The sequence below is a fragment of the Eleutherodactylus coqui genome, chromosome 6 (assembly GCF_035609145.1).
Source record: "Eleutherodactylus coqui strain aEleCoq1 chromosome 6, aEleCoq1.hap1, whole genome shotgun sequence".
NCBI classification, from domain to species: domain Eukaryota; kingdom Metazoa; phylum Chordata; class Amphibia; order Anura; family Eleutherodactylidae; genus Eleutherodactylus; species Eleutherodactylus coqui.
The window spans coordinates 42585554-42729732 of NC_089842.1; positions in this window are offsets into that span (position 1 = coordinate 42585554).

Below are 144179 nucleotides of genomic sequence, written 5' to 3' on the forward strand. Positions count from 1 at the left end.
TTTGTGGCCCCTTTGTGCCAATGTAGCTATAGTGCCCCAATATGCTACTTCTTCCCATAGAATATTACTGTGCTCCTTTGTGCCAACTGAAATAATAAGAGAAATATCAGAATAGTGAGTGCAGCTCTGAAGGAAAATACAGGATGTAACTCAGGATCAGTGCAGGATATAGTATTATTGCTCAATTTGTGGCCCCTTTGTGCCAATGTAGCTATAGTGCCCCAATATGCTACTTCTTCCCATAGAATATTACTGTGCTCCTTTGTGCCAACTGAAATAATAAGAGAAATATCAGAATAGTGAGTGCAGCTCTGAAGGAAAATACAGGATGTAACTCAGGATCAGTGCAGGATAAGTAATGTATGTACACAGTGACTCCACCAGCAGAATAGTGAGTGCAGCTCTGCAGTATAAGGCCTTAGTCAGACGGGCTTTTTTCGCGCGATTTGCGGATCGCATGACGGATGCGCATCCGCAAATCGCGTGACCGGTGCCCGAAAATCGCCCGAAAATCTGCTCCTAGCCGTGTTTCATTAGAAACGGGCCGGAGCTGTCCAGCGCATTGCATTCAATGGAGCCGGCAATACAGCCCGCTCCATTGAAAGCAATGCGCTGCGGGCGAGTGTGGGATGAATTGTCGGGAAGGGCTTAAATATATAAGCCCTTCCCTGCAATTCATCCAGAAAAGTGTTAAAATAAAAAATATATATATACTTACCTGCTCCCGGCAGCCGGAGTTCCGCGCGGCCGGCCTGCAGTGGGTGTGAAGGGGGTGTGAGTCAGAGCTGCCCCCTGATTGGCTCAGCGCTGAGCCAATCAGAGGGCAGCTCTGACTCACACGGGGCAGCTCTGACTGCCGGGAGCAGGTGAGTATATATATATTTTTTATTTTAACACATTTCTGAATGAATTGCAGGGAAGGGCTTATATATTTAAGCCCTTCCTGACAATTCATCCCGCGCACGCCGGCAGCCCATTGCTTTCAATGGAGTCGGCTGTATTGCCGGCTCCATTGAATTCAATGGGCAAACATTGTTCTTCTCTGCCACAGCTGTTACAGCTGTGGCAGAGAAGAAGGATTTGTCTTCTATATGTTCTCAAAGGGGTCGGCGCTGCTGCCGCCGGCCCCATTGAGCGCATATAGAGAAGAGAACAGGAATCGCACATCGCAGATAGGTGCGATCTGCGATTTCTGTTCTATAATTTATCGGACGAGCGCATAAAAAGCGCTCATGTGTCCGATACCATTGCAAAGCAATGGTTTTATAAAATCGCCGGACGCATGCGCATGCACAAATCGTGGCAAAAAACGCCCGTCTGACTAAGGCCTTACACAGGATGTAACTCAGGATCTGTGCAGGATAAGTAATGTATGTACACAATGAATCCACCAGCAGAATAGTGAGTGCAGCTCTGGAGAATAATACAGGATGTAACTCAGGATCAGTACAGGATAAGTAATGTATGTACACAGTGACTCCATCAGCAGAATAGTGAGTGCAGCTCTGAAGAATAATACAGGATGTAAATCAGGATAAGGATTGGTATTGTATGTATACAATGACTCTACCAACATTGTATGGCCTCATGCACATGGGCTCTTCAGCACGGTGGATGCATCCGGGCACACCGGCCCATGCGCCCAGTGCATACGCATTCCTTTTTAAAAAAAATCTCCTGCTTTCTCACGGATCCGCGGCACGTCTGCAGTGACAGTTGCTAGTGTGCCGCGACCCGGACGGCTTCCACTGACTTCAATAGAACCCGTACCTGCGGGACTTCCAGGAAAATAGAGTATGCTGCGAATTCTTCCTGCGTGTGTGATCCGCACGCTGGAAAAAAATCACATCCGCATGCTTTTAGCTGCTCTGCGGGCGCCCATGTCTCCCTATAAGTGGCTTGATTTGCGGATCTCCCGCACGTGTGCCAGAAATCAAATCCCCCCATGTGCATGAGGCCTAATAACTGCTGTTTACAAAAATAATATAATTGATAAGTAAAATTCCGGACATAAGGAGAAAATAAAAACAAAAATAAAAAAAATATATACTTTGCTCGAAAAAGGAACTTTGTCGCGCTGAAGCGTGTTGCAACTCCTGTTGCTAATAAATATGGAATAACTAGCCTTTTAGCTATAGAGACAATTATTTTTCCCGATTCATCGAGTGCGGAGTGTTTTTTACTTTCCCCTTATTTCTGGAGTTTTACTATACGCATATGCCCTCTGAGGACCAGCGGGCATACTCTCCCTGAGGTTTCTCCAGATCATCTGGATAAGGACGGGATCTAAGTGTCACCGTCATAAATACACAGAGAACCAGGACCCAAAGATGCTGCTGGGTTATACCCTCACTAGGATTTCCCGCTTGGCACCAGGTAAGTCCCTTTCTTTAACCCCTTCAGTGCCAGGTTTATTATTAGCATGTCATGCCTCACAGGGCAGTTTTTTTTAAATGAGTCAACAATGCAATTTAATCTCGCAAGTATTTGAAAGTACTGTACTACTATGACAGTTGGTATTATGGCATGGAAATCTCTGGCTCTTGCTGTGCTGAGTATGCAGTTCAAACCCCGGAAGATTTCAGATGACAGCTCAGTGCTCTGCACATTTCAGCACTAGAGTTGTCCACGGAAATCTTTCGGGGTTTAACTGCATGGTCAGTGCAGCAAGCCCCGGAGATCTTCCGGGCGTGCCACTAAGGGGGTTAATGCACTTATGCATTTATCTTTTATGCATTTAAATCAGATGCTACCCCCACACAAGGTGCTGTTCATTTGTCTTTAATATAATTGATAAGGATTGGACAGTCCCTTTAATACTCTGCATGAGGTGAACCTCATTGTGACAGGTGGTGATAAGCAACAGCTGGGACTCCCCACTCCTGTAAGGTGGGTGTCAGGGTGAAGTTCTGGCCCTTATGTTCTTGCGTCTACTTGACAGGTACTCTTTAATTGTTATTTCACTTTTCAGAGTAATTTCAGGACACATTGTAGCAGACCAATCATTTGCAGCACTTTCTCTGTGGAAACGACGTCTTTTCCAATTAGCTCCAGGCTGGAGTTTTTCTCGGGGGGAATCTTCAGGCTCCGATGAATTCACTGGAAGCTACTTTGATTATAATTAAAAAGAAAGCTAATTAAAAAGTTCCGTGATCCAATCCTGCAGAGGATAGAGTGTGACAGGCACAGAAATTACCTGGTGAGCGTCGCCTTATCCTGCCCATAGATGGAGGTGACCCTCAGCCACCGCTCCAAGGTCAAAGACTTCATGCTAGATCCACATCTCAGGTCCAGACAAATGGGGGGGGGGGGGGGGTTAATATTTACATTCACCTGTGCAGCCACTTTGCAGTATCAATATTCACCAGCAGTACAGAGAATGCAAGTGATTATGCTGATGTTATAACCAGAGTCACATAATGACAGAAGGGGATCCTGATGACATACAGTAGGGAGCTGATCCAGTGGGAGGTCTCAGATGAGTTACATAGTAGACAGAGCAGCACAGAGTATTTCAGGAGAGAGGCCACACACTGAGGACTTATTCACACGAGCGTATATCGGCCGGCATTTTCACGGCTGGCCGATATACACTACCATCTGATGCAGATGTACTTGGAGGACCACCCGCCCACCGGAGTGAGTGGAGGATGCGGACACCATCATCTAAGTAGGTAAATATTAATACTATATAAAGATGCTCTATTTCTGTTAAAGTATGGCTTAAAAAAGGTGCTGTTATGCACGGAAACGCGTTGCCATAACCTTGTCTTCAAATAAAGAAAATAATTTCATCTGTATATGGGCCTAGACATCGTGCGTATATCGCCTACATATACTTGCTATACCATCACTCCTCCAAAGTAAGTGCCAAATATCATTCTGCATATTGTCATCAGTGACTGATAACTATGAATAACAGGCTGCCCTATGAGCGCAGGATTTTTTACCTTCAGTACTGTGTGGGCCAGAATGTAAGAGGATGAAAGGTATCCTCAGCCTTCCCTGGCCCTGCTTTACCCTGGAGATGCCAGTGATACCCTGAACCACTGAGGGGAGGACAGAGTGGAACTGCCATGCAGTGTGGAGTGCCTGCGAAATGTGAGTGCTGACCGGTAGAGAGCTGGCGAGAGTGAAGGAGTTGGTACCAGGAACAGAACCCTGCAGATAACTAGGACTGTAGCTTCTTCTGCTATCCTGTAAATTCCTCCCTGTCGCACCACTTTGTGATTCTGCACCATTTTCATGCTGGTGTGAATTGATGCCTTTGTTTGGACTGTAAATAGTTTTCCAAGTAAACTTTGCTATTTAAAAGTTCCCTATGTGTATTGACCATTTATTTCATCATCTGGAGGAAGGAACGGGGGCGTCACCCGTGACAAAAGACTGTTAAAGGTAAACTGTGCAAGTTTCCCCCAGAGGTGACGTGGTTGGCTCCCACGCTACTCTCAGGGTAGGAGATGGTAGAGCCCCGTGACAAGGCCCAACTCTACCCTGCTCTCCTAGGCTGCGGGCCCGCTCCTCAGACGCTGCAACAGTGCATGGAAGGAAAGGGACTTTCACTACCTGTGGTGTCTGACATCGAGGACGTGATGTCGAACATTCACCATGGATGCTACTGACAACAGGCGGTAAAAGAAGTTCTGGAAAAGTGTGAGTTGACTTCAACCCCCCAAATTCTTTAAGATTAAACCGCTGGCCAGGCTGGGGGGTACATGTACTTACGAGACTGTAATCTTAATTGACTCTGAGGTTTAACAATGTGACAGAGTTTACAGTTGGGCAAGACCTTGCAAGGGTTAATAGCTGTAGTGATGATATGTATCGTGATGCATAATGTTATGTAGCGTTATACTGACGTGTGATGTCCTAATGTTATGCATAAAGAGTTAATGACGTCAGTATAACGTACCTGATGTGATGTAACAGAGTGTAATGTTTATGAAGTGTCTATGACACAGTAAGCGTAATGGCGCAGTGAGGCACATGACATAGTGAGTAACGTAAAGTAATGTGAATCGAGTAAGGTCATGCGGGAATGATAATGTGACCACCTGTGGAGATATGGATGAAGTCTAAGGCGTGTGACACCTTCAGTAGTTAAGCAACGCTGCTCCTACGGGGCATTTGAGGACGGGCCTGCGGCCATGGAGATGGAGTAATGAGGAGTGACAAAAGATGCTGATAGTTATGTGAAGAAGTGCTGAGTATGCCATGGGCCTTGCTGCTGCCAGGAGGAACTAAAGAGGAACTAAAGACACGTATAAGTTGGCGTAAGATGCAGAGTGATGAGAACACATATTTTGAGTCTCAGTGGATATTATAAGTGCCATTGATTCTAGAGTACAGTACGTATTGATAGAATATACAAACCCTCCCATAACCTGTTTATTATGCAAAAGTTCAGTAAAAGTTATATTTTTGTAAGAAAAAAAAAGTGCCGCCTCTATGTCCATCTGTCATCGCCGTGTCATTCTGAACCTGTGTCGCACCACCACCCGTGACATCCATCTCCTCTCTCTCTAGAGGGTTTACTGCTGATTGTTTCTTATATCTTGTTACGGTTGCTACAGGTTGTGTACAATTTCTATATGTAGTTTATTGCACAGATATTTTCATTCCTATGCTGCCACTTAGTGGCCAACCTGAATTATTAGCTGTTATTGCATTGTAGTACATGCTGTAGGACCTGTGGTCACGTGGTCCTTCTGGGAGGGTCCTCAAGACTGTTTAGACCATTTTACTTATATGGCATGGTGGGTTTTCTTGCCCATTGATTTCAGCTATATATAACCAACATGACATTGGAATATGTACCACCATGTTATGTTGGCTGTACCTACATTGATAAGTGAACTGATCTTGTGATGTTTTAAAGGAGTTGTCCAGTTTTAAGTTATTGATAGCCTATGCCCAGCATAGGCCATCAATAGTAGATCAATGGATGGGTACTGGTGTATCTTGTCTCCACCGGATGTATGGGTGGAGGTATTGGTTGGCCGCTGTCAGTGACAGGGAACTCCCACGTCAAGCGGGTTGGTTGGATTTAGACTGGCAGGGCACGGCGCACTAAGCTCCCGCATTCCCCATTACATTTGTAGGCCTGCTAGCTGACACATGTCCCCAGAGTGCCATATGAGCTTTAGTCTGCTTACATCTGTCCTCCGCTCCTGTTTCCGCTGCAGCCGCTGCAAAAGCCGGCCCTGCAATCACTTTCCCCATTCCCCCTGCGCCCACTGCTGCCGGCCCCGCTGTCACTCTCCCCGTTCCCACTGCCACTGGGGCCACTGTCAATCTCATAGCTCGCTGCAGCGCGTCGCTTTTCCCCTGGCGGCCGCTGCTGCTGGGCTCTCTGTCAGATGACACTCTTCTCGTTCCCCCGTTTGGTGGCTGTAGTCGGCCGCGCTGTGGCCTCCGCTACAATTCCCCCTGTGGCCTCTGCAGTGGGGACTGCTCTCACTGCCCTCCCAGCTTGCACATCTGGAAGATCAGCAGCAGTAGCGGCCTCAGCCTTGGGGCTGGCCCCGCTCACATCGGCCGGGTTGGTCAGGAAGAGAGACATTCACAGCAGCAGGATCTCAGCCAATGGAGATCGCTGACCTCGCGCCCCACTAAAGTCGTGGTCGCAGCTTCAGTGCTGGGTAGATGAGGCAGCAGCCAGAGCTTAGGAGGGCCCGACTGTGGCAGCCAATCAGCCACTAGGGACGTTCCTTAGCTCAGCAGGGCACGTCAGCCAGTCAGCCGTTGGGGGCGTTGCCTTTGACTGAGGACTGCCAAAGCCTGACATCCGGTGTCGACAAGATACACCAGTACCCGATGGATGTCTGCTGCCTAGGACCCTGCTGTTCAGCAGGATCGTGTGCTCACACACTGCGCTTATTTCTGCCGGAAGCAGAAAGCACTGTTAACAGTGCAGTGGCCAGGCTTGGTATTGCAGGTCAAGTTCTCATTAAAACTGCAATACCAACCTGGGCCATTGAAGTGGGAAATATGATGTGCACTTCAGGAAGCAGACAAGCGCATTGGAGTGACAAATGGCTAACCAGGGGGGTCCCTGGTGCTAGACCCTGGCCGATCTACTGTTGATGCTATCCTGATCATAGGCTATCAATATTTTACAACTGGACAATCCCTTTAAGGCTGTGCCTCTCCCATTGAGAAGACTATTGTGCACCCCTGCTTGTTGTATTAGACTGTTGTGTCCAACATTGAAGTGTGGAATTTGCTACAATTGAACTGCGTCTGCAACATTTTATAACCTCGTCTCTCCTGCACCTGACTGCACACTAGACATTGAGGACAGGACATCTATCTATCTATCTATCTATCTATCTATCTATCCTTTGCTATATATATATAGTTACCTGACAATCCTTGGGCTATGTGCTCGTGGGTGGGCCACGGCTTGGTTGGGGACGTGCAGCCTCTAAGAGCTGCTGACTCACGGGAATGCAAACACTTATAAATGTGAAATCTCTAATGTGACAATTTTATAAGGGTCCGACGTAAAACAAGCGATTTATTGAACTCTTTAATTAAGTGAAAAATGCACGACAAGCGCTGGCAGCCCCCCAGCACAAAACAACAGGGTGCATTCACCAGCCCTTCTGCACAAGGGAAGAAGAGGGAGAGTCTGTAATTTCAGGAGATTGCTTTAATTAAAGAAGACTCTCAATAGTTTCCTTGTTTGTGTCCGAAACCTTATCACATAGTAAGAAAATCACTGATCCTGCATCACACAACTAATACATGACCAAGGAAGACAGGTGAGAAGTACAAGACATGTTCAAAGGAGGAGGAAGGAGAGGAGGAAAAGGAGGTGGAGGGGGGAAGAGAAGAGAAGGAAAAAAGGAAGATAGGAGGATAAGAAGGTGAAGGAAGGAGAAAGAGGATGAGGAAGTGAAGGAAGTTGAAGGATGAGGGAAAGGAGGAGAAGGGCAGAAGAGGAAGTGGAAAAAAGTTGCATAGGAAGAAAGGATGAGAGGAGGAATAAGAGAAAAGAGGTAGAGGATGATGAGGAGGTTAAAGGGAACCTATCATGAACTTTGGCCCCATAAACTACATTATGGGCCTCATAGGTCAGTCAATGGAGTATCCGGGGAGGTAGGTTTCCCACTCACCAGGTGCCCCGATTCTGTGTGGGGGCCCCCCGAAGCCCACGTGCACCAGCAGTGTGACTCTTCTTTGGCCACTCTATACTCTCCCATTTATCTCTATGGAGAGCATGCCAGAGAAGAGTAATGCTGCTGTCGCACACAGATTTCCCCTACATTCAATCTCTCACATGAACATGTCAGCTGCACCTCAAAAACATCACAAGAATTGTCCCTTTTCTCACCGTGGGCACGCTAAAAAATGCTCTCTGTTGCCCTCATCCACTCTCGGCTCGATTATTGCAACTTGCTGCTGATTGGCCTCCCCCTTGACAGACTCTCCCCCCTCCAATCCATCCCGAATGAGAAAGCCAGGCTCATCATCCAGTCCTACTAGTCAGACTCCTCTGCCCTGTACCAATCATTGCATTGGCTGCCTGTCAAATACAGAATTCAATTTAAACTCATTACCTCCATCCACAAAGATCTTCATAGCACTGCGCCGTCCTATACTGCATCCCTCATCTCAATCCACCACCCAGCTCTTGCCCTCCGCTAACAAAATCAGATTAAGTGCCCCTTTAACTCAAACCTCTCTTTCCCGCCTCCAAGATTTCTCTAGAGCAGCACCAGTCCTCTGGAACGCGCTACACAAAACTATCCGCGCAATCTCTGAAAACACAAAACTTCAGGCGTGCTCTGAGAATGCAACTCTTCAGGAAAGCATACCATATTACCTAAACAAAACCCTCTTTACCCCACCTGATAACGTGCTCCCTGTCCTACTGACTGCAATCCCTGCTAGCCGTAATAAACCGCCCCCTGCAGTCATACCGTTTCGGGCCACTATATGGCTCAATTCGACCATCGTGTGTAAAGCATCCCATAGTCTCCACCTTGCCATACCGTGCACATCTCCAGCCCCTTTAACTTCTGTATCAACCCAAGATTTGTAGTATGCAAGCTCGTTGGAGCAAGCTCCTTACCCCTTCTATCTCTATCAACTGATTACTAGATGGCTTTGATTTTTGTTCCCCCTGTCTTGTAAGCGTTATCGAATAAGCCGACACTGCATAAATATAGATTATTATTATTTCAAAGCGCCACAGCGCAGAGACAGGGTACCAGCTCGCTAAAAAGGCTACCTCCCCGAACACCTCTTTCCCTGACCCTTGAGCCTCATGACATAGTTTATGGGGCTCTGGAGCTCAAAAGTCATGACAGGTTCCCTTTAAGGGTGACTACCCACTACAGTTTTTTTTTCACTGTAAAATTCGCAGCGTTTTTTTCTGCAGGAGCCTAAGGGACTTGTAATGTTAAAATCGCGATCGCGCAAAATCGCGAAGAGGTAGGAGAGGCGTGGGCAGTATTATAGTAGTTATATTCTTGTACATAGGAAGCAGTATTATAGTATATTCTTGTATATAGAGGCAGTATTATAGTAGTTATATTCTTGTACATAGGGGGAGTATTATAGTAGTTATATTCTTGTACATAGGGGGAGTATTATAGTAGTTATATTCTTGTACATAGGGGGAGTATTATAGTAGTTATATTCTTGTACATAGAAGGCAGTATTATAGTAGTTATATTCTTGTACATAGGGGTAGTATTATAGTAGTTATATTCTTGTACATAGGGGTAGTATTATAGTAGTTATATTCTTGTACATAGGGGGAGTATTATAGTAGTTATATTCTTGTACATAGGGGGAGTATTATAGTAGTTATATTCTTGTACATAGGGGGAGTATTATAGTAGTTATCTTTTGTACATGGAGGGCAGTATTATAGTCGTTATATTCTTGTACATAGGGGGCAGTATTATAGTAGTTATATTCTTGTACATAGGGGGAGTATTATAGTAGTTATCTTTTGTACATGGAGGGCAGTATTATAGTCGTTATATTCTTGTACATAGGGGGCAGTATTATAGTAGTTATATTCTTGTACATAGGGGGAGTATTATAGTAGTTATATTCTTGTACATAGGGAGCAGTATTATAGTAGTTATATTCTTGTACATAGGGAGCAGTATTATAGTAGTTATCTTTTGTACATGGAGGGCAGTATTATAGTTGTTATATTCTTGTACATAGGGGGCAGTATTATAGTAGTTATATTCTTGTATATAGGGAGTAGTATTATAGTCGGTATATTCTTGTACATAGAGGGTAGTATTATAGTCGGTATATTCTTGTACATAGGGGCAGTATTATAGTAGTTATATTCTTGTACATAGGGGACAGTATTATAGTAGTTATATTCCTGTACATAGGGAGCAGTATTATAGTAGTTATATTTTTGTACATAGGGTGCGGTATTATAGTAGTTATATTCTTGTACATAGTGAGCAGTATTATAGTAGTTATATTTTTGTACATAGAGAGCAGTATTATAGTACTTATATTCTTGTACATAGGGGGCAGTATTATAGTAGTTATATTCTTGTACATAGGGGCAGAATTATAGTAGTTATATTCTTGTACATAGGAGGCAGTATTATAGTAGTTATATTCTTGTACATAGGGGCAGAATTATAGTAGTTATATTCTTGTACATAGGAGGCAGTATTATAGTAGTTATATTCTTGTACATAGGAGCAGTATTATAGTAGATATATTCTTGTACATAGGGGGCAGTATTATAATAGTTATATTCTTGTACATAGGGGTAGTATTATAGTAGTTATATTCTTGTACATAGGGGCAGTATTATAGTAGTTACATTCTTGTATATAGAGAGCAGTATTATGATAGTTATAGTCTTGTACATAGGGGCAGTATTATAGTAGTTATATTCTTGTACATAGGGGACAGTATTACAGTATTTTTTTTCTTGTATATAGGGAGCAGTATTATAGTAGTCATATTCTTGAACATAGGGGGCAGTATTAGAGTAGCTATTTTTTTGTACATAGGAGCAGTACTATAATAGTTATATTCTGGTACATAGAGGGCAGTATTATAGTAGTTACATTCTTGTACATAGGGGCAGTATTATAGTAGTTATATTCTTGTACATAGGGGGCAGTATTATGGTAGATATTTTCTTGTACATAGGGGACAATATTATAGTAGTTATATTCTTGTACATAGGGGGCAGTAATATAGTAGTTTTATTGTTGTTATAATCTTGTACATAGGCGGTAGTATTATAGTAGTTATATTCTTGCACATAAGAGACAGCATTATAGTAGTTATATTCTTGTACATAGAGGGGCAGTATTATAGTAGTTATATTCTTGTACATAGTATGCAGTATTATAGTAGTTTTATTCTTGTACATAGGAAGCAGTATTATAGTAGTTATATTCTAATACATAGGAGGCAGTATTATAATAGTTATATTCTTGTACATACGGGGCAGAATTATAGTAGTTATATTCTTGTACATAGCGGGCAGTATTATAGTAGTTATATTCTTGTACATATAGGGCAGTATTATAGTAGTTATGTTCTTGTACATAGGGAGCAGTATTATAGTAGTTATATTCTTGTAAATAGGGGGGTAGTATTATAGTAGTTATATTCTTGTACATAGGGGGTAGTAATATAGTAGTTATATTTTTCTACATAACAGGCAGTAATGTAGTAGTTATATTCTTGTACATAGAGGCAGTATTATAGTAGTTATATTCTTGTACATAGGGGGCAGTATTATAGCAGTTATATTCTTGTACAAAGGAGGCAGTATTATAGTAGTTATATTCTTGTACTTAGGAGGCAGTATTATAGTAGTTATATTCTTGTACATAGGAGCAGTATTATAGTAGTTATATTCTTTTACATAGAGGCAGTATTATAGTAGTTATATTCTTGTACAAAGGAGGCAGTATTATAGTAGTTATAATCTTGTACATACGTGGCAGTATTATAGTAGTTATATTCTTGTACTTAGAAGGCACTATTATTGTAGCTTCATTCTTGTACATAGGAGGCAGTATTATAGTAGCTTCATTCTTGTATATAGGGGCAGTATTATAGTAGTTATATTCTTGTACATAGATGGCATTATTATATTTGTTATATTTTTGGACAATGGACCCTATACGCCGTCATGAAGAGCCATTTTGGCCGTTAATATATTGATAGACAATCATCACTCTGTAATATTCATATATTTATATTTCCAGTTTTCACTTTGGGCGACACAATCTATTCTGCACCAGTTGTCAGCCAGCTAGTTATCCAGCTGAGGATGAATGCTGGATGCTGGTAATTCAGCAGACCTTGGCATTTCTCCATTCAGTGGCTCGCCATACCCAAAGGCAGAGATTTAATTTGAACCGTGTAGCATTGATTTTGGTGAACTAATGGGGGTCTCATTGTTGTTCGGTGTTAACCAGTTGTTAGTCGGAGAGTATGAGAGCCTTTTAATTAACTACTAATTTCTTTTTTCGTGGGGGCCGTTAACCTAATTAACTGCCCTCATAAAGTGTTCTGCAGGCAGGGGAAGCATCATCGCTTTTTAATGCTAAGTTTTGTGCTCTGCTAAATAATTCATTTGAATTTCAAAGACTCATGTGGAGTCATTTACTGCTTCAACATCCCGTAAATCAGAGGATTTTATCAATCACCACGAAACTGAATGGAGTGAAAGTCTGAGAAGTTATATAATCCAAAATACAGCAATGAGATTATTATAACTAGTAATTTTTCACCAAAAGTTGTCATGGTCTTAAGATGGACATAGACAGAAAGACTTATGAACAAAATGTACTGTTTCTACGATATTACCATCCTCCAGGGACAAGAATACATAAATATTATACTACTGCCCCCTATGTACAAGAATATAACTACTGTAAGTATATCCCCTATGTACAAGAATATAACTACTATAGTAATGCCTGTCGTGTACAAGAATATAACTACTATAATACTGCCCCCTCCATGTACGGGAAAATAATGACTATAATACTGCCCCCTATGTACAAGACTATGACTACTATAATACTGCCCCCGATGTACAAGAATATAACTACTATAATACTGCCCCCTATGTACAAGAATATAACTACTATAATACTGCCTCCTGTGAAAAAGACTATAACTACTACAATACTGTCCTCTATGTACAAGAATATAGCTACTACAATACTGTCCCCTATGTACAAGAATATAGCTACTACAATACTGCCCCCTATGTACAAGAATATAACTACTATAATACTGCCCCCTATGTACAAGAATATAACTACTATAATACTGCCCCCGATGTACAAGAATATAACTACTATAATACTGCCCCCTATGTACAAGAATATAACTACTATAATACTGCCCCCTATGTACAAGAATATAACTACTATAATAGTGCCCCGTATGTACAAGAATATAACTACTATAATACTGCCCCGTATGTACAAGAATATAACTACTATAATACTGCTCCCCTAGGTACAAGAATATACCTACTACAATACTGCCCCCCCATGTACAAGAATATAACTACTATAATACTGCCTCCTATATACAAGAATATAACTACTATAATACTGCTCTCTATGTACAAGAATATAACTACCTTAATACCTCCCCTATGTACAAGAATGTAACTATTACAATACTGTCCCCTATGTACAAGAATATACCTACTACTATAATACAGCCCTCTATGTCCAAGAATATACTGTAACCACCATAAAACTGCCTTCTATGTACAAGAATATAACTACTACAATACTGCCCCCTATGTACAAGAATATAGCTACTACAATACGGCCTCCTATGTACAAGAATATAACTACTACGGTATAATACTGTACCAGAATATAACTACTGGAATACTGTCCCCTATGTGCAAGAATATAACTACTATAATTCTGTCCTGTATGTACAAGAATATAACTACTATAATACTGCTCCTATGTACAAGAATATAACTACTATAATACTGCTCCCTATGTACAAGAATATAACTACTATAATACTGCCCCCAATGTACAAGAATATAACAGCTATAATCGTGCCCCCCTATGTACAAGAATATAACTTCTATTATACTGCCCCCCATCTACAATAACATAGCTACTACAAAACTGCCCCACAAGTACAAGTAAAATAACTGCTCTAATACTGCCCCCTATGTACAAGAATAAAACTACTATAATAATGTCCTGTATGTACGAGAGTTTTACTACTATAATACTGCCTCCTATGTACTAGAAAATAACTACTATAATACTGCTTCTATGTACCGTACAAGAATTTACCTATTATAATATTGCCCCCATGTGCAAGAATATAATTACTATAATACGGCCCCATATATACAATAATGTAACTATTATAATATTGCCACCTATGTACAAGAATATAACCACTATAATACTGCCCTCTATGTACAAGAATATAACCACTACAATACTGCCTACTACCGGTATGTACAAGAATATAACTACTCTAATATTGTCCACTATGTACAAGAATATAACTACTATAATACCTCCCCCTATGTACAAGAATATAACTACTATAATACCTCCCCCTATGTACAAGAATATAACTACTATAACACTGCCCCCTATATTCAAGAATATAACTACTATAATACTTCTCCTATGTACACGAATATAACTACTATAATACTGTCTGCTATGTGCAAGAATATAACTACTATAATACTGCCCCTATGTACAAGAATTTAACTACTATAATACTACCCCTATGTACAAGAATATAACTACTATAATGCTGCTCCTATGTACAAGAATATAACTACTATAATACTGGTCCTATGTACAAGAATACAACTACTATAGTACTGCACCCTATGTACAAGAATATAACTACTATAATACTGGTCCTATGTACAAGAATATAACTGCTTTAATACTGGTCCTATGTACAAGAATTTAACTACTATAATACTGCCCCTATATACAAGAATATAACTACTATAATACTGTCCCCTATGTGCAAGAATATAACTACTATAATACTGGTCCTATGTACAAGAATATAACTACTACAATACTGCCCCCTATGTACAAGGATATAGCTACTACAATATTGCTCCCATGTATGAGAATATAACTGCTATAATACTGCCTCCTGTGTACAAGAATATGACTACTAAAATACTGCCCCCTATGTACAAGAATATAACTACTATAATACCTCCCCTATGTACAATAATATAACTACTATAATACTGCCCCCTATATACAAGAATTTAGCTACTACTATAATACTGCCCTCTATCTCCAAGAATATACTGTAACCACTATAATACTGCCTTCTATGTACAAGAATATAATACTGTAACACTATAATACTGTACCAGAATATATCTACTATAATAGTGCCCCCTATGTACAAGAACATAACTACTATAATGCTGACTCCTATGTAGAAGAATATAACTACTTTAATACTGCTCCTATGTACAAGATTATAGCTACTACAATATTGCCCCTTATGTACAAGAATATGACTACTATAATACTGCCCCCTATTTACAAGAATATAACTCCTACAATACTGCTCCTATGTACAGGAATATAACTACTATAATACTGCTCCTATGTACAATAATATAATTACTATAATACTGCCCCCTATGTACAAGAATATAACTACTATAATACTGCCCCCCTATGTACAAGAATATAACTACTATAATACTGCCCCGTATGTACAAGAATATAACTACTATAATACTGCCCCGTATGTACAAGAATATAACTACTATAATACTGCCCCCCTAGGTACAAGAATATACCTACTACAATACTGCCCCCCCATGTACAAGAATATAACTACTATAACACTGCCTCCTATGTACAAGAATATAACCACCATAATACTGCCTTTTATGTACAAGAATATAACTACTACAATACTGCCTCCTATGTACAAGAATATAACTGCTATAATACTGTACCAGAATATAACTACTGGAATACTGCCCCCTATGTGCAAGAATATAACTACTATAATACTGTCCTGTATGTACAAGAATATAACTACTATAATACTGCCCTCTATGTACAAGAATATAACCACTATAATACTGCTCCTATGTACAAGAATATAACTACTATAATACTGCTCCCTATGTACAAGAATATAACTACTATAATACTGCCCCCAATGTACAAGAATATAACTGCTATAATACTGCCCCCCTATGTACAAGAATATAACTACTATTATACTGCCCCCCATCTACAAGAATATAGCTACTACAATACTGCCCCACAAGTACAAGTAAAATAACTGCTCTAATACTGCCCCCTATGTACAAGAATATAACTACTATAATAATGTCCTCTATGTACGAGAGGTTCACTACTATAATACTGCCTCCTATGTACTAGAAAATAACTACTATAATACTGCTTCTATGTACAAGAATTTACCTATTATAATATTGCCCCCATGTGCAAGAATATAATTACTATAAAACGTCCCCATATATACAATAATGTAACTATTATAATATTGCCACCTATGTACAAGAATATAATCACTATAATACTGCCCTCTATGTACAAGAATATAACCACTATAATACTGCCTACTACCGGTATGTACAAGAATATAACTACTCTAATATTGTCCACTATATACAAGAATATAACTACTATAATACCACCCCCTATGTACAAGAATATAACTACTATAATACCTCACCCTATGTACAAGAATATAACTACTATAACACTGCCCCCTATGTACAAGAATATAACTATTATAACACTGCCTCCTATGTACAATAATATAACTACTATAACACTGCCCCCTATGTACAAGAATATAACTACTATAATACTGCTCCTATGTACAAAAATATAACTACTATAATACTGTCTGCTATGTACAAGAATATAACTACTATAATACTACTCCTATGTAGAAGAATTTAACTACTATAATACTACCCCTATGTACAAGAATATAACTACTATAATACTACCCCTATGTGCAAGAATATAACTACTATAATACTTCTCCTATGTAGTAGAATATAACCACTATAATACTACTCCTATGTACAAGAATATAACTACTATAATACTGCCTCCTATGTACAAGAATATAACCACTGTAATACTGCCTCCTATGTACAAGAATATAACTAGTATAATGCTGCCTCCTATGTACAAGAATATAACTACTATAATACTGCCCTCTATGTACAAGAACATAACTACTATAATACTGCTCCCTATGTACAAGAATATAACTACTATAATACTGCCCTCTATGTACAAGAACATAACTACTATAATACTGCCCCCTATGTACAGGAATATAACTACTATAATACTGCCTCCTATGTACAATAATATAACTATTATAATACTGCCTCCTATGTACAAGAATATAACTACTATAATACTGCCTCCTATGTACAAGAATAGAACTACTATAATACTGCCCCCGATGTACAAGAATATAATTACTATAATACTGCCCCCAATGTACAAGAATATTACTACTATAATACTGCCTCCTATGTACAAGAATATAACTACTATAATCCTGCCCTCTATGTATAAGAATATAACTACTATAATACTGACCCCTATGTGCAGGAATATAACTACTATAATACTGCCCGCTATGTACAAGAATATAACTACTATAATACTGCCCTCTATGTACAAGAATATAACTACTATAATAGTGCTCCTATGTGCAAGAATCTAACTACTATAATACTGCTCATATGTACAAGAATATAACTACTATAATACTGCCCGCTATGTACAAGAATATAACTACTATAATACTGCTCCCTTTGTACAAGAATAAAACTACTATAAGATGTTAGGATCTCATGGATGTCTGATCATAAAGTAACACTGTACTGTACTGTACCCAGCTTTCCAACAGTGAGAGGACAGACAATTTCTGTGGCACACATAGGATGTTGTGACAAATTTTTAAACACCAGGCCACACCCCAAATTTGCTATGCTACACCCTCTGTGTCTTATTACAATAATAGTACCTATTAGTGACCCTGTCACACTAAGGGCGCCTTCTCACTGGCACAAATTTGGAATCCATTCTTTTGAATGGGTTCACTCACATCTGCAATGTTTTCCTGTATAGTACCACGTTGCGATGCAATGCAGAAAACAAATCGCAGCATGTTCTTTCTTTTCGCAATATCGCTCATTGTTCCCATTGGGGCTGATGGCAGCAGCACTGGCCCCAGTGACACAAATTGGAGAACATCACTATACCCTGCCGCACCTGTGACAGCTGCAGCAGGGGATTCCTTCAGTGATCTTCTCCAATTGATTTCAATGGGACCGCCGCTGCTTCTGCCTCCCCCATTGATAACAGTGGAGAACAGCGCGATCTCCTGCCGCAGCGGTGACAGCTGCAGCAGGGGATTCCTTCAGCTTTATCTTATATGTTTTCAATGGGATCGGGGCAACAGCCGCATCAGCACCATTGAAAAACAATGGGAGAACATGCAATCTCCTGCCGCGACTGTGACAGCCGTGACGGAGATGAGGGGAACCAGGTTCTGGCATAAATAATTCATAAATCTGTCGGTCCAGGGTAGCCACGCCCCCTCCTGACAAGCACCACACACTTTTCAAAAAAGTGGTGAGTCGGCACAGAGATAAAAGTTGTAAGTTTTTGTGTGAATACCCACAAAAACTGGCATTAAAAGTGCTGTAAATGTGTCCCATAATTGTTTGTATTGAAATTGTATGGAGATTTCTCTTACAAACAATATGATGGTGAACAACTAATGAACAAAAAGCATTCTGGGTAAAAGCAAACAAACGATTGCTGTTCGTACACTTCAGCCACTTTTCTGAGCGACTATTCGAACAAAAGCTTCTCAGTATAAAGAGGCCTTAATAGTGCCCTTTAGTGACCCTTTTATGAGGTACTCATAGAGCATAGGCTTGGCAGTGGGGGTCCAGTATTGTGGCATGCTTCCAAGGATGACAGGAGAGCCCCCAATATCCAGGACTGTCCAGTAACAGGGGGTGGGGCTGTGACAACCCCTAGATCTAATGATCTAGAAGCTGGTTATCAGCAGTCTACTATAAACTATGTGAATCCCATGGATGTCTGTCCACAATGCAATTATATTAATAGTATAAATGTGCACCGGATTTCAGAGCACGCTCTCTACTATAGAACTGATTGACTGGAGCCTGGCATATAAATAGGGATTTTTGCTGCATCACAGGAAGAGCGCAGAGTACTGTACAGGGAGTTGAGACATTGAAAGTTAGAGTAGAGCTGCTGCTGGCTGAGAAGGGAGAAAAAGGTTTTCTGCTGAGAGGACCCAGGAGACTGCCGACTACAAAGGGTAGAAGACGACAGAGCAAGATTGCTGCGCACTGAAGACCAACAGATTGGCTTGGGAACAAGGAAAAACAATGGTAGAGTCATGCTCATGACTACAGATAAGTTTAGATCAATACCGCAAACTGTAAGTGAGGCCAGCCTCAGTAGAACTATTGGGTCTGCAGAATGAAAGGAGCAGTTCGTTACCAGGCCTGCTATAGTAGATAGGTTTAATAGTACGGACACTCAACTTTGTGCAAGTTTCAGAATATTGCATGAATATGCGGGAACTGACTTACCTAAAAGACTGTGGCGGGGCATTGGTCACAAAAAGTGAAGTGTACTTTGTATTTCAAAATCTATATATTTTTTCTAGACGGAATAAATAAAGTTTTTTTCCGGGACATTAAAAAATAATTTGACGGGCTTGAAAGAAAGAAAAGTTGAATACTTACCTGTTCCGGAGGCTCCCCATTCAGCGCTGCAGCCCTGGTGACCCCAGTCCAAGGAATCCGGAAGAGGCAGCAGGTGTTCACATGGCGTTCATTGTGCACATCACCACTGAAGGCTGTGAGAGGCTGAGTGGTTGCATGAACAATGTGCGGCATGTGGCCGCCCACCGCTTCTCTGTTTGTACTGATCCTATACAATTTGAAGGTGCTGATTGCAAATATGAAGTCAGAAAAGATGCATTAGGTAACATTTTATACATATGAGGAATTTTTATGTACACCTTGTTCAGTGCAAATTGAGGAATTACCAAACACGTGAAGAACATAATAACACATAATATGGTCTGATACAAAAAGAGAAGTTTGTAAATGAAAATAAATAACTAATTGGCACAATCTTTCTTTTTTTTCAATTTCCTATTTTTTCTATAGCTAGTTGCAAAGGCCTTATTCACACGACTGTATTTAGCCTTAAATCACCAAAAATCGCGACCATCTGAAGCGTTCCAATGTATTCATTAAGATGAATGATTTTAGGCCGTGTAAAAAAAAAAATCACGCCAGGAAAAAAAAAGCACATACACGACCGTTTCGGTAGCCAATTCTATAAGCCGCGTCAAAAGATAGGTCTTGCCCTATCTTTTACCAGGATATGTAAGAAGCAACTGTAGACTACTATGGGAGCTGAGAAAAAGGAAGGTGGAAGGAATGTAGCTGCGTCCAATGCTGGTTAAAGAAGACAGGTGCCTCCATTTAAGCATTAATAGTCATTCTGAGAATTTGTGCTGATCGAGGGATTTTTGCGCTTCTGCTTATTTTTTTTACCAATATGCAGCAGCGGCCCGTATGAATGGCATGAAATAGGTGAATCAAGATCGGGACTCGATCGTGGTAATTATTTATTCATGCAATTATATGGAGCGTACGGGCGAACATATAAATGCATACGGTCGTGAGAAAGAGGCCTAAAGGTAGCTTATACCATGTTCCATATTAGCTTTTAAGACATACCTATGTGTATGACAAGATGGTATGTAAGTGCCAGGATGTGTAGTAGTGAGCTTAGGGTGGTTTCACATCTCCATTCAGTGAGCAGGGAAAGCGAATCTTATGATGGAGCCGATCATTGCGAATGGATCCCATTGACTATAATGGGGTCTGTTGGCTTTGCACTCAGCTGCCCTGCTTTTTCTTCCAGTATCTTCTGCCAGATTTGTCATGGAACCCCTGACCAAAGGTTCTAACGCAGATGTGAAACCACCCTCACAGCTATAAAGCATAGCATATATGGTATCTAATCTAAGGAATCAGATGTTACTTAATCGTGAAGTGTCACACATCATTCACCTCTGGTTTCTTCTTGCACAATGATATAGTAACATAGTAACATAGTATGTAAGGCCGAATGAAGACAATGTCCATCTAGTCCAGCCTGTTTATCCTGCTGTGTTGTTGATCCAGAGGAAGGCAAAAAAAATCCAAGAGGCAGGAGCCAATTATCCCTTTTGGGGGAAAAATTCCTTCCCGACTCCCTAATGGCAATCAGACTGTTCCCTGGATCAACCCCTAATAGTTCCTACCTGCCTGTATACCCGGATTAATAATTAACCTAAGATTTATATCCTGTATTATCCTTCCATTCTAGAAAGACATCAAGTCTCCTTTTAAACTCCTCTATGGATTTTGCCATCACCACGTCCTCAGGCAAAGAGTTCCACAGTCTAACTGCTCTTACAGTAAAGAACCCTTTTCTGTGTTGGTGATGAAACCTGCTTTCCTTAGACGTAGCGGATGTCCTCCCATCACCGTCGCAGTCCTGGGTATAAACAGATCATTGGAGAGATCCTTGTATTGTCCCCTCATGTACTTATACATGGTTATTTGATCACCCCTTAGCCGTCTTTTTTCTAGAGTATATAATCTCAGTTTTGATAGCCTCTCTGGGTATTCCAGTCCTCTCCGTCCATGTATTAGTTTAGTTGCCCTTCTTTGAACCCCCTCCAGTACTGTAACATCTTTCCTGAGCACCGGTGACCAGAACTGTGCGCAGTATTCCATGTGAGACCCGACAAGTGCCTTATATAGTGGGAGGATAATGTTCTCGTCCCTTGCCCCTATACCTCTTTTAATGCACCACAAGACTTTATTAGCTTTTGCAGCAGCTGACTGGCATTGGTTACTCCAGTTTATGATGATCTCTTTCTTGTAGACGCTCAGTGCTGCCTGGCTATGACTTCTACTTTGTAGGACTATTTCTGTTGTCCAGTTTTTTGTATTCTGGCCTCGCACCTTCTTTCACAAGAAAAGCTACCTATTGAAATAATTGGATGTCAACGGTCCATGCATCCAGCATGAATCTGAACAATTATCATTCAGTGTAATTTCCCGCATTAACTGAACGACAAACAAGAATTCGTTCGCTTCTCATTTGTTGTTCAGTTCATGTTTGCATAAGACTGAACGAGGGATTGGCCCGTGTGAACAGGCAGTCGTTCACTTATGAACAACTGCCTGTTTACTGTAAATGGAGGCGGGCAGCTGGAACGATCCCCAACCCCGATCCACCTCCATCCACGAGCGATGCTCGTTCCTGTGTAAGGACACAAGAACAATTATCACTGGCATGACATGTCAGGCATCTCCACACGACAGGTCATCCTATATAAAAGTACCCTAATGCCTCCTTTATTCATATACCGCAATCATGAAACAGTTCAACATTATTTATCAGTTCTAGCTCTCTGTTTCTTTAATCTTGTTCGAATGATCAACCATGGATTTCCCCTTGATTCAGTCTTCAGATTTTGGCTCATTTATTACATATGTCAATCATATAGATATGTCGTAAGTGTTTATTAGACACCAAATGGACAGTCTGCTTATCAAAAACAATATCAGCGATTTTTGAGAAAACTGGACCTCATGGAGAAGCGGCGCTGATAGCATTCAAGGTTGTGTAGTATGGTTCCCTTGTCTCAAAGTACTGGTCAGAACGGGATGTTCTGACCAAGCAAGATTGCACTAGATGTCATATCTGCAAAGTTCTCATAATACAAAATGTCAATGATATAATATGACACGCTAAGGCCGCTTCCACACAGGCAACGTGATATTGGCGCGAGGAAATCCTAGGGAATCGCATTGGTGGTCCATGCAATATCGCTGCATATTCTTGCGGTGATATCGTGATTTTGTGTCGCTACAAAATCACAAGTGGTACTACAAAGTTGCGCGACTTTGTAACACCACGTTTGAGGATTTTTGGCTAGAGAGGGGCATGAAATATAAGCCCTACCCTGAAAATAAGCCCTATCTGCATAAAAATAACATAAACCCCCCAAATACATCACCTAAGAAGCGCTGTCCGCTCCACAGCATCTTGTTCCTGGTCCCCGACAGTTGTCTTCACACATCTCTTCTGGTCAGGGTGCGTCACTCAACTAATGGCTGTGATTGGTTCATTGAGCTCTGGCTTTGATCGGAAGTGGGGATTTTCCAATCCCTGACAAGAAGAGATGCCTGAAGACAACTGTCGGGGACCGTAGAGAAGACGCAGTGGAGCGGACACCGCTTCTTGATGTATTTGTTTTTTTTATGCAGCTAGGGCTTATTTTAGGGCTTTGACTGTAGGATCTCCTACTGTCAAAGTTGCATCGCACTGCACAAAAACTGTGTTTTTGTGCGATGCAACACAAAGAAAGGATCCAAAGGGAAACATGGGCTACAAAATATTGCAAATCGTGGCTTTTTAGAGCATGCCGCGATTTTGTAGTCTCGCAATTTTGCAGTCTCGTGTGAAAGAACCCATAGGAAAGCATGGGCTCTACATACATGTGATTAGTCACACTATCACGTTACGACAAAATCGCCCATGTGGAAGCGGCCTGAAACATACAAGATGGAGGACGGATACAAAATGGATACACATTTATTACTCTAACAGTCCCCCCTTTTGCAACTGCTTCCTCCTGCTACACAGCCCCCCACAGTTACAATAGTATGATCTTCATTCTCATCCCAAAAACTTGTCACCAACACTGCAGCCACTTTGGATGTCACTATCTTGGATTCAACTCTAACTTTTCCAGTGGGAAGGTGGGGATGTGACATATCAAACTACTTTCCAAATTCCATGAAAGAGGTTCTGTCACTGATAAACCAAAATCTGGATGACGAAAAAAACGCTGAAGTTTGGCAACTGCACTATGGGTCATAGAAGGTCTAGTTGGGTGGCACTGATTGAAATTTGCGGCAATGACACATGTTCTTCGTTCACCTGACATAAGGATAATCTCAATGCGTTCTGCTTAACATGACGATATCATTGACATTGCTGTGATGAAGAAAAATCATTGCATTAACATGAGAATGAATAAAGTTATGTTAAAATGTTCTTTTTCTGGTGAAATTCTCTGCCAGTCTGATATATCACACACCTACCTCCCCTTTGATAAAATTAGAGTTAGAACTAAGATGGTGGCACTCAAAATGACTGTTAGTTGGTAACATGACGTAACAAGTTTCACCCATCCCACGCAGCTTGTATGCAAAAGTGGATCGCCGTCTGCCAAACCGTTTTCAATTTATATGGGTTTTTCCACACTATTGAGACACTCTGTATTATATTCAGTGATGTCAGTAACAGGAGGCGGAGCTGTGACTACCTCTCTGACATGACATAGAGCAGTGATGGCGAACCTTTTAGCGACCGAGTGCCCAAACTGCAACCCACAATCTACTTACTTATAGCAAAGTGCCAACATGTCAGGGGGCGGGGCTTATCACAATGTACTATTTTACCCCTGTTGTTCTGAAAAGGACAGGGCCACTTTAAAATAGACAGCGTGCAGATTTTGACTGCTTTTTGGATGTGGAAATGCTGCAGAATGTCCTCAGCAGAAATTTGCGTGGAAAATTCTGCAGCATTTCCACATTCAAAAAGCAGTCAAAATCTGCACGCTGTCTATTTTGAAACAGCCCTGCCCATTTCCGCCACATGTAAACATACCTCAGCGATAATAATGACCCCCCAGCAGCCCCAGCAATAACAGTGACCCTCCCAGCGGCCCCACCAATAATAGTGACCCCCCAGCGATAATAGTGACCCCCTTCCACAGTGGCCCCCAGTATCACAGTGACCCCCTCCCACAGTGGCCCCTAGTATCACAATGACCCTCCACAGCGGCCCCCAGTATCACAGTAACCCCTCACAGCAGCCCCCAGTATCACAGTGACACCCCACAGCGGCCTCCAGTATCACTGTGACACCCACAGTGGCCCCCAGTATTAATATTTACACACCATAGTAGCCCCCAGTAATAATATTGACACCCATAGCAGCCCCCAGTAATAATAGTGACATCCCACAGCGGCCCCCAGTAGTAATAGTGACACCCCACAGTGGCCCCCAGTAGCAATAGTGACACCCCACAGCGGCCCCCAGTAGCAATAGTGACACCCCACAGCGGCCCTCAGGAGCAATAGTAACACCCCACAGTGGCCCCAGTAGAAATAGTGACACCCCACAGCGGCCCCCAGTAGCAATTGTGACACCCCACAGTGGCCCCCAGTGTAATAGTGACATCCCACAGCGGTCCCCTATCACCCACCGAGAGCCACATACTTACCCCCTCCTCCTCGTGAAAGCGCCGGTCCTCCTCTGTCCGGCGAGCCCTCCAGCAGCGCTGATCGCAGGTGCACCCTGATGTCAGTATGCTGCGGGACACCTCCTCCCCCTGCTCTCGTGGAACCAAGTAGGAGATGTCGGGGGAGGGGAAAGGAGGATCCCAGCTGCACACTGACGTCAGTGTGCACCGGGATCAGTGCAGATAGCAGCACTGCTGAGTGAATGCCGGCAAGGGAGCCCCTGCCGGTATTCTCTATCGTGCTGAGCGGCCGACAATGACCCGTGCCAGCAGGGAGGGCTCTGCGTGCCGCCTCTGGCACGTGTGCCATAGGTTCGCCACCACTGATATAGAGGCTGGTTGTCAGCAGTAATAGATGGAATAGCTGTTAGTGTAGTATAAGATGTGTGGATCTCATGTCTGATCTCAATGTAATTACATTATTATTACATTGTATTCAGTGATGTCAGTAACAAGGCGGAGCTGTGACTACCTCTCAGACATGATCTACACACTGGTTGTCAGCAGTAATAGATGTAATAGGTGTCACTGTAGTATGAACTACATGCGGATAAATATTGTGTAGGAGAGAGATAATATATTGGATGGAGCTAAGCTGCTTTCACACCTATGTTAGGGTCAGTTCAGAGTTTCCGTCTCTCTGCTCCGTTGTTGAAGGAGAGAAACTAATATAAAACCGATGATTTTTCCCCCCATTGATTTCAATGGGGGTTCAAAATAATGTAAAGCAAACGGAAAGGCTTCTGTTAGGTTTCCATTTTTTTGGATGGGAAAATAGCCTAGTTCCAAAAAAATGGAAACTTCATAAAATAGAAGCCTTTACGGTTTTTGGAAACTCCATCGAAATCGATGGGAAAAAAATAATCTATTTTTTTCCGTTTAATTTCAATTTCTCCCCTCCGAAAATGGAACAGAGAGACGTAAACCCTGAACTGACCCTAACGCAGGTGTGAAAGCAACCTTAGGCCACTCTCACACATGATGCTTTTTACCGCGAATATCACGACGCCCCGAGTGTCGCTCTAACCGCCGCTATTGATTTCACCGACATGTGCTCGAACGTAGAGTTTCTAATGCCCCGATTTTCGAGCGCTGTCTATTCTATTTCTCCATGTTTTAGCGTTTTTTAACACACCTGATCCGACATCCCAACGATGGGATGCGTTCAAAAACGCAGCTCAAAATCACGGTAAAAATGCCGCAATTCCGAGCGGCGTTTTCTGAACCCTGTGTGAGAGCAGCCTTACACATGGGTGCATTTATTACATCACTGCAGATATAAATACAGTTTAATGACTTTAATAACGAATCTTCATTCCCTTCACTTTGTTACTTTGTAACAGTCAGCTCCCGGCCGCACAATGGGGACGTTTCTGTTCTGCGCCTCCTCTCAGTTCTTCTTCCAGCTCATGGAAATCTCCCAGAGGTGAGAAAAGGGGCTGTTTGTGAAGTAACAATGTGTTAAATCTGGAAACTTCAAATAAGGATCCATCATTCTATCAATCGCCAACAAAACCGTCCTGTGATTCTTGTGGATTTGATGCGGGAGCTGCTGCTCAGGACGCGGCGGTCCTTTGTGGTGTTAGCCTGGCCAGTCTCTCGTGAAAAGAATCCATTGTTCAATAAAAAATACGTCCGGATCTGTGCTCCACTGCGCCGATAAAATGCCAGTTGATTTAAAAGAACCATCTTGTCTAGAGACGGGATTAGCAGATTAAGAGAGAATGTCATTTTCTTTCTAATGTAACTTTGCTGCTGCCTGCGAGAAATAAAAGGGCAACTTGTTAAAAGAAGTAACTGAGTAACTTCAAGTGGCGCTCCGGCTCTGCTTCATCTCTGCCCAACTATTCTGCTCTGCAAACTTGTGGAGTCTTCTGCCCACCAGCTTGAGATGGTCTGCGGGCGTACAGAACTGTACTGTCCCTTTAATTTTCTGTTAATAGGTTGCACATCGCATGCAGAATTATACATCTAAGGGTATATTAACACGGGGGTTACTTTTTTTAGTCCTCATTTTATTTTCATGCAATTTTCTTTGTTTTTGTGATTTTTTTTTTCCTGCTCAATTTTCAGCCATTTTCCATCCAATTTTTGAGTGCGTAAAGAAAAAAAAATGCATGGCGGGCCAAAAGATATAATTAAATGTTCTGCAAATGTTTTAATACTTTACCATGGTTGCATGTGTAATTGCAATTGCATCAAATGAGTGTAATCCGTTTTCTAATCCTACCCAATGCTTATATAGAGAGTCTAACATGAACTTTAGGTATTGCTGCCTTCCAATTGGTGGCACTGTGGAGGTATTCTTACATCTCCCTTATTTGCATATTACCCAGAGGAGCATAAATGGCCTTTGGAGTCTCCTCACTTACCATCTAGGTGCTCTCCCTAAGGAGAAAAGATAGCGTTTGTGACCCCCCATCCCAGGCCTCTTTCTAGCAAAGTCAGAAACCTACAGCACACTGAGGGCTTAGTCACAAGGGTGCATTGGCGCCCGTACACAGACGCCTGTCTGACTGAGCCCTTACTGCAGGAAGAAGACGGACGCACTTCAGGATGGACGACTCCCCGCAGCGCAGAAGAAAGAACACATGTTCTTTCTTTCGCAGCTGCGGAGAGACATCCGTCCTGAATTGCGGCCGTCTTCTTCCTGCAGTAACACGGGCGCCGATGCGCCCGTGTGACTAAGCCCTGATGAAGGCCAAAAATCCTGAAATATCTGTCTTTGCATGGGATTTGACTTTGCTTTCAATTCCTTGTCATTGTTACAAGGCTTGTATAAAGAGTCTAACATTGACTTTGAGGATTGCTTCTTTCCAATAGGTGGCACTGTGGAGGTATTATTGCATCTCCCTTATTTGCTTATTACCCAGAAGGAGTGTAAATGGCCTCCTCACTCACCGTCTAGGTGCTCTCCCTAAGGAGAAAAGATAGCGTTTCTGACCCTTAATCCTACTCATGTGCAACAGAATAGGACATGCTACAATTTGTTTTCTTGGACTATTTGTCCGATAAAAAAAAAAATCGCACGTGGGAATAAAACAATTTTAAATAATATGCTTTATTGCCGCCCAATTTTTATCAGATTTTCTTGGTCTGAAAATCGAACAGAAAAAAACGTCTGTGTGAATACACCCGAAGGGCTCCGGCACACTTGCATATTTTTTGCACGTTTTTTTCATGCGGTTGTCAACGGGCCTTTTTAATGTTAAAAAGGCATCGCAAGTTGGTGCTTTGCAATTTTTGTGCAATGCGTTTTTAACATTAGAAAGTCCCATTGACAATCACGTGAAAAAAACGCGCAAAAAAAACGCAAGTGTGCAGGAGCCCTTAGGCCGGCTTCACACGGGCGAGAAAATTGCATGAGATTGGTGCGCTGCGAGACGCACAAATCTCGCTTAGATCTGAAATCCATTCTTCTGAATCTGGTCATACACGAGCGATGTTTTCCTGCCACGCTGCCATGCAGGAAACAAATCGCAGCACATTCTATCATGTTGCGTTCTCTCGCATCGCAACCCCTTTGTTTGCAATGGGGACGGTGGCAACATCGCACTAGGTGAGAGGTCTCCTATAGAAAACAATGGGGGAAGCTCCATGATCCTCTGCCGTGGCTTTCAGGATCACCATATCCCCTAAGTGATATGAGCCTTTTTTAACATGAGAACGCCTTTCATCCTTGTGGAATTCATGTGGTGGAGAGTGCGACATGGGGGCGGGGTTCACGGTCCGATATTCATGGTACAAACCCCTAGGCAGCTCTCTCTCCAAATACCTGAATTTATGGGATAATATACAGATATAACTCACGCTTGCTCTTAGTTCTAGCAATACAGTATGTAAAATGGCGCAGCTCAGGTCCAGTATATCGCCCCCTGGCTGTATGTACATGACTGGCACTGCATGTTACGGATAGGATTGCAGTGCTGCTGTGATTTAGTCACAATTCAGGAAATCCTATAGTCTGGGCTCTAATCTATTCTGCGCAGAATAAACAATTCCAGGGAGTTTGGACTGCGTGAAAAACTTCCGTACTTTATTAAAAATTGTGCTTAAAACATCATGGCTGCATAGTGTATATTAGGACAGGCGTAAAAGTTGTTTTTTTAAATATTTCTTTCGGGAGACTGAAAAGAGGACTCTCCATAAGGGAGGAGTCTAGGGAGTGGCTTTAATTCCTAGACTTCCAACTTTTTCTCAGTCGTGGAGGTGCTTAAAGGGGTTGTCTGTGACTTAATGGATTTGTTCTATTTTTTCCACAGGCGATCCCCAACAATCTGCTAATTCCTGTTCACACTGTCAGACAGCACTGTCCACAGTACAGCAGCCCAAGCTAGTATTGCAGGCACAGCTCTCATTGAATTCCGTGGGAGCTGTGCCTGCAATGCCAAAAAGTACCAAACTTCCAGCGCTGACCCCATTGCAAGCGGTGCTGAGAATCAGCTGATCAGTGGTGATCCTGATTAGCGGACCCCCACTGATCAAATAAGCAAAAACTGGGCGTAGGGGTAAATTTATAAGAGAAGTACAAACTCATATACTATATTAGCTCAACTTCTCCATTTTTAATGTAGTAATCCAGTATGTAAACGCGTTTCAGGCGCAGTAAGAAGGAGCCACAATGCTGACCATGTCATTATTTTAATCATTCACACCTTGCTGTTCTACAAGGTACCCAGAACAGGAACTACTAGAAGAAAGAGAGATGGAAGCTTTGCGCACAGGTCACTGCTATTAAGGACTCATGATATTCTGCAGCTGAGGTGATGGCGCAGAGTGCTAACGCAGCAGAAATGCAGTCCTAAGCTCTCACTCATAACCTGAAAGTCGTGAGATCAATCCCTGCATCGTTCAGGTATCCGTTTCAAGGTCGACTCAGCCTTCTGTCCTTCCGAGGTCGGTAAAATGAGTACCCAGCTTTGTGGGGGGGAGGAGGTAATAAATAAATTAGCTGTAAACAGTGGAGTAAGTTGGCACTATACAAATAACAAGATTTATCCTTGGGACACATTTTGCATTGACACTCGATCTGAGCTGACAGATCTTGACATCCGTGCATGAGAGTTGGGCATTGGACATCTGCAGTGCTACCAGCACCCTACCAGCAAATGGTGGTGTAGCCCCGAAACGTGTTTAATGGATTACTACATTAAAAATGCAGAAGTGCAGCTAATAGCACATGCGTTTATGCTTCTCTTATAAGCTTGTGCCTGCTGCTTTCTCGCCAGCATCTCCAAGAAAGGGGCATGTTCATTCCTTCAAATGGGAGCGACAATGCTAGATCAGAGGTTTTGCCTAATATTTCCATTGCAGAAATGTTCTCATTTTTGTGATGCTTTCCCTTTAAGGCAAGAGCATGAAACAAACTTTCATCAGAGACCTTGTTAAGTATGCAAACCTATGTGTGCCTGCCCGCCGCTCCGTGCAGGATCACTGGGGCACAGGAGTTGCTATGGAGGAGACAGAGAGGATCTTTATTTTTTTTTTGTTTTAAAGCTAAAAATAAAGACTAAAAAAGGTGAATTTGGTAAATTGCACTGCAGCGAGCGTTTCCTGCCACTCTTTCCCTTAAACTCATATCCTCCTTGTGACTGAAGGTTAATTAGATTTTGGAGGATGAAGGAATCGGTAATTATCTTCTTTCATGGGCCTCTCACTGAACTACCTTATTCACCCCCTTTATTCTGAAGACTTTCCCAGGTCTCTCTTGGCTGCAGTTGATCGTTGTTGGCCGTGCTCCATCCTGCAACAAAGAGCCGGCATTCCTGCTGTCTGCATCTAATCTCCAGTGTCAGTCCTTGTTAATGTTTCAGCGTGAAATCAGGGGCTGAGGCTGCGCCGCTGCCGAATATTAAAAGCAAATCACAATTCTGGGCGAATTCTAATAGTCTGTACATTCCAAGAGCAGCGTGATACAATGTAACCTGTATCTGAGGGAACCAGCCAATCAGCAGCCAGTATGGATAGTAATATAATGCCACAAATGGTTATCTACACCCGGCAATAATCAATAAATTATGTGCACATTTATAAAAAAAACGACATTTTTTTCAGTGGAGAAAAATGGCGCCAAATGTATACAGCATTTTGGCATGAAATTCTTAGTTTGGGGTTGTTGCTACATTTGTTGCAAATTTAAGGCAGATTTATGCTGATCGTGTAACATCTCAGAGCAGATGGTGGTTTGGGTGGTAGGGGGGGCCTTACCTTCAGTGTACAGTGTCAAATTGACACTTGTTTTCAATTTTCTATATGTCCAACGCTCTATAATGTGCCTCTGTCAATACAGCTCAGTGTCAGCATGGATTCAAGGGCAGGTCCAAGCTTCTTTCATTGAAGCTTGGATTGACCCTCCAATTCCTAGGAACAAAATTCTTCCAGCAATCGGAGGGGGCAATTATATTTGTGACCACCCTTAGCTACACGTGACTCATGTGGCTGCACAGGGCACTGGCCACCAGCTTATATGCGGGCACTGGACGGATGTAGGTTGGAGACGATCGTTCCCTATTAGGTCTTTACGGCCTAATGATCTGTACAGCAGTGTGGTGTGGTTGCGCTCCTGGCTCTGTCTCCTCCCCTCTGATGTTCTGAGGCACCACTGTCAGTCCATTAATGCCCCCACAACACTATCACTTAGTTCTGCTACTGTATGTAATGAAGTTGGTTCTGGTGCTGTATTTATGTTTGAGCTTGGTTTATGTATGAGCTTGGTTCAGGTATTGTATCTATGTACAGAGGTTGGTTCGTACAGTTTTTTATGTTATGAGCTTGGTTCTGGTATTGTATCTATATAAAGAGGTTAGTTTGTGCTGTATTTATGTTATGAGCTTAGTTCTGGTATTGCATTTATGTACTGTGGTTGGTTTGTGCTGTAGTCATGTTATGAGCTTGGTTCTGGTATTGTTTCTATGTACAGAGGTTGATTCGTGCTATATTTATGTTATGAGCTTGGTTCTGGTATAGCATTTATGTACAGAGGTTGGTTCATGCTGTAGTCATGTTATGAGCTTGGTTCTGGTATTGTATCTATATACAGAGGTTAGTTTGTGCTGTATTTATGTTATGAACTTAGTTCTGGTATTGCATTTATGTACTGAGGTTGGTTCGTGCTGTAATCATGTTATGAGCTTGGTTCTGGTATTGTATCTATGTACAGAGGTTGGTTCGTGCTGTATTTATGTTATGAGCCTGGCTCTGGTATTGCATTTATATACAGGGGTTGGTTTGTGCTGTATTTATGTTATGAGCTTGGTTCTGGTACAGTATTAACTGAGTTGTATGCTACTAGATTGCTGATTTCTGTACAAACAGGATACAGGCAGATCAGTGCAATACACAGTACATTGTATTTGCCTTATGACAGGGGGCGGTGGGAGCACAAAAACAAATTCCACACAGGGTGTCAGCTAACCCCTGGCCAGCACTGGTTATATTACCTGGAGTCCTCCTTTTTTCTGCAGCCACTATTCCACCTTCTGGGGCCCCTCTTTATTTTTTCCAATATGGCTGCAATGCTTCTGTCACTACTTGAAGCACACCACGCATCTGCAATGCTGCTTCCTGATTGGCCAGCATTGCTCATGTGAGGAACGTTGGCCAATCAAAGCAGTGGGTGATGTCTTAGACTACCGAGGATAATTCCTGGTTCTGACCACTATGTGGACGTCCGACTCCGCTGCACTGACAACAGATCAGAAGATTACCTGATCGTCCGGGATCCCAAGTAGCGGACACCCTATAATCAACTATTGATGAACTATCTTTTGGATAGCTCATTAATAGTAAATTCCTGGAAAACACCTTTAACTAATTCAGTGTCAGCTGCAGTTGACAAGATTGCATACGACTCAACAAATTCCTTTGAGCTGCAGCTGTAGCTTGAGGCCCCTTCCACACGGGTGACGCGATGTCGCCGCGAAAATAGCAGCGATATCGCATCAGTCTGTGCTGCATTTTCTCACGGTGATATCGCGATTTTGTGTCACTACAAAGTCACGCGACTTTGTAGCACCACGTGCGAGGATTTTCAGGGGAGGGGGTTGAATTATAAGCCCTATCCCGAAAATAAGACCTAGTTGCATGAAAGTGCTGTTAGCTCTGCTGCGGCTTCTCCACGGTCCCTGGCAGTTGTTTTCAGGCATCTCTTCTGGTCAGGGATTGGAAAATCCCTGCTTCTAGAAAGCGCCGCTCTGATTGGCTGAGCGTTGCGGACTTTGACAGGAAGCAATGAGGATTTCCTACTGTCAAAGTAGTATCGCACCGCACAAAAAAACGCATTTTCGTGTGATGCAACACAAAGGAATGGTCCATAGGGAAACATGGGCTACAAAATATCGCACACCGCGGCTATATAGAGCATGCCGTGATTTTGTAGTCTCACAATGCCACAGGCTACAAAACCGCCCGTGTGGAAGAACCCATAAGAAAGCATGGGCTCTACATACATGCGATTTGTCGCACTGAAATCGCACGAGAAAACCGCCCGTGTGGAAGCAGCCAGTTAAAATCAATCTGCAGCGCCACAAAAAGTCGCAGTGTAGCAAGGGCTGCCTATAAGACGGGATGACATCTGGGGTACACAGCCTGAGAATGGGGGGCTCCATTGCCCCGGAGAGAGGAGCTGATCCATGAGGCGCACAGATCTCACGTACTCCATTGTTCTCTGTTTTCATAGATGAGAATCTCAGTCATAAAATCAATTCTGATGAGTAAAACATTAGTAATCAGAGAATTCTGTGCCTCCCTTCCCGGGTAGACTGACGGAGCCGCCCGTGTTAATAGGCGCTGCGGAGTGGAGGCTGTTTGCTCTGTCAAGAGGGATCCTGTCTTGATGAATGACAAGGTGGAATAATAGACCCGGGTTCCCATGGTAACCAGACAGCAGAGCCGTGTGCCGCGCATTTTTTCTTTCCAAAAATGAAACCAGAAGCTAAAAAAAAAATCCCCAATTCAGCAGCTGCAGGAGAAGCGCCGTCCGTCCGAACCGTCATGTGATCAGGACATCCCGTGTGCCGTCCATTGTTGTATTGGACCCTGCATATGTACAATACATGTGTTATTTTTGTTCGAGAATGCGATTTTAAAAAAAATTAAATTTTTTTTACTCAAATGAATGGGTGTGCAAGTTCACGATTTTCTAACATGGTTTTTGGCGCAGACCCGCACACGGATTTAGCTCTGTCAATGGACAAAATCTGCGTACGGATGTCCGATTTCCACAAATTTTGAGTTAAGAAGTGACACATTGGATTCCAATGCATCAGGTCACACAGGCGTATTCCCGTGGCGTAAGAGCACCTGGCCGGCAAATATAATGCCGGGCAGGAAAGATAGTCCTGGAACTATCTCCCCGGACGGAATACGTTGTCCGCTGCATAGACTCCTATGGGAGCCAATGACAGCGGCTGGAGAAGGGAGGGAGTTTAGCAGTCATGCTGTTTGCAATGGGAGGGGGCAGAGCTAAGCTCCGCCCAGTCACATTGCTGGCTGTGGTCAAGGGGCGGGAGCTTAGCTCAGGCCCCGCCAATGTCATTGCAAACAGCCGAAGGGGAGAGGCAGAGAGACGGCGAGGGAAGGCATTGCGGCCTCGGCGTATATGTGCTAGGCTCGGGCCATCTGAACGGGTGCACATAAAAACGCCAGTCATGTGAATCCAGCCTTAACCATTTGGATGGTATTTTAAAAAATATCATCCACTTGGTGCGGAAAAAAAAACCTGCAACATATTTTACCTAAAGAGCTGAAATCAGAGTCAAAATCTGCAGCGTATTTAGCGCTATGGAAAATACATTCCATGTAAGCTGAGCATTCTGAAAATGAAAGAGGTAAACATTCCACACATTGCAAAGAGGTAGGGCTTTAAGGCCGACTTCACACAGGCATATTTGCGCGCAATTTCTTGTCTCTCTGTGATTTTTTTTCCTGTGATTTTCAGCCATTTTGCATCCGATTTTTTAAAAAAAAAAAAATATTATTTTTTTTTAATACTTTTTTTATGGTTACCATAGTTACATGCGATAAAAACGGATCACAATTGCATTAAAAAAAGTGCAATCCATTTTTTTATTGCACCTATAGTATCAGAGGATTCGAATGAATGTTGTTTTCTCCCCTTATGCGGTCATGATAATCACAGCGACATAACAGGACAAAACAAAACCACCGATATCAATGGATTTCAGTGTTTTCGTTTTCACTAGCGGGATTCTGGCCCATTAATTGTACGGACCTGTTGGGCGGCACCTATCTTCCCACGGTTATTTTCAACCTCCTGGGCTCTGGTGCGGACTTTGAAAAGCCAGCGAAGGGGGAAAGGATTACCCTCGTTCAGGCGCAACTACGGTCCGTGCTGCCGAGGGTCGTTGTGCCCATGCTCGTCCGAATAAGCCCTAAGGGTGGATTCAGACGACCATATATCGACTCGGTTTTCATGCCGAGCCGATATACGTCGTCCTCATCTGCAGGGGGGGGGGGAGGATGGAAGAGCCAGGAGCAGGAACTGAGCTCCCACCCCCTCTCTGCTTCCTCTCCACCCCCTCTTTGCCCCCTCTGCACTATTTGCAATGAAAGAAGGCGGGACGGGGGCGGGGCTAGGTGCTGCAAATTAGCCCCGCCCCCGTCCTGCCTCTCCCCATTGCAAATAGTGCAGAGGGGCGGAGAGGAGGCAGAGAGGGGGCGGGAGCTCAGAGCACTGCTACTGGCTCTTCCAGCCTCCTCCCCCTGCAGAGAGAGACTACGTATATCGGCTGGGCGTGAAAACCGAGCCGATATATGTATGAATCCAGCCTAAAAAAGAGATATGTCCATCCAGTTCAACCTATTACCCCCCAAGATTTTTTTAAAAGAAGCACGACGGACCAAAAAATGTAATTAAGGCCTTATTCACACAGCGGTTTTACTCGGCTACTTTAGCTGCGAAAAAATCGCGACCGCCTGAAGCGTTGAATTCCAACGTGTTCATTCAATTTTTAGCCACGAAAAAATGTTGCGCTGAGTATAAAAGGACATCGGCGACCGAAAATGGTGACCGATTTGATACGTGGCCGGAAGAGATAGGTCTTGCCCTATCTTTTGGGCGATATACACTGGCGGCTCCCATAGGCTTCTATAGGAGCTGAATAAAAAGGGAGCAGGAGGGAGTTGTCCAACACTGGGAAAGGATTACAGGTGGCTATAGTTAACCCTTGCAAGACTTTCTGCCGGCCGAGGGATTTCCCTGCTGCGGCGCATATTTACGCTAAAACGCTGCAGCCACAGGTAAGAAATCGCTAATTTTGACTTGATAGCGTTTTTTTCCTTGTTATACGTTTTTCAGCCACGATGCGGCCAGTGTAAAAATGCATCGCTCGTGTGAAGGAGGCCTCAAAGTGACATGCAATAGAAATGCATTGCATTCCGTTTTCTTAGCCGCACCCTTGGACTTGAATGGGCAATTTTGGTCCAAAAATTGTAACAAGATAGAATATGCTGCGAATTTTATTTTTGTTCAAACTGTTCATCTGATGAAAAAGGCGTGAATAAAACCACCTAACAATAAATTAATTCTGCGGTGAACATTCGCGGCATTTCCGTAACAAACAGAACATGCTACAGATTTGAACCTCCGTGTTGGCGGGTCCTCAGGCACGTGTGTTATGTCTTCTCCTAATGATGACTAGTTTTAATACTGTTACCATTATGTAGCACCAACATGTTGTGTACAAGGATATAGATACATCGTTTCCGTGCCTCCAGAGCTTACAGCATAATTCTGCTACACATAGACTTCATAGACCGTCTTAAAGGATCCTTGAAGAAATCCCAGACCATGAACTTGAATTTCAGGGCCCCTAATTTCTTGCAGTCCCTGCATTATAATTTCCTCTTCTAACGACGTGAATATTGCCGTGGTTGTGGTGCAGGGGAGCTGATAACGGGAACGTGTCGAGGTTTTCTCTAATAATACCGGCTGTGTTGTCATGTCAACCATCGCAGTGGACACAGACCAGAATTCATTACAGCAAAGTCGGTTTTGTTGGCTGCGGTGGGGGAGGGGAGGATGGTGATGTTCTTAATAACACCTCTTATTAGACTTGCCGGGATATCGGGGAGCAGCAGAAGGAAAATATTCCATAGATGTGGTGTGACCTTGTCTCATTGTATCCTGCAGAGTCCTCAGGTTCTGTGATGTCACAGGGCAGATATCTGCTATATTTCCCAAACGTGTGGGGAACATGTCGCGTCCGCAAGAGGAATGACCTAAAGATGTAGAAGTTTTTTTTATATTTGCCAAAGGGAGCATTGTATGCGATTACTGGAATATTCCATGTGACACGTGAAAACCCTCCTAAATCGTTTATTGAGACTATAAAATAATGAGACGGATTGTACTTCCTGACCCTGCACCCTAATGTTATCACATGAGCAGATAGGTCACTGCTCCCCCCCCCCCCCCCACCCTCTCCAACCATAAGCATATTCCTTTCCTGAAATACTTTGCCCTGCATGGCTACCTGCTACCTTCTACTCAGGGCTCGCATTCACACGACCGTGTGCGTTTTTACGGTCACCGGTACATGCCATAAAATCGCATGAATGAAGAATAGCCTCAACAAGTCTTGATCTTAATTAGTGTATTATCGTATATTCACACGGGTGGCTGCTGCGTATCGGCGAAGAAATACGCTGCAGCGCGGAAATCCCTCGATCGGCTGAAATCCTCGGATTGACTGCTAATGCTTAAATAGAGTCGGCTGTCTTATTTTCCCAGTGTTAGACGCAACTAAACTCCCTCATCCTCCCTTTTTTTTCAGCTCCCATAGGAGTCTATGAGAGCTTCCAGCGTATCTTGGCAAAAGATAGGGCTCGGCCTGTCTTTAGACGCTGCATATAAAATCAGTGTGATTTTTTTACACGGCCAAAAATTGATCATCTGAATGAATACATTGGAATCCAATGCTTCCGATTTTTGCCCGATTTTTGGACATACGGTCTTGTGAATAAGGCCTCAGTCTGTGATTGATCAACAGACCAGCCACTCATATCCTTAAATGTTCTGTGGTCCTGGCTGACCTTAGATATGTGCGACCCGCACAGTCACTGCGTTTATGTTATGGGTTTGGTTCTGGTGCTGTATTAATATTCTTAGCTATTGTATCTATGAACTGAGATTGGTTTTGGTGCTATATTTATATTACAAGTTTGTAGGGGGGGCAACCAGGCAGATGGGACAATTGCCCCCCCTAGGTCTGCCCAGCCAAGTGATCTTCTTCCTCCATGTCACAGCATCTTGTGGAACTACATGAATCATCCTTCTCCTGGTTCTGACTCCCCCCCCTTTGATCTTCAGAGGCACCACTATCAGCCAATCGGTGCCCCTGCAACACAACTGCTTAGTTCTGTAGTGTATTTATGTTACAAGCTTGGTTCTGGTGTAAAATGTATGTTATTAGTTTGATTCTGCTGCTGTATTTATGTTATTAGATTGGTTTTGATATTGTATCTATGTACTGTGGTTAATTCTGATGCTGTGTTTATGTTATCAGTGTGGTTCTGGTGTATTTGTGTTCTGTGCTTGGTTCTGGTATTGTATCTATTCACTGAGGTTGACTTGTACTGCATTTATGTTGAGTCTGGTTCTGTATTTATGTACTGAGCTTGGTTCTTGTGCTGTATTTATGTTGCGAACTTGGTTCTAGTACTGTATTTATATTATAAGCTTGTAAGGGGGAGTCACCAGGTGGATGTAGGCTGGGGTGATTATCGCCTCAGGTCCGCCCAGTTAGATGATCTTATTTCTCCATGTTAGCACTTTGTGGAACTACATGACTCATCCTCCTTCTGGCTCTGCCTCCTTTCCTCTGATCTTCAGAGGTACTGCTATCAGCCAATCTGTGCCCCTGCAACACAACTGCTTGTTCTGTAGTGTTTTTGGTATGAGCTTGGTCCTGGTGTTGTATTTATGTTATGAGTTTGATTCTAGTCCTGTACTTATGTTATGAGCTTGGTTCTTGTATTGTGTCTATGTACTAAGGTTGGATTGTGCTGTGCTTATGTTATCAGTTTGGTTCTGGTGCTGTATTTATGTTATGAACTTAGCTCTGGTATTGTATTTATGTACTGAGAGTTGTCTGTGCTGTGTTTGGTTCTGGTTTTGTATATATGTACTGAACTTGGTTATTGTGCTGTATTTATGTTAGAAACTTGGTTTTGGCACTGTAATTATGTTATAAACTTCATTCTGCTGTAGTATTCATTCACTGAGCTGTTCTGGTGTGGATATGCTGCTATGTTTCACTTTTTTGATATGGGCTTTGCTCTGGTATTGTATCTCTGTATTGAGGTTGGATCTGTTGTATTTATGTACTGAGGCTGGTTCTGTTGCTGTACTTATGTATTAAGCTTGTTTCAAGTATTATATTTATGTACAGAGCTTGGTTCTGAGGCTGTGTTTATGTTATGAACTTTGTGTAGTACTTATGTACTGAGCTTGCTTTGTGCTGTATTTATATTATTAGCTTGGTTCTGGTGCTGTATTTATGTTATGAGTTTAGTTCTGGTACTGGTAAGCTGCCATCTTGCTGCTTTTTGCACCAGCAGAATCCAAGCAGGCTGCCTATGAGAGCAATATATGTCATTTTTTATGATAGGATGCCAATAAACATTTCCGCACACGGTGCCATCTAACCATAGGCTGGAACTGTCTGATGCTGGGGGGGGGGTCTCCCATTTGCTCTCGTCCTGGTGGTCACATTGATGTACCCATTGCACTGTATCTAAACAGATATGACTTGATTTCAGCTGTAACCTCTTTCTTTCTATACAATATACTCTCATCATCTGTCCATCTTCCAGACTCCTCTTGTACAATCAGGCTAGTGAACACAAGTGTGTGCTGGCGGCTTACTCATCTGCACAATTACTGCTCTGCAGGAGACCAATGTCATCCTTCTAATTGCATTATAATCGTCACCCTTCTCTATTATATATCAGTGATGCCGCACCATGGAGCTACAGTCATGAGAGCATTGCATAAATAGCAAACCCTTAATATAAGCTTATTACCATGATGGCATCTATTAGCAGCAGGAGGGCTCTTATAATAAGCTGCAGGAATGTAGCATGACATGTGGTTCAGCGGGTTATTATCAGATCGCTGTACTGGGGGAATGACTGATTACATTATAGGAGGGCAGTGCTGTATAATCAGGGGTAGCAGTCACACCCAGGACTAAAGCCACCCTGGCTCCTAAGAAGATACTAGCATTATGTGTGGGGTCTAGTACAGGTTTTAAATCTTCAGTATGTCTTTGTAAACCAGTGTTATCTTAGTTTTGCTTTGCCCCATTTTATTTCGTGCTGTTGAAACATTTGGAAAGCTATACCCACCAGGATGTTGTAAGGGTGTAGGCCCAAGGGTGACATATAGGCTCCCATTGGAAACTTGTGAAATAGAGACAAATGGCCACTTGTAATTTGATGGATGCCCCATTGATTACCTATGGATCATTTGAAAAAAAACAAACAATTGTTTCAACAGGACAGTGTGGTGTGGTGTGGTGTGAACCATTTATTTGCTCCATCATAGTAGCAGAAAAATAAAATTCAAGCTCTGATGGACCCATTCTCCGCTTGTGGGATTGAAATCCCGACATGCTGCGATTTGCCGCGATTATCCGCGGTGTGCCTATCTATTAGGCTCATCGCGGAGCCCTGTCAGTGCTCCCCCCTCCTCCCCCTCGGGGGAATATCGCTAGCGATATTCCCTCACGGCCATGGACAGGCAGCCTAAAGGTCCAATTACACTGAGCAATGATCGCTCAAAAATTGCTAAAAAGCGATCGTTTGAGCAATCATCGTTATGTCTAACCGCGCGTCCATCGTGCACTTTTTGTGCACTGCTAGCTGATCGTTAAATTCAGGCCAACCTTAAAATTGTCCTTCGTCCTTATCAGCAGTTCTCCATGGGTAGTGCTGATAGCATTGTTTCCCGTTGAAGAACAACGGAACTGAAAGCAGATAAGAGCCCTCAGGCTATTAACTGCTTTCAGCTAAGGCTTCATTTGCACACTAAAATGCTATTAAGTAGCTGAGTAGCTACTTAATAGTTTATGCAAAATAATCGCTCAAGGCTGTCACTCAAACTGTCGCTTGAGCAATCTTTGAGCGATCATCGCTCCATGTAAATGGGCCTTAAAGGAGATGTCCCGCGCCGAAACGGGTTTTTTTTTTTTTAAACCCCCCCCCCGTTCGGCGCGAGACAACCCCGATGCAGGGGTTAAAAAAACCACCCGCACAGCGCTTACCTGAATCCCGGCGGTCCGGTGACTTCAATACTTACCGCTGAAGATGGCCGCCGGGATCTTCTACCTTCGTGGACCGCAGCTCTTCTGTGCGGTCCACTGCCGATTCCAGCCTCCTGATTGGCTGGAATCGGCACGTGACGGGGCGGAGCTACACGGAGCCGCTCTCTGGCACGAGCGGCTCCATAGAAGAAAGCAGAAGACCCGGACTGCGCAAGCGCGGCTAATTTGGCCATCGGAGGGCGAAAATTAGTCGGCACCATGGAGACGAGGACGCTAGCAACGGAGCAGGTAAGTATAAAACTTTTTATAACTTCTGTATGGCTCATAATTAATGCACAATGTACATTACAAAGTGCATTATTATGGCCATACAGAAGTGTATAGACCCACTTGCTGCCTCGGGACATCTCCTTTAACTCTCTTAATGAAAGAGATTTGGACACATCTTAAAAGAAACAGACACAAGCAGTATGAATAGTAATCTGATAACTCACATAACTTTTCTTCTCCATTCTGCCCAGACTGTCTTGTCGATTTCACCTTGAGGGCTTATTCACATGACCGTACATCGGCCGCGTTTTCACGGTCGGCTGATATACGCAACCATCTGATGCATTGGATTCCAATGCATCAGTTCAGATGGACGATTTTCCAGTGTGCATTCCGGTCGTCTGTTTTTACACCTGCTTGAAAAGATAGTTCTGCAATAGAGATGAGCGAGTATACTCTATAAGGCACATTACTCGAGCGAGTAGTGCCCTAGCCGAGTATCTCCCTGCTAGTCTCTAAAGATTCGGGGGCCGGCGCGGGTGACAGGTGAGTTGCGGCGGGGAGCGGGGGGAGAGAGGGAGAAAGAGATCTTCCCTCCGTTCCTCCCCGCTCTCCCCCGACGCTCCCCACCCCCCGCCGGCCCCCGAATCTTTAGAGACGAGTGGGGAGATACTCGGCTAAGGCACTACTCGCTCGAGTAATGTGCCTTAGCGAGTATACTCGCTCATCTCTATTCTGCAACTATCTTCCAGATGGAATATGGCGGCCGGTTCCATAAATTCCTATGGGAGCTACCAAAAAAGGGAGGTAGGAGGGAGTTTAGCAGAGCCTCTGCTTCACTCCCCCCACTCCCACCCCCTCCGCCCCTTGGCGGCTGTCAGCAAGAGGAGGGGGGCATAACAGGATGGGAGATTAGCACACTAGGTCTCATCCTATCTCACCCCCTCCCCTTGTCGACAGCCAGCGAGGGGCGGAGAGGGGGTGGGGGTTTAACACACTAGCTCCCACCCCGTCCCCGTGCTCAATGCTCCCAGGGACTGATAGAAGCGCCCAATGTACAGAAACTTAAGTGAAGTAAACGAAGCCTAAGCCTTTCATGTTTCATCCTGTCTGCTGAACAACAGTATATAATCGTGTGTTGCAGTCTGCTTAGCTACTATGTCCAACCTTATCATGTATGATGCTATATACTGAACTGCTGTAGGTAATTATGTATGATACTATCTACTTAGTGGATATATCTAAGCCTATTATGATACAGTCTCAGAGAACCACACTGTACTGCACCCCCCATCATTTATTGATATTGAATTGAAATGGTCACTGACTTTTCAACAAGTGTGTGCGCTCATATAACAGCCAATGTGATAACTAGCAAAAGTGCAATTCATATTTTTTTTTTACCAAAAATGTTGTTTTTGTTATGAAAAATCCCTCTAAAGTTGGCTACTAGGGAGTCTCCCTTCTTTCTAGTTAACTCTCCACTGCCTGCTGTTATGTGACGTTGGTCTTTAGTATCAGAGTCTTCAAGATGGATTACAGGAAGCGGTGGAGGATCTTTGCTTACTCTTGTCTCATGCTGCTCATAGATGTCTATGGAGAGAGGAGATAGGAGGAGGAGGGAGCTGCAGAAAGGAGACTGAAGCAGAAAAACATGCACGCAGATGTGATTGTAACTAAGAAGTGTTTTGTTTCACCCCAATCTTGGGTTCACATCGGCCCTGTTCAGCACTGCTGTATAATGTCCTCCATGTTGCCGTTACCTATGAGGGTGGCTACAGAGAAATAGAGAGGAAGAGATCCTGCTTTTCTATGTGTGCAGTGTATGGGAGACGACATAGCTACGTTTCTCCGCTCACTAGCTCAGGGAAGACTGAGAATTAGAGATGCAGCCTGCAGAGAGGGAAAACTGGTAATAAATGCAAGATACAGGTCATATAATGGTCAGATATGTACACATGGCCACCAATTGTAAAAGTCATCCGTAAGGTTAGGTACACTTTAAGTAAAACCCTTTGGAAGCATCTCTCTCTCTCTACATTACAGTCCCGTTTTCCTCTAGGGTGTACCACCATTAACAAGCATATTTGAACAAGTTGAAGCATTTCCTCGATTATGACACATTTCCTTCAATGCTTTAATACATCCAGCATCTCAGAATATTCCAATTTTCCACATACAACTCAGCTCCTGGCACAAACCCAACTTAAATATGAGTCAGGAGCCAGAGTGAGCGTGAGGCTACAGACAAGGAGCCTGCGCAGAAGTGCCCGGCCTATGCTGCCATTTTTATGAATGGTCTGTTGGCATGTAAGAACAGGAAATAATGACTAACTGTGTATATTTATAATCATCTAGCTTCATAATAATCATTACATATAATGGACCAGAGACTCCTGAGCTGACACCAAAGCTTGCCAATCCTTTGTAGGGCTGAATGTGACTCATCATCATCATCACCATCATCTACGTGCGGCGGATTTTGGTTATTTATTCAGGAAGCTGAGGAGGACGCTGCTTCTGAGTCATGGACCATTCATGGATATCTTAATTCATTCTTCTGTGAGTTATCCAGGAAGAATTCTGAAAAGGACACAAGTGACTCAAGTGTAGGGTCTGGCAATGGGGGAGACGGGAGGAACCTGATCCTAAGTGGTGAGTAATAGGATAACGTTCTGTGAAGGCAGCAAATAGAAGAGCCTCCTGTGTTCTCTAACCTGTGACTTTCTACCTGCTGTGAAACTACATCTGCAAGCTGATGTCACGGGTGGTGATGTTGCAACGCACATTCAGGATACGATGCAGCAGAAGGAATATCAAAAATATACATTAACTTTTACCGTAAATGTACCTAATGCTAGCTACAGCTGACTAAATCCTGAGATTACTAATGCTTCGTGCACAATGTAGAATAATAGTGTAAGAACAATATCAATAATACTATACAAGGATAAGACCCATAAAACAGTTCAGCATTAAAGGGTTAACCTTCTAGTCTTTAAAGGTAATCTGTCACCTACTTTTAATCCTATAAACTAAGTTAATGGGCTGAAAGTAGGTGACCCGTGGAGTCCGGGAATGTAAGTTTTATACTTACCTTCCCCATTATTCCCCCCCCACCCCGTGTCAGCACTGGAAGCCACCGTTGAATGAAATTGAGTGGTGCTGCTAAGTAGTCTGCCAACTCTAAAGTTAGAATGAGCGGACTACTTAGCAGTACTGCTCAATGTATTCTGTGGAAGCTTCCAGCGCTGAAACTGGGGGAACAACAGAGGAGGTAAATATAAAACTTACATCCCCAGACTCCACAGGTCACTTACTTTCAGCTTATAAGCATAGCTTATAGGGCTAAAAGTAGATGACAGAGTCCATTTAAAATATGGTCCAAATGGAAGCACAAGGTTCAAAGCTCTGTTCATGTATCTCTATAATGTAGGCTCATGCCCTTGTATCACTGTCTCAGTATGCAAGCACAAGCAATGGAACTCAGTTGAAAATGTGTCTGAGTACCAGCTCACACACTGCCCTCTGTATAGTAACTTAGTCTGAAAGCAGCAGTGTGTGCAACGAACTTTCACTCAACCCTATGATATACTCTACACAGTCTGTAGATTCTTTAACAGGCCTGTTAACTATCTAAGATCTTCCTGATCATGTGCACACTCAATATCCGAATTGAGGATGGCCTCACTTACAATTCTATTGCCAGTATTACTGAGTCAGGCTTTTCCCAAGGGACAAGAGTAGCTCTAGCGTGCTTGTCTACTCAGTTCCTTGTTGCAATCAGCTGTTCCTTTCAAGTTGTGGTTGTAACATGGCTACTTTCTTCCTCTCTGTAGCAAGCAGTCTCTGGTCCATCTGCACCACTCTCTGTATGCTCTTTAAAGAGCCCTTTCGCAGCTAAGGATCCAAGCTTCCATTACCCTCTCCTCTTTACAGCAACAGCAAACTATTGTGCCTCTCTTGGCAGAGTATTCTAATCCATATAGGTCAGTTATAGCATTGGTGGACAGCAGTAAAAGATTTTTGGCACTTACATAACGCTGACGGTCATAAGCTTTTACCACTGGCCACCAATGGTACTACTGACCTGTTTGGATTAGAATGTTCTAAGAACTGTCTGATGAAGAGGCATTTAACTTTGAAACACATTACCTGCTGTCATTTATTGGCGTCTCCACACAGGTGTGCAGCTGTATCACAACCAGCTACAAACTTCCAGACTGAGTACTGTTGTATCCATAGCAAGGGGTTTGTGGGGGATGTAGTCCACCCATAATCTCTCATTTACTGCACAAGAAGGATAAAAGACCCGTGATGATGTCACGATCATGTGATCAGGGGGCAGAGCTAAGATTTGGCAACTGACATCACAGGTGCTGTCAACCTCTGCATGTAACTCACACAGCACACACGGAATTACAAACAAGTGGTTGTTAGCACTTTGACTAGTAATTAGGGATGAGCGAGCATACTCGTCCGAGTATTGGGGTGTTCGAGATGCTCGTTACTCGAGACGAGCACCACGCGATGTTCGAGTTACTTTCACTTTCCTCTCTGAGAAATTTGCGCGCTTTTCTGGCCAATAGAAAGACAGGGAAGGCATTACAACTTCCTCCTGTGACGTTCCAGCCCTATACCACCCCCCTGCAGTGAGTAGCTGGGGAGATCAGATGACACCCGAGTATTTAAATCTGCCCCGCCCGCGGCTCGCCACAGATGCACGCTAACAGAGATCAGGGAAAGTGCTGCTGATGCTGCTGCTGCTGCTATAGGGAGAGGGTTAGGTGTTATTTTAGGCTTGAAGAACCCCAACGGTCCTTCTTAGGGCCACATCTGACCGTGTGCAGTACTGTTGAGGCTGCTGGGAGCAGTGTTGCACAATTTTTTTTTTTGTATATCGGGCGTGCAGACCATAGCGTCCTCAGTCTGCAGTCATTTTACAGAGTATAGGGGGAGTACTGGTGAGGCAGGGAAAGAGGTATACTGGCTATATAGGCAGTGGGCTTTTTCCCAAAAAGTTCAAAAAAATACTGTATTTGGCCTGCCTGTCACTGCCTTCAGTTTACTGCGTCTCTGCTGGGGGTAGTAGTTGGTGAATTAATACCCAGCCTTGCGCATAATTGTTTCCTGGCTCTGCTGCGCCCGTTACATGACCGCCGTCATCCCGCCACAGGGAAACAGTATACATAATATACGCTGCATGCGGTGTCTGCTGGGGGTAGTAGTTGCTAATTAATACCCAGCTAAGCGTTACAGCAGGCTTGCGCATAATTGTTTCCTGGCTCTGCTGCACCCGTTACATGACCGCCGTCGTCCCGCCACAGGGAAACAGTACACATTACATCCGCTGCATGCGGTGTCTCTGGTTTTTCACCTCACCATTTTAAAAAATTGAGGCAAAATACTTAAGGCCTACCACTGGGCTTTGTCCACTTCACTGGTTCTGTGCTGTGCATTGCAGCAGCTCAGTCATACGCACCTAGGTCTCACTACAGGCTTGCGCATAATTGTTTCCTGGCTCTGCTGTGCGTTCCGTAAGCGAAGTCAGCCTCCAACCGCAGGCCAATAAGCGGCACATTTAATTACAGCGTTCTGTTTCTGCTCTACTTGTAGTACACCATGCTGAGGGGTAGGGGTAGGCCTAGAGGACGTGGACGCGGGCGAGGACGCGGAGGCCCAAGTGAGGGTGTGGGCACAGGCCGACCTCCTGGTCCAGGTGTATCGCAGCTGACTGCTGCGGGATTAGAAGAGAGGCAAGTTTCTGGGGTCCCCAGATTCATCTCACAATTAATGGGTCCACGCGGTAGACCTTTATTAGAAACTGAGCGGTGTGAGCAGGTCCTGTCGTGGATGGCAGAAAGTGCATTGAGCAATCTATCGACCACCCGGTCTTCTACGCCGTCCACAGCTGCAACTCTGAATCCTCTGGCTGCTGCTCCTCCTTCCTCCCAGCCTCCTCACTCCATGAAAATGACACATTCTGAGGAGCAGGCAGACTCCCGGGAACTGTTCTCGGGCCCCTGCCCAGATTGGGCAGCAATGCTTCCTCTCCCACCGGAGAAGTTTGTTTTGACCGATGCCCAACCTTTGGAAAGTTCCCGGGGTCCGGGGGATGAGGCTGGGGACTTCCGGCAACTGTCTCAAGAGCTTTCAGTGGGTGAGGAGGACGATGACGATGAGACACAGTTGTCTATCAGTGAGGTAGTAGTAATTGGAGTAAGTCCGAGGGAGGAGCGCACAAAGGATTCGGAGGAAGAGCAGCAGGACGATGAGGTGACTGACCCCATCAGGTGTGATAAGCCAACTGAGGACCGGTCTTCAGAGGGCGAGGCAATTGCAGCCGCAGGACAGGTTGGAAGAGGCAGTGGGGTGGCCAGGGGTAGAGGCAGGGCCAGACCGAATAATCCACCAACTGTTTCCCAAAGCGCCCCCTCGTGCCATGCCACCCTGCAGAGGCCGAGGTGCTCAAAGGTGCGGCAGTTTTTCACTGAGAGTGCAGACGACTGACAAACTGTGGTGTTCAAGGTTTGTCGCGCCAAGATCAGCCGGGGAGCCACCACCACCAGCCTCACCACCACCAGCATGCGCAGGCATATGATGGCCAAGCACCCCACAAGGTGGGACGAAGGCCGTTCACCGCCTCCGGTTTGCACCACTGCCTCTCCCCCTGTGCCCCAACCTGCCACTGAGATCCAACCCCCCTCTCAGGACACAGGCACGACTGTCTCCTGACCTGCACCCACACGCTCACCTCCGCTGTCCTCGGCCCCATCCAGCAATGTCTCTCAGCGCAGCGTCCAGCCGTCGCTAGCGCAACTGTTTGAGTGCAAGCGCAAGTACGCCGCCACGCACCCGCATGCTCAAGCGTTAAACGTGCACATAGCCAAATTGATCAGCCTGGAGATGCTGCCGTATAGGCTTGTGGAAACAGAGGCTTTCAAAAACATCATGGCGGCGGAGGCCCCGCGCTACTCGGTTCCCAGTCGCCACTACTTTTCCCGATGTGCCGTCCCAGCCCTGCACGACCACGTCTCCCGCAACATTGTACGCGCCCTCACCAACGCGGTTACTGCCAAGGTCCACTTAACAACGGACACGTGGACAAGCACAGGCGGGCAGGGCCACTATATCTCCCTGACGGCACATTGGGTGAATTTAGTGGAGGCTGGGACAGAGTCAGAGCCTGGGACCGCTCACGTCCTACCCACCCCCAGAATTGCGGGCCCCTGCTCGGTGGTGGTATCTGCGGCGGTGTATGCTTCCTCCACTAAACCACCCTCCTCCTCCTCCTCCTCCTACACAACCTCTGTCTCGCAATCAAGATGTGTCAGCAGCAGTACGTCGCCAGCAGTCGGTGTCGCGCAGCGTGGCAGCACAGTGGTGGGCAAGCGTCAGCAGGCCGTGCTGAAACTACTCAGCTTAGGAGAGAAGAAGCACACGGCCCACGAACTGCTGCAGGGTCTGACAGAGCAGACCGACCGCTGGCTTTCGCCGCTGAGCCTCCAACCGGGCATAGTCGTGTGTGACAACGGCCGCAACGTGGTGGCATGCGTTGGCCCACGTCTTTAAGTTGGTGGTTCAGCGGTTTCTGAAAAGCTACCCACGCTTGTCAGACCTGCTCGTAAAGGTGCGCCGGCTCAGCGCACATTTCCGCAAGTCCAACACGGACGCTGCCACCCTGTGAACCCTGCAACATCGGTTTAATCTGCAAGTGCACCGACTGCTGTGCGACGTGCCCACACGGTGGAACTCTATGCTCCACATGTTGGCCAGGCTCTATGAGCAGCGTAGGGCTATAGTGGAATACCAACTCAAACATGGGCAGCGTAGTGGGAGTCAGCCTCCTCAATTCTTTACAGAAGAGTGGGCCTGGTTGGCAGACATCTGCCAGGTCCTTGGAAACTTTGAGGAGTCTACCCAGATGGTGAGCGGCGATGCTGCAATCATTAGCGTCACCATTCCTCTGCTATGCCTCTTGAGAAGTTCCCTGCAAAGCATAAAGGCAGACGCTTTGCGCTCGGAAACGGAGGCGGGGGAAGACAGTATGTCGCTGGATAGTCAGAGCACCCTCATGTCTATATCTCAGCGCGTTGAGGAGGAGGAGGGGGAGGAGCATGAGGAGGAGGGGGAAGAGACAGCTTGGCCCACTGCTGAGGGTACCCATGCTGCTTGCCTGTCATCCTTTCAGCGTGTATGGCCTGAGGAGGAGGAGGAGGAGGATCCTGAAAGTGATCTTCCTAGTGAGGACAGCCATGTGTTGCGTACAGGTACCCTGGCACACATGGCGGACTTCATGTTAGGATGCCTTTCTCGTGACCCTCGCGTTACACGCATTCTGGCCACTACGGATTGCTGGGTGTACACACTGCCCGACCCACGGTATAAGGAGAACCTTTCCACTCTCATACCTGAAGAGGAAAGGGGTTCGAGAGTGATGCTATACCACAGGACCCTGGCGGACAAACTGATGGTAAAATTCCCATCTGACAGCGCTAGTGGCAGAAGGCGCAGTTCCGAGGGCTAGGTAGCAGGGGAGGCGCGGAGATCAGGCAGCATGCACAGCGCAGGCAGGGGAACACTCTCCAAGGCCTTTGCCAGCTTTATGGCTCCCCAGCAAGACTGTGTCACCGCTCCCCAGTCAAGGCTGAGTCGGCGGGAGCACTGTAAAAGGATGGTGAGGGAGTACGTAGCCGATCGCACGACCATCCTCTGTGACGCCTCTGCTCCCTACAACTACTGGGTGTCGAAGCTGGACATGTGGCCTGAAATCGTGCTGTATGCCCTGGAGGTGCTTGCTTGTCCTGTGGCTAGCGTCTTGTCAGAGAGGGTGTTTAGTGCGGCTGGGGGAATCATCACGGATAAGCGTAGCCGCCCGTCAACCGACAGTGCCGACAGGCTTACACTCATCAAGATGAACAAAGCCTGGATTTCCCCAGACTTCTCTTCTCCACCAGCGGACAGCAGCGGCACCTAAACAATACGTAGGCTGCACCCGCGGATGGAAGCATCGTTCTCTATCACCATAAAAAACGGGGACGTTTTAGCTTCATCAATCTGTGTATTATATTCATCCTCCTCCTCCTGCTCCTCCTCCTGAAACCTCACGTAATCACGCCGAACGGGCAATTTTTCTTAGGCCCACAAGGCTCAGTCATATTACTTTTGTAAACAATGTTTATATGTTTCAATTCTCATTAAAACGTTGAAACTTGCACCTGAACCAATTTTTATTTTAACTGGGCTGCCTCCAGGCCTAGTTACAAATTAAGCCACATTAACCAAAGCGATTAATGGGTTTCACCTGCCCTCTTGGTTGGGCATGGGCAATTTTTCTGAGGTACATTAGTACTGCTGGTACACCAATTTTTTTGGGCCATCGCCTACAGTGTAATCCTAGTAATTTTTATGGGCTTCACCTGCACTCATGCTACAGGAAGGTGTGTGGGGTTGGCCTACACTTTTTGCTACATAAATGTAACTGGGGCCTTGTCTATACTGCAACTACTGAAATGTAAAAGAGACTGTTATCTCCCTAAACTGCTGCAATGGGAATATTACTGTGGCCTGTTTTGACTGCTACTAATACTGAAATGGAACTAATACTGTGCTCCCCCTATACTGCTGCTTCGGAATTGTTACTGTGGCCTGTCTTGACTGCTATTACTACTGAAATGGAACTAATACTGTGCTCCCCCTATACTGCTGCTAGTGATATGTTACTGGGGCCTGTCTTGACTGCTACTATTACTGAAATGGAACTAAGACTGTGCTCCCCCTATACTGCTGCTTTGGAATTGTTACTGGGGCCTGTCTGGACTGCTACTACTACTGAAATGGAACTAATACTGTGCTCCCCCTATAATGCTGCTAGTGATATGTTACTGGGGCCTGTCCCTAATGCTACCACTGAAATATTACTAATTCTGGGCTCTGCTTATACCGCTGCTAATGCTATGTCACTGGGATGTGGAAATGGAGGCTTCCCAAAGACATGATGGTGGCGAGGCCATTTCCCACCAATGCGGTTACTGTTAAGGTGCATATAACCACGGACACATGGAGAGGACACGTAGTGCCTAAAAAACATCCCCCTCCTCCTCCAACAATGAAAACATTCTTGGCAAATACCTTTGCATTGGTCCGTCTGGTGGCAGTCCAAGAATTTCACCTTTACCGACACAACAAGAGAGCCCCCCCCACCATCCCCCCGCCACGGCCCACTTAATCCTGGCCACATTCCGAAAACCAACTAAATAAAACCGCGCTACTAGGTCCGCAGTCGCCACCACATTGCCACCAACACGGTTACTGTTAAGGTACATATTACCACTCTGACTGGGGCATGCACTGTGGGCCGAAGCACACCTGTATTGTATGTGACGTTAGCTCTGCTGAGCAGGGCACTGCAATGGGATACATTTATGTACCGCCGATGGGTTCCAGGGAGCCACCCATGCTGTAGGTCCACAGAGACTTCACATTAGGGATTTGTACCTGCCAGTGTCTATGTATTAAAAACCCCGGTCAGACTGGGGCATGCAGTGTGGGCCGAAGCCCACCTGCCTTTAATCGGACGTAACCTCAGCTGTGCTGGGCAATGCAATGGGATATATTTATGTACCGCTGGTGGCTTCCTGGGACCCACCTATGCTGTCAGTCCACACGGAGTTGTAACTGCATGTGTCTACTTATAAAGAACCCCAGTCTGACTGGGGCATGCAGTGTGGGCCGAAGCCCACCTGCATTAAACCTGACGTTACCTCAGCTGTGCTGGGCACTGCAATGGGATATATTTATATACCGCCGGTGGGTTCCAGGGAGCCACCCATGCTGTTGGTCCACACAGACTTCACATTAGTGAGTTGTACCTGCCTGTGTCTATGTATTAAAACCCCCGATCTGACTGGGGAATGCAGTGTGGGCCGAAGTCCACCTGCATTTAATCGGATGTTACCTCAGCTGTGCTGGGCAATGCAATGGGATATATTTATGTACCGCTGGTGGCTTCATGGGACCCACCTGTGCTGTCGGTCCACACGGAGTTGTAACTGCATGTGTCTACTTATAAAGAACCCCAGTCTGACTGGGGCATGCAGTGTGGGCCGAAGCCCACCTGCATTAAACCTGGCGTTACCTCAGCTGTGCTGGGCACTGCAATGGGATATATTTATGTACCGCCGGTGGGTTCCAGGGAGCCACCCATGCTGTCGGTCCACACGGACTTCACATTAGTGAGTTGTACCTGCCTGTGTCTATGTATTAAAAACCCCGGTCTGACTGAGGAATGCAGTGTGGGCCGAAGCCCACCTGTATTTAATCTGACATTAGCTGTACTATCCGGGGCACTGCATTGGGACAAACTACAGGAGCAATACAGCGCTAATGAGACGTGCACAGCTATGCTAGCATAGGAGTCCGCTGTAGGCCCGCGATTGCTGAGGGTTTGTGCAGAGGCCTATGTCCTTGGTGCAGTGAAAGTCCGCTTCCTGCCTAGGATTGCTGAAGCTGTGGGCCGAGGCCTATGTCATGGGCGCGGTGCAAGTCTGTCATGTTTGGCCGCTCAGATCAATTTTTTTGTTCATGTCTTGGGCTTCCTAGAACCCCCCTATGCTTTTGGTGCAAACTTAGTTCCCATCGCGCTGTTTGACCTGTCTGGTACAAAGGCACTGACTGACTTGGGTAGAGGGCAGAGCGCTGACGGCTTTCCCCTTGCAGTGTGGATTGAGCTATGCGACACCTTGACAGAATGAATACTGTGTGGCACATGGATTCCCCATTGCTATGCCCACGTTTGCAGCTCCTGATGGAGGTGGCACAGGATTGGAGTTCTCATTGCTTCTGTACAGCATTGTGGGCTATCGCCCCGCCCCTTTTAAAGAGGGTCGCTGCCTGGCCCTGCCAATCCTCTGCAGTGTGTGCCTGCGGTTCCTCCTCATGGCAGACGCACTTATAAATAGACATGAGGGTGGTGTGGCTGTGAGGCCAGCGTGTGGCATGAGGGCAGCTGAAGGCTGCTCAGGGACACTTTGGTGTGCGCTGTGGACACTGGGTCGTGCGGGGGGGGGGGGGGGATTGGGCAGCATGTAACCCAAGAGAAGAGGCAGGGGTGTGTCCCGCAGGCAGTGCTTGTGCTTTGTTGGAGGTAGTGTGGTGCTTAGCTAAGGTGTGCCTTGCTAATGAGGGTTTGTCCGAAGTCAAAATTGGTAGGGTGGGGGGAGGGGCCCACTCTTGCCGCTATTGTGGCTGAATAGTGGGACCTGGGAACCTGAAATGCAGCCCAGCATGTTGCCCCTCGCCTGCCCTATCCGTTTCTCTGTCGTTTCCAGCACTTTCTTGGGTTTTGCAGATTTTCACAAATGAAAACCTTAGCGAGTATCGGCGATATACAAAAATGCTCAGGTCGCCCATTGACTTCAATGGGCTTCGTTACTCGAAACGAACCCTCGAGCATCGCGAAAAGTTCGACTCAAGTAACGAGCACCCGAGCATTTTGGTGCTCGCTCATCTCTACTAGTAATTATTAGAAAATTATAGTACCAGTGTTTCTGGTGGTGCAATGCATCACATAGCTGTGCTACACGGTACATCCATTATGATCCCCACACATCACACACACAGCTCTACTACATGCATCCCGATTCACACACATCACACACAACTGTGGTACATCCCTGCTGATTTCCAAACATCACCAGCTGAGCAGACTTCTGCATACAGTGATCCGCCCCTGGTCATGTGAACCCTGACTTCACACACGGGTGATCACATGACAGTGACATTATCACAGGTCCTGGTTGCTGCTGTCGGCTTATCCAGTATACAGTACTTTCTACCAAACTGCACAATGGCTCCTCCCACAGCAGTGATGTCACCGACGGTCCTTCAGCCCACCAGATCTCTTTTACCAAACTACACAATGGCTCCTCCCACAGCAGTGATGTCACCACAAGTCCTTCAGCTCACTGGATCTCTGTAGTGGCGGTAGTTCGGTGTCTTCTGTCAGAACCGTTGAGTTGTGTCTGAGATAATAATAGCTTAGTTGTATTCTTATTTTGTTATTTTTGTCCTCCCCTTCCAAGAGCCCTAACTTTGTTGTTCTTCTGTCGGTCAGGCTCTGTGTTTTATATATGTTGCAGGACCTGCGATGACATCACCAGGGGCGGAGTATGAGAAGCACCCACACACATACATACATATAACGTACTGGCATCATTGGCTCTCAGTTCCTCACCAACCGTAAGTTACATCAGTGCTCTGGTCTTCTCTACCATGTATCAATATAATTTTTCTAGAGGAATATCTGATGCTGCTTCACTTCCCATACATCACATTGTTGTTTACATCCATAATTATAAAAAACTTTTGTGGAGTAAATCTTGGATTTTATGTTTGTATCCATTCAGTCACAGCAAGTAGAGATCTAAACAGGATAGGAGATGTTAGAGATCAGGATCAAGAAAGGTAATATATTAGATTGTGTCAGCTTGTCCTATGCTCTGCACAGTATATGGTATTTACATTGTCCATTTTCAGCTGAACCGCCGGTGTAATACATCAGGTACTGTAATATAGGAGTAGAAAGCTCCTTGTACATAAATGATATAATAACCCGTAGACTTCTGCAATTTATTATGGCTCCTGAGTTTTCATAGAGCCTAAATGGCAAACACCCTGAACTGCATTAGGAACAGCTGGTGTATGATCAGTAGCGTGGTACCACATGATGCGCGCATCATGATCAGCTCTCAGATAATGTACTTACCTCTCCTCTGCACAGTAGAAGGCAATATCTGTCAATCATGGGTAAACATGGTGACTTGAGTGACTTTGACCGCAGACAGATTGTTGGTGCCCAGAGGGGCGGTGCCACTATTTCTGAAACAGTCGCACTTGTTGGCTGTTCCTGAACCACAGTATTAAGAGGACACCAAGACTAGTTTAGCCATGGAAAGACATCTGTCAGTAGATCACACAGTGGCAGGCCATGTGTGCTTAGTCCTAAAGACAAACCTTGGGTGGCATGTCTGGTATCTCAGCAATCACATTCCACAGTGGACCAACTGACCCAGCAGTACAACAATGGGGAAGTTAAACAAGTTTCCACAATGACCATGCGGCGTACCTTGTGTTGACTGATGTCCATTAGCTGAAGACCGTTACGTCATCACCAACAACGCCTCGCATTGGCCCAGCAAACATGGCAATGGATCTGGAACACATGCCGAAAGTTGCCTGGAGTGACAAGTCCCATTTGCTGCTGAGCTATACGGATGGTTGGGTCTGCAACTGGCATAAATAGCACGAAGCTGTATCTTATAGATGCACCATTGGAGTTTAACAGGCAGGGGGGTGGTGATGTCATGGCTTGGGGTGCCTTTTCCTGGCATTACCTTGGACCATTGGTCATCATACCACAATCCTCGAATAGTAAACACCACAAAGTCAACCCTGACCACAGTGCCATCTTTCAATAGGACAATTCTCTGTGTAATGTATCTTGGATCACTAAGGAGCGGTTGGAGGAACACAGCAATGAATCCTCTGCACTGCCTTGGCCTCCAAACTCACTGAGCCATAATCCCATTGAAGATGTTTGGAATATCCTGGGAAAGTTCTGCTCCCACTTATCTGCAAAATGTGCCCCAACTGATGGAGCCGCTGCAGTGGGCATGGAGCGAGTTGATGATAGAAGATGTTTGCCACCTTGTGGAATCTGTTCTCAATGTCTAAAAGTCGTGTTCGCACAGAAAGATGGACCAACCTGTTATTAAGTAGGTGTTCTTAATGAATTGGTCGATCTGTATTCTAAAGCACATTTCTACTGCTCTGTGTGTCTAGCTGTCATTAAATGGCTGAGCGCTGTCTCTAATTGGTCACAGTGCTCAGCCAATCAGAGGCAGCGCTTTCTAGAGGCGGGGATTTTTCAATCCCCAGCCACCAGAATACAGATGAAGACTGCCGGGGACCGAGGAGAACAGCGCTTCTAGGTGAGTTAATGTTTTTCTTTTTTTTACAGCTAGGGATGATTTTCAGGGAAAGGCTTATATTTTAAGCCCTTCCCTGAAAATCTTTGCTGCAGGGGTTGCCCCCATAGCATTGCTTTCAATGGAAGGCAGCAGCGCCAGCCTCATTGAAAGCAATGGGATGGCATCTTCTCCCTATCTTTTTAATGGGGCCGGCACTGCTGCCGCCGGCCCTATTAACATCAAGGAGAACCCCTTGGATGTGGCAGCATCCAGGGGTTTCACATCCAAGGAATCCCCTGCTGCAGCTGTGGCAGAGGAGAGTGATCCGCTCCCATTGCTTTCAATGGGGCGGCAGTAGCGCTGGCCCCATTCAAAGCAATGGGATGGCATCGCGCTCCTCTGCCACAGCTGTCACAGCTGTAGCAGGGGATTCTTTTATCCCTGCTGCAGTCCCCTGATCACTGAACACTGTGACACTGCTGTCACAGTGTCCAGTGATGAGACGACTCCCCACGGGGATTAATGGAACCCTTCGGGAATCCCCCTCATCCCTGCGGGGACAAAGGAGTTAACAGTGGGGCATTTAAAAGGTGCTTCTGGCCAGAAACACCTTTTAAATGCCATGATGTAAGCAGCGGGGAATCTGTTACTGTGCAGAAGTTTTCATTAACTCCTGCTCCCATGAGAGTCAATGGAAACTCCTGCAAAACGCGCACCTATGTCCTATCTTTTTTAGGTGCACGCTGTTTCGTGCTTCAAATTCCGCGCATATGAACGCTTCTATAGGAACCCATTGGTTCTTTAAGAATCGTGCTTTATGTGCGCACAAAGCACATGCTCGTCTGAATGAGGCCTCATAAAGCAGGAGGCTGAGGATGAACAGAGCTACATAATCCTTCCGAACAGGAGTGCGCCAATTCATGAAATTGTGGGAGGACATAAAACATAAATATAAGATATGTCTCTGGCATATAGGATTATCATCCGTCCCAGTGTCATAGCTGTGGCTGTGATCTATGAGGACTCTCATGGTGGGGGTTCTTTCATGTCACTGACTTGCATGTGAACAGCTCCTTGTATGTTTTCTGTCGAATCTACAAGATTACTTTGTTTCTTTTGCCGAGAACAATCCCATTCTGTCATGTCGCACACTCTGTGCTTTTCATGTGTGTCACATCAGGATTTTCGCTCCTCTGGCTTCCTTGTCCTTCCCCCCTAAATCGTGGCCTCTTTGTGAACTGAGTGTGGAATTTCATGTGCTTGGTTCCCGGACTCCTTTGAAATCCTCGCAGACGATTTTGGCCGCACAGTCAGCTTGTTATACAGATAAAGGAGGGAGCACCTTGGGGCACAGAGACATCAGGAGGCTCAGAGTCCAGGATATTTATGTACTCCGTGTTGTTGCTTGTATAACATACGTGTTGTTAACCTGTTTAAGACCAAGCACCATAAATATACAGAGCTTGATCCTGGGCTTTAATTCCGGCCAATAGTAAAAACTCGGGACGAGATCAAAGCTCCTGCAATCTAACAGGAGCAGGTTGGGTGCTCGGCTATCAGAGACAGCTGAGGACCCGGAGTAGAAGACAGAAGCATTTTAAAACGGCTTCTGCCTTCTCCTTTGTAGCCTACATAGCGCTCAATCAGTGCTATGCAGAGAATAGAGGAAGCGGCAGTGCTGTTTCCTCTATCGGTCCTGGAGATCACATGATCGCCGGGTGCTCTCTGGCTCAGCAGAGCTGCAGGGTCCTAGCAGACCCAGGTCATCTCTGTCACTACAGGAGGATGTTTCCCCTGTAATGAGGGCTCCTATAGATGCCCCTGTAACAGCAGATAACTGCAAAAAAAAAATAACAGTGTAAATGTCCCCCAGGGGTCTTATGTGACATCGTGGGAGACATAGATGTTAAAATAAGTAAACAAAAAATTACTGAGCGAAATACAAATATATGTATTTGTGTGTATATATATATAATATACAACCCATCGCTCACGTTAACCTATCCGTCGCCATATCCGCCTCGTAATCTGAGGCTATACAAATTTTATATCAAAACATCCAAAACAAAATGGGGAACCCATTACTGTGCTTTGTTTTATTGTAAGTATAGTACATTTAAAAATAAAGTTAAAAAAAATTGAAAAATTATTTTTCTTTTAACTTTTTATACACATTACCCATAAAAAAAAAACAAAAAACAGAAAAACATTTCAGTGAAAAAAAGAGATTGTCCATGAAAATATTATTGATGACCTCTCCTAAAGCAGTGGCTTCCGCTCCAACCACTGTGTTTGTAAGTCGCTATCCGATCAGCTGATCGTCCATGGTCCCGAGGGGAGGGTCCCAGCCGATCAACTATTGATGACCTATTCTGAGGATAGGTCATCAATAGCATTTTAGTGTAAAACCTCTTTATGAAGGTAATGTATTGCAGGGAAGTATCCAAAACATATGTGGAAGGTGAAGAAACTAACACGCTGTAATCAATCAAAAACATAAAAACAGACATACTATATCAAAATGTGTGAAGAAATGTATGTGACAAAAATGTACAGTTTTGCGGCCAATTTCTGTTATTGGTCCAGTGCATCTGAAAATGACGAAAGTCTACATATAGTCTTGTTTAAAAAGTTCATCACAGAAGGGGAAATATAGAAACATAGTCAGTAAGTAATGGCCGTTTTCTGTGATTGTTTTTAATTTTTTATTTCCCCTTCTGTGATGTATTTATATTAGTGTAGGGATCCACCACAACGCAAGGACCCGTGAAGTGGTTAGTGGGCTCATGTATCTTGGCCAAAATCCAACTAATGCCTTGCATTTATTATCTATCATTCACATGCAGTGTGGCTTTAAGACTCCAGGGGGAGCCCAGGGTGGCAGTACCAATGTGGTTCACTGTTTGAAGTGCAGGGCAACCCACCGAATTATTATGGCGTCATTAATAGGTTGCTGGTCTGCATGGTGAACTACATATATCAGAATGGTCAGCCACTTTGTATCCACTCTGTGTGGAAGTGTACACCAAGCAGCCACCCCCCTCTATATCAAGAGGCAGTGTGAGTGGCTGTCTCATCAGTGTCCCACACAGGTGCAATTAGCTCCCTCATCTGGTAGTCTGCTACCTGCATAATAAGAGGATGCATCTATATGCATTCCTTAGTTAGTAAGTATATGGCCGTTTTCTGTGATTGTTTAAAAATTTCCAACCGCTTTGTGCAGGCCTATGTGTCTCCATGGCTACATACTGATCTTACAGTCCTGCACTCTATCTGTCTCCTCTTCTTGATAAATTATGACTTATGAGTAAAGGGCCTTTTACATAGCCCTGTTAGGGGCTACCCTAAAGTTTAAAAAGCTGCTGAGCATGTGCAGAGGACTTTTATTGAGAACTTGAGAACTTGAGAACTTCTGCTGCACCACTGAGGAGCTGCTGCCTGAGAGATCCCTTGGATCAAGGAAGAGGGAGCTGATGACCAAGAGAGGAGCTCTATGGATGTCAGAAAGAGAGTTGGACCACACGGTAAGAGCACCAGATTAAAGCTAGCTGAAAGCCATTACCTGTGCTACCAAGATGGGCAGGGCGCACAGGGAGATCGGAGAATTCATTGGCAATGACTTGTAAGTGAGATTGGCCTTAATACGGTGTGAACATCGATACGGGCAGTTGTAGCAAGCCTGTTATAAGAGGTAGGATTAATATTATGGGCTTTGAACTTTGAGCAAAATTTGAGAGCTTAAACCTGGTTTATGGATAGACCAGGGATGTCAAATTCTTTTGTACCGAGGGCCACATCAGCATTATAGTTGCCTTCAAAGGGCTGTTTGTAATTCTAAGACTGTATTTTAAAGGATATATTGAAAGGGGATAGAGAAGAACAGACAGACCAGAGCAAGGGTTTAATTAAAATTGGGGCACAAGTCCCCCAAAACAGACAGTTGACTTATACTGCCAGGTAGTCAGAGAAAAGGAAAAATTATGGGAGTTAGAAGAACCTGGTGAAACGTTGGCAAAAAATTCATTAGGGCAGAGTCCTTACTTACGGGGTAAAGCAGCATTATAACAGAATATCCTCTCTGATCCATACAGCAGGCTCACATGATATGGACTCGCAGGCTGGGGCAGACTGTCCTCTGCAGGATGGTAGCGAGGAATAACCGGGATGTACATGTCGCCTCACAGTCTGAGCCCCAGCAAGTACACCAAAAGCTCCAGGGACAGCAGTAACAGCCACAGCACTCAGTCTGCATGAGCCTGATGTCGCAGTATAGATACAATATGGTATCTGCGATCCCGGTATCCTGCGGCAGGCTGCAAATGAGTCCACAGTGCGCCAGAGGGTCTTCCCAGTACAGCTCAGGACCATCCAATCTAGCAGAGGCTTATCTGTATTCGGACCTTGCGGGCCATATAAAATGACATGGCGGGATGGATAAGGCCTACAGGCCTTGACTTTGACACATTTCTCCTAGATGGTATCATTAATCAGTGAGTGTTATTGACATTGTTCACAAAGTAATACTGTGATTATGCATTGTGATAGAGTCTTGTTATTCCTGTTTTAGGTAGCAGTAGATAGCACCTAAGAACTTGAAAGTACAACTTCACTGGCTGAACCATCCGTATTTACTTGTTTATTGTTATTTCTGCATCCTAAAATAAATCTTGTATATTTTGGTTACTCCATCTGCTGCATCGTATCGTATTTTTCCCAACGTGACCATGTGCAGGAGCCCGACAGTCAAGCCTAAACATTCGTTTGCCCAATCGTTGGGCTGTGTGTGTGTGCCAAATATCAGCCGACAAATGAGTGAATGCTCATTCATTGGCTGATCAGCAAATCTTCCCTTATGATTTGTAACATAACACACCGAACAGGGGCGTAACTATAGAGGGTGCAGGGGATGCGGTTGCACCCGGGCCCAGGAGCCTTAGGGGCCCATAAGGCCTCTCTTCTTCATATAAGGAGCCCAGTACTATGAATAAAGCATTATCGTTGGGGGCCCTGTTACAGGTTTTGCAGTGGGGCCCAGAAGCTTCAAGTTATGCCTCTGTGCAGCATGGTTTAGGTATGGGTACGGGTACAGATACAGATAGAGGGGGGGGGGGGGGGCCCAGCTCACCTTTTGCATCAGGGCCCCTGAGCCTTTAGTTACGCCCCTGACACCGAATAATAGTTTAGCACCTTAAATAAAAAGGTCTGGCGCACAAAACATTGGTTTGGCACGTGCTAGATCTGTACATTATCATAAATGATACAGATTATAAGTGATGCATATCTACAGCACAATAAACTGATATGAGCACATTAGTAGCATTTAATGTAAGCTGTAAAACGCTAATTACAATCACAATAAGCTGCACAAGCTGCTCCAGGTTCAAAAAATCATGGATAAATCAATTTTTTTTACAGACAGTGGAAAAAAACGACATTTTTACAAACTGTCTAGGAATTTGCAGATGTTTGGTAACCCTGGGATGTAAACCTAATGAACGAGCGCTGCTCGACATGTTCATTGTTGGTCCGCACTTGCTGCATGGGCAGATATCTGCTTTTGTAGAAGGACCCATATGACTGCAGGATCAGACTACACAGGGTTGGTATGTAGTCTGTAACCATAGAGACACATAGGTGAAGATCATGAAAGGTGCCAACCAATATTCATTTCAGTTCCAACTACCCCACCCCCATGCGTGCCTTCTTAGAGGATATCTCCAAGTCACATTTCTTGAGGGTGCAGTTTAGAACAAGGTGTCATTTCCTGTCTGTACTGCAGTTTGGTTTTGTCACTTCCTTTCTGACTTCTCCTCCTTTCCTGTAATGAGGAGGAGACAAAGTAGCACAATATTGTGACAATAATCTTTGCTCCTAATTAGTAATGAGTAGAGATGAGCGAGCGTACTCGGTTTGGGTGTTTTTGCACCCGAGCACCGCTTTTTCCGAGTAACTGACTACTCGGACGAAAAGATTCGGGGGGCGCCGGTGGGCGGGGGCGGCATGGTGGAGCGGGGGGTAGCAGTGGGGAACAGGGGGGAGCTCTCTCCCCCCCCCCACTCCCTTCTGCAACCCCCCGCTCACCCCCGGCGCCCCCCGAATCTTTTCGTCCGAGTAGTCAGTTACTCGGAAAAAGCGGTGCTCGAGTGCAAAAACACCCTGTTACCATACAGTGCGGCATGGGGTCCCGCGGTCGGCGCGCGTCGCTCCGGCGTCGGCTCCAGCAGCCTGGAGCCCTGTGTCGAGGTCATCCCAGCAGCTTGGGTTGGCCAGTGGGCGGCGGCGTGGGCGTGCCCGCCCGTAGGGTGCCGCCCGCACTCCTCTGTGCTTCTTATACAGCAGTGGGTGGATTTGCCTCCTCCCACTCTCCGCCCCTGGGCGGAACCTTGTGGTTAAAAGACTGGCAGTGAACTGAGCTCATTGCCAGTTATTGGTTCTGCATGCACCTAGCCAGTCTGTCTGCGGTTCGCCTCAGCCAGTCCCTAGTTGTCGGTCAGCTCCCTCTGGTCCTCTATTACTCTGTCTGTTTGTGTTGGTTCTGTTTGCCTCTAATCTAGTCTGGCCCAGTCAGCACTAGTTGCTATCCAGCACCCTGCCAGTTTGCCTGTGAGCTCCATCTCCAGCCTTGTAAGTTTTGTTGGTCTGATTCTGCTGCCTCCTTGTCGGCACTCTGTTCCCCCCATTAGGTAGTTCCCCGCTTGTCAGTCGCCAGGTCCCTAGCCAGGGCAGGGACCGCCGTCCAGTTGTCCGCCTGGGGTTAGCCAGGGCCGAGGCAAGTAGGCAGGGACAGTGGGGGTGCGGGAGATCAGGGCACCCCGACTGGTGCTCGGGGGGCAGAGTGCCGTAACATAATAACTGGCCCTTAAAATACTGTTTTTCTTTTCATGGCGGCGATCAGCGCCCTCGCAAACCAGCTGCAAGACCTGGTGCCGGTGATCCGGGATTTGTCAGCTCGCATGGTGGCCCAGGAGCAGTGGGCATTGTCGCAGGAGCAGAATGCCGTTACCAGTCCCGAACCCAAGTGCCCTCTTCCCGAGGTGTTCTCTGGGGAGAGGAACAAGTTTTTTGTTTTTCAACAGGCGTGTCGCCTGTTTTTTCGGATGCGTCCCCGCTCTTCCGGCTCGGAGGTCCAGAGGGTCGGGCTCATAATGTCCCTGCTGCGGGGCTCTGCCCAGACTTGGGCCTTTTCCATTCCCGAGGGTTCCCCCTCCCTGCATTCGGTGGACTCCTTTTTTCAGGAACTTGGGGGCATCTTCGATGAACCGGACAGAGTGGGGTTGGCGGTTTCTCGGTTGCTGGCGCTGCATCAGGGGTCGCTTTGTGTGGAGGATTATTGCTCCAATTTCAGACGCTATGCGGGTGATACTGCATGGAACGATAGTGCCCTGAAAGACGTTTTTATGCAAGGTCTCTCAGACGCGGTCAAAGAACTGTTGATCTCCCATCCCGTTCCCGGGTCCTTAAAGGAGGCTATGGAGTTAGCAGTGAAGGCAGATAGGAGGCTCAGGGCTGGGAAGCAAGATAGACCGACCCATAGAGTCAGGGAGGTCATTTGTCCTGTTCCCTCCCCGTCCGTACCAGTCTCTGTTCCCGAACCTATGGAACTGGACCCGCTGGACCCCAAGGAGCGACGCCGGATTCGGTTGTTACATAATCTCTGTCTCTACTGCGGGAAAGCTGGACATCGGGTGATAACTTGCCCCTGGAGGCCTCAGCGTCCACAGTCTGAATCGGCAGAAAGACTTCCAGTCCTAGGCGACTGCAGGGAGGGTCGCCTAGGACCTCAGGTACGTCCTAGATTTCTGATACCTTGCCAAGTTAGATTCCGGAACTTCTCCCGCCTAGGGCAGGCGTTTATTGATTCCGGAGCAGCTGCTAACCTGATAAGCATGCGTCTCGTTGAGCCCCTGAGGGCTGAATTTGTGGCGCTGAAGACGCCAATTCGTTTTGCTAGCATTGATGCTACTCCTCTTGCTTCGGGCTTGGTTCGATGGAGGACCCCAGTGTTACAACTCATGGTGGGGGGTCGCCATTCGGAAGGTCTATCATTCCTGGTGATGGAGAAAATGTCGGTAGACATGGTACTAGGGATGCCGTGGCTGGCGTTGCACAACCCCCAATTCGATTGGGCCACTGGGGAGCTAACCCAGTGGGGGCCGTCCTGCCATAGCCATCGCGCTCCCCCTCCCCCCTGCTCAGTCGAACAGAAGGGGTACCGGTCCTCTGGAAATCGCAAAAGGAGGGGTCGCACGGGGTGCCATAAGTCTTTGTCGAAACCTGTTGTCTCTTCGGTGATGCCCACCTCCGGTCCCCCGCCGCCCACCCTGGTCTGTGATGAAGTTGAACACAAGGCCCAGGAGGTCCTGGATTCTTGCCGGGGTCCAGGAACTGTACAATATTTGGGGGCCCGGAAGAGTTTTTTGGAGTATGATAGCTCAGATGACAGTGATTTTAAAGTTAGAGATGCCTCAGATTTTGAAGGCAGCGTCATTGGTAGCGAGGATGGGTCAAAAGACAGTGGCGAATGGTTGGACATTGACTCGGAAGACGACCTGAAACATGCAGATAGGTCAACGGTTGGCCCTGAAGGAAATGGGGCAGCCACAGACTACCGAAGTCATGGACCTGAGGATCAGTCCATGGTGTCCGCTCAGGAGGGTCACATTCTCGGGTTGATACAGCGTTTTCACAGCCTTTGCCTGGATAAGCCTGGTCGAGTTTCCGGGGGCCCGGAGGTCCCCCGTCAGAGGGGGGGGTAATGTTACCATACAGTGCGGCATGGGGTCCCGCGGTCGGCGCGCGTCGCTCCGGCATCGGCTCCAGCAGCCTGGAGCCCTGTGTCGAGGTCATCCCAGCAGCTTGGGTTGGCCAGTGGGCGGCGGCGTGGGCGTGCCCGCCCGTAGGGTGCCGCCCGCACTCCTCTGTGCTTCTTATACAGCAGTGGGTGGAGTTGCCTCCTCCCACTCTCCGCCCCTGGGCGGAACCTTGTGGTTAAAAGACTGGCAGTGAACTGAGCTCATTGCCAGTTATTGGTTCTGCATGCACCTAGCCAGTCTGTCTGTGGTTCGCCTCAGCCAGTCCCTAGTTGTCGGTCAGCTCCCTCTGGTCCCCTATTACTCTGTCTGTTTGTGTTGGTTCTGTTTGCCTCTAATCTGGTCTGGCCCAGTCAGCACTAGTTGCTATCCAGCACCCTGCCAGTTTGCCTGTGAGCTCCATCTCCAGCCTTGTAAGTTTTGTTGGTCTGATTCTGCTGCCTCCTTGTCGGCACTCTGTTCCCCCCATTAGGTAGTTCCCCGCTTGTCAGTCGCCAGGTCCCTAGCCAGGGCAGGGACCGCCGTCCAGTTGTCCGCCTGGGGTTAGCCAGGGCCGAGGCAAGTAGGCAGGGACAGTGGGGGTGCGGGAGATCAGGGCACCCCGACTGGTGCTCGGGGGGCAGAGTGCCGTAACACACCCGAACCGAGTACGCTCGCTCATCTCTAGTGATGAGCAAACTTTTAAAAAGTTGGTTTGTCTGGTTTGCTAAATTTCAGCTCTAAGCTTGGTTTTGTCGGAATCAGTTCAAACTGAACCGCAACTTCACCGATACCCGTAAAAATGGTGTTTAACGCTGTCTGAGGGTACATTCACATGTAATGGAATTAGTGCAGATTCTCTGCAGCGGAAAATCTGCAACAAAAGTCTCTTTAAAGGACAAATCAATATTCACATCATTGGCGCTGATTGTTGGGCAGATCCGCAGCAGAATTCACCCCTTCAATTCGTGTGTTTTTTCAGAAGGAAAAAAGAATTTTAGTAAGTTCTGCTGAGACAAAACACCCAAAGTTCAGGTTCGCACTGAGCTAAACTTTTAGAAACGTTTAACCCAAAAGAGGGTTCGACTGTTTTGGTTCGTTCAACACTAGTCCTAATTATGAAATGTAATATTAATTATTCATTAATACGTAACTATCTTTTGGTCACTGAATAATTTACATATTATTCTGAATGATAAAACTACCAGCACAGAAATCATAATGAAATGCTTCACTTATATGCAGGTCACACAATATAGTTCAAATAGACTATATTATGGCTGCTAGCTGCTTCTCCTTCTGTTCATTACCATCAGCAACCTTTCTGTGCAGTACAAGACAAGCCACCCATCCTCTTGTCAGTCGCCCATAGGGTGCATGTTTGCCTGGCTTGCCTCTTCACACACAGCTTTTTCCTACCTAACCTATCTGGATAATCCTGTAGTTCAGAGGGGTAACTTGAAGCTTCTGGGCCCCAATGCAAACCTGTAACAGGGCCCCCAACTATAATGCTTTATTCATAGTACTGTGCTCTCTATATGGAGAAGAGAGGCCTTATGGGCCCCCTAAGGCTCCTGGGCCCGGGTGCAACCGCATCCCCTGCATCCTCTATAGTTACGCCCCTGCTCTAGTTATTTAACGCACCCTCCTCCACTGGAGGGCCCCTAAGTTATAGGTTCTGCAATGCTCCGAATGATTTCTGAATGATTCTTGGTTCTGACCTGTGCCTATTCACCCAGCTTTCCCATCTTCTCCTATGCTGACCTCGACTTGTTATTTGACCACATTTGTCTGATTACCTTTTGCCCTTACTCTCTGCCTGTCTCTCTGTTTATGCATAAGGTGTGTGGAAACACCTAGAAGGTGAGTGAGAAGACTTATAAGGCCATTCATGCTCCTCTGGGTAACATATGCAAGTAAGGAAGATGGAACAATACCTTTGCAGCATGCATAGCTTTATAAGCAGGGGCGTAGCTAAAGGCTCATGGGCCGGGCTGCAAAAGTTTATCTTGGGACCCCCCCAACTTCTCTTAACTTCTTAATGCAGAGCCGTAACTTGAAGCTCCTGGGCCCTAAAGCAAAACCTGTAACAGGGCCCCCAACTATAATGCTTTATTCATAGTACTGGGCTCCCTATACGGATGGAGAAGAGAGGCCTTATGGGCCCCCTAAGGATCCTGGGCCCAGATGCAACCACATCTCCTATAGTTACACCAGTGCTTATAAGTCTCCTCACTCACCTCCCAGGTGTCTCCACACACCTTCTAGATGATACTCTTCCCGAGCTACTTTACAGGCCTCTCACTAGCCAAGCCAGTACCTTACTGCACACTGATGAGGGGCAAAACTCGAAACAGCTGTCTGTGTATGGATTTCTGGCTTGGTTTTCAATTATCAATCATTATTTTAGAGACTTACTTAAAGGGTCTGACATTGATTTGCAGGAATGCTGCCATCCAGTAGGTGGCGCTGCAGAGGTATTGTTCCATCTTCCTTATTTGCATCTGTTTGTGCAAATACTCCATTTGTCTTGAACTCAACCTGTGCATCAACTAAGTTTCTACATATGTCTCCGGTATTACTACTGTTCATATCCGTTGTCACTGCACTGAGACTACTCTTAGGGTAATGGCCTGAGGGCTCCAGCAGCTAACGCCAGGTTCCGCTTGGATAGGGTACAGGGTGAAAACCATTGGATCCCTAGATGATGCCTTCAGGAGTAGCACAGAGTTATATATCGGTCAGTGGTACGGTAGATCTACACCTGCCGTGAGAATGAATCTTATATACAGCAAAGCATTGCTTGTTCAGTGTCTTCACAGAGATTGCTCTAGATGTGACTCCTGTGTTCTATTTCCATGGGACACTATAGAGTCATCTTATGTATAATAAAAACTAACTGCCCAATGAGTCATGGGGAATTTTTGATGACACTAGTCATCAAAAGTGAGTCAATTTGTCATCATGTGGAGTCAATTTGCATACCACCCAGTTACTGGGGTGAGACTATGCAAAAATGCTGCAACTTTTTAACCCCTTAAGGACATAGCTTACTTTGGGCTTGAGGGCTCAGTCACACGGGCGCATCGGCGCCCGTGTTACTGCAGCCAGCAGACGGCCGTACCTGAAGACGGACGTCTCTCTGCTTCATTGCCGGTCATGTGTTCTTTCATCAGCGCCGGAGAAGAAGCCGTCTTCAGGTACGCCCGTCTTTTAACTGTCAGTCACACGGCGCATCAGCGCCGGTGTACGGGTGCCGATGCGCCCATGTGACTGAGCCCTAAGGACGCTACGACTTTTGGCGGATTTTCATCTCCATTTTTCAAAAGCCATAACTTTTTTAATTTTCCGTCGACACGGCCGTATGAGGGCTTCTTTTTTGCGTCGGGAACTGTACCTTTTACTGGTGCCATTTTTGAATACATAGACTATATTGTAAAACGTTTATTAATTTTTAATTTTTTTTTTACAATGTTAATCATGCAGCATAAATGACACAATACATTTTTTCTGCTGGTCGGTACAGTTACAACGATACCAAAATTCTTTTTTTCTTTAAGGTTTTTCCACTTTTTTGCAATAAAAATCCTTTTTTGGGAATTTTTTTTCTAAATCGCTGCATTCTAAGTCCTATAACTTTTTTATTTTTCCATGGACGGAGCTCTACGAGGGCTTATTTTTTACGAGACGAGCTGTAGTTTTTTTATTGGTACCATTTGGGGGCACATACGGCTTTTTTGATCACTTTTAGTGCGTTTTTTGGAAGGCAAAATGGAAAAAATTGCATTTTGACTCAGTTTTGTAGGTTTTTTTTTTACGCTTTTTGTCATGCAGGATAAAAAACATGTTCAATTTATTGTGCACATCGTTACGGATATGACAATACCAAATATGTGAGATTTTAATTGTTAAATTTTTTTATGCTAATATGGGAAAAAGCACAAAAAAAAAGTTTTCTTTACTTTTTTTTTGTAACATTTTTCTTTTTTTTACATTATTTTTTATCTTTCCATTACACTTTTTATGTCCCTGTAGGAGACTTGTACAATCAAACCTATGATTGCTATAATAAGGCATTGCAGGACTTCTGTCCTGCAATGCCTTATCGCTTGTTACAGCGATTATAGGCAATGGCAAAGCAAGTCGCCTGTAGCTGGTGTCCCGTTGCCATGGCAACCAGATGGGCTCTCTATTATTATATTGTGAGAGTTCGAAGGCGTCACAGAGGGAGCACGCTCCCTCTGTGAACCCTTTACGTGCCGCGATCAATGTATATATTGATATTCCAGGACTAGCGCCACCTACTGTTCATATTCTGTGTCCACCTCAGTTATTATTCCAAGGTGGGTCACACATACTCAGACCTGTTTCTCTGGAGTAATGTTGTGTCATTACTCTCTCAGCATCACATCTGAGAAGCATGCAGCTTCAGACATTGCTGGTCACCACACCAGGAATCCCTCCGCATACCTAGTGGAGCAGAGAGAAGTAAGACTGAGCATGTGTGACCCCCTCAGAGCAAATATTGAGATAAACAGAATAAAAACAGCAGGTGGCGCTATTCTATCATTAGTCCTGGAATATACAGGGTTATAAACAGCAGATGGCGCTATTCTAATAGTAGTCCTGGAATACCTAGGGTTATAAACAGCAGGTGTCGCTATTCTAACATTAGTCATGGAATATCTGGGCATAGAAACTGTTTTTTAAATAAGTGTATATACAAAAAATATTTAGAATTAATTTTGAAAAGTTGCAGCTTTTTCACAGTCTCACCAACGCACATAGCAATTTTCCATTATTCTGGCATTCCCTTAGGCTGAATGCAGATGGCCGGGTTGGATTCCAACTGCAAGATCCTCGCAGCGGGATGCGACCCTGTGTCCCTGCAGTGACCTCCGGCTTATCTGTCATGCGTCTTTTCTCTGCTCTGCAGTTGTGGCGGCTGGCGCACAGCTGCACATGCGCAGTACAGAGCCGTCGATGGCGTGGATAGTGCGAGTCTCAGCGAGGCCCGCACTAGATTAGGACATGCTGCGATTTCCACCCTGCGAGCGGAACATCGCAATTGTTTTCCGCTCGTGGGCATGGAAATACATTTTTTAACACATGTCCTATGGGCAGTATTTGCTGCGGGATCTGGAGCTCCTGTGGTACATCAGAACTGGAGTTAGTGAACTATAGGTTTCTATGGTCCCCTCAGTTGGTTCTTGGTGACCTGTGGGATGGACGGATGTTGTGCCCATTATACAGGCACAAAAAAATTCCCCATATTATGGCCGCCTGAAATCATCCTAAACAGGGATATTGATAGTTAAGAAAAATGAAGAGAGACAAATCTAGGATTTCAGTTTTTCCTGATGGCCAATTCTAAATTTGCAGGTCTTCTGGATTATCAGATGCCAGATGAGTGGAGTCTTGAACATGAACACATATTTCTATGATCCACCCAGACTGAGCACTTTACTAATCCAACCACATGGATATTAATGAGGACACATTCTCTTTTGGGGTTAGGCTGAGCACTGTGCATTTTGGATCTTGCTCAGTTTGCCCCTCTGATCATTGTAAACGTTTCTTTCCCTGATAGTCATCCTAGGAAAATGTGCAAAAGATTAGCCAAAGAACAAGTAAACTCCTTCACTGGCTGATCTCTTTTCAGAAGATTTTGGTGCGGATCCGCAGCAGACTTCACACCTTCTATTGAAAGGGTGACGCGGAAATGATGCTGATTTCGTGGAAAATCCATACCATTTCCTGCTATGTGTGAACATTCCCTTAAAAAGTTTTTTTGGCTGGCTTTTTTTATACAGACGTGCCATTTGTCTCTAAAGAAATCTACAGAAAACACTTGAAAAAATGCCAGACCTAGAACCTGCTGCATTTGAAAAAAAAGGCAAAAAAATTGACCCAAAAATGCACCAGAACTGAGGGAAAACGCCACAAAAATAGAATGTTTGAAGTGAGTTTCATAGCTTTCTATTCACATACAGCTTACATATGGCCGCGGCATAAACTACTACGGAAAACTCCCACATTCGGGTACATGCACACGGATGTATAAAACGTTGCACCTGTGATTCTTGGGGGCAGTCTTATTGGGCAACACATGGACATCCCATCTGTGTGTTGTCCAGCTGGATGTTAGTTGTAGGGCAATAGGGAGTTAAGAAACACACTACTAATTAGTGCCTATTTTGTGGCAGTTTTTATTATTCTAGCTGGATATTTTTGCTCATTTGGCCTTTTTTCCATTAACTATACTGAAAAAACGGATGATAAAAATGTGTGTCTAAAAAAAAATCTCTTGTAAAAAATGAATGAAATTCATTGTGTCTTCTTTAACTAGCAAAGAAAATGCCGCAAAAAACTGCATGTGAAACAAGTCTATATATGTGAACATTTATGAAAGTCGCTGTACAGACAACGTGGCTGGAATAGTTCACGACGGATGTCACAGACTCACTTAGGATGAAACAGGAGGCCGGCGTTTCTATTTTTCCATGCCACATTGCGATACATTTCACAGTTCCTTGTCTGAGGGCAGCAAGGATTTACTTTCTATTTACGTATTGCAGGGCTTTGACAGAAGGGCAGATGAGGTACAGGTTCATTATAGGGTGATTCCAGCAGATACTGGTGTGAGCATCAAGGAACAGGATAAAAACAAAGAAAATAAAGCTATGCTAATGTTATTCTGAATATACCTCCCATCGACCCACAAGTGCCCAGTGTTGTCTCCTGTTGCGTAATACAATTTTCCTGAGCCAGAGGGCGAGAAGCAAGAAAAGTGACTATTAATTTGAGCACCAACCTGCCTATTATAACACTGACCCTTTAATAAAAAATTATAAAGACTACTATATTTTAGAATATAGCTACTATAAAACTATCCCCTATGAAAAAGAATATAATTACTAAAATTCTGCCCCTATCTTCAAGAATATAACTACAATAACGCTGCCCCTATATACAAAAATATAAATTCTATAACACTGCGTCTTACGTACAAGAATATCACTACTATAATACTGCCCCCAATGTACAGGAATTTAACTACAATAGCACTGCTCCTATGTACAAGACTATAACTACTATAATACTACCTCCTGTGTACAAGCATATAACTACTATAATACTGCCCCCTATGTTCAAGACTATAACTATTATAATACTACACCCTAGGTACAAGAATATAAGAATTATAATACTGCCCCCCTATGTACAAGTATATTACTACTATAATATTGCCCCCTGTGTACAAGAATATAACTGCTATAATACTGCCTCCTGTGTACAAGAATATAACTACTATAATACTACCCCATATATACAAGAATATAACTACTATAATACTGCCCCCCTATGCACAAGACTATAACTATTATAATACTACCCTCCTATGTACAAGAATAGAACAACTATAATATCGCCCCGTATGTACAAGTATATTAGAACTATAATACTGCCCCCTATGTTCAAGAATATAACTACTATAATACTGCCCCCTATGTACAAGAATAAAACTAATATAATGCTGGCACTTATGTACAAGAATATCACTACTATAATACTACCCCCTATGTACAAGAATATAACTACTATAATAATGCCACTATGTACAAAAATATAACTACTAAAATACTGCCTCCTATGTACAAGAATATAACTACTATAATACTGCTTCTCTGTACAGAAATATAACTACTTTAATACTGCCTCCTATGTACATGAATATAGCTACTATAATACTGCCCCCTATGTACAAGAATATAACTACTATAATACTGCCCCCTATGTACAAGAATATATTATAATGCTGCTCCCTATGTACAAAAATATAACTACTATAATACTGCCCCTTATGTACAAAAATATAACTACTATAATACTGCCTTCTGTATACAATAATATACCTACTATATTACTGCCCCCTATATAAGGAGGATACAAGAACATAACAACTATAATACTGCCTCCTGCGTACATGAATATAACTACTATAATACTGCCCGCTATGTACAAGAATATAACTAGTATTATGCAGCTCCCTATGTGCAAGAATATAACTGATATAATACTGCCACTATGTACAAGAATATAACTACTATAATACTGCCACTATGTACAAGGATATAACTATTATAATACTGCTCCCTATGTACAATAATATAACTACTGTAATATTAACCTCTATGTACAAGAATATGTTTACTATAATGCCGCTCCTAAGTAAAAGAATATAAAAACTATAATACTGCCCCCTATGTACAAGAATAAAACTACTATAATACTGCCTTTATGTACAGGAAAATAACTAGTATTATACTGCCACCTATGTACAAGAATATGACTGCTATAATACTGCTCCAATGTATAGGAATATAATTACTATAATAGTGTTTCCAATTTACAAGAGTACAGCTATATAATACTGCCCCTATGTACAGTAATATAACTACTATAATACTGCCTCCTATGTACAACAATATAACTACTATAATACTGCCTCCTATGTACAAGAATATAACTACTATAATACTGGCCCCTATGAACAAGAATATACCTACTAAAATATTGCTCCTATGTACAGGAATATAATTACTAATATACTGCCTCCTATGTATAAGAATGTAGCTATTATGATTCTGCCCCTTATGTACCAGAATATAACTACTATAACACTGCTCCCTATGTACAAGAATATAACTACTATAATACTGCCCCCTATGTACAAGAATATAACTACTATAATACTGCCCCCTATGTACAAGAATATAACTACTACAATACTGCCCCCTATGTACAAGAATATAACTACTATAATACTGCCCCCTATGTACAAGACTATAACTACCATAATACTGCCCCCTATGTACAAGAATATAACTAATATAATACTGCCCCTATATGTACAAGTATATTACTACTATAATAATGTACCTATATACAAGAGTATAACTATATAGTACTGCCCCTATGTACAAGTATCTTACTACGATAATACTGTCTCCTCTGTGCAAGAATATAACTACTATAATACTGATTCTCTGTAGAAAAATATAACTACTACAATACTGCCCCCTCTGTACCAGAATATATTTACTATAATACTGCCCCCTATGTACAAGAATCTAACTATTATAATGCTGCTCCCTATGTACAAGAATAAAACTACTATAATGCCTTTATGTACAAGAATATGACTACTATAATACTGCTCCTATGTACCGGAATATAATTACTATAATAGTGTTTCCAATTTACAAGAGTACAGCTATATAATACTGCCTCCTATGTACAAGAATATAACTACTAAAATACTGCCCTCTATGTACAAGAATATGACTACTATAATACTGCTCCTATGTACAGGAATATAATTACTAATATACTGCCTCCCATGTACAAGAATATAGCTATTATGATTCTGCCGCCTATGTACCAGAATATAACTACTATAATACTGCTCCCTATGTACAAGAATATAACTACTATAATACTACCCCTATGTACAAGAATATAACTACTATACTACTGCCAATAAATAAAAGGCTTTGCGGAACAAGTTGGTTCTATACAAATAAAGATTATTATATACAAAAATGTAACAACTATAATACTGCCCACCTATGTACAAGTATATTACTACTATAATAATGTCGCTTTATACAAGAGTATAACTATATAATACTGCCCCTATGTCCAAGAATATAACTACTATAATATTGTCTCCTATGTACAAGAATATAACTACTATTATACTGCCTCTATGTACAAGAATATAACTACTATCATACTGCCCCATATGTTCCAGAATGTAACTACTATAATACTGCTCCTATGTACAGGAATATAATTACTATAATACTGCCCTCCATGTACAAGAACATAACTACTATAATAGTGCCATCTATGTACAAGAACATAACTACTATAATACTGGCCTCCAAGCACAAGAATATAACTACTATAATGCTGCCCCCTATGTACAACAATATAGCTATTATAATACTGCCCCCTACGTACAAGAATATAAATACTATAATACTGCCCCTATGTACAGAATATAACTACTATAATGCGGTCCCCTATGTACAAGAATATAACTACTATAATACTGCCCCTATGTACAAGAATATAGCTACTGTAATACATCCCCCTAGGTATACAAATACAACTACTATAATACTGCCCCCTATGTACAAGAATATAACTACTATAATACTGCCCCCAATGTACAAGAATATAACTACTATAATACTGGCTCCTATGTACAAGAATAGAACAACTATAATACTGCCCCCTATGTACGAGAATATAAATACTATAATACTGCCCCTATGTACAGAATATAACTACTATAATGCGGTCCCCTATGTACAAGAATATAACTACTATAATACTGCCCCTATGTACAGAATGTAACTACTATAAGGGCGCCCACCCACTGGCAATTTTTTTCCCTGCGAAATTCGCAGCATTTTTTTCTCTGCAGGGGTCTATGGGACTTGTAATGTTAAAATCGCGAACGCGCAAAATCGCAATTTACCGCGAAATCGCGATTTTGCGCGATCGCGATTTTAACATTACAAGTCCCATAGACCCCTGCAGAGAAAAAAATGCTGCGAATTTCGCAGGGAAAAAAAATCGCCAGTGGGTGGGCGCCCCTAATACTGCTCCCTATGTACAAGTATATAACTACAGTAATGCTACCTCCTATTTACAAGAATTTAACTACTATAATACTGTCCCTATGTACAAGGATATAACTACTATAATACTGTCCCTATGTACAAGGATATAACTACTATAATACTGTCCCTATGTACAAGAATATAACTACTATAATACTGCCCCCTATGTACAAGAATATAACTACTATAATACTGTCCCTATGTACAAGAATATAACTACTATAATACTGCTCCTATGTACAAGAATATAACTACTATAATACTGCTCCCTATGTACAGGAATATAACTACTATAATACTGCTCCTATGTACAAGAATATAACTACTATAATACTGCCCCCTATGTACAAGAATATAACTACTATAATACTGCCCCCTATGTACAAGAATATAACTACTATAATACTGCCCCCTATGTACAAGAATATAACTACTATAATACTGCCTCCTATATACAAGAATATAACTACTATAATGCTGTCCATATGCACAATAATGTAAGTATTGTGTTTCCCCCAAAATAAGACTCTGTCTTACATAATTTTTAGATCAACAGAGGTCTTTTTATGCTTACCTAGCAGGTTCAGTCCAGGTCCCTCCCTCTGCTCTCCACAGCTCCGATGCGCTTCCCGCAGTCCTCCACTGCTCATACAACATCACTTTCTGGTTATGGGATTCATAAATCCCACCATGTGAGCCCGAACTAAACTGTAGTTTTTATTGATAGATTTTGGGGGTATATATAACCTTTTGATAACTTTTTGTTCAATTATTTTCTTGGAGATGGAGTGCCAAAAAGCAGAATTCTGGCATTGCATTTTTTTCTGACATGAATCAACATGCAGAATTAATAATGTGATATTTAAATAAATTGTAATTTCAAAGAAGCGACAATACAAATTTTAATTTCTTTAAATTACCTTATTTATTATAATTTTTATTGAGAGTGTTGACATTTTTTTGTAAACATAACTTTACATTTCTAACTCTCTTCTGCCCCCCCCCCCCTCGCTCGCATTCCCAATAGTTAAATCGGCATGTAACACCTTATACATCAAACATATTAGATGGAAATTATTTCAGACGATACACGGTGTCCTTTGATGAAGAGTCTTTTCCCTTGGTATTCTATAGCACGATACTTTCTGCCATAGAACAAGGGTAGTCCGCCTGTAAAGTCACAACAAGTACATGAATATAGTTTTTTTAACCTTTTAATATTCTTCACTTTTTCTAACAATTAAAAAATCTTTAGTTTACAAATTTTCACTTTTTTTAAGTTCCATAATTTCTTGTACATTATAAAGCAATACTATGGTATTGCATTATACTATAAGCTAACAGGCATCCTATTAAGATGTGTCCCTAAGATGTAGAGATGAGCGACCATACTCGATAAGGCAAACTACTCGAGCGAGTAGGGCCTTATTCGAGTACCTACCCGCTCGTCTCTAAAGATTCGGGTGCCAGCGGGGGGCGGGGAGCAGCGGGGGGGGGGGGGGGGGAGCAGGGAGGAACGGAGGGGAGATCTCTCTCTCCCTCTCTGCCCCCCGCAAACCCCTGCTCACCGCCACAACTCACCTCTCACCCACCCCGGCAGCCGAATCTTTAGAGACAAGCGGGCAGGTACTCGAATAAGGCACTACTCGCTCGAGTAGTTTGCTTTATCGAGTATACTCGCTCATCTCTAGTCACTGGCAAGTCTTACTAGGTAAACATTCATGGCAGCCCTGGAGGCCTTCAGAGAGCTCCATGCTGCCACGACACCCAGACGTCACTGCGTGATCACATTGTAGGGCGGTCGTTTAGGATATTTCAAATCATCAGGCTACTTCTCTGTCTCTCTTCCATGCTTTTCACTGATGCTCTACTTGCCTAAAATGTCTACTGTATATAAGTACAATTTCATCAGAGGATTAATTTCATTTAGATGTTTCTCATAGTCAAATATGAACCCGAGAGCCCCAAGTTGCAAATTGATGGTGCAGCCGCCAACTTTCCAACATAACTGTTTCGTTATTTCATTGGAAGCTAAAATATAAGAGGAATTTACAAGGGACTACATTAATGATAAAATGGTCTTGCTAATACCAGGACCTAGGTGCTGCTTGCAGACTGTCTGTGGGGACTATTCTAATTACAGCAGCTCTGATCCATCACCCCAGATCTGTGGTGTGTGCTCAAAAGTCAGTGGAATAGAAGGCAGAAATTGAGGTTTTTGCATAGTCTATAACATTATCCTACGCCTGTGTCCATCTCTGAAAATATTATCTGCAAATAAAACCTCAGAACTGAGTCCAAATATTAGACATTCTCAGGAAATCTTTAGCAGGAACCCTCTCCTCCCAGGTCAACTATTAGCGGGCCAGTCTTCTGTAAATAGAGGAAAAGTTCTGAAACTTTTTAAAGGGTAACTAAACCTTTTACAAACTTCTGAAACGTCATAGTGACACATCAGAAGTTCCGATTGTTGGGTGTTCGTGTTGCTGAGACCCCTACCAATCGCTAAAATGGGTAGAAGCACTCATCTGAGTGCTGTGCCTGTTTGCCTGACACTGTGAGCGATGTATAGGCTCCACAGACTTCCTATGATGCCCATACATCACTCTGGTGATGGAAACAGCCCAACAGGCACAGTGCTAAGATGAATGCTTCTGCCTGTCCATTTTAGCGATTGATGGGGGTCTCAGCACCCAGACACCCAACGATGAAAACTTTTGATTTGTCACTATGACATGTCAAAAGTTTTTAGAAAGTTTAGTTACCCTTTTTTGCTTTCCAATCCAATTTCCCGCCACCTGAACACTCCCCGGTTCTTATTTATTTTGGATGGAAAAGAGCTTTGTGGATTCCTTGGAATTACTCAACAGGAACACCTAAAAATGAATCCTCAGGATGATTTTATTAGCAAGTTTTTAAAAATTAAATGTGAGTTATGAGTTCTTCACATCGGGAAGATCATTTGTAATAATCCTGGAAATATATGTATAGTTATATAACACATACTTATATAATAGGACTATTCATTTATAATTTCTCTAATGATATCTATCTATCTCTGTAATATACATCCAAGGGAGAAAAGACCTTCCGCGCTCCAACAAACAGGTTTTAATAATAATCACCCCTTGGTTCAGTGTCAAAACAATCAAAGGTTTCATGATATTGTCCAAAAAATGGAATGATATTAAAATACAAATAGCGAATACAATCACCAAATATTACAAGCAACGCGTTTCGGCGTTTACAAATTAACGCCCTTTTCAAGCTAACATATGATCTAAAAGTAGTCATATATATGTTAGCTTGAAAAAGGCGTTAATTTGTAAACGCCGAAACGGTGGCAAAGAGTTTCATAGTGTGACTGCTCTAAGGCCTCCCTCACACAGGCATTTGCTGAAAACGCAGCCAAAGATGCTGAAAAAAAAAATATCAATACTCACCTAGCTGCCGCTGTCCGGGTCCCTGCCACTGTTTTCTGGAACTCCCGGTTTGAAGATCCCAACTCCAGCACATGAGATTTTTCTGATTGGCTGAGTCCGCTGAGTGTCAGAAGGCTGATCCAATCGCAGCCAGCGCTGGATGCATCAACCACAGCCATTCATTAAATGGCTGTTATTGGTGCATCGAGCGCTGGCTCTGATTGGCGGAGCCGGCACTCCTGAACCAATCAAAGCCATCTCTTGCTGGGAGGTGGGGACTTCAATCCCTGACACTAGCAATAGATGTTTTGTCACCTTGAAAAGTGCCCAGCAGCCTGCCCGGAGCTCTGGAGAGCAGTGGCAGGGACCCCGATGGCGCCAGCTAGGTGAGAAATTTTAGGTAGTGCAGCAAGCGCTTGTGTTTAGCGCTGCCAAAAACGTGGTACCAAATTGTGCCACATTTTAAGCAGCGCTGAAAACACTGCCCATTCAGTTCAATGGGCGACACAGGGATAAAAACGGCCAAAGATAGAACATGCATCGCTGTCAAAGCACAGCCTCGAAGACACTGCGTCTTGACGCTTGTGTGAGCAGCCCCACTGAAATGAATGGGAGCATTGTACAGCGTTTAGTGCAGCGCTGAAAAGGCAGCGCTAAACTCTGTACAAAAACGCCTGTGTAAGGAAGGCCTTACAGTGAAAGCCTCTTTTAACTCCTTCACTTGATCTTTACTCTTAGATTTCTCTAGACAAGTCATATTTACTAGTCCGGGTATAAAAAGAGCAGTAGAGAGATCTCTGAGACCCTGGATATAAATATTTAGTACTAATATTTCATGTTTGATCTTTCTAGGAATATACAAATAAGTCACAGAAGACGGCCATACTTACTGCTATACTGATACATAATACAAGGGCAGCTATTGAACCACATCTCACAGCATGCAGAGGGGCAGATTGCTACATGGAGGAGCATTGTACTGGTGCAACATACTGATAAACAACCACTCACATACTTACCATATATTGGGGGGCTGCTTAGTATTATACTTGCACATATATAAGCGTGTCAATCCCACCGATGTGTAGTGCACTATGCAGCTTTACAGCCTATTAATGACGCCACATACGATGAAGCCTGGCGCACTGACTGTCTTGCACCTCCCAAGTGAACCCCACTGGCACTGACACCCCAGCTCCCCCAGTATGCAAAGCCAGCCGCTTATTGCAAAAATAATAAATACAGGCTAATACAAGGTATTGGTTAATATTTTGGCCAAAGTATGCAAGCTCATAATCCACGTCAAGGGTCCTCATTTTCTTGTGAGTCCCTATACTAACATTATTTGTGAGATGCAAGGCAATCTCCGGGCTGAATAGTGTGTGCTGTCATTAGTAGGCTGTAACTACACGTATAAGTTGGTCTGGCACCCTTTGTATGTCTTATCTGTGTGCAAGTATAGTACTAAGCAGCCCCCCAATATATGGTAAGTATGTGACCTGTGCAATGCTCCTCCATATAGCAATCTGCCTGTCTGCATGCTGTGAGATGTGATGTCTGGACCTGTCCTTGTATTTTATATCAGTATACCAGTAAGTATGGACACCTTCTGTGATTTTATCAAGTACATCTTATCTCTCTTCTATGTACCTCAAGAAAGTATGTGCCTTGGCAACAGCTGATTGATATTGTGTGCTACAGTTCAGTTAATTACCCATAGATATCTGATTAATGCTCAAGAATCCTTGTGTTTTCAATTGGGAATCTAATAATCTAATGGGATGTGGGGGCTTCCATATTTGAGGGATGATTTGAGTGGTCATATTTTATTGAATCAAATTGGCCATCCTTCAGACAGAGGTCCACAACTGCATCCTATTGCCTTCAAGGAATGGAATGCATAGGCCAGAATTGAAGCACAGCTCAAGTAAAGGCCTCACGACTTGGGAGGGATGCAGATGGAGCCCAGTTAGTTTACTAGGATAGCAGTGCAGGGGTTTAAATTGGGGCATGTGAGGCATGTAGGGTAGGGGGAGGTGTTGGTAGAGTTGCAGTTATAGGGAGGGGTATGGTGAGGCCAGGGTCTTACACTTACCTGATTGGTGGGTAGGTGGGTTGGGGAGAGGATATGTATTTAATCGCAGGGAAGAGTACAGCGGTCATCAGTAGGCCAAGTAGAGAGATTTTTCCTACCCAACATAAAGGGAGAGAAGTTTGTGGTGTCCCAGGAACCGGATCTTTGAAGGAGGCAATTTGGTCTTGAATGGAGGCCCATCAAGTTATAATGATATGTCGTAATTTTACTGGAGGGTGTCCCTACTGGTCTGAGGTCTCAGCAGGACTATAATTTGGCCAACATTCAGCTGGAAATGCTCTCGAAATGGTGAACTGTAGCTGAGGGTCGAAGAGGAGGTGCTGAAGTTGAATATGTTAACAATGGTGGACCTTCAAAGACTCCTTCCTGAGGTTATTTACTGTGTGTATTATGCAGTTATTTATATAAAAATGTTAATATTGTTAATATATTTTATTAATAAAGAGGCTGTTCTGGCCATCTCATCCTAAGTCATGCGGTGTTTGTCTTCAATGGGGTTGGGCCGCGGGTCGCTGAAGGTTTTTGGCCTGTATCCAGTGAGCTGTTCCCAAGTAAAGGAATCAGTACATCTAATCTGCTGTGGACCTTTAAAATTCATGAATCTATTAACCAAATTGGCATTGTGAGTTTGAAAATGTATAATAAGAGAGGGGTTGTACATTCCCAGACTAATTATGGGGCTATGAAGAACATTTTGGCTCACGCGTTTTCATTTGTGAGATGTCTCCTTCCACCTCTATTGCTGTGTTGCGGCGAGTTCACTTTAATATGGAATAACGGCAGAATTTAGTATTTTATCACGCCATATGCTGCATTCAGAGTGTTTTTCTGCAAGGCAATCTCAAGCCGAGACGCACAGCGAGCGAGAGATTCAGACAAGCCAAATGTCCTCAGTGAACTTAGGAGGGGGGAAGGAAATGCATTATATTCATTTCTTATCTTCTCCCACCGGCTCCGTGGACAGGTTTTATTGCCCTTGTATTTCTAGAAGTAGAGGTGGGACGAGCTCAAGGCCCAAATCCTTTATCCCACACAATTCCTTATTAAAGAAAAAAGTAATAATACTGAGCCCCCCTTTAATCGTTAAGTCCAAGCCAGCGAGACGTGTGCTGATGGTAGACACTCCTAATTATTCATTTCATGGAACTCGGCTGAAAAACAACTCACAGGAGCAAAACAGACAGGAAAAGGGAAAGACGATTGTCTGTGGGTTTTATAATGTTACAATCTGCCCTCTACGGACTGTAATTACAGGGGGGAATTATACTGTAGAAAGGGGGAAAATTTAGTGAGCAGGTGCAAGAAAGGCCTGGTGTCACTAGCATAAATAACAGGTGTACAGCAATGCAGAAGTGGGTACCCCAATAGTTGAACACTTAACAGGTGCAACTGTGTCAGTGGATTGCTCTGTTCTTAACCATGTTATACTCTTGTACATAGGGGGCAGTATTATAGTAGTTATATTCTTGTATATAGGGGCAGTATTATAGTAGTTATATCCTTGTACATAGGGGGCAGTATTATAGTAGTTATATTCTTGTACATAGGGGGCAGTATTGTAGTAGTTATATTCTTGTACATAGAGAGTAGTATTATAGTAGTTATACTCTTGTACATAGGGGGCAGTATTATAGTAGTTATATTCTTGTACATAGGGGGCAGTATTATAGTAGTTATATTCTTGTACATAGGGGGCAGTATTATAGTAGTTATATTCTTGTACATAGGGGGCAGTATTATAGTAGTTATATTCTTGTACATAGGGGGCAGTATTATAGTAGTTATATTCTTGTACATAGGGGGCAGTATTACAGTAGTTATATTCTTGTACATAGGGGCAGTATTATAGTAGTTATATTCTTGTACAGAGGGGGTAGCAGTATAGTAGTTATATTCTTTTACATAGGAGCAGTATTATAGTAGTTATATTCTTGTACACAGGGGCAGTAATATAGTAGTTATATTTTTGTACATAGGGGCAGTATTATAGTAGTTATACTCTTGTACATAGGGGGCAGTATTATAGTAGTTATATTCTTGTACATAGAGGGCAGTATTATAGTAGTTATATTCTTGTACGTAGGGGCAGTACTATAGTAGTTATATTCTTGTACATAGGAGCAGTATTATAGTAGTTATACTCTTGTACATGGAGGATAGCATTATAGTAGTTATATTTTTGTACATTGGGGCAGTATTATAGTAGTTATATTCTTTTACATAGGAAACCGTATTATAGTAGTGATATTCTTGTACATAGGGGGCAGTATTATAGTAGTTATATTCTTGTACATGGAGGATAGCATTATAGTAGTGGACATACATAGTGGACAGTATTATAGTAGTTATATTCTAGTACATAGGGGGCAGTATTATAGTAGTTATATTCTTGTGCATAGGAGCAGTATTATAGTAGTTATACTCTTGTACATGGAGGATAGCATTATAGTAGTTATATTTTTGTACATTGGGGCAGTATTATAGTAGTTATATTCTTATACATAGGAGCAGTATTATAGTAGTTATATTTTCGTACATAGGGAGCAGTATTATAGTAGTTATATTCTTGTGCATAGGAGCAGTATTATAGTAGTTATATTCTTGTACATGGAGGATAGCATTATAGTAGTGGACATACATAGTGGACAGTATTATAGTAGTTATATACTAGTACATAGGGGGCAGTATTATAGTAGTAATATTCTTGTACATAGGGGACAGTATTATAGTAGTGATATTCTTGTACATAGGGAGCAGTATTATAGTAGTTATATTTTTGTACATATGGGGCAGTATTATAGTAGTTATATTCTTGCACATAGGGGGCAGTATTATAGTAGTTATATTCTTGTACATGGGCAGTATTATAGTAGTTATATTTTTGTACATAGGGAGCAGTATTATAGTAGTTATATTCTTGTACATAGAAGCAGTATTATAGTAGTTATATTCTTGTACATAGAGGACAGTATTATAGTAGTTATATTCTTGTACATAGAGGGTCGTGTTATAGTAGTTATACTCTTGTACATAGAGGGCAGTATTATAGTAGTTATATTCTTGTACGTAGGGGCAGTATTATAGTAGTTATATTCTTATACATAGGAGCAGTATTATAGTAGTTATATTTTCGTACATAGGGAGCAGTATTATAGTAGTTATATTCTTTTACATAGGAAACCGTATTATAGTAGTGATATTCTTGTACATAGGGGGCAGTATTATAGTAGTTATATTCTTGTACATGGAGGATAGCATTATAGTAGTTATATTATAATACATAGTGGACAGTATTATAGTAGTTATATTCTAGTACATAGGGGGCAGTATTATAGTAGTAATATTCTTGTACATAGGGGACAGTATTATAGTAGTGATATTCTTGTACAGAGGGAGCAGTATTATAGTAGTTATATTCTTGTACATAAGGGGGCAATATTATAGTAGTTATATTCTTGTGCATAGGAGCAGTATTATAGTAGTTATACTCTTGTACATGGAGGATAGCATTATAGTAGTTATATTTTTGTACATTGGGGCAGTATTATAGTAGTTATATTCTTTTACATAGGAAACCGTATTATTGTAGTGATATTCTTGTACATAGGGGGCAGTATTATAGTAGTTATATTCTTGTACATGGAGGATAGCATTATAGTAGTTATATTATAATACATAGTGGACAGTATTATAGTAGTTATATTCTAGTACATAGGGGGCAGTATTATAGTAGTAATATTCTTGTACATAGGGGACAGTATTATAGTAGTGATATTCTTGTACAGAGGGAGCAGTATTATAGTAGTTATATTCTTGTACATAAGGGGGCAATATTATAGTAGTTATATTCTTGTACATAGGGAGCCGTTTCATAGTGGTTATATTATTGTACATAGGAGGCAGTATTATACTAGTTATATTTTCGTACATAGGGAGCAGTATTATAGTAGTTATATTCTTGTGCATAGGAGCAGTATTATAGTAGTTATACTCTTGTACATGGAGGATAGCATTATAGTAGTTATATTTTTGTACATTGGGGCAGTATTATACTAGTTATATTCTTGTACATAGGGAGCAGTATTATAGTAGTTATATTCTTGTACATAGGGGGCAGTATTATAGTCGTTATATTCTTGTAGATAGGATCAGTATTATAGTAGTTAAATTCTTGTACATAGGAGCAGTATTATAGTAGTATATTCTTGAACCTAGTGGACAGTATTCTAGTAGTTATATTCTTATACATAGGGGACACTAGTATACCGGTAGTAGTTATACATAGGGGACACTATTATACCGGTAGAACATAGTGGGCAGCATTATAGTAGTTATATCCTTAGAAATAGGGTGCAGTAAAAAAGTAATTACATTCTTGTTCATGGGGGACAGTATTATAGCAGTTATACATTTGTACATAGTGTCAACATATGCCATAAATAATATTTCTTCGGTATCTTCCTATTTGGCTGAAGGTCCCTCTGACACTCTTATGCACCAGGGTCTGCTGCCTCTCTACTCTTAATAGCTGTATGCCTGATTTGGGACAATCATAGAGCATAGCAAAAAGTTTAATGTATGCTCTGATAATATTAAATTGTTAAATTGTTGATGATATCAGGATTACGAGTAATTGTAAATAATATGAAAATAAATTAATAGAGAGTATTAATGTGAAGTGTAAAATGGCAGTGTGAGGGGGCACATCATTTTATTTTACAATACCTTCCTGTAGAACTCCTTTCTCAGCTGTGTTCACAATGGAACTGTTCTATTCTGTTACAGCTGAATGACATGGGACGATTCACATGTGGGGGGCTCCTTGCTGCATTCACATCCTGTGACATTCTTATCCAGCCTCGGTAATTGTCCTGTATATAAAGCCTGCATCAATGGAAACTCTTAACTTGTCCTGAGATTTCTCCTAATTAAGTGATATTCAGCCCCCACCCCAGAACACAGATGTGGAGGCGTCTACATACAGTCACAGCTTCACACAGGGGCGCACTCACAGACATTGGCTCTATTTAACCCTTGTGCTTCCTGGGCGTTAAGGATGTCAGGTGCAAGCAGGGAAATCCAGAAAACCCCACCATTATCAGACCCGTGTGTTCACATCAGAGGCATAACTTGAAGCTTCTGGGCCCCAATGCAAAATCTGTAACAAGGCCCCCAACTATAATGGTTTATTTATAGTACTGGGCTCTCTATATGGAGAAGAAAGGTTGGTACTAGTGCAGTATGTCTCCACCGGAAGTGGGCTCAGCTGCAGCTAATGCCCAGGGCGTGACAATGGCATTACCTGGAGCTGAGCCCACTTCCCAAAAGCTCCAAGCTCAGAGGGAGCCAGCTGTTACTGATAGCTGGCCTCCCGCTGCATCATAGGCAATGGCAAAGCAGGACACCGGTATCTAGCATCCTGTTACCAAGACAACCTGTCGGCCCTCTGCTATTATGTTGCGAGGGTCCAGTGACAAAACAGAGGGAGCTCCCTCCCTCTGTAAACACTTTACATGCTGCGATCTACATAGATCATGGCATGTAAGGGCTTAACAACGGTGGTCACTGCTCCGATGCACCCCATGCTGATGCAATGGGAGGCCGGATATCAATAACAGCCGGCTCCCGCTGCCGGAGCTCGTGCATCTCTGGGCTGATGGCAAGGCAGGACACCTGTATCTGGCATCCTGTTGCCATGACAGCCCATCGGGCCTCCGTCATTACATTGTGGGGGTCTGATGACCAAAACAGAGGGAGCTCCCTCCCTCTGTGAAGCCTTTACCTGCTGATGCAGCGGGAGGCCGGCTATCAGTAACAGCCAGCTCTCTGAGCTCGGAGCTTTTGAGAAGTGAGCTCAGCTCCAGGTAACGCCCAGGTCACTCCTTGGGTGTTAGCTGCAGCCGAGCCCACTTCCGGTGGAGACATACTGCACTAGTACCGGTAAGGTCTTATGGGCCTCCTAAGGCTCCCGGGCCCGGGTGCAATCGCATCCGCTACATACCCTATAGTTAAGCTCCTGGTTCACATTATCACTATAACGAAAACTGGAGCTGATAATAACTTTTAGTACTTACCGATTAGCCATAACATTAAAATTATTTAAAAAAGTAAATAACATTGATTACCTTATAATTATGGTGCCTGCCAAGTAGTGAAATGTAATAGGCTGCAAGTGACAGAAGCAGGAAAAATGAACAAGCCTGAAGGTGCTTTTACACGGGCTGAGAAATTGTTCAGATTCCCGTAATCATCGAGAATTTGAACAATTATCGTTCAATCTAAATACATGCACCATGAACGATAAATTCAATTATCGGTTGCCTGCATAAAAACTGATCAATGGATTAGCCCACAGTCGTTCATAGATGAACGACTGGCTGTTAACTGTGATTGGCGGCAGGAACAATCCCCAGCCTGCTCTACTTCAATTCACTACTGATGATCTTTCCTGTGTCTGCTCGCAACAGGTCGTTGCATGTAAAAGCACGGGACAACCTATCAGGTCTGAGTGACTTTGACAAGGGGCCAAGACTAGATCACTGGATCAGAGCATCTCCAAAAGATCAGGTCCTGTGCGATGCTCTACGTATTCCCTAAACCACCAGGTATATTAATATTAACTTTAATATTAACGTCTTCACTCTCCTAGCCCACCAGGGATTCTGACAATAATTTGTTCCTTGCTCTAGACCAGTGTTTGCCAACTCTAGTCCTCAACGAGTTATGTTTTAAGGATATCCTATAATGAGACCCCTGTGGCAATGTATAAGGTACCGACAATAATGACCCGTGCAATACTATGGAAATCCTGAAAACATAACCTGTTGGGGGGGTCTTGAAAACTGGAGTAGGAAAGCACTACTTTAAATGACCAAATATGACACTATCCCCTTCACTGTCCTAACACATCAGGGATTCTAATAGTAATGCCCTAAAAGTTCTAGACCACTAGGGATCCTTACTTTAAAGGGAAACAAACATCACATATGTTATGGGGCTCAAAAGGTGATGGAACAGGGAGTCCAGGGAGTGCTCCATTCCAGTGCTGTGTTCCCATTGTGCCAGCAGCATGACTCTTTCTGTTCTTCTTTATGGGACATGCACGTGCAGAAAGAGTCAAGCTGCCGATGCACCTGGACTTCGCGGGGACACAGCCCTGGAACAAGGCTCCCCTGACTAGCCGTTCCATCACCTTTGAGCCCTATAAACATTTATGGGTCTCAAAGGTGATCACAGTGTCTCTTTAACCCCTTAGTGACCAAGCCTGTTTGCGCCTTAATGACCAGGCCAAATTTTGCAAATCTGACACGTGTCAATTTAGCATGGAAAAACACCAGAAAGGTTTTGCATATCCAAGCGATTCTGACATTGTTTTTTCGCCACAGGCCGATAGAATTTGTGTTTATTTATTAAAAGCGCCAAAATTGGGAAAATTTTGAAAAAAACCCTCATTTTTTCACATTTCCAACTGCAATATCTCAAATATGTGCAAACATAATATAGAAATTTTTGCTAAGATATATATTTCCATCCATTTACTTTATTTTGGGTGCACATTGGAAAAACTTTCTTTTTTTTTTAACCATTTAGGAGATGTACAAATTTAACATTACCTTTCAGCATTTTGAGGAACACTTTGTTTTCCTACACCAAGCCAAGATTGGAAAGGCTCATAGGAGTTAAAATGATGGATAGCCCCACAAATGACCCCATTTTAAAAACTACACCCCTTAACGTATTCACTGAGGGGTGTCATGAGTGTTTTAACCCCACAGTTTTTTTTTAGGAGTCAATGCAATTTAGAAGAGAAAAACTAAAATTTCATATTTTTACAAATATGTCATTTTAAAGACAGGAATTTTTTCTATAGTACACATGAAAATGAGGATTTGCACCCCAGAATGGATAAGCCTGTTTGTCCCGTGCTCAGAAACATACCCATTGTGGCCCTAGTATTACGTCTGTATGCACAATGGGGCCCAAAATGAAAGGAGCAACCGGTGGCTTTCGGAACAGAAATTTTGCTTGAAGGAGATTTAGGCCCTATTGCACACTTGTAGAGCCATTGAGTGACCAAAACGATGGAGAACCCCCACAAGTGACCCCATTTTGAAAAGTAGACCCCTTAACGAATTTATCTAGGGGTACGATGACTTTTTTGACTTCACAGTTTTTGAATGAACCTAAGCCAAGCAGAAGGAAAAAAATTACGATTTTCATTTTTTTGGTAATTCTGTCATTTTAAAAGCAGTTTTTTTGTACAGCACATATATGAATGAAGACTTACACCCCAAAATGGGTACCCCTGTTTGTCCTGTGCTCAGAAACATACCCATTGTGGCCCTAATCTTATGTCTGGATGCACAATGGGGCCCGAAATGAAAGGAGCAACCGGTGGCTTTCGGAACAGAAATTTTGCTTGAAGGAGATTTAGGCCCTATTGCACACTTGTAGAGCCATTGACTGACCAAAACGATGGAGAACCCCCACAAGTGACCCCATTTTGAAAAGTAGACCCCTTAACGAATTTATCTAGGGGTACGATAACTTTTTTGACTTCACAGTTTTTGAATGAATCTAAGCCAAGCAGAAGGAAAAAATTATGATTTTCATTTTTTTGGCAATTGTGTCAATTTAAAAACAGTTTTTTTTTGTCCAGTGTACATAGGAATGAAGACGTTCACCCCAAAATGGATACCCCCGTTTGTCCTGTGTTCAGAAACATACCCATTGTGGCCCTAATCTACTTAAAGAAAACATGGCTAGGCCTATAATGGAAGGAGCACCCGTTGGATTTCAGGGTACAACGGAATAAATTCCAGGCCCCATTGCCCACTTGTAGAGCCATTGAGCGTCCAAAACGATAGAGAACCCCCACAAATGACTCCCATTTTGAGAACTAGACCCCTTAACAAATTCATCTAGGGGTGTACTGCGTATTTTGACCCCACAGTATTTGAATGAATCTAAGCAAAGCAGAAGGAAAAAATTACGATTTTCATTTTTTTGGCAATTTTGTCAATTTAAAAACTGTTTTTTTTTGTACAGTGTACATAGGAATAAAGACTTTCATCCCAAAATGGATACCCCTGTTTGTCCCATGTTCAGAAACATATCCATTGTGGCCCTAATCTACTTATAGGACACATGGCTACGACCATAATGGAGGGAATGCCCGCTGGATTTCAGGGCAGAACTGAATAAATTCCAGGCCCCATTGCCCACTTTTACGGAAAAAAAATTGACTTCCTAAAAATAATCCCACCCCACCGCCATCCCCATTTTTTGGCATTCCCTAAATATTAGATAAAGGTAATAATATAAACTGCGTTTTATGTCCGAAGACAGGGTTAATTACGGAGGCTGGCTGGGTTGGGCACATGGGGCAAGAAAACCGTGTATCCCCCCTCCTCTCATGCTTTTTGGGGGGTATTTTGTAACCTCAGCGGCAGGTATGGGATGTAAAAAGTGGCGCTCTGTGAGGCTTTGTAATCTTGCTGCGGTGCAGCGGTCTCACAGAGAAGGCGCTCAACAAGCTGCTCCTGGAACTGCATGAAGGCGAGCGTTCCAGGGGCTTCTTGTAAATTACGGATTACAGGTAGCAGTCTGAATAACGCCGGGCTCACACGGCTGTAGGTGGAATCCGCTTGCCGAGGCCTGCAGCGGATTCCAGCTGTGAGCCCGGCTGTGACCCTGCGTATGGCCGTGTAATGTACTGCGCATAACTGTCTACTCACACAGGCGGTCATGCGCAGCACACCGTTGTTTGTTTTTATTTCCCGCGCCGTCGCTTAGAGATGACCCGGGTACCCGCAGCCCGTACACAATGTGTTTGCATATGGGCTGCGGGTATATCCGCGGTCATAGAGCACAATGGGCTCTAGGTCACGGATATCCATGGTAAAATATAGCATGCCGTGTTCTGTTTCTGCGAGTGTATTACGTAATTCCGACACACTAATTGGGGGGAATTGTGTAATCCAATGCATGCGATTGATCCGTGGATTACCGCTGATCAAGCGCATGCAGAACCCGTAATTCCTCTCTGGTCATGTGTGACCGGCCTAATGTTAGATTGCTACTTTATGACGTGACCGGGGACCGCTCAGCGAGGTCTCCGGTCACTGCTCCAAGCACTCAGCGACCGTTAGTCGCTGGGAGCAAGGAGATTTAAAATTTCCTGGGCTCCACAGCTCCTGCGAATGTTTCCGGCATTTTGCCGGCGGGCGCATGAGCAGCAGCTGGAGGGGTCCATGGAGGATAATCGCATCTGGATTCAAATGCGGAAGCCTCCGAGAAGATGTTTGATCTCCTGGCCCCGATCGCATCGGTGAGGTGAGATGAAACTTCCACTTTTTAAAAAACTTTTACGTGATCACCATTATGCATTGGATAACGGCGATCACGTGACCAGTAACCGCATACTGCGGCTCCCCGTGACATCTCCAGGCTCTTGGCTACCTTTGGTAGCCAGGAGCAGGGAGATTTTAAATTTCTTGGGCAATATTTCACTTTTGCGCATGCGTCCGCCATCATGCTGACGGGCGCATGCGCAGAAGCTGGGGTAAGGTCCGCGGATGAACATCCCATCAGGGAACAAATCCGGGGACCTTGGGTACATAATTTCATCCCCCCCTTACGGATACGATCCGTAAGGGGAGATGAAAATTTTACTTTATAAACTTTTAACTTTTTTTTTTTTTTACTTTTTAACTTTATATGATCACCGTTATCTGATGGATAACGGTGATCATATAACTGGAAACCACATACAGCGGTCCCCAGTCATATCTCCCTGCACTCGGCTAACTGTGACAGCCGGGTGCAGGGAGATTTTGAATTTGCTGGGCTCGCCGGCCTTCTGCGCATGCGCGCCACATCAGCACATCGCAGAAGCCAGCGGGGGGTCTGAAAACCGGCCGGAGGACATGGAGGAAGCGGGGTGAGTATTTTCACCTTCCCTCATGGATCCGATCCATGAGGGGAGGTGAAGCTTTTCTTTTTTTTAAACTTTTTTTCACTTTTCCGCGATCGCCGTTATCCATTGTATAACGGCGATTGCGGTACCGGGGACCGCTCACCGCGGTCCCCGCTGACATCTCATGCCTCCCGGCTACCTACAGGATTTTAAATTTCCCGCGCCGCCGGGCCTTCTGTGCATGCGGCTGACTAATGCTGCCTGGCGCGCATGCGCAGAAGGATGACTATGGGGCCCGGAGCATCGGGAGAGCGGGAGCAGTGCGGCGGACCTCGGTAAGTAATTTCAGCTGCTCCGATGGATCCGATTCATCAGGGCAGCTGAATATGTAACTTTTTTTCAACTTTTATTTACTTTTTTGCGATCTGCGCTATCCATTGGATATAGCGCCGATCGCAATGCCGGGGGGGGGGGGGGGGGTCCCTGCAGCCCGGGATGACAGCTCCATGCTGTCGGCTACCTGCGGACACTGACAGCATGGAGCTGTCACGTCCACAGCCCGAGGGGCTTTATTCTCTGCAGGACACATGTTTTTACGTCCTCAGAGAATAAGGCCCACTTCGGGAGGACGTAAAAACACTATGGGCTGGTCGTTAAGGGGTTAATCCTCTTGCTGCTGTTAACCACCAGGTATACTGACATTAACGACCTCACTTCTCTAGACCAGAAGGTATACTGTCATTAATGCTCACACTGCCCTAGACCATTTAGGATCCTTACATTAATCCCCTCACTACTCTAGACTACCAGGTATACTAACCTTAACTTCCACTCTGCCCTCAACCTCCAAGGATCCTTACATTACCCCCTCACTGTTCTAGACCATCAAGTATACTGACAGAAACCTCCTCACTGACCTAGACTACCAGGGATACTGACATTAGCCTTGTCACTTCCCTATCATTAGAGAAACTAACACTAACACCTTAACTGCCATCAGGCATACAAATATTAACCCTTTCACTGACCTAGACCACCATGCTATGTGTCCCTTTAAAGCTTACTGCTCTATAGCTAATTATTACGATGAGGTTCTCCTCATTACCCAGCTTAGAGGGAGCAGCACCCAGGTCCATAACTGCTCCACTCACTAACTACAAAGTCTTAAAGAGAATAATGCAGAAAAAAATCTATGGGTAGGTCTCAGCTGGTGACCATAAAGAGAAGTTCCTTGGACCCAAGCTGAGCATTTGCACCAGAGTCTGTGAGCCTTTAGGTATGCCTCTTATACACAGAGATGTGTCATTCTCCTGTCCCCCCATAAGTTGTGGCCAGGGGCCACCTGGAGAGGATTCTGACCCTGGAGAGTTCAGCAACGGAATTCTGGAGTGTGGTACTGCTTGCTTGTGATGCAACAGAGAAAGTTTCTAGCACGTCACCTACGCAGAAAAGAGCCATCTTGACAAGCCTATATTTCGTTGGCATTCCCTTTGGGGACACAAGCCAGCCAATCCAGCCTGCTGAAGAAGAGCCAACGGTGAGCTGGTTGAAGTGAGGCCCATATGTCAAGCCGAGTGGCTAGGGCTGTTGTGAACAGGATCAGGATCCTTGGGTGGTAAGTCTATTGGGGCTGCATAGCGGCTCGGAACAGAGGCCTACTTCCTATGTTCATTTTGTCCTTGGGACTGTGTTGGTTGCTCTCCAACTGATGTTCAGCCAGTAGCACTGGTACAGTGCAAAAGGATCAGTAAGCAAGTCCCTGGTATGACCCCTTAAAGAAATCCTGACTCTCCATGATGCTTGCAACACGTGGAACTTTATTTCAACAAAGGCACAGCTTCTGGTTCTCCCAGTGCTCTGGGGAATTAGATGTCTGCACAGTCTGTGAAATTCTCCTTATCTCTCTCCTCCTTGAGGAATAAATCAACTTTTCTACAGCATCCAAACAGAGCCTCACTTCAGCATACATAGCCTCTAGTAGCACACTTCAATTTCATCTAACTTCACAGATCCCCTGCTGTGTCTTGAGTTTAGCTCATGTGCACTCACTTTTCCTTTCACTTTCTCTACTGCTCTGCTCTAGCAGCAGCACAGGAACTACCTTCTACCCTGTTTCCCCAAAAATAAGCCCTAGCATGATTTTACAAGATTTTTGAGGATGCAGTATAATCATTCAGGATTTTTCAGGATGCTTGAACTATAAGCCCTTTTCCAAAAATAAGCCCTAATTACAGGTTTAAAAAAAGTAAATTTAAATAGTGTCCAGGCAGTTATACATATAAAAAAGTAAAATCTTTTGTAGCCTCAATTAATATAAGACCCCGTCTTATTTTCAGGGAGACAGGGTATGTATCCACTCTGTATTCTAGGCAACCACGGACCAGCGCATAACTCAAGGCAGCAAACACTGGTACTGGTGTATCTTGTCTCCACCAGAAATATGGATGGAGAGCTGCAAAGTGACAGCTAACACCTTTTTTCCGCCCTGTTAACGCCCCTCTATGCTTCCAACTTTCTGTAGCGACACTCACCGCAGCTTCTCCCTGCTCACTGCATAAGTGAAGAAGAACCCAACGCCCATTTCCTGAGGGACAGATGTCTGCGGCCGTTGGACTCCCAGGGGGCAGCGGTGAATTACAGGCTGTGGCCGACAGAGGTAAGATGTGTGCCCTTGTGAAGTGTGCTGTGTGGCCGGGTAACAGCGAGATAGTAGGGGGAAAGTTACTGAAAATCCCTGCCCTAACCACAGGTAAGCCTTCCCTCATGGCTGAAGCTGCCTCCTGTGCTCCCATCCCGGTTAGCTGCTGGCTTCTTGCTTCTCTACATGCTGGCAAAACATTGCAGGTGGCCGTTACTGTGGACAGAAGGTGTGTTTCTAGCAGCCAATGAGAAGTGTTGTGGGCGTGACTGGCCAGAAGGTGTGTTTCCGACAGCCAATGAGAAGTGTTGTGGGCATTAGCTTTAGCTCAGGCAGCCCAAGCCATACTTCCGGTGTCGACAAGATACACCAGTACTGCAACCACTCTTCCCCAGGCACCGAGGGCAAATAGCTTGAACAGTGTAAAATGTTACAAAAACATTGAATGCAATATAAAACAGTGCAATCACCATCAACATCTGTGCACAAACAGTATACATTCCTTGGTCATACCTTACACAGAGTCCCTGACTTGGAACTAAGAGGGGAAGGAGTGGGGGTCTACCTCCCATATATGCACCGCAGGAGATCAGGCCACAGCTGGAGAGTTAGATGCAGCCAGCAACATCCAGGGGTTGCTAGAGCTGTGCAAGGCACTGAAGCTGTGTTGCAGAGGAAGTGGTCCATTGCTAGCCAATGACAATCAATGCATAGGAAACCGCACCACAGACTTTTTGAAATGCTCACAGGTATTTATTACATACATATTCATAATGATTCCACATGTAGAATGAAAATAGAAGTGGCAACGTTTCAGACAAAATTTTGTTCTGCTATGCCATATAGATAGATAATTAAACAGAAGTGCCTTTATCCAAGAAGGGTGTAGATGGGAGTAAAGGGTTGGGGTCCATAAATGCCCACCACATGGTGTACACAGTCATGCACCCACTCACAGCTATCTCTCCATCCTCTCTCTGAGAAGCTTCTGGTCCATTCCCATTCACTGCTGATAAAGGCAGAAAATTCCCCCAGATAGAAATACAGCCCTCTGTTATAGTAGCTTTCTCTGCTCTTCTCTTTTCTCCTCCACCACCCCCTGGCACCGTTATACAGCCATCTGTAATAGTAGCTTGTTCTGCTCTTCTCTGCTTTCCTCCACCGCCCCCCGACACACACCGTTGTACAGCCATCTGTAATAGTAGCTTGTTCTGCTCTTTTCTGTTCTCCTCCACCACCCCTCAGCACTGTTATACAGCCATCTGTAATAGTAGCTTGTTCTGCTCTTTTCTGTTCTCCTCCACCACCCCTCAGCACTGTTATACAGCCATCTGTAATAGTAGCTTGTTCTGCTCTTCTCTGCTCTCCTCCACCACCCCCCGGCACACCGTTGTACAGCCATCTGTAATAGTAGTTTTCTCTGCTCTCTGCACCATCATACAGCCTTCTGTAATAGCTCAGTGGTAAGTAGTGAATGCACGTTCTAAACGGGAGCAGAGTAGGGGAGGAGTAGAGATGAGCGAACGTACTCGGTAAGGCCGATTTCGCAATTGAGCACCGCGATTTTCGAGTACTTCACTACTCAGGTGAAAAGTACTCGGGGGCGCTGTGGGTGACCGGGGGGTTGCAGAGGGGAGTGGGGGGGAGAGGGAGAGAGAGAGAGCTCCCACCTGTTCCACGCTGCTACCCCCTGCTCCACCACACCACGCCCTGCCCCCTGGCGACCCCCGAATCTTTTCACCCAAGTAGTTATTTCTCAGCTCCTCTAGGGAGGAGCTGAGAAATAACCTGTGACTTTCCTTTGACTAACTGAATCCAGTTTGCGGTGCCTTAGAAAACAACACAAGAATAGAAATCAAACAATCGGAAATTTTTAATGAAAACCAATTACAAAACATCTTCATTTTTAAAAACACATTGATTAAAAAAAAAGGGCAAAGTTGTACATAGCCTTTAAGACAGAGGAGAAGAGGGGCTGTAAAGAGAGGAGCCTGTTTGGTGATATCTGGCACTGCTAGGGCAACATGACATCATAGGGAGGATATATTAACCACTTAGTGACTGACCTATTTTGTGCTTTAATGACCAGGAAACTTTTTTCATTTTTAAGTTGCCACCTTTCAAGAACCATAACAACTTTACTTTTCAATAGACATAGGAGCCATGTTTTTTGTGGGGTGAATTGAGTTTTTAATGGTACCACTTTGAAGTTCATATAATGTGTTTAACTTTTATTTAATTTTTATGGGGAGGTGAAAAAAACCCAGAAAGTTCACAACTGTTTTTTATGGGTTTTATCGAACGGTATAAATAAAATGTTACCCTTATTCTGCGGGCCAATGTGATTACAGTGATGCCAAGTTTATGTAATTTTCCTGTATTACTATTTTTCCACAATAAAAATACTTTAAAAAAAAGTATTTGCATCATCGCATTCCAAGATCCATAACATTTTTATCTTTTCGCCAAATAAGCTGCAGAAGGTCATTGCAAGGTGAGTTTTAATTTGCATTGGTACCATTTTGGGGTACATGCAGCTTTTTGCTTTTTATTGTGTTTTTTGGGGGAGGTGAATGAATGAAAAATTGCAATTCTGGCTTTTTTTTTTTTACACGATTCACCCTGCGGAACAATGGACATATTATTTTTATAGTATGGGTCATTGTGAACGCAGTGATAGCTAATATCTTTGTTGTTGTATTTTTCCATAATAAAGGGGGTTGGTGGTGAGAAAACATGGATCTTTTTCACGTGGTATTTTATTAGACTTTACCTTTTTTTCACATTTTTTTGCTCCCTCATGGGGACTTGAAGATGTGATCATTTGATCACTGGTATACTACACTGCATTGCCTAGGTAGTGCAGTGTAGTATACTTTTGACAGCGCTAGGCATGGTCTAATAGGCTGGCTTACATGACAGACCTAGAGGCTTTGATAAGGCCATGGGAACCCATCAGCAACTTGTAAAAAATATAGCAGGTGGCCAATGGTTGACAGGGAAAGTCTGTATCCCGCGTTAACTATTTACATGGCGTGATTGCTTTTGGATTAAACAACTAGGATCTGAGATTTCTCTGTACCTGGCTATTAGAGCAGGAGCCTGGCTGTCAATAGACAGCTGAGCCCCAGCTTGTCCCAATGTAGGAATTCTGTGTCGGCTTTAAGCTAACTTCACATGGGCAAACGCAATATGGGGCGATGAATTCTGCCCCCATATCGCGTTCCCCATCATGTGAAACCCCCAGGAATGGAAGGCGTTTTCATGGCAAGACAGCCTTGCATCACTTCGGGGATCCAAGGATCCTTCGATGCATCTGTCACATGGAGTTCCTCCCATTGCTTTCAATGGGGCCGGCGATGCTGCCGCCAGACCCACTGAAAACAATGAGTAGTGCGATGCTAGAGCATGCACAAGATAGATTGGTTTCCCACATAGTATTGCTCATATTTGTGCTAGATTTGCGCATCTTGCAATACACGTATCTCGCATGATTTTATCAACTGTGTGAAGCCAGCCTATTACTAGGATGCTTTTACCTTGCCTAGGCCTAAGGCCCCTTAGTGACCACCGTAAGAACATATATGGCTAGTCACTAAGGAGTTAAGCCTAGTCTTGCACCATTAAATGGGAGCGTCAGAGTTAGTCCTCTTTCACAAGGGTGACAGCGATATCACAATGAGGAAATCACAGCGATATCGCATCTGTTCTGTGTGATATCGCTGCGTTCTCTCACGGCAATATTGAGATTTTGTGTCGCTACAAAGTCGCGCGACTTTGTAGCGCTCTTCTGCCTTGATTTTTAGGGAGGCTTGAAATATAAGTCCTACCCCAAAAATAAGGGCTATCTGCATTAAAAAAAACAAAACTACCACAATACATCACCAAACTGGCGCTGTCGGCTCCGCCACGCACCTCCTCGGCAGCTCCGGCAAACTGGCTTGTAGTTTTCAGTCAGCGCTTCATGGTTTGGAGGTTCAAAACCCCCGCCTCCAGGATGTGCTGGCTGTGATTGGTTCTCGAGCGCCGCAGGGCTACATGCAGGAACGATAGAGCAGGACCTATATTTCCGCTATTTTTTTCAAACTCCTACGCTGTGGCACGGACTTTGAATGGGCGGCGAAAAACCTTGTTCATGCACAACTACGCTCCGTGCCGACGAGCATAGGTGTGCATACAGCCGTCTGAAAGCTCCCTGAGAGAGAGGAAACATTAACACCCCTGCAGACCTTAAATAGTGACTGCACTTTCAACAAATCTATGCTTATGTGATAACCAGCATCATAACAAGTAAAAGTGTCAATCACGCTCTTTACCTAGGATGTTGTTTTTGTGCAGAAAAATCACTCTAAGGGGGGTCTCGCATGAGCGGATTTGAATTGTGGATTTCACGTATGCTATACGGTAATACGCGGGCATTGAAAGGCTTGGACTTTCGCTGGTTTGCTCACACTTGCGAATAGGAATTGCGGAATCCGAAAGCGTAAGAACAATCACAGCATGCTCTATTTTGCCACAGATTCCGCACATATAAGCTCCATTGATTTCTATGGATGTGTTCAATCTGCATTGCATATGCAATTAACATTGTGTAAGTATGCGGATTCGCTTGCGAGGAGAACAGAGACAAATAGTATAAAGAAAGGGGGAATTTGTAGGCAGACATTGCAGAACAGGGTCTGGGGAGCAACACACCCATCCAGACTGTCTGCAACCTTTGCTTGTTCTTCTGGACTCTTCCTCCACAAAAAGAAGTGGTTTTTTTCCTCATAAATAGTTTGTACTACTTCCAAAGAAAGTAGTATAAACCAGCCAAGCCAAGAGAGCAGAATCCCGTCCTGAAGGCTCTCAGAGCAGCACTCGCCATGACAGCACAAGGGAATGTCACCTGGGCAATAGAAGGGGGATTCCAGGGGGTTAGGTAACTTTCTGATGTCATTCCCTGCTTGCGATCTTTCTTCTGCACGGACGATACGCTGTCCCCGTAGAAAAAAGCACACATACATGATCTTACGCAATTTGTTTATGCAATCTTTCTTGTTATTTGTATAGCGCCAACTTATTCCATAGTGCTTTCAAGTAATTTATTTATTACCTCCCACCATCTGGGTACTCATTTTACCGACCTCGAAAGGATGGAAGGCTGAGTCAACCCTGAGCCGGCTACCTGAACCTTATGGGGATTGAACTCGCAACCTTCAGGTCGTGAGTGAGAGCTTAGGACTGCATTTCTGCTGCCTTCTCACTTCCTTCTCACTTGCTGTTTCCATTGGAAGTCTTTCTCTAGTAGCAGAGATACCTGTCAGGGTGTGCTGCTGTGATTTGTAGTACTAAAGTTCCTAGCAGCACATCTCTCAGGTGGGGTTAATTGAGCTGGCTGGGTGTGGTATTCTCCAGCAGCCAATCCCCTTTACTATGCAGCATATAAAGACCAGCATCTCTCAGTAGTTGACTTCACTGTCTTGTGCCCACTCAGAGCTGTGTTTGCCTGCCTGCTTGTCTGTCTGTGTCTCTCTACTTCCCTAAAGATGGTTTGTACACCTGTAGTCCTTGTCTTTATCATATGCAGACCCCCTCTTTCCTTGCCCTTACAGGTGCGGCCTCCAAACGTCTTATGTCTTGTCTGGGTGTCAGTTGTGGATCACTGACACAGTTCCCTATGTCGGCACGGTTGTTGACTGTCTATCCCCCTGGTATGAGGATACTGAGACTTGCTGTGGTATTTCAGGTGCTTGCATGTGAGCTCTGAGTGGGGTTCCTGTTTTATGCACTATTTGTTGTATGTTTGGTGTGAACAGCGACATGTTTGATATGTCTGTGCTGGTTGCAAGACATTTTCCATATGTCTAGTCCTGTTCTGTGTTTGGTATGTCAGTACAGTCTCATGTCCTGTGTCTGTTTAAGTTCATCTCTCCTGCTCCCTAATCAGGTATAGTTAGGTCCCAGGTACGAGTGCAGGCACGCATCTATCGACGCGACCAGTCTGCCGTGGTAGGCAGGGCCTCTCCCTCGCTTGTTACGTATTTAGGGAAAGCCTTCCCATTTATTGTTTGAGAGTGTTTGTAGGTTTTAAATGGACACACTTGCGTCGCTTTTGTGGAATGGCACTTTTGTGTGCCAAGCGGACGTCACAATACCAAGATGGATTAAAGAAAATGGGAATGGCTTTGTTCTCACTGCTGCCCCACGCTGCCAAAAGAAATCTATGGAGAGGAGAGGGAGAGAAAGAAGTTGTTGCATTTAGGGCTTTTACCCACTAGCATTTTTTTTAATGCTGCGATATCGCACCGCACAATAGGGGATCTCCTATTCTTTGTGTGTGTGTGTGTGTATGGGAGCTGTCTACACCCACCAACTCAAGAAAAACTGATAATTAGAGATACAGCCTGCAGAGGGGGGAAACAGGTGATAAATGCAGAAAACAAGACATATAATGACCAGAAATACTGTTATTCCTTATGCACATACATGGCAGCATATTCTGAAAAGTCACCGGAAAGTGTGGGTAAGCTTTAAAGTGTCTGGCCACCTTGTATATAATGCATGCCGAACAGCAGATAATGTGCATATTGGCACTTTACTGGTACATTATGTTAAACAATTATGCCTCAAACTGTCTTGCTCTACAGCATTAGGCTGCCCGCACACAGGCGGATTTGCATAGCGGAATCCGGAGTGGGCGTCCGCCTCCGGATTACGTAGCAAATATAAACTATAGCATGCTATGGCAAATCGCAATTTCATCTCCACGAGCTTCGGAGACGAAATCACAGCATTGTAAGATTTTGTGCAGGCTCCGCATGGATGGCTTGCATTGAAGTCAATGGAAGCCGTCCGTCCTGCGGCCCTTCCGCAATCATCATTGCGGAAAGGTTGAGGGATCTGCGTCATTTTCTAGCAACTGTGCGGCGTCATCTGTACTGCGCATGTCAGATAAAGAGGACGGCAAACAGGTATTCAGGGGGTCCGCATGCAGAATCTGACCTGCCCATGTGCAGGCAGCCTTGGGGCTCCATCCTACAAATAGTCACTGAATAAATAAGCCCTAGCCTAATTTTCCGGGTGGCTTAAAATATAAGCCCTACCCCGAAAACAAGTCCTAGTTACAAGCCCTACATAAAAAAAAATATGTTACATAACAGACTTGGTCCAGGTCTCTCCCGCTGCACTCTAGAAGTTCAGCGCAGTCCTCAGCCGCTTGTACAATTTAACTTCCTGGTTACGGGAGTCATAAATCCCACCTCCAGGAAGCGATGGCTGTGATTGATTCTTCAATCGCTGCTCAGCCAATCAATGCAGTGCAGGATGAGCCAATGCAATGGCTGTGATTGACCGTGGCTCAGCCAATTCATAAATCCCGCCTCTACAACGCAATGGCTGCTGATTAGTTCTTCCACCGCTGCTCAGCCAATCATTCAGTGCTGGATAAGCCAATCATAGCCATAGCATTGGTTCATGCAGCGCTGCATTGATTGGCTGAGCAGCGGTCGAAAACCGAACCATAGTCATCGCTACCTAGAGGTGGGATTTATGAATCCCGTAACCAGGAAGTAATGTATGAGCAGCTGAGGACTATGGAAAGCGCGTCGGAGCTGTAGAGAGCAGCGGGAGGGACCTAGACCGAGCCTGCTAGGTAAGTATAATAATACCTTCCCCTGAAAATAAAACCTGGTGCCTCTTTTGGGGCAAAAATTAATATAAGACAGGGTCTTATTTTGGGGGAAACACGGTATTCATTGTCCTGCACGCATTATACATATATATGGTGGCCAAACCTTTAATAATTAAGAAGCTACTGTACTGCTAAGCAAAAACAGCCAGGATTATGAGTAATGCCCCTTTTACACGGGCTGAGAAGCTCATGATTCTTGTTTGCCTAAGCGACTGAGCTGGTGACGTCTATTCAGGGACTCACATTCACATTATCATTCAGTTTCGCTTGTTTGAATGATTTTCTGAATGCTAATCGTTCTGTACAAATGTAGCATAAAGCAGGAGAAAAGCTGAACCTGAGCAGCCTTGGCCACTTTGGCACGAGAGCTATTGTGCACGTTTTTGAACATAGAACCGCGGGAACCACAACCATTAAAGCCTATAGGTTTCAATGGGTGCACTCACATTGGTTGATTTTCTGCGTGAATTTTCACTGCAGGCGAAAATACGCGACATGTTCTATTTTGGGCCGCTTTAGCGCATCCGAGGTCCTATTATGTGGCCGTGATACTCATAACGGGACAAAACAAAAACATTGATTTCAATGGTTTCATTTTCATTGTCGATATTCTTGCCAAAAGATAGGGCTTGCCCTAAATAGATAGGGTAGGACCTATTTTCCCGCTGTTTTATTCAACCCGCACCCTGTTCATACGCAACTTTGCTCCATAGCGGCAAGCATAGATGCTCTTATGGCCATGTGTTTTTGTCCTCACTTCTTGACCTTGTCCCCAATAGATTATTGTGTCTTACCGTGAACTTTTGCAGCCAGACCGTTCATTGCAGTAAAGACTGTTGGTGTTGTCTCCCCAAGTGTCAGGGTACCATTACCCCTAAGTACCAGTGTATCATTGTTCCGTCTCCCCAATGTCCGTGTGCCATTACCCGTAAGCACCAGTGTGTCATTGTTCCGTCTCCCCAATGTCAGTGTGCCATTACCCCTAAGCACCAGTGTGTCATTGTTCCATCTCCCCAAGTGTCAGTGTACCATTACCCCTCAGCACCAGTGTATCATTGTTCCATCTCCCCAAGTGTCAGTGTACCATTACCCCTCAGCACCAGTGTATCATTGTTCCGTCTCCCCAGGTGTCAGTTTACCATTACCCCTAAGCACCAGTGTACCATTGTTCTATCTCCCCAAGTGTCAGTGTGCCAATACCCCTCAGCACCAGTGTATCATTGTTCCGTCTCCCCAAGTGTCAGTGTGCCATTACCCCTAAGCACCAGTGTATCATTGTTCCGTCTCCCCAAGTGTCAGTGTGCCATTACCCTTAAGCACCAGTGTATCATTGTTCTATCTCCCCAAGTGTCAGTGTGCCATTACCCCTAAGCACCAGTATATCATTGTTCCATCTCTCCAAGTGTCAGTGTGCCATTACCCCTAAGCACCAGTGTATCATTGTTCTATCTCCCCAAGTGTCAGTGTGCCATTACCCCTAAGCACCAGTGTAGCATTGTTCCGTCTCCCCAAGTTTCAGTGTGCCATTACCCCTAATCACCAGTGTATCATTGTTCCATCTCCCCAAGTGTCAGTGTGCCATTACCCCTAATCACCAGTGTGCCACTGCCCTGTCTCGTTTATTGTTCGGTACGCTAGGTGTTGGTGTGTCATTGTTGTGTACTTAATGTCTTATTGTCCTATCTGCCCAAGTGTTAGTGTCGCTTTTTGCTACGCCAAATGTCACTGTGTCGTTATTCTTTCCCCTGAAGCGTCAGTGAGGTATTATCCTCCCACACCCCCCAAAAATTATAGTATTTCTTTTTATTGTACCCAAGGTGAGAGTTTGTCATTGTTCCTTAACCTAAGAGTCAGTGTTTCAATCCCCAGTCTTCCAGAATTGTCCGGCTAATCCAAGTGTCAGTGTGCCATTGTACTTTCTCCCAAATGACAGTGCCTAATTGTCCTGTCCGCACCCAAGTGTCAGTATGTCATTGTTCTGTCCCCAAATATTATTGCATCATTGTTCAGTACCCTAATTGTCAGTCTTCTATCCCTCCAAATGTTAGTGTTTCATTGTTCTTTACCTCAACTCTCAATGTCTTCCTGTCCTGTACCCCAAATATGAGTGTGTCATTGGCCTCTCACCTTGAGCGCCAGTGTGTCATTGTCCTGTCCTCCCCAAGTGTCACTATGTCATTGTCCTCTATCCCAAATGTCAGTAAATCAGTGTCCCATTCTCTAACTACCTCAAATGTCATTTACTTGACCCAAGTTCTAGTATTTCATTGCCCTGGGCTCCGTGTCAGTGTCAAGACCCCCATCCCCCAAATTTCAGTGTCTGATTGTACAATGACATAGTGACAGTCTATCATTATCTGTATCCTAAAGTGTCAATGTGTCAATGTCATGTCCTCCAAATGTTAATGTGTCATTTCTTTGCACCACTAAGTGCCAGTATGTGTAACTATTTTCAGTGTATCATTACCATGCCCCCCAAATTTCAGTGTGTTGTATTGTCCCAAACCCCAAGTTTCACTGTGCCATTATTCTATACCCTAAGTGCCACTGTGTCAGTCAGTCTCCTGTACCCCAAGTGGCAGTGTCATGGCCTTGTATCCCAAGATTCTGATATTCTGAACATCTTAGTGGCAATTTGCCCTCTATGTTGTTGATGCTCATATTTGTCATCGTCTGGTTGCAGATTAAACTTTAGACTTTTCGACTTTCATGGTTTCTGGTTCTGATCCAATCTCCATCTGTTACAAGTGATTGTTTCTTGTAGCAGATTCAGAACTGTTCTCATTATTGCCCATCTAGGGGTGGTTAATTATTGTCACGTCTATGACTGGTTCTTCTATGGAACGATTCTGGGAGGAGCTAATCTGTAACACTGTCCATCAGAAAGCTGAAGCAAGATAGATAGATAGATATGAGATCGATAGCTAGACATGAGAAAGATAAATAGATAGATATGAGATAGATAGGTATGAGATAGATAGATATGAGATAGATAGATTAATTATTGGTGTAACTATTTAGCATGTGGTTGCACCAAGACCCAGGAGCCTTAGGGGCCCATAAGGTCTCTCCTTTTCAAATAGGGAGCCCAATATTATGAATAAAGCATTATAGTTGGGGGCCCTGTTACAGGTTTTGCTTTGGGGCCCAGGAGCTTAATGAGATAAATAGATATGAGTTAGATAGATAGAAATATAGAGTGATAGATAGAGAGATAGATATGCAATAGGTATATATGAGAGAAATAAATATATAAATAGATAGATCGATCGATCTGAGAGATAGATATGAGATACATAGATAGAAAGATAGAAGATTGTTAGATAGATATGAGAAAGATAGATAGATCAATATGAGATAGATAGGTATGTGATAGATAGATAGATATGAGTTAGATAGATAGATGGATAGATAGATAAATAGATAGATCGATATGAGATAGATAGATAGATCAATATGAGATAGATAGGTATGAGATAGATAGATAGACATGAGAGAGATAAATAGATAAATAGATAGATCGATCAATCTAAAACATAGATGTGAGATAGAAAGATATGAGTTAGATAGATATGAAATAAATAGAAATGATATAGACAGATAGAAATGATATAGATAGATAGATATAAGACAGACAGATAGATAGATGGACAGATAAATAGATGATAGATAGGAGATAGATGATAGATAGGAGATAGATAGATAGATTAGATTAGATTAGATTAGATTAGATTAGATATGAGATAGATAGATAAATAGGAGATAGATAGATAGATATGAGATAGATAGATAGATAGATAGATAGATAGATAGAGATCACTAGTGTAATTATTGAGGATGTGGTTGCACCCAGACCCAGGAACCCCAGAAGCCCCATAAGGTATCTCCTCTCCAAATAGGGAGCCCAATAGTACGAATAAAGCCTTATAGTTGGGGGCCCAGTTACAGGTTTTGCATTGGGGCCCAGGAGCTTCAAGTCACGCCTGTGAGGTAGATAGATATGAGATAGATAGATAGATAGATAGATATGAGATAGATAGATAGATATGAGAGAGAGAGAGATAGATATGAGAGAGAGAGATAGATATGAGAGAGAGATAGATAGAATGAAAGATAGATCCATCTGAGAGATTGATGTAAGATAGAAAGGTATGAGTTAGATAGATATGAAATAGATAGATATGAGATAGACAGATAGAAATGATATAGATAGATAGATATGAGGCAGACAGACAGATAGATACATAGATAGATAGATAGATAGATAGATAGATAGATAGATAAACAGACAGATAGATAGATATGAGAGAGATAGATCACTGGTGTAATTATTGAGGATGTGGATGCACCCAGACCCAGGAGCCTCAGAGGCCCCATAAGGTCTCTCCTCTCCAAATAGGGAGACCAATAGTATGAATAAAGCCGTATAGTTGGGGGCCCTGTTACAGGTTTTGCATTGGGGCCCAGGAGCTTCAAGTTACGCCTGTGAAGTTGATAGATATGAGATAGATAGATAGATAGATAGATAGATATGAGATAGATAGAGAAATAGATATGGAATAGATAGAGATAGATATGAGAGAGATAAATAGAAAAATAGATAGATCGATCGATCTGAGAGATAGATATGAGTTAGATAGATATGAGATAGATAGATATAAGAAAGATAAGTAGATATCAGAAAGATAGGCAAATAGAAAGATAGATAGATCGATAGATAGATATGAGATAGATAGATATGAGATAGATGTGAGAAAGATAGATAGATATATAGATCACTGGCGTAACTATTGAGGATGTGGTTGCACCCAGACCCAGGAGCCTCAGAGGCCCTATAAGGTCTCTCATCTCCAAATAGGCAGCCCAGTAGTATGAATAAAGCATTACAGTTGGGGGCCCTGTTACAGGTTTTGCATTGGGGCCCAGAAGCTTCAAGTTACACCTCTGAGATAGATAGATATGAGTTAGATAGGGAGATAAATAGATAGATAGATAGATATGAGATAGATAGATAGATAAATATGGGATAGATAGATACGAGATAGATAAATAGATAGAGAGATATGGAATAGATAGATATATATGAGATAGATAAATTAATATGAGATAGATAGATAGATAGATAGATATGAGATAGATGTGAGAAAGATAGATAAATAGATACATAGATAGATCACTGGCGTAACTATTGAGGATGTGGTTGCACCCATACCCAGGAGCCTTGTAGGGCCCATAGGGTCTCTCCTCTCCAATTAGGGAGCCCAATAGTATGAATAAAGCCTTATAGTTGGGGGCCCTGTTACAGGTTTTGCATTGGCGCCCAGGAGCTTTAAGTTACACCTCTGAGATAGATAGATAGATAGATAGATAGACAGATGTTAGATAGATAGATAAATAGATATGAGTTAGATATAGAAATAGATAGATATGAGTTAGATAGATAAATATGAGATAGATAGATATAATATAGATAGATATGAGAGAGATAGATAGATAGATAGATGGATCGATCATTGGCGTAACTATTGAGAATGTGGTTGCACCCAGACCCAGGAGCCTTAGAGGGCCCATAAGGTCTCTCCTCTCCAACTAGGGAGCCCAATACTATGAATAAAGCATTATAGTTGGGGGCCCTGTTACAGGTTTTGTATTGGGGCCCAGGAGCTTCAAGTTACACCTCTGAGATAGATAAATAGATAGACAGATAGATAGATAGATAGATATGAGAGAGATATAGATAGATAAATTGATAGATCGATCAATCTGAGAGATAGATATAAAATAGATAGAAATAATAGATAGATAGATAAATAGATATGAGTTAGATAGATATATGTGAGATAGATAGATATAAGAGAGATAGATATGAAAGAGAGAGATAGATAGATAGATAGATGGATATGAGATAGATAGATATGGGATAGATAGATAGATAGATAGATATGAGATAGATAGATAGAAGAGAGATAGATATGAGATAGCTGTGAGATAGATAGATAGATAGATAGATAGATGGATATGAAATAGCTAGATATGAGATAGATAGATATGAGATAGATAGATAGATAGGTATAAGAGAGATAGATATGAGAGATAGATAGATAGATATGTGAAAGATAGATATGGGATAGATAGATAGATAGATAGATATGAGAGAGATAGATAGATAGATAGATATGAGATAGATAGATAGATAGATAGATCGACCATTGGCGTAACTATTGAGGATGTGGTTGCACCCAGACCAAGAAGCCTTAGGGGCCCCATAAGGTCTGTCCTCTCCAAATAGGGAGACCAATAGTATGAATAAAGCATTACAGTTGCGGGCCCTGTTACAGGTTTTGCATCGGGGCCCAGGAGCTTCAAGTTACGCCTCTGAGATAGATAGATAGATAGATGGATAGATAGATATGAGAGATATAGATAGATAAATTGATAGATCAATCAATCTGAGAGATAGATATAAAATAGATAGAAATAATAGATAGATTTTTTTTTTTTTTTAGAATCAGAAAAAAAGAATCGGGCTTGTAACAGTCTTTTTACAACTGATGTGAAAAACACAGGGCATACGGAGGTCACATGGAGCTGCACACGTATGAAAAACGTGTTGTCGGCAGACGTAACATAGCCAGAGAGAGAGTGAGGTGTATGTGTATATATATTTATATTTATATATATATATATATATATATATATATATATATATATATATATATATATATATATATATATATATATATATATATATATATATATATATATATATATATATAGAGAGAGAGAGAGAGAGAGAGAGAGAGAGAGAGAGAGAGAGAGAGAGAGAGAGAGAGAGAGAGAGAGAGAGAGAGAGAGAGAGAGAGAGAGAGAGAGAGAGAGAGAGAGAGAGAGAGAGAGAGAGAGAGAGAGAGAGAGAGAGAGAGAGAGAGAGAGAGAGAGAATATATCCACAGATAGATATGAGATAGATAGATAGATAGATATGAGATAGATAGATAGATAGGTATGAGATAGATAGATAGATAGGTATGAGATAGATAGATAGGTATGAGATAGATAGATAGATAGGTATGAGATAGATAGATAGATAGGTATGAGATAGATAGATAGATAGGTATGAGATAGATAGATAGATAGATAGGTATGAGATAGATAGATAGATAGATAGGTATGAGATAGATAGATAGATAGATAGGTATGAGATAGATAGATAGATAGATAGATAGATAGGTATGAGATAGATAGATAGGTATGAGATAGATAGATAGATAGATAGATAGATAGGTATGAGATAGATAGATAGATAGATAGATAGGTATGAGATAGATAGATAGATAGATAGGTATGAGATAGATAGATAGATAGATAGATAGGTATGAGATAGATAGATAGATAGATAGGTATGAGATAGATAGATAGATAGATAGATAGGTATGAGATAGATAGATAGATAGATAGATAGGTATGAGATAGATAGATAGATAGATAGATAGGTATGAGATAGATAGATAGATAGATAGATAGGTATGAGATACATAGATAGATAGGTAGATAGCCAGAGAGAGAGAGTGAGGTATATATATAGTAAGTATATCTACAGATAGATAGATAGATAGATAGATAGATAGATAGATAGATATGAGATAGATGGATAACCAGAGAAAGAGTGTCAGGTGTATATATATAGTATATCTACAGATAGATATGAGATAGAGAGATATGGGATAGATAGATATACATATAGAGAGACACAAAGAGATAGGGATATTAAGTATATATATATATATATATATATATATATGTGAGAGCGAGAAAGGTAGGTACATACTGTACGTAGTGAGGTATATGTAGGTATGACAAAGATAGAGAAAGAGATGGACTGAGTGAGATGATTCGGCATATAGAAACACATACTGTATAAAGACAGGTATTTAGAGATGCATATATAGAATGGGTGAAATACGTATGCTGTTCAGCCTATATTGTCATATATACTAAATGATGGCACAGTGTAAAAATAGTCATTACAATAATAGCTGTCATCTAGTCTAATACCAGCATGACACAAGTATAAAGGGAGGAATACGCTGCCATGTACGCCTGTCTAGACATTCCCCTCCACAGACGGCGGCGTGCACACAGGAGCCATACTGCACATTCTGCTCAGTCTATCATTAATGTGATAAAATGATAAAAAGGAAAGGAAATGAACCAAATTCACATTCTGAAAGTGACAGAGCACAAAAAAGACTAGAGGAAGGGAGGGATCATCTTTGGTCTCATACTAAGGAACAAAGAGCGGCCCCATAATATAATTCATAAAACCAATCAGAAGGCCAACAACGTCTCAAGCATATAAGATTTATAACGGGAGACAAAGGAGACGACATCGCAATGCGTCATCATGTAACCACACAACACTATAAATGCTGCACATATATATATATATATATATATATATATATATATATGCAATGTTCTTCCTTCAGACTCTAATTCCGCATCGGATGGAAGAAGTTCAAGTGCAGATAGCATCACACAAACATTTCTGGAGACCTGCACCACATGGCTCAATTTTTAAACTAGAGGCACGAGGCATGCTGGGAATTTAGATGAGATGCTATGAGGTCAGGCTGCAATGTACTGAGCTGATTTTGATACGCCCCAGGGGTACTTTGCGCTGCTCTCAAAGGAAGAAAGGGTGAAAAAAAGAGGACAGGAAATATATTCACTGGAAGCATTGTGTGCCTTATCCTCTAATTGTCAACCTAAATTATTCAGCTTCACTCTGTCCCTTTAATTGCATGAAAAGGGGCGGAGCTCTGACAAGTACCATGCAAATGAATGCAAGTATTAATCCTCTGCAAAGTGCACAGAAGGTTACGATGCAGCAGAGCTGTGCTGGCTCACTCCATGGGCATGTACCAGCAGCCCACCCTTCACCGGTACCAGAGCGGCCCACTACACACACTGGCTGGCGTTCATGAAATTCACTGTATTTCCTATGACAGATGCAAGAGCACAACTCCCAGCTCCCAAGAGCCTAACCCGTGGATTTCACAAGCAAAACATCACAAGTTAGGGTCTCAGGGAATGCGAGGGGTGCAAAGCTACTCAACTCACCTACAGGGATAAAAAGTAAATGAACCCTTCAGATGCTCAGCAGTCACTAAAGTCAGGCACTGGTATTGCAATGCATGGGTTGAGGATGGAGCCACACAGAAGCTGAGATGCCAAATAGCTTCATCTAGACAAGAAGTGCAGCCTGGTCTTATCGGATTCCGCGATACACCCCAGATTCACTGGTGTAGCCCCTTGCATGAGGGATGGGGGGGCACATCATCTCGGCTCACCCCGAGAAATTCCAGTCTTGAGACTTTTAGCCTAAACTGCAACATCCTAAAATTGTCATTGTTGGCTTTGGGTAAGAAAAAATTGCAACGTATAAACAGTCAAACATATCTAAGTCAGTAAGCAGAGAGCAGCGGCGACGGCGGTGTATGCCCTGGACACTGGGCCTCACTCATTCTTGGCTGCACGTCAGTAGGAATGATCAGAGCATCTGTATTCACTAAACTCAGAAAAAGAAATAGGGGGGAGGGTGAAAACTGGCTCCCCACCCTTCATTTACAGGCACCTCCATTCTTACACAGTCCAGAGCTCCTTACACCCTGCAGATCATTCCGCCCTAGTGCCACTACACCCTCCTGTCTGTATGCAGCGCCTAGCTGTACATGCATGCCCAGCACCATCTCCTGGCCACTCACCCCAGACCCCCTTTTTGCCTCCTGTATTCCAAATTAGAGACAGGATTGCAATTCCCAGGTCTTCTTTCATTTAGTCTTGGGGGGACCCCTGTGTGGGGCGTCTTCCTACCTGGACTTTAAAGGAGTGGAGGAGAAAAGAGAACAGAACTAGACAATAAGAGACAGTGAATGCAGAAAAGTCAATTCTGTGGACAGGCTACCAGTGGGGTGATGCTTTGCATAGTAGCGTGAAGAATTGCGACCACTCAGGACAATACGGTCCTTTGCATGCTCTTCCAGGGAAGGCGACACTTGCGGTGGCAGCGCCACCATCTCTCATGGAAGCTGATACATGCAAGGAGGTTATTCCCTGTCTGCAGAGCCCAGACACAGGGCATCAGCCTTTCCTTACCTTTCCTGATTGTGCACCCCCTCTTGTTTTTTCCATGGCACCTGAGCGCTCCCCACTATTATCCGCACTCTGTTGCCTGGCTTTATGGCGATTCCCCTTATTTTGCATGCAGCCAGGCTCCTGTAGACATTAGCAGCACCAAGCCCCTGCCTTGCAGAAAGAACATTTAATCTTCAATGCTTCCCTTATGCTCTGAGTCTAGCAGAAAGAGGTAGAAAGGGTGGGGGTGACGACAAGGGGGATGCGGAGGGACAGCAAAATGACTCACAAATCAACGGCAAGATGAAATTTCTAAACCCACACTGCCCCCACTTCTGCTTTACCCTGTGCTCCTGGAAAGCTACAGGCTCTGGTTACATTGCATCTATTGCCAGTCATAACACAGATTCCATGCATGCCTACTAATTCTTTAGTAGCACAAGCCAAATGATACTTCGCCTCTTCCCGAGACCCCACTTTACCCCCTTCTCCATTATCATTTTAGCTATTTCTTTTTTTGCAAATGCTATAGCAATGGGATTGCAGGGTGCACAGCTCTACAGTATATCAATGGCGCAATTCATAGACATGGCTGCAGAGACCAGGTGGTCAGATGCAAGTGTAATTAAAAATACTTGCAGGCCATTCACCGATCGGATGTCCAGAGCCATGGGATCTGTTATATAAAGAAACGGAACACCTAGTCCCTCGCACAGCCTGCTGGTGAGCTGCCGGGGTATTTCGCTCTTTCCACCAGAAGTATCAATTATATTAATAGCTTATAGCACAAGGTTGCAGGTTTACATAATTAGATTTGCCCCCTGATTCTTTCTGCATTGAAGGGTCATTCAGTTGGCTTAGTGCAGGCATCTCCTCCTTTAGGGGGCTCTTCAGTTTAGGATGTGGAAGGGCCCTATTCAGCATGTTGTCTCTGTTTTGCCAACCTGACTTGGGTTACAAAGGGTCGCGTTGATTAGAGATAGGCAGTGAGTGTCGGTTACATGGGGACAAAATTGAAACCTTGTTCTGAGATCATCCCTCCTGAGAGATCATCTTGGATGATGTTGCAGGGTAAAGGCGGGGATGACACTTGTAATGAGCAACAAGCTATGAACAATGTATCAATGTTTAGATGTTTATAGTAGGAAATTGTAACAACGTGGATACAGGAGCTGTACAGACACTAGCTGTATCTATACAGGTAGGGGGATGTTAGGTTTACTGTTAACCCCACTCTGCTCCAGTGGACCACAACTAGGGAACAACTGCTCCGGTCAAGTAGGTAATTGACCTCAATGGGGAGCAGAATTCCATCATTCACCAAAAGCAGGTGCGCCTATTGTTCCTATTGTGTGTTTTTTTTCTTTTACAGTGGGTTAATAATTTAAACTAGGGGTCTGCTACATAATACTTCATGGGTGCTGGATTATAGTATGTATTTGGATTGTACAGCAAAATAGCAATATTTGCAGATGATACAAAACTATGTAAAGTAATTAACACGAGAGGACTGAATGCGCTAACATATAGATCTGTATACGGTTGCAAATGGATCTGGATAAGGCCTCATTTTCACGGGCATGCATGGATTTCTAGTGCAGAATCCCCCAGAATGCAAATCACCAGAGCAAACTCTCTTCATACTGTGATAGACATGATAATTATTTAGTATAAAATGTCTATCGCTATTTGTATATAACCCAAATGTATTTTGCTATTGTAATGACTTTCAGCTCTGAGGAGTTCAAAGGACACACACAATCTAATCATGGTATTTGCTAGCCAATGGATGGGTGATGTATTTGCTCTAAATACATCGAAGTTGCTCAACCAGTTTCTAAGAAGTTAAAGGGCCATAGTGTCGTGTATATCCTGTGTGTTTACCTAGGCCCCCTTCCACTCTTCAAACACAAGCTAGTTAAACACATCTTGTCAACTACACAGAATTCCTTAAGGTTGTCTGCATGCTAAAGAATACAAAGTCCATACTATGGCGGACGTGAGAGAGGGTGGGCAGAGAGGTGGGCAGAGAGGTGGGGGATTCTGTATGATCCGACAAATGAGAATCCTATATGTTACTGATGTAACCTGTTGCACGCCCATTGTGTGTCTGTACAATAAAAGGCCCTGTCTGGCTGTTTCTGGACGGAGAGCCATTTTTAACATGAGATTCATACCTTGTGTTTGACTTGGTCAGTGTGCGCATACTGCTTCCACACAATTTGGAAAGCGACAAAATACCCCAAAGCCTGCTGGAGAAAACCGTAATCCAGCACAATTGGAGTCCCTGGGTGAGCGAGTGGATCTGTGAGGTCACAGCCTGGAACGTACAGAGATCGGCAGATGGCACGCAGAACTCAGGGGCCCGAAAATCTACAGAACACGGTAAGATTGCTTTATCTACCTGTGTCAAAGCTGGGTTCTGACTGCTTTTCTGCCTGTTCCTGAGCCAGACTGGACCTTCACTGAAAGACAGGTAATAACTCTAGTTCTGTCCACTCGGGAAAATCACCACGTTACCTGTCTAGGGGTATTTTGTACGCTGTGTATGCTGTTATGTCTGAGACGGTTAAAAATTGTGTATACAAGACCAAGAGATAAATTCTGTGAGGGTTAATGTGTCGGGAGGGCGGACTCGGCTGTTTAAGTCTGAGGGAACACGCCAGTGACACGTGCTCCTAGGTAAAACTAGTGTGAGGTTAGGAAGATTTATGATACGTATACTTAACTTTATGATTGAGCGTGTTATGTTCTCATATGTGGAAAGGTATATACGTATGAAGTATAGTCGTGCTTTGTGACGGCTGATTTCTCCAGAATATTATTGAGGTTTTGGTCATTGAAAATAATCGTCAGTCTCTGTGTATAGCTAAATGTCCTGTCTAAGACGTGTACAGGAAGTGCTCTTCGGGATTGCTAGTAGACCTTGGGTTGATATAAAGGTAGATGAGATATATACCTTGGGTTGATATAAAGGTGGATGAGATATATATATACCTTGAGCCGTTGTGGGTATTCTCCAGTAATCCCGTCTGTCTGGTATTATAGAAAGAATGTGCAGTGTTTATTGTTGGGGGGAGGGCTGCTGATAAGAGTGAGCTGAAAGCTTTTTCCAATTAACCCTTTCTGTTTACTTTGTCGTTCCCTGTGTTTTGTAGAATTAATGTGCATTGTAATCTGAGTGGGAAAGAGGTTATATGGGAAGGATTTGAAGAAAGCAGATTTTACAAGAGAAACAGTACTGTGTGCAGAAACTTCGAATAGGCTAGAATAAGCAGGTAGCATAGAGTTGAGCAAAGTGAGCAAGGCCAAAGGTCAGAGAGCTTGTCATCTGGTTGCTGAAGGCAGCAGAGTTTACTGAACATGTAGAAATGTTATACAAAGAGAAGGACCAGGAAAAGTTGCAGAAAGAAATGTTAGGTCATGGACAGGTAAGATAGGTTGTAGAAAGTTTTCAGAAGATGAGCAGGAAGCCTAGCAGAAAGAAAGGTGTTTTTAGATTGCTAGGAGAAGGTATAACGTAGTCAAGAGATTGAAGAGGGGAAAGCATGTAGGGGGGTATGTGTATTGCTTATGAACAATGTAATGTCTTTGTGTTGACTGCGGCCCCTCCCTGTAATGGCGGCCGTGCTTGCAATGTTTACAATCCAACATAGTGTGACTCTGCAGTAAATGTAGTGAGGCCTGCCCCCACCCTGAAGTTACTTCCCCCCATGTGCTCACTTTCAGGGTGTGTGATGTTACTTCCGGTCCCTCCCCATCCGGGACAGGACCTGGCCCCGCCCCTTCCTCCTCCAGCAGCCATCTTGCCTCACCTGGAAGTGCTGCTACTCAGCAGCCATTTTGCCTCACCTGGGAGTGCTGCTGCCCCTGGCCCCGCCCGTTCCTCCGGCAGCCATTTTGCCTCACTTGGGAGATTTGTAGCCCCGCCCCTTTCTGCCTCTGGCGGCCATTTTGCTGCATTTGGGAAGCCTATATTTCCCAATGCCACTGTATCCAGTGCTAACATCATGATTGTCTGAAGTAAGGTTTTGTTTGACCAGACTTTGTTACGCTCCAAGATGTGGCCACTTTGGATGTGTGATAAGTTCAGGGAAACAAACCTTTGTGGAGATGCAGCTTGGGACATAGTAGATGACTAAGCTGGTTTATAGCGCATGGAAGATTGGAGTTGATGCATGGGGGGCAGAGGCCGGGAATACATGACAGGGGACGCTCTCTCATGTTCCCAGGGGCTCTGTTTTCCACTGCCCGCTTCTCCAATGCCTACTCAGACAGATGATGTTATGGAAGGCTCCTACAGATGGAATAATTTCCCTATAGTCACCCAGCAAACTTTTTCATGCAATTTGGTGAAGTAATTTTACTTTTTATGTGAAGAAAGAGGGACTGAATTGCCCAGAGTAGGATGTTAATTCATCCGTATTTTTTAGTTTTTCTTTAAGTCTTTTGTATATTCTAGTGTCAGTCTACACTGAAGCTATAATTATATTCCGACAGGAGAGTAAAAGCTAAACGCTGGCCATACCCTGAAATACTATTACACTGGGTGACGTAAAATTTGAATTGTGTGGCGCCCCCTTGTGTTAAAAAATGCTAACTGCGACCTGAAATAAAAAAAATTTTTTTTTTTAAGGAGATTTTCGCTCAGACTTCGCTGCATACAATGTCACCTTGACCTACAAAGTGCTTGTTTTTGTGCCTCTTGGTTTACTAGTTTGAACGCAATGACTCTTTTTCCATTGAGTATTGCGGTTCAAAAGGGGGGAGGCATAGGTGATCTGGGTCATAGATGATCTAGGTGTTGTAGATCAGCTATTGGGTTTGAAAAAAATAAATAAATGATTTTGTGCTACAAGATTCCGAGCCATGTGAAATAGAACATCAGAACGATTATTTAGTACTAATTCAGTAAGAAACTGCAGGTATGCAAACAGTTATCAGAACCTCTGTTGATAATGCATATGTTGAGCTTTTTGCAGATGGTATCAGGGTGAGGACTGATGACTCCACATCGGATATGCAGTGGTCACACAACAAGATGTCCTAGAAGCAGAAGCTCTGCCTCCGCATGTCACAGTACAATAAGCGGAATGGAAGGCCCTCACTGAGGCGTGTAGAGTGGCGAGAGGTAAGACCGGCAATCCTTTACACTGACTCCTGGTATGCATTTGGCATAGCTCATGATTACGGCCCAATATGGAAGGCCAGACAGTTTTTTACCTTAGCAGGACAACCAATTGAGAATGGTGCAACGGTACAGAGTCGCATGGAGGCCCTGCTTCTACCTGACAAAGTTGAGAGTTCGCACCGATTCCTACACTGGAGAGGCGAGAGACGACACCCTCGCTGACAGCGCAGCAAAGGCAGCGGCCCTCAAGCCGTGGAAGAAAGAAGAAAGATACTGACAGCATGAGTCAGTGGTAAAAAAACTTTGGACATTGACAAAAATTTGGACTTTGATATGCTAAAGACTTTTACAGTTACAAGCCAGCAAGGAAGGAAAGAATAAATGGACTAATATGGGAGCAGCAGAAACAGGACAGCGTGTGGTGAACAGTCAACAGCACTTGCCCACCACAGTTCCTGTATCCCATGATGGCCCAGCTGATGGACGGAAAGACCCACCTAGTAAAGCAGTAATGACGACGACGCTTGAAAGAGGTTGGGCGACTTCTAGGTTCTCTGTAGCTGCTGCATCATTTGTCCGGTTTAGCATGATCTATGCCATGGGTAAGTCAGGGCAGAAGTAAATTTGCCACACCACACTTGCCGGGACCACTCTACCCATTTCAGGGATTGCAAATTGACTACGTTCAGCTCCCACTTGTTGGGAAGTAGGAATACGTGCTTGTTGTTGATGTCTTTGCAGGTTGGAGGCCGACCCTGTTACCAAGGTAAACAAGTAGGTAACCGCAAAGAAGCTCATGAACGAGGTAAACTGTGAATATGGGGTACCAGAGGTGATTCAGAGTCAGACAGAGGTATAAACTTCGCAGGTGAATGTAACATGTCATGTCTGCTCTGGGTGTATCCCAGGCCTTTTACATACTGTACCACCTTTAGTGTAGTGGAAAGGTGGAGAGACGTAGTGGCACGCTAAAAGTAAGATACTTAAAAATGACGCCACTTTGGAAAGACTGTCATCCAATAGCCTTATACAGTGTTAGATATGAACCCAGGGGGGATTATACATTATCTCCCTACGAGATTGTTTGAGCTAGCCCCAAGACTAGGTCGTTACTATCCTCAGTAGTTAAAATTACAATCTGATGTGTTGACTGAGTATGTGATTTCCGTTGTTAAAGAACTAACCAAAGCCTATGCACAGGTGTTCTCTTCCAGACTCAGAGGCAGACACTGGGACACATATCTTGCAGCCTGGGGATTGGGTGTGCATCAAGAAGTTCCCCAGGAAGCACCCTCCTGAGCCCCGATTTGATGGCCCCTACCAGGTGCTTCTGACTACTGTCACAGCTGTGAAACTAGCCGAAAGACTTACATGGATCAACGCTTCATACTGTAAGAAAGCTTCAGATCCGGGAGACCAGTCTTAGTTGTGCCAAAGACGTTACTCTGGTTGGGGCTAGTGAGAGAGGAAGGTAGCAACTGGAATCCTTAGTCGGAAGAATATGGGGGTATGGTTACCTTCTAGTATAACTCGTCCAATGCTCAAGTAGCCGCATATTCCTTCGACTATTGTACTGTGGTCCCGTGTCTAGGCGCAAGATCCCACCGCAGGCCAGATTTAGCTCAGTCCAGCTGGTTATATGACTTATATACCCGGGGAATACAATATGTTTGCGCCACTGATAACGTCTGGGGAGAAGACTGCCGTTATTGGGGATTAGTGGGATGGAACGCAGGAACAGACTAGTCCTATAAACCGCGAAGTGCCTTAAATAAGAAAAATAGGAGCGGGAAATCCCTAATTAGTCGTATAACCCTCCTTGAGAATAATAAGGACAGCAGGTATTGGAAGGCTGAACTTAGTATGTTGCTTGGTTTTAATGCGGTTTTTACATTAACCATGGGAGATCCAAGCCCGGGGGACGGGGAGACTTATAGTCTGGGGACATACCGGTACGGGAGGATAGATCCCTTAGGGAAGTTTAAAATAAGGGGTATGGTAGATGCAGCCGAATGGAAGCCTTCACTTAGTCCCGTGCCCATAATTAACCCCCTCCGCCGTAAGATAAAGACCTTGACGAACATGATGATCATAGCCGACCCTACTTTTGAGGACACCTTGACAGTAGCGACTGGCTACTCTGACCAGAATCTCTGGTTGGAGTTGATGAGGTACAATGCTAACAGGAGCAACAAGTCTAACTGTTGCGTGTGCGGTAGTGCCCGACTACACTCGGGGATGGTCCCCCTAAATCTCCCTGTAGATGCTGAAGAGTGGTTTATTAGTCTCTTCACGAACATTTCCGCTAATTACACTGTCCGTGAGAAATGGAAGAAGGAATACTCTATAACTACTTAAGTGTTTTGCACCGGAGAGAGTATTACTGACTACCCTGGAAACTACACCTGCCAGGCAAATAGGCAGGGTGGAGGGAGATTTTTGGGGAACTCACCAACGGGTATTGCTCCTCCTACAGTATGATAGGAGGGGAATAGATGCAGAATCAGGTCCAGTCCTTAGGAGACGTTTACTGGCTTTGTGGAGACATGAGGTAGAGGACCCGCCTGGAGGGTAATTGGACAGGGGAGTGTGCCTTAGTAAAGCCCTTATGCTCCTCCACATCCTGTCAGACACCAACGTTTCCCTTGTTTGAAAAAGATGAAGAGCCAGTTCCGATAATGCCAACCACATGCGCTACCAAAGAAAAAGGAGAAATGTACTAGTACTGCGCCTGCCCCGATCTCCTAAGATGGATTGTCAGTGGAATTCCCATTTGCCTAGGGATAGTGCAGAAGACCTTAGGTTCCGGCGAGGGCACACCCTGTGGGGTGTTAACTTGTACAGATAGAGGGTATGGATGCCCGGAAATGAGCCCAGGGAATCCATGGCCTCCCTCTGAGGTGAGGTAGGGATCCCCCCCCTCCTAGGAGTAGGGACTTACGGGCAGTGGGAAAACCCTGACGCAAGGGTGAGGCGACTTGGACGTGTTCACCATTAGGACTATCTCCAGGAGGGACATTGGTGTGGGTGAAGATTAGGGAGTCCCACGCCGTGCGTACCTGTGCACGCTACTAGTATTGTAACATTATACTAGAGCGAGAAGAGAGACCCCTGGTGGTAGTTTTGATCTACACGTGTACATTGACGTCATGGGATAGCCAAGGGGGGTACCTGACAAGTTTTAAAAATTAGAGACCAAGTTAAAACTAGATTCGAGTCCACTTTCCTGATCATTAGGGTAAATAAATGTTGACTGGATTAATTATGTTTATTATAATTAGCAGTGGTTTATAAATTATACTAGAGACGCCTTATAGGGACTAGTCGACCAATAGGACCTACCTCGACTATGACTTTTTTAAAAATAGAATGGCCTTAGAGACGACTTTAGCTAAAAAGGGGAGTGTCTGAAAGATGATAGGGGAGACTTGTCATACCTACATCCTAGACGACACGTGACCCGCGGGTAAAGACGCACTTGCCATTAAGAAGCTGACCGCACTAACTAAAAAGAGCTAACTTTTGGGACCAGCACTCGCCATGGATGAGCGGGTGGTAAAGGATCCTGGCACAGACGGGCGTCGCTGTTGTATGTGAACTGATGGTTACCTTTTCTGTTCTAGTCCGCTGTGTTATCCCCTGTGTCAGAGAGACCTGTGAAACTGATGCTGGAAAAGCCGCTCCCATCATGAGTTTGCTGGATGCATCCCCAGAAGGAGTGGACAAGTCCTACACCCCCCTTGAAGACCCTAAAACGAACCTTCAACGCGCTCCGGTTATAGGCTCATGCGCAGAAGACTGTGAAAATTAGATAAAGAATTAGAGGATAGACATTTTAAGGGGGGATTGTGATAGACATGATAATTATTTAGTATAAAATGTCTATCGCTATTTGTATATAACCCAAATGTATTTTGCTATTGTAATGACTTTCAGCTCTGAGGAGTTCAAAGGACACACACAATCTAATCATGGTATTTGCTAGCCAATGGATGGGTGATGTATTTGCTCTAAATACATCGAAGTTGCTCAACCAGTTTCTAAGAAGTTAAAGGGCCATAGTGTCGTGTATATCCTGTGTGTTTACCTAGGCCCCCTTCCACTCTTCAAACACAAGCTAGTTAAACACATCTTGTCAACTACACAGAATTCCTTAAGGTTGTCTGCATGCTAAAGAATACAAAGTCCATACTATGGCGGACGTGAGAGAGGGTGGGCAGAGAGGTGGGCAGAGAGGTGGGGGATTCTGTATGATCCGACAAATGAGAATCCTATATGTTACTGATGTAACCTGTTGCACGCCCATTGTGTGTCTGTACAATAAAAGGCCCTGTCTGGCTGTTTCTGGACGGAGAGCCATTTTTAACATGAGATTCATACCTTGTGTTTGACTTGGTCAGTGTGCGCATACTGCTTCCACACAATTTGGAAAGCGACAAAATACCCCAAAGCCTGCTGGAGAAAACCGTAATCCAGCACAATACACTGAACAAGTAGAATATGCTGGGAGATTTCAGCTCTGAAAAGGTTAAATTGTGAATGCAAATCTTGAATACAAAACAGTCTTCTACTGTATCCTGTATTGATTCTAAATTACATCCTGTATTATACTTCAGAGCTGTATTCACTGTTCTGCTCTTGGAGTCACTGTGTACATACATTGCATTACCTATCCTGTACTGCTCTTTAGTTTCATCCTGTATTATACTCCAGAGCTGCACTCACTATTCTGCTGGTGGAGTCACTGTGTACTTATCCTGTACTAATCCTGAGTTACTTCCAGTATTATACTCCAGAGTTGCATTCACTATTCTGCCGGTGGAGTCACTGTGTACATACATTACTTATCCTGTACTGATCCTGAGTTACTTCCAGTATTATACTCCAGAGCTGTATTCTCTATTCTGCTAGTGTTGTTGCTTTGTACTGTACATACATTAGATTACTGGTGGTTGACAGCAAGCTTGCATACAGGCACTCCTGTAATAACTAAGCTAAGCTCTTACATTTCAGGGGGCAATTAGTTTTTGCCTCATCATATGAATCTAAAGTAACTGATGTAAAGATGTCACTTTCCAGACTACAAATCAACAGATCAAGCACTATGCAGACACTGAACAAGAAGGGAACATTCAGAGATTTCAGCTCTGAAGCTGTAGACTATAAAACTATTTACATAGGCAAGTGAGATGTAGGTTCAAGACAAATCTAACCTCACATTTTCCTGTGATTTTTCTGCTGTTGTGATACATTTCGGCATCAAAACCACATTGAATCTCAGTATATGCATTTTTCATGCACATGAAAAAAATGTGTTTCCAATAGGCAAAATGGTAAAAATCGCATAGCACCTGCATGCAAATTGCATGGCATGCAAGTGCGATACGATTTTTTAATGCTCCCATAGGAAATAACATGCAAGTCTTAAATAGGCCACACTGCAACTTTCTTATCTCGCACTCTCGGTCTGAGAAAAAAAATCACCCATGTTTATAAAGCCATGGATAATATTGGGTTCTCTTCCCATGCAAGTTCTGTCCATATCGCAATCGGATGGAACTTGAATTGGAAAGTCACCCGTGTAAATACACCCTAAGGCTGGTTGCACATGAGTGTAATTTGCTGCGTGCCATCCACATGAGACAGTTGCGTGGCACGTGCCAAGTATGCAATGGCATTTTGCGCAATAGGTGTGTTTGATAGCATGGGAGCCAATGGCAGATTGGTAAAGCGTATTCCGCGTGCAAAACCGCCTCAGAATACTGTACCAACACGGTCATGTGAAGCAGCCCAGAGCATATGCCGAAGAGAAACATAGCTAGAAGTTAATGTCTATGTAACTAATGGCTTCTATGTTTCAGATTACAACACCCCCCGTCCCCGTTCATCATGAATTATAAGTCAAAATGTAAAATATTACAATTAGACAATCCAGAATTTTTTTAAAATCAGATTTAGGGCCATTAGAACTATAAAAAAAATGCTTGTAGACAATAAAAAAAACAGTGAGTTGGTCAATGAAAATCAATATACTTTCGTTGACTCCATTCGCCGCGTATTATGCGCTTGTACATCGTTCGCGTTATTTACAATGAAATTACCCTCGGGTGAGCCTGCGCCTTGAAATTAATAAAGGAGTCGAGTATACATCACAGCATGCGCCATTTTCCTGCAGATTTTACACAGACGGCTTCTTTTAAAGTCAATGGAAGCCATCTTAATGCGGCCAAGTGACATTGCGGACGGGCCGGGGATTGCACGGGAGAAGCAGGAGTTTAAAAAAACAAATCTGTACTGCGTATGTCCGATGGCGACCATCCACAGTACAGACAAGAAAATACAGGTACACATGGATGCCGGCTGGGCAGAGGGTTGGATTCCGTTGCAGGCTCCCGCATGCGGAATCCGACCCGTCCGTGTGCAGCCAGACTTAAGCAACAAAAAATACTTATAACAGGAAAATTATGCAAAAAAGTTTACAAAAAATTTACAAAACCTCGAAGAAGTCAATTCTATGGATATCAGTGGTTTGGTGAGGACTTGATGATCAGAGAGTCTGCACTGATCCTGTCAACACTTCGCTCCACTCATCATCACTTTGACACAGGACTTTTGTCAAGCGCTAAAGTGCCTCACAGTCGCCCCAGTGATTCTTTATTGCTCCCCTGCTTTCACACAGGAGCGATCATCATGGAGGTGGAGCGGGATGTAGATCGCTCCAGCTGCCCGCCTCCATTCACAGTAAACAGGCAGTCATTCATAGATCAACAACTGCCTGTTTATACGCAGCAAACATCATTTAATTTTTTATGCATGCAGAAACCGAACAAAGAATTCTAAGTGAATAAATGATCGTTCGCCGTTTAGTCGCTGGCAGATTAAACTGAAGGATTATCATTGAGATTCCCAGAGGCTCCAGCAAGAATCGGATCTACAAGGGCTTATGTCCACAGGCTTATGCAAAAAAACGCTCCATTTTACGCATACATATGGAGCCCTTTCACTCTGCCGGCAGAGACCGCGCATGAGCTGAGTATGGACTGCGCATGTCGTCTGACGTCATGGACATGTGCAGTATGATTTTTCTTTTAACTCCCTGCATTTCGAAACACTGCCCTCTCGCAATGCCTACTTGGGGCAGTATTTTGATATGGAGTCCATAGAAGGGCTCTGTCTCATGCGCAAAGAAATAGTGCATACTGCGATTTATTTCTGTGCTGTACGTAAATGCAGTGTCCACACGCTGGAGTGCATGGAACAATGAAAGTCCATTGACTTTCATTGCCTCCGCTCACTGCGTATCACATGTGCATCGCACACATACTATGCGGTGAGGAACCGCCCATGGACATTGACCTTTTCACACGGGCAGCAGCCATAATGCCGTGAGAAAATCAAGGCGATATCGCATCTGTATTCTGTAGTTTTTCTCCAGCACTTCCTGGTTGGGGGTTCAAGAACCCCGCCTCCTGGAAGCGCTGGCTGTGATTGGTTCTCAAGCGCTGCGGCTCAGCCAATCACTGCAGTGCTTGATGAATCAATCACAGCCATCGCATGGAGGCAGGGTTTTTCTGAACCTCTGACCAGGAAGCGCTGGCTCAAAACTACAAGCAAGAGTGTCGGGGACCTGCGGAGAAGAAGTGCGTCGAAGCAGACAGTGCCTGTTAGGTAATGTATTGTTTTTTAGGGGGGGGGGGGGGGGGGTTATTGCTGCCAGGGCTTATTTTTGGGTTAGGACTTATATTTCAACCCCCATCTCCCCCTAAAAATCCCGCCAAAAGAGCGCTAAAACGTCGTGTGACTTTGTAACCCCACGCACGACTTTGTAGCAACACAAAACCGTGATATCGCCAAGTAAAAAAACCAACAATATCGCATAGAACACAGCTGCGATATCACAGTGATTTTCTTGCGGCGATATCGCTGTCGCCGTGTGATGGAGGGCTAAAGGTGCAGATTTTAATTTGTGCAAAATTCAAGCCACATAGGGATAACATTGTGGCGCAGAAATATCCTCTTCCTAATTCTGCCCCGTGTGAAAGGTCCTTCTGAAGAAAACTGTAGTTTATGTAGCCATATCTTTGTCATTTGAAGTCCTACATGGATCTCTAGTAAGGATGCATATACACGGGCGATTAAATCATTCGAGTTTTGTGAGCTGCGAGATGAACAAAAAGCCTATGAAAATAGCACCGATCATATAAAATTGCTGCAAGACAAATAAAATTGCAGCAGGTCCTATTTTTGGGCAATATCGCCCATTATATTAGAGGATACATAAAAAAATGCGAGATAAGGGTTTGTGCCGGGATTAAAAGTTACCCCTATCCACAGGACCAGGGATAACTTTCAGATCGGTGGGGTCTGACCGCTGATCTTTAAAGTCCCCATATTAATCAATTGGCGGTTCAGTATGTGCACCAGCACTCCTTTAGTTAAACAAAAGGCTACCAAAGGTAGCTGAGAGCTTGAACTTGGCTATTTCCCTCAGTCCAATTGCAATGAATCATGCAACAGTGCCAACGCTTGACCACCACTCCGTTCATGCAGGGACCTTTGATCCCTTGTTCTCTGGATTAGTGGAATCCCAGCTATCAAATCCTAATTGTTCTGAAAGTTATCCATATTCTGTGGATACAGGATAACCTTTAACCCTGGTACAACCCCTTTAGTGTATGCATATATTTGCTGCTATTACCTCCACGTCCTCACATAGTTTAGTGTTTGTCTTATCAGTTGTGTGGAGCTGTCAGTCCCTGTATTGATCCTGTATCTCCACTGTGACGTCTCATCAGATTTCCGCCTGGTAAATTCTGATATTGTTATCTCCTCTTTTGTTTGACAAGGCAGAGAACTTCACGTACTTTGTATAGCCATTTGCTTCATAGAAGACGCACATCCTATAATAAAAATATAATGACAATGAGAATAATAAATTAATAGTAGAGATAATAAAAATAACAACTATATACGCATTAAACCCGGCAAAAAGCCTCAAAGGCTAACAAAAAATGACAAGGTCAGCGATCACTGTCATGACAAACCGTGTATATAACAATAGGATGAGGTATAATGAAAATATCTAGAGACCATATAAATCAGCACACAAGCACAAGCCAAGAAATGGCAACCAGATTCTACAGAAAAAAATGGAAAGGTCTTATCTTATTTACATGAGAATGTATACCCTGCGGTGATGGTCCTGCAGAATCCCAGTGATGACCACCAACACAGAGTCTACATCTAAAACTATTTCCTGAGAATATGGTATGACCATTACAGTTTTTTGTGGGATCTAGTTGCCATTTTTAGTTAGTGCTTTTTATAGTTTCAATGTTGTTTTTAATGCATATCTAATAAATGGTATATTTTAATTATACCGCATCCTTTTACCGATTCTATCTATCTATCTATCTATCTATCTATCTATCTATCTATCTATCTATCTATCTATCTATCTATCTATCTATCTATCTATCTATCACCAGTAAATATATAAATATGACAAATGAGACCCTGAGATTGCTGTTTAGGGCTATAATGAGGGAGGATGAGGGTTGTCTGTCATTGGTTGCACAAAAAATGCAAGTCCAGCTTGAGAGAGAGAGAGATACTGATAATGAATTATGAAGAATACCACAAGGTGGATAGTGAATCTGACTAGCTTAATAGACTAGTACATGGGTGGTGAACCTTTGGCAAACAGGTACGTGCTAGAAGTGGCACATGTTAGAAGGCAGGGTGATGTCCTTCCGTCACTGACTGCCCTATCCCAATGTTTCCCACTAGAATTTTTACTCTGCCTCAAGATGTTCTTCCATTATTGTTGGGGCACCATGGCTGTCACTGCTGTGGAGGACCTGCGGTTGTTATGAACGTTTTCTTATCTTGTGGTAGAAAACATTGGGCATACAAAACAATTATGCCATATCGGCATGACAAGTGATACAACAATCTCAATATCACACAAGGCTCAACATTTCCCATTTCTCCACACAGAATTTTTAACATTTTTGACAGTTACCTATCTGTATTCTTAGAAAGCTATCGCTTTAGGTAAATAAACATTTAATAACTAAATAGCTATAACAGCAAACGATAACTGCTCTGTTTGGGCATTAATTTGGATATTCTGTAAGCCAAACGTTCTACGCTTCTTGCTACTTGTGAAAAGTATTAGATCTGAAAGCCTTCAATTTTTCCATTGTGGCATGAGCGGACAGCGGACACCAGGGTGTGAAGGTCTTTCCCTTTTGGTGACCTTCCAATTCCTGACGATAAACCCTTTCCAATCCACTGTCTGATGTCTTCTTACATACTGATTGAAGCTTGTACAGCTCCAATGTCAGAAGACGTCTCACAGGGTATTCTTACCGTCTATTGCCAGCCACTCCACTGCCGGAGCCTCTCTGGCACACACACTGGCTTTAGCCAGCAGATGGCATCGTTGTATAACAGCAAAAAGAGAAAGTCTTTTAGGAAACCCTGAATTTAGGGGTCCTGTAGTTGTGATTGTAATTGTGGCTTCTGTGACTATCATTGTGAGACCATACTTACACTGGTGAGGGCGATATCAATCTGAGAAACCTGGACCAATATCGCACTTGTAAACCTGCAATTTTTTTCTGCGAGTTTGATGTGTTTTGCGATAAAAACGCATCTAATCCCTGTACTTTACTTGCATGAAAATGTCATGTTTTTCCTATAGTAAAAATAGAAAAGCACATCACACTTAGATGAGAATTGCACTTACATGCGAGGGCAATGTTTTGTTTTGTTTTGTTTTGTTTTGCCTCCCATAGGAAATAATGGGCGATCCTGAAAAAAGAATCTCCCAAACATAGGACATGCTGTGATTGCAAGCAGAAATGCAGTCCTAAGCTCTTGCTCATGACCTGAAGGTTGTGAGTTCAATCCCTGAATAGTTCAGGTAGCCGGCTCAAGATTCACTCAGCCTTCCATCCTTTCGAGGTTGATAAAATGAGATCCCAGCTTGGTGGGGGGTAATAAATAAATTACCTGAAAGCACTGCAGAATAAATTGGCGCTATACAAATAACAAGATTTACTTATCTCTATAGGTGCAAACGAAAAGTCTCTCCCGTAAATGGGTTATTTTCCATTGAGTTCCATCCGGATCGCTATTGGATGGAACTTGCACAGAGAAATTGTTAACTAAATACAAAATTATTCCAGTAAATTGGGGTCTGTCGCTGTTATTGAAGGATCATTGGCTGTCACTATTATTGCTCATTCACATCTGTGTTAGGGCGCCATTAGGGCTTTCCGTCTCTCTCTTACAATTTTGGAGTAAACTGAAATAAAACTGAAATACATTTTTCCATTTTTCCCCACTTATTCGCTGGATATTCAAAAAAATCCAGAAAGCATTCAGTTTGCTTCAGTTCTTTTAGGTTTCCCTTTTTTTAGCTAAACAAATAGCGCTGCAGACCGCCCTGTTGGTTGCGTTGAAAAAAGAAACTAGCTGAACGGAGGCAAAGTGAAAGCTTTCAGCTTTTTTGAAAACCCAGTAAAAGAAGTGGGGAAGATAACGGAAACATTTATTTCAGTTTTAATTTAATTTCTCTGCTTCAAAAACGGAACAGAGAGATGGAATGTCCTAACGCAGCTATGAAAGAGCCCTTATTGGGGTTGTCGGGGTCTTATATAAGAGGGTAGTATTGGCGTGCATTGGGGGTCTGTGATTATAAATAGGGTTCCTGTGGATGTCTTTGTTAAATTGGGGCTCTTTCATTGTTATTAAAGGGAACCTGTCATGTCCCCACATCACCATAAACTAGGTTATGGTGCTGTTAGAGGAGGTGACAGGGAGCATGGGGAAATATTTTTTATACTCACCTGCCCACGCGATCCAGCGCTGTCCCCTACTAATGTAGCACTAAAATCTGACTTTTTTCAGAGTGCCGTGCACATACTCTCCAATAGACTTGTATTGGACAGCGTGAGCACCGGAAAAGGACTTAGTTTATAGTGTTATGGGAATGTGACAGGTTCCCTTTAAGAGATTATTGACTGTCACTATTTTTGGGGTATGTAATGTTGGAGGTCTTTCACTGTTTTGAGGGGGGTCTTGTTGATATCACTGTTATGGAGGTCATGTTGCTATCACTGTTATTGGAGTATGTTGAGGCCTGCCCTTGCTTTGGAGGTACCATGGCTGTTACTGTTATTAGAGTACTGCAACTATTTTTAATTGGGGGGTCCTGTTGGAGTCTGTTTTTCGGGGGGTCCTGTGGCAGATGTTTTATAATCACATGATTTTATTACTTTTTCAGATACTCACAGATCACTTACAGCTTTTTATAAAGGAATATTTGGAGTTACATGGATATTCCATGATGTGCCACTACTTACCACCATGTAGTCCTGGCATTATTGGTACTCAAGAGAATTTCTCAGAAAATTGATTACAAATTTGGTCAAATTCTTCCCCCCAAACAAATTTACCCATGTACTGATGCTCCAGGCTGCACAATCACTGACTGCTCCGAAAGGAGAAGCCTACACCCCCTGGATGGACTCACTCCGTCCTTACTGTCAGTGAGCTGCATTACCCAGCATTCCCAGCATCTAGGTATATCACTGCCTGTCTATATATTACTCAGTGAGCTATCAATGTTCACATATATTATTTATGGGGTTTGTATACTGTAGATTTAACTGTTTACGGATTGGATCACATTACATAGATTGTGATCTGCAACCTGTAACCTTCGAGCGGGCAGGTAAGTGTGCGGATCCCTGAAGTAAATGTATGAGGCATGTATTCCTTTATAGTATTTTGTATCAGCAGATGCTTTGCACTGATTATGAGGGACTGTAGTACATTTTAACAAAGTGTAGAATTTTATAACCCTTTTTTTAGGGCTTGAACATTACAAATAGTCCTGAATATAAGTCTTCTGCATTTTGTGTATACAGCTCCTATGCAAAATAATGTGTTTCCTTGCTTACAGGTTCCAAAAAAACAAAGATAGATTCTACTTTGCCCTATACTTACCAGCCTGGTGCTTTCTTCCCTAGTTACTACTGGAGGCTGATATTTTTCTTGCATGGAGGCAACGGGGTCATTTCTATTTTTTTCTTTGACGGCTTAGATCCCAAAAATACTTGTATAAAGTGGTACGTAATATTATTGGTTCTTGTTTTTTATACTGATTTTGATATAATAGTGTTATCACTTTAGAAGGGGGCGGGAACAGGACTCCAAGCAGGAAGTGGCTGGAAGCAGCAGTGTGCGGTGGTGCAGCTACGCAGTGGACAGAGGCGGGAAGGAGTCTCCCATGAGTGATACTGCGGGGGTTGTAGTATTTGCCCTACGGACAGTCTTTCCTCCAGTGAACCGGGAAGAGGAAGTGGCCTCGGAGTCAAATGTTCTCTTGTTTCCGGCCTTCCAACAACGTCGGCCTGTCTTCATTTGAAATTGATTCCGGTAACTTGGTACAAACACTTGTTATCTCACCGCTAAGGCAGATCTTCTGGACTGTGCCAGTCAAACTACTTAAGATACTAAGTCACCCCGGAAACCAGGACCCAGTTTGATAAACCCCTTGCATGAGAGCAGGGGTGTCCAACCTTTTGGTGTCTCTGGGCCACATTGGCAGAAGATGAGTTGTTTTAGGCCACACATTAAATACACAAAAAATTAACGAAATGTGTAAGTATTTCGAAGGGGCGAAATCCACGTGCGGATCCATGGCAAAAACCGTAGCAGAAAGCCGTGGATTTTGCCACAGTTTTCGTACATGTGAAAACTTTGCCACGTGAATGTATCCTTAGGGTTCAACTAATCACCTAATATCCATCTGAGACACAGAGGCAGACAGCACTGACCTGATGACTTCTACATTAATGCAGGATGGCTGATCTGTCTAGTCTACTAACTACTGCCGCTTGCTCATTAACTCACAGAGACTCACAGTACTGCTGCCAGGCACTGGGCGCTGGCCTAGCTGCAGCCCGAGAGAGAATTAGAGAAGGGGCAGGAAGAGGTGGAGCTAACAAGGGCGCCAGGTGGCTCGCTGCTGCTCCACTGAGTACATCTCGACACCTACAAGGTAGCATCATGTCACATGATCAGCTAACCACTGGGATTACTAGCCGATGAGGGGGCTCACTGGCTTAGACTCGACCAACATGGCCTACCTCTCCACAGTGACTTTCCTATGACTTGGAGCAGCAACAGCAGCTTTGTAAGAGCAGTAAGTGCTCACCCGTAGGCTCCTCCACTTTGCAGGCCAGTGTCTCTGTACTTCATTACTTCACAAGAAACAGGTTGTACCAGCAGCACATAAAGTCAATCCACCAGGCGAATAAATTTCAATATGCAGTGCCACTTTTTGGAACCTGAGCCACGAATCCAGGAAAATCCATAGAACGAATAAAGGTTCCAGCAGCATATATTGTGCATACTCTTCTTTTTATTTCACCACTTTCTTTTAAAAAAGCAACGTCCCGGCCACAGACGGCCTTTGTCAAACCAGAGCTTGACAAAGGCCATCTGTGGCCGAAACATTGCTTTTTTTTAAAAGAACATGGTGAAATAAAAAGATTTTGAACTATATATGCTGCTGGAATCTTTATTTGCTCCATTATTTACAGTCACACGCATTAGTAGTGCAGTGCAGTTCTTATATATGGGGCCGGCCACATCTAGTTAAGTTGCCACTGACAGGGGCCGGCCCGGTGTATAATGAAGTACAACAGCCGACCCTCTGGGAATATTCCCAGTGCAGTCAATGGCCAATCTGCCCCTTGTGGCCACAGGTTGGACATTACTGCATTATAGTTTGTATTACATCTATCCTTGAGTGCAGCAATGACATCTCTGGAGTACTACGCAAAACCTATGTGCTGCGGTGGCCAACAAGGCTTATTTCAAAACCCAGCTTTCCCACAAACCGGTAGGGCAGGAGCACATTTATATAGCACTTACTTATTCCACACAACTTGATATCCCCATTAGGGCTCACCTATTAGTATGTTTTTTGGAGTGTGGGAGGAAACCTCACACAAACATAGAGAGAACATACAAAGTCCATGCAGATGTTACCCTTAGTGCAATTTGAACCTAAAGTCACAGCACTGCAAGGCAACAGTGCGAACCACTGAGCCACCATGCTGCCCATGAATCTCTTATGTCCCTTCTGCTAACTCAAGAGGATTTGGGGACTATGACATTGGTCTTGGAGCTTCATTTAGTGCTCATGATTCCAGAGTCAATTTTACTTGCTGCTTGCCATTCAGACACCAACCCTTCCGGGACACCCCGAAGCTACCAACCGAGCCCTTTCACACTTGTGTAGTCTGATTCTGCATCATGTACTCCTCTACCCTGTCATGCTAACTTGTAGACCAGGAGGCAGAGACCGAGGAGTACCATATGACGGCAGGATCAGGTTTTGTTTGTCTATCACCATAGAGACACATATAGTAGTTCTGCATAAGGGCTATGGACAGAAAGCAGGAAGCAATTTGTAATCAAGACTGTTTATAAAGTGGCTTCATATTCTATTTTAGCTATATAGGAGAAATTGAAAACTGGTTGCAAAAGTCTAGATACCCTTTAAATTATCACAGTGGCTAAACTGCATGAAAAGTTGTTTGTGCGAATCATAGCAAATACAAATGTAGAAGTGTAGAGTGACACATTTTATTAATAGTAGTGAAGCTTTATTCTTCACAGCGCGGATGTCATGATTATAGGACATGATTGTCAATGAACGCTATCCACAACCAACATACTATAACTGGGTAAATACTGCCACCAGCTGGAGAGCTGTATGTGCAACACTCAGGGATCCCTCACTGCCAGGGATATATAACCAGTCCTGAATACATTCTACATCCCTCTATTTTATTGAGATCATTCCCATGATGCCTTTCACTGGATCCAGTGGATGGGTGAAAACTGATAGATTGGTGGGGTCTGAACGCCTGGACCCCTGCCGATCCTGAGAATGGGGGTCCCGTGTCTCTCCTCTTTCACGGTGCAAGATTTCCTCTCCCATTTCTGTAGTGTAGTTGATAATGGCCCACTGGTCACACATGCGTGGCTGTCAGCCCCATTGAAATGAATGGATTGGTGCTACTCTATTCATTTCAGTAGGGCTTATGGAAATAGTCAAGCACTATACTCAGCTATCTCTGTTTGCCCCATTCAAATTAACGGAGCCGCAGCCTTGTATGCACTGTGCTCTCCATTCATTTCAATAGGACAGACTGAGATAGCTGAGCATAGTGCTTGACTATTTCCATCAGCCCCATTGAAATGAATGGAGTGTCCATGGGTCAGTTTCTTTAAATAGTGCTGGCGAAAATAGCTGAGCATAGACAATCTGAGTGTAAACTTGTAATTTCATGCACTAACAAGACAACCCCTTTAAGAGGGATACAACAAGGTGGAGATCTGAATAGACAAGTACATAGGTGCTGAACCCTTGGCCTACATGGAATATAATACAGGTGGTTTGGGTGGCCATTGGTGGTTCTACTAATGAAGAATGAGCATGGACCCCCATCTGAGCCGCATCTGTTCTGCTGCTTCAGCTGCACCTAGCTGCCCACCAGGGTCCTCTGCTGAGGCTCAGCGCTCCATTGGTGGTGAGTGCTGCCATGTACATTCTATTCCTACTGTATGATAAGGTGTCATGGATTACAGAGGACCAGTCACGTCCCCATGTGAGAGACAGTGTAGTGCGATGTGACTGCAGAATCAGACTAGACAAGTTAGTGTCACCATGGACACATAGCTCTGCATAAGGGTTGTACACAGGAAGCGATTTGTAATCAAGACTATTTATAAAGTTACTTCATGTTTTATTTTAGAAGTAATGATGTATTACAAAATGGTTGCAAAAGTCTACATACCCTTTATGTCATCACAGAGGCTAAATGGCATGAAAAGTGGTATGTGGGAACCATACTGAACAGAAATGGAAGGGGACTCCTTTTAAAATTGGCTTTGGAGACTTCTTGGTGTCATCTACCGTATAATGGCACTTTATTCCTCACCATCAGCCCAGTTGTTTAACTCTGGCTCAATTTCCACTCCCTTCTAGATCTCCCATGGGACTCGCCAGGGATGCCCACTATCACCAATATTATTGGCACTGGTAACGGAGCCCTTTGCTCAGTTGATCTGCTCATCTCCCAATATCTCCGGCATTAAAGTAGGGACCACCGAACATCACATTGGGCTCTTTGTGGATGATGTGATTCTGTGTCTGACAACCCCAGAGGTATCCTTGAATACGATCTCAGGCACTATTGAGAGATTTGGCTCGGTGAGCTATTATAAAATCAACCCCTCCAAATCCTTAATCCTCAATATGGGAATCCGTGAAATCATTCAAACAAGCCTACAAAACATATTTCCATATAAATGGTCAGAAGGGCAAATCCCAAACTTAGATATTACACTAACTTCCTCTATACAGCAATTGGGCCCTGTCAACTTTAAGGCCTTACTATCATTGCTAGAAAAGGATATTAAATCCTATTCCAATTTAAAGATACCCTGGTTGGGTCGCATCCGTATCATAAAAAGGCTATTACTTTCCAAAGTCCTGCATTTACTCCTCAACCTTATACCGAACCACATACTGAGCAAAATACAAAGTATACTAATGCGTTTCATTTGGCATAACCGAAGGGTGAGAGTTGCAGCAAAGATTCTATATCTCCACCCCTCTCAAGGAGGTTTGGGATCCCCATGCGTAAAACAATTACCGCTATGCTGCATTATTAGATCAAATGACGAGCTGGTGGTTTGACGATTCATCCAAGCATTGGGTCAATATTGAAGCAAGTTGAGCTGGGATTATAAGCTTTCAAGCATGCTATGGGCATCTAGACTCTCCGATAAATTCCCCACCTCTAAATTCCCTATGATAGCTGTTATGATATCTATGGAGAAAAAAGCAACCTTATCCCTCAGTCTCTTGCCTCTCCGATTTCCAGGATGCCTATGGAGGTGTCTCGGATGTTGCTCCCAGACATAAACCTGGACACCTGGACTGATAGGGGTATCTTTAAAATAGATGATCTATATGAAGGACCAATGTTCAAGTCATTTGCCCAACTAAATGAAGGGTACCAATTGCCTCATAGAGAGTTCTATAAGTACCTGCAACTGCAACATCTTCTCTCCCCATACTCTTCCCCGAAAAAATCTCCTCTCACTAAATTTGACTCTTACTGGTATAATTCAAAAAAGCAAGCCAAGGGGAATTCTGTAGCATATGCAGCACTAACTTCTGGCCCTCCACATTAATGCCTCTTTTCAAGCCGAGATGGCAGGAGGAATTCCAGGAATCTTTCAGTGAGGACCAATGGCTGTCCGCTTTTCAATTAGTTTTTAAATCATCCCACTGAGTGAACCACTTAGAAGCCAACAGAAAATTATTTAACAGATGGCAAACCTCCAATATATGCTAAAGTCTGGAGATATAACGAACAGGCAGGCTCTCTACTTCATAATTGGTGGTCATGCGTGTCTCTCAGGGCCCCGAGGGATCATTCAATTAATTCAATTTTACAAGTGGACTTAACCCCTTAGTGACCAGCCCATAGTGTTTTTACGTCCTGCCCAAGTGGGCTTTATTCCCTGAGGACGTAAAAACATGTGTCCTGCAGGAAATAAAGCCACGTGGGCTCTGGACGTGACAGCTTCATGTTGTCGGTGCCCGCAGGTAGCCGACAGCATGGAGATATCATCCTGGGCTGCGGGTAGTCCCCCCCGATATCCAATGGATAGCGGCGATCGCAATAAAGTGAAAAAAAGGAGTCTCGTCAAATTTAAAATTTAAAAATTTTAAAATTTAAAATCTCCTGGCACCCGGCTCCTGAAGGTAGCCGGGAACCAGGGGATGTTACCGGGGACCGCTGTGAGCAGTCTCTGGGCCTGTTATCGCCGCTATCCAATAGATAGCGGCGATCGCGAAAAAGTTTAAAAAAGTGAAAAAAAGTACAAGTTTCACCTCCCCTCATGGATCAGATCCATGAAGGGAGGTGAAAATACTCACCTCGGGTCCTCTACGATGTCCCAGTGTTCCGGGACCTGAAGTCCCCTTCTGCGCATGCACGCCCGATGTCAATCATCGGGCGCGTGCACAGAGGGGCTCAGGCCCTGGGAAATTCTAAATCCCTCTGCTCCTGGCTACCATGTGTAGCCCGGAGCCGAGGGAAGTCACTGGAGAGGTGATCACTGTTATCATATGGATAACAAGTAAAAAAAAGTGTAAAAATAAAAAAAAAAGTTTTAAAAAATTTAAAAAAAGTTTAAAAAGCTTATTTTCATCTCCCCTCACGGATCATATCCGTGAGGGAGGTTGAAAGTACGCACATAAGGCCCCTGGATTTATCTGCAGACCTTACCCCAGCTTCTGCGCACACGCCCGTCGCCAAAATGGCAGATGCATGCACAAAAGCTGCGGATTGTCAGGATAATTTAAATTCTCCCTGCTCCTGGCTACAAAACTGAACCAAGAGCCTGGAGATTTAACGGGGGGGCCGCAGTGAGCGGTTCCTGGTCACGTGTTCGCCGTTATCCAATTAATAATGGCGATCACGTAAAAGTAAAAAAAAAATTGAAGTTTCATCTCCCCTCACCAATGAGATCAGTGAGAGGAGATGAAACTTTATACTGGAGGCCTCCGTATTTGCACCCCGACGCGATCCTCCTCCGTAATCCTTCCTGGATTCTGAACATGCGACCGCTGGCAAAATGCCGGACACATGCGCAGGAGTCGGGGAGCTCAGGAAACGTAAAATTTCCTTACTCCCAGCGACCAACGGTCGCCGAGAGCCTGGAGCAGTGACCTTGTTGAGCGATCACCGGTCACGTGATAAAAAGGTAGCAATCTACCTTAGGTCGGTCTCACATGACCGGATAGGAATTACGGATTCTGCATGCGTCTGATCCGCGGTAATACGCAGATCAATCGCATTGGATTACACAATTCTGCTCACATTAGTGGGTCGGAATTGCATAATCCACTCGCAGAAAACAGAACGCATTGTGCTGCATGGTCGTGGATATATCTGCAGTCTATAGGCAACTACATTGTGTAAGGGCTGCGGGTACCCGCGTCATCGCTAAGCGACGGTGCGGGAAATACAACCAAAAAAATGGTGTACTGCGCATGACCGCCTGTGTGAGTAGGCAGTTATGCGCAGTACATTACGCGGCCGTACGCAGGGTCACAGCCGGGCTCACAGATGGGATACGCTGCGGGCCTCCGCAAGCGGATTCCACCTACGGCTGCGTGAGCCCGGCCTTATTCAGACCGCTACCTGTAATACGCAATTTACAAGAAGCCCCGGGAACGCTCGCCTTCCTGCAGTTCCAGGAGCAGCTTGTTGAGCGCTTTCTGTGTGAGACCGCCGCACCTCAGCAAGCTTACGAACACTCACGGAGCGCCACTTTTTACACCCCATACCCACCACTAAGGTCAAAAAACACCCCCCAAAAAGGATGAGAGGAGGGGGGATACCCGGTTTTATTGCTCCATGTACCCATCCCAACCGTAATTACCTCTGTCTTTGGAAATACCACACAGTTCACATTATTACTTTTATATAAGATTTGGGGAATGCCAAAAAGAATGCGGGGGAGGGGGTGTGTGTGTGTGGATATTTTTAGGGAGTCAGTTTTTATTCCGCACAAGTGAGCAATGGGGCCTGGAATTTATTCAGTTGTGCCCTGCAATTCAACGGGTGTTCCCTCCAATATAGGCCTTGCCATGGGTCCTGTAAGTAGATTAGGGCCACAATGGGAATGTTTCTGAACACGGGACAAACGAGGGTATCCATTTTGGGATGAAAGTCTTCATTTATACATGTGCTGTACAAAAAAACTGTTTTTCAATTGACACAATTGCCCAAAAAATGAAAATTGTAATTTTTTTCCTACTGCTTTTCTTAGATCTATTCAAAAATTGTAGGGTTAAAATACACAATACACCCCTAGATGAATTTGTTAAGGGGTCTAGTTTTCAAAATGGGGTCATTTGTGGGGGCTCTCTATAGTTTTGGCTCAAGAACTCTACAAGTGTGCTATGGGGCATAAAAGGCCTTCAAGCAAAATTTGTGTTCTAAAAGCCACCGACTACTCGTTTCATTTTGGGCCCCTTTGTGATTCCAGTCACTAGATTAGGGCCACAATGTCTGAATACAGGACAAACAGGGGTATCCATTTCGGGGTGCAAGTCTTCCTTCATATGTGTACAAAAAAAGCTGTTTTTAAAATGACAGAATGGCCAAAATAACGAAAATCACAATTTTTTCCTTTCGCTTTGCTTGAATTCATTCAAAAACTGTGGGATCAAAATATGCAGTACACCCCTAGATAAATTTGTTAAGGGGTCTAGTTTTCAAAATGGGGTCATTTGTAGGGGTTTTCTATGGTTTTGGGCGCTCAAGAACTCTACCAGTGTGCAATGGGGCTTAAAACGCCTTCAAGCACAATTTCTGTTCTGAAAGCCACCGACTACTCCTTTCATTTTAGGCCCCGTTGTGCATCCAGATATAAGATTAGGGCCACAATGGGTATATTTCTGAACACGGGACAAACAGGGGGATCCATTTTGGGGTATAAATCCTCATTTTCATGTAAACTGTAGAAAATAAATATGTCTTTAAAATGACATATTTGCAAAAATATGAAATTTTACTTTTTCTCCTCTAAATTGAATTAATTCCTGAAAAAAAACTGTGGGATCAAAATAATCATGACCCCCCTCAGTCAATACATTAAGGGGTGTAGTTTTTAAAATGGGGTCATTTGTGGGGGTATCTATCATTCTGACACCTATGAGCCTTTGCAATCTTGGCTTGGTGTAGAAAAACAAAGTGTTCCTCAAAATGCTGCAAAGTATTGTTAAATTTGTACGTCTCTTAAATGGTTAAAAAAAACATAAAAGTTTTTCAAATGTGCATTCAGAATAAAGTAAATAGATGAAAATATTTAACTTAGCAAAAGTTTGTACAGTATGTTTGCGCATATTTGATATATTACAATTGAAAATGTGAAAAAACGATAATTTTTTCAAAATTTCCCCAATATCGGCACTTTTAATAAATATACACAAATTCTATCGGTCTATTTTCACCACCTAAATGAAGTACAACATGTGGTGAAAAAACAATGTCAGAATCACTTGGATATGCAAAACGTTTACGGAGCTATTCTATGTTAAAGGGACACGTCAGATTTCCAAAATTTGGCCTGGTCATTAAGGCGCAAACAGGCTTGGTCACTGGTTAAAGTGGAGCTCAAGTGTTAGCCTGCTCTTTCTTGGCCTGGAGGGATGTATCCCGCAAGACCGGTTTATGATATCTCATATACTAAAAGCAACCAGATCAGCCATAGCGAGGAAATGGAGATCCCTAGCTGTGCCATCTCTGATCAAAATTTTTATGACAATCCAGTATAACACGATCGCCGCTAGATTAGGGCAACTAGATAGATTCAAACCGTGTTGGAAGGAGTGGCTCCACTTCTTCAGCTATTCCTGCTAGTAGTCCTGCCTGTCACAGGTCCATTAGGGCTAGCATGAGAGGGTACAACAATATTTTGTGTGGCGTCTGAGCCGCTGTGGGGGGGACTATGGGTAAACATGGGTAAAGATGAATGTCACAGGTAGCTCTGCGATGTCTTCCAACAATGGCTGAAAGTGGCCTAGCTCGGTCGCACACAGTGGAACAGGCACAATAATTATAGCAATTGTTCGCAATGATTTTGTCACGTGATGCCAGTACCTTGGTGGGGTAAACTCCGGTGGTTAAATAACTGAGACGAGTCCACGTAGCTTTGTTGGTAAACCGAAGGTACACAGTTTACTCAGCAGCAGTTAACACACTTAGTACATTTACAATTCACAGTTCTGCAGACTTGCTTTGCATTGATATTAATGATGCTACTTGTCCTAGAATAACACAAACAGTTTCTCTTCAATGCTCTCTCTATTGAGGTTACTCAGGAAACAAATCTACCAGTCCCAGTCATCTGAGGGTTGTTTTCCAAAGGAATGTTTAACAAAAAAAAGGTAGCGCCTGAGATAGGGCCGCTTGCACTTTCCCTTACTTTGCAGAGGCTCGTACAACTAACCGTTGTACAGACGGTTCCCAGATCTTTTCTCCTCCACACTACACTTGTTTTAGTAGTTGTTGTATTCCCATTTTCCTCTCTGGCAACGGTAACTGCTGCAGCATGGCATTACACCTTCTCTTGTCCACCTCCCGACGACTCCTCCTCCTAACTCTTCCTCCACTTCCTGCTGCTTTCCTGCACTTTCTTTCTCTCCCCGCCTCACATCTTGCCTTGCCCTGCCCTTGACTCTACTTTGTCCTCTTCTACCAATCAGGGATTTTTATGACAAGCAGCCAATCAGAAGCAAGCTGTTGGAGTAGGCAGAATAGCTTAAGCCCCCAAAGTAGGGGGAAGACAAGGTTTCTCTCTCACATGATGCCTTCTGTGTTTCCGCAGGAGCACATAGCCAGGTATTTCTGATTGTGTGACTATCCTGTAGGCCCCTTCGGGCCACTACATATGTATTCCCTATAGTTACAACTGATTAGACAACCACCCCACAGTGGCACAAAAGGTTGCTTAACTGGAATATATCACAGACCACACTGCTAAATCTATAGTATTGCTTTGAATTTATATGACTTCTTCATTCTCAGCTTTTTGTATTCTTCGTTCTCTCCTTTTGGTTTTTTACTACCTCCTCTCTTGTTCTCTTACAAGGTTCCCCTTTACAGCAAATTCATTCCAAATTAGTGTATGTGTAACACAACGCAAAATACAGGAGTGAAGGAAGAAACTTTGAGCATGTGTCCAAAACAACAGATGGCGTTCTCATTTTACACTACCATATGTATGAAATATACTGATATCTTTGTATTCAATGAACAATATTTTGTTAAGGTTTTTTAACTCCTTAGTGACCAAGCTTTTTTTCGTTTTATTATTTTCATTTTTTTCTCCACCCTTTTAAGAAAATCGTAACTCCTTTATTTATCCATTGACGTCGCTGTCTGAGGCTTGTTTTTTGTAGGACGAGTTGTATTTTTCAATTGTACTATATAATGTACTGAAAAACGTAAAAAAAAAATTCTAAGTGGAAAGAAAAGAAAAATCTGCGGCAGATGTGTTCTTCATCCCCGCGGGGACACAGCAGTGGTGGACAGGTAAGTATTTTATTTTTTTTTGTTCACACTAAAATTCTTGTTTTTCAGGGAAGAGCATATATGTAAAGCTCTTCCCTGAAAAACAATGCAGGGGATTCCAGCAGACCTTTGTTTTCAATCAAGCCGCCGGCGGAAGCCGTGGCTCCATGGAAGACAATGCGTGCATTCCCTATGGTGCACGCATGTCCTATCTTTACAGGCACGCACCTGTGAAAAACGGACATGTGAACACACCATAGGGAATGCATAGGTTCTAATAGAAGTGTGTTTTTGTGCGTGCATATGCACGCACAAAATACACGCTCGTCTGAAGCCACCCTAAGGGGTTGAAAAAAGTTAATCATATGCTTTAAATTTATGCATTTTTACTTTTTTTTTCATGAAACGTACATGAAAGTGCCAGTGTGGACGGGCCCTAATAGTAGTAACGTTGAATTCTTCAGACCAGGGATCAGATAGCAGTCAGCATTAGAAGATATGATTATAGATGAACACTCTCTAAAACCAACATAACTGGGTATATACTGCTACCTGCTGGAGATTTCTAGGTACAACACCCTGGTATAACTGAGGCCACTCTCACACAGGCATTCTTTACAGCGTTTTAGCGGGAGCTTGAAACGTTCGCTCAAAACAGTGTACTGGGCATCTATTGATTTCAATGGGGCTTCTCAGAAGAGCGTCTGTTGTATTTTAGTCTGTTGCAGCGATTTTTAATGCACCACATCCCCCATTGCAGTGATGGAGTATCTTAAAAACGCTGTTAAACACATTTCAAAACTCCGTCCCAAAACGCTGTAAAATGCAGTATTTAAAAACACTATGTTTTTGCTAACGCCTGTGTGAGACCGGCCTAAGGGCTTTTTGCACACAAGCATAAATACCCAGCAATTGTACGCATAATATGCAGTGACTGGGGCTCATTGATTACAAAGGGTTCATTCATAGCTATGATGGTCACATAAAAAAAACCTGGTATGTCCTATCTTGGTGCGTATTACGCACCATAATAGCCAATTGCAATCTGCATATTTTCGGTGTATTTATGCATGAAGTCAATGGGATTTTGTGCCTTTTTTTTTTTAACACATGTAAAATACTGTGCATTTAAGACCACCGAAGGCAGAAAAATGTAGGGTGACAGCATATTTCGTTGCATATTCATGGACTGAAATACGCATGCGCCCGTGTTAATGCACCCTAACTGCTGATACGACAGGGATGAGTCTTGAATACATTCTACATCACTCCATTTTCTTCTTTTTTGCTGTCTCTCCAGTCTGCTTGACGTCCCTTCCTGCTGATCTCCCTCAGCATTAGCACGACTGAGGCCAGTGATTGGCTGCAGCAGTCAGGGGCTGTCAAGCATTTGACCGGCTGTCGGGACTAAGGCCAGTGGAAGTCACCAGGATACAGAGAAAAGGCGAGTGGAGCAGAGAGGCAGCGGAGAAGATGAGGCGTCTAGGACTGCTGACTG